The 115,241-nt window shown below is 47.0% G+C and overlaps 1 protein-coding gene across 1 annotated transcript; it reads left to right on the top strand.

Annotated features, from left to right (window-relative positions):
• Positions 1–38,098: 38,098 nt before the first annotated feature.
• Rassf3 (Ras association domain family member 3) lies at positions 38,099–101,080 on the top strand. The gene is made up of 5 exons (XM_021637869.2): positions 38,099–38,312; positions 94,011–94,118; positions 94,924–95,161; positions 96,443–96,552; positions 98,497–101,080. Exons 1-5 carry the CDS (start codon positions 38,202–38,204, stop codon positions 98,644–98,646), a joined length of 717 nt encoding a protein of 238 aa, XP_021493544.1. The 5' UTR covers positions 38,099–38,201; the 3' UTR covers positions 98,647–101,080.
• The last annotated feature ends 14,161 nt before the right edge of the window (positions 101,081–115,241 follow it).

Below are 115,241 nucleotides of genomic sequence, written 5' to 3'. Positions count from 1 at the left end.
AGATGTTTGTAAAGGGCCTCCAATCCTCCTACTGAGGTCTCTCCAAACGCTGCCACTATAAGGAATTAGAGTTCTAACGCAGGAACCCAGAGCATACCAAGCCCCAGCTCAGACTCAGAGTCCTTGATGCTGCTGCTGGCTTGTCCACAGGCCAAAGCCTTCAGAGGCTGCCTTGGAGGCCAGCACGGAGGCTGCCCTCCCCTCACCTGCTGCAGCGAAGCAACTGCACACCAGGAGAGCCAAACTGCAGCCCCTGCCCTAATTCACAGACTGCTGGGAGTCACGGAATAGAAGGCCGTCCTTGCCTTAGACCCTTGTGGGCCTGTCGGTGGGAGTGTGCTTCTATGTCCATGTCTGTTTACTTCCAAGATCGGGGGTAGGGTGTAAAATAGGTATTACATAAATAAGCCTCTTTTTTTCCCCCAAGACAGGGTCTCTTTCCATAGCCCTGGCCATTCAGGAGCCCTCTATGTAGACCAGGCTGACCTCAAACTCACAGAGATCCTCCTGCCTCTGCTCCTTGAGAGCTGTGACTAAAGGCGTGCGTGCCCCACCACACCAGACAGCTTTTGCCATTTTGAAATACCTTCTCGCCTTTCTTCCCTCCGTCACCTCAGAGGGCCCCATGTCTTGGAGAGACTCATTCATGTCCCTTCAGAGTGACACAGGACCACTTTTCACTGCGGCTCCTCCCAGCTTGGTGAGGTCTGGCCTCACTCCCTTCCTGTCCCCAGAACAGGAACAGTAAGCAGCCTCGAAGTCCACTGAGGGTCTCGTCCTACGGAAAACTCTGTGTCTTGGATTCTTCCTCCCACCAGCACCAGCACCTGGCCAGCCAGCCCTTAATGTAAAAACATGGGTCTGTGTATACCACGTTAGTCTTCACTTGCGCCTCGGGCTTCTGAATCCCTGTGGCTCACTCAGGTCTCGGCTGCTTCTGATTTGGCTTCGGCCCACACCGTGCACGAGCTGGGGAACGCAGCTTTCTGGACTTAATCTTTTCTTTGAAACCAAAACCTCAAGCAGAGAGTGCAGCTTTACAGATGGTAAAGATTAATTAAAACGTGGACAGGGTTGATCACACACACTTCATCTCTTGAAAGGCTTATTCAGTGTTATTCTAAAACTGCTGTTCAGTGGCTCTCGCGATGGGAGGACAGATGTTTCGGCTCAGCCCCCTCTCCTTTATATTTCTCATCTGGGAATGACAGTAATATCAAGGGACGAATAAGGCTGAACTCAACACCATTCTTGACCTCGTTTCTGATTTATGAATTCTTCCTGTGACCATGCAATCTGAGGAGAAGGCGGTCTCTGACATGGGTTTTGAATTTTAATGTCTTTTCATACTGGCCTCTTTCTTTTGTCAAGCCACAGTTTGTGTGGCTGGCTTAACTTGCTGACTAGAAACTAGAAACATAACTTTTCTCCAACGGGCAGGAACAAAGGGGAAATTTGTCCTTCTGAGAGGCGCTTAGCTGCCTGCCCCGCCCCCACCCCTCCCTGTGGCACTTGAGCAGCGACCCTGCTTTTGACCGAGTGCCAGCTGTGGCATCTCTCACAGGGTCCTTGTGTGGCACAGAACAAGCGAGGCTCCTGTCTTCTCCTCAGGGCTCATCACAACCACGTGAGGTGGGCTCTTCTGCCTCAGAGGAAAAGCTGGAAGTGACCCTAAACCCTTGGGTCTCAAGTCATCTGGCCACCGAGGGGCCAGGCTAAAGAGAATTTAGAGGGTCTGGAGAGACGGGTCAGTGGTGAAGAGCAGGCTGCTCTTCCAGAGGTCCTGAGTTCGATTCCCAGCCACAAGGTGGCTCATACCTGTCTATAATGGAATCCGATGCCCTCTTCTGGCATGCAGGCTCTCGATGCAGATAGATCACTCATGTAATTAAAATAAATAGAGTAAAATAAAATGAAGAATTTAGAGCTTGCCTAGTGAGCACAAAGCCTTTGGTTCAGTCCCCAGCACATACGAGCCGAATGGTGCATACCTGTAATCCCAGCTGTCAGAAGGCGGGGGGGTGGGGTGGGGGTGGGGGGGGGTGGTCAGAAGGTCAAGGCCATCTTCAGCTCTATAGTAAGAGGGCAGCGTAAGCTACCTAAGACCCTATCAAAAAAAATTTTAATTAACTCTTTAGAAAATGTCATGAAGTTTTTCGCTTTAAACTCTGTAATGCGATTCTGTAGAAACAGATCAATCAGACACTTAAAAAAATCACAATGACGTCATCTGGAAGCATTTTCCTGACATACGTAAATATTTGTCCCTCAAGAGACTTTCAGACTGTAGAATAGTGCGTATCAGTGTGCCCCCAGCGAAGGTTAATCCCAGCTTGTGGGACACTAGGAGAAGTCCCTTGCTAATGACCAAATGAATAAGAGAATTCTCAAATCCAACAGGAGGGCTGCCCCACCACCAGGAAGCCTCCTCGGGAATGGGGAACAAAGTGGGTGTGAATTACACCCTATTCCAACAATGGGTTTCAGGATTTCAGCCACGGGGAAGGAAGTGGCCCCGGAGCTACCCTAAGAACGGCAGTGTAGAGCCCGGATGCAACTTGGCTGGCTGAGTGCCTGCCTGCCTCCCCTGAAGCCCTCAGCACTGGATAAGACAGACATGGTGGCTCAAGCCCGTGCTCCTAGCACTGGGGAAGGCGAAGGCGGGAGGATCATTCAAGATCATTCTTGGTGACTGGGGAGTTCCAGGACAGCCTGGGACACTGTCTCAGAAAGAAGAAAAAGGACAACTGTCACTAAACCTCTTCCTGTTCTGTGCTTCACGATGGCATGCTTGCTGCCCTGGACAAAGGCTAGGGACCGCCAGCCTTCAAAGTCGGGGCTTAAGGGGACGCCTGGCAACAGGAAATGAAAACACCCCCCTACTCCTCGCCAGTGAGCAAGCCAGGAAGCTTCAGGGTCACCTGGCAACGCAGAGGACCGGCAAACCGGCCCAGTCAGCTCTGAAAGGCTGAGCCAGGGCTTCCGGGCAAATGGCTTCCTGCTTGCTCAGCCCTCTCTGCGGCACTTTCTTTTCTTTAGGACACCTGTGTTTTTTGGCTGACAAGAGAGGGGGGCCATGCCAAGCTTTCCGGCAGCCTCTCTGCTCTGGTAATGATGCCACACCAGTCATTCCCAGTGATTGTCTCCCATCACGCACGGTTCTGGGAGGATGTCTTGGAAGTCGTGTCCCATCCCTCCCCCCCCTCCCCCTCGTGTCTGTATAGCCTCTCTCCTCTCCCCAGGCTGGGGCCAGGAAGGTGAGGGCAAGTGATGATTTTATTTATTTGTTTAGCCCGTGACTGGGGTTTGATTCCGCCCCTCCAAGACAAGCAGTGATTTGAGGTTTGGCTGATGGCACAATCAATGGCCCTATTGTAGTTGAGAGATAGAGGGCAAAGGTTCTTCCGCCAGGCCCAGGATTCACAGGGCCATTTATAAGTTTCCTTTTCCTTTGAGTTAGGTTCTGTGGTAATTTTGCCTGAACTCTGCCTTCATAGCATGAACATAGTTGACAGTCATAGATTTGAGCGTGTGGTTATTTGATGTTTTCATCTGGACTGAACTGTGTCATATTTTTAGGCCCCAACCCTCCCCGTCAGTGGTTCTCAGCCTTCCTAATGCTGCGACCCTTTAGTACAGTTCCTTATGCTGTGGTGACCCCAACCATAAAATTATTTTCATTACTACCTCTTAACTGTAATTTTACTACTGTTATGAATTGCAATGTATATATCTGTGTTTTCTGATGATTTCAGGGGTCTTGGGCAACTCCTGTGAAAGGCTCATTAGACCGCCAAGGGGTCACTACCCATAGGTTGAGAACCCTTGCTCTATGTGATAGTATTTGAAACTAGAGCCTGGTCGTGGAAACCGGGCACCTCATGATGACACCGAGGCCTCCGGTAGCTCAGTGGCAGAGGTTATGCCTAACATGCATAGGCCCTGAGTTTCAATCTAGTGCCAAAATATAATTAAAGAGATACTGAGTATCTATGTATCTATGTATCTATCTATCTATCTATCTATCTATCTATCTTCCTTTCTCCCTCAATCCCCCTCCTCTTTCTCCCTCTCTCCTTGTGATGGCATCAAGACAATTGCTTTCTCTAAGCCAGGAAGGTGAGCCCTCACCAGGACCCAAAAAGGCTTATATTTTGCTCTTGCACTTCCAGACACCAGAAGTGTGAGAAAATGGATTTCTGATGTTTGAGTCGCCGAATCTGCCCTGTTTTATTAACATCCCAAGCTGACTGCTATAGCCCATAAGCTTTCCCAGAGCACAAACTCCAGCAGTCCTGCCCACTACTGGATCCCAGTATCACACAGGAAGCCTGGCCTACAGTGGAGGTCCAATCAATAGTTATCAAACAAAAAGCCCTTGGATGAATGTGTGAATGGAGCTTGAAGGAACCATGCAGATATGCCCAGGGCTTTAATCTAACAAATGAGGAGGAAGAGCTAAAATTCTGATATACCCAAGCTTTCAAAATATACCTTCCTGTTTAGTATTATGAAGATAGAGCTTCTCGATGCTCTTTCTCGAATTCCAAAGTATTAGCTCAACTTTCATTGGGCATTAAGGAGCTAAGTGAAAAGCTTGAGTCTAAATAGCAGCTTGGCTGTCACAATAGCTTCTGTCCACTGAAGTATTAGCTTGCTAATACTTCATTTACTACTTCCTCTGGAATATTGTTTGCTGTACCCATTTAATAGGCATGGGAAGGCAAACTCAGAAGTGATGTTGCTAAACTGAATAAAACTTTCACCAGGTGCTCAAACTGTTCCATACATTTTACCTCCATTCATAAGCGTGCTTAGGGCTGGAGAGATGGCCGCGATGGTTGGGAGTGCTGGCTGCTCTTCCAGAGGACCTGGGTGTTCAATTCCAGCATCGACAAGCTCATAAATGTTTGTAGAATACAATGTACTTTCTTGTTTTTGATGGCATCAGGCACACATGTAGATCACAGGCAAAACACGCATACACATAAAATAGTACAAATGTTTTCATTAAAAAAATGCATCAAGCTTTGTGGTGGTGACACACACTTCCAATCCCAGTGTTCAAGAGGCAGAGGCAGGCAGATCTCCATGAGTTTGAGACCAGCCTGGTCTACAGAGTGAGTTCCAGGACAGCTAGAAATACACAAAGAAACCCTGTCTCACACATACACAAAATAAATGTCTCTTTATAAAATGAAGCCAAATATATCAATTACCTCCCCCCAAATTTTTCCCCAGATAAATAAACCTCAGTAGAATTCTCAATGATTGCTTATAATTTTTTCCTTGTTTACGTCTTTGTGGTTCTGTAAATTAAAACCAGGGGCTTTCGAATGCTAGGCAATTATAGGCAACTGTAAAAAAAATTTACAAATAAATCAGAAAATATACTTGTCACTATTGGAACCAAGAATAACTGAAGTAGACTTCAAGAAGCAAAAGTGGAAGGACCTTCTCCGTCAAACCTCAAGCCACTATACAAAATCTGTGATACTGGCTCAAGAATAAACAACAACCAGACCTGAAAGCCGAACCCCACGCCGTGGCAAGCATGCTCAGTGCTCCTTACTAGAGAAGACAAAACAGAGGGCTCACGTGAGCCGAGAATTTCAGCTCCAGCCTTGGAAACAAAACAAAACTCTAAAAATCAAGATCCTAGATACAATCTTGCACATTTATGGATGCTTAATGCTCTATGTTATTTGTATGATATTTGTTCGTTCATTCATTCATTCATCCATTCATCATTGAGACAAGGTCTCACCATGTAGCTCTGATTGTTCTGCGATTCATTATGTAGTCTTAGCTGGACTGGAACTTGCAAAGACCTGACTGCCTTTGCATTATAGGTGGGGGTGTGTGCCTGGCTTTTTTTTTTTTTTTTTTTTAAGATGGGATCTCACTATGTAGTGTAGGCTGACCTGGAACTTTCGTCTTTCTTTCCTCAGCCTTCCATGTACAAATACTTAACTCTCGATTTGTAAAGCCCAGAGCCTCGTACATAGTAGGCAGTCATTCTATCATGGCTATACTCCTAACCCTAGCAGTCTTGTTTTTTTTTTGTGTGTGTGTGTGTGTGTGTGTGTGTGTATGTGTGTGAGTGTGTGTGAGGATGGTACATGTACACACACATGAGCACATGTGTGCAGGCTGAAGGACAACCTTGGATGTCATTCTCAGGAACACTGGCCTCCTCCTTTGAGAGAGTGACTCTCTTCTTGACCTGGAGCTCACCTATAGAGCTGGATTGACTAGCAATCCCTGGGGGGGACCTTCCTATCTACATCTCCCCAGCACTGAGAGCACAAGCTCATGCCTCATTCTGATATTTTCATGTGGTTCTGAGACTCGAATCCAGATCGTCATAGTTGGGTGGCAAAGACTTTACTAACTGAACTATCTCCCCAGCTCCCCCAGACAGTAGTACAGTGAGTATTTCCGCATCAACTGGACAAGTATGTATATACACAGAAAGAGAAGGAAAAGTACCTTATCTTAACACACACACAACACAACACAACACAACAAATAAAAAAAAACATTCTGCTTGGATCTTAAATCTAAATGTAAAAGCTAAAACAATAAAGATTCTAGAAGACAACAAAAGTCCCCCCGAGCTTAGAGTAAGAAAAGGTATAAATAGGACACAGAAGGCTCTGACTCTAGGGGAAACAGTTGGCACACAGGCTGTGTGAGTTGACAAAGTTAAGCCACAGGCTGGACCTGGCACCTGTTTTTGCGGTCGGTTCTGTTGGAGCATCTCCTGCTCATTTACATAGTCTCTGTGGCTTCTCGCACAGCTTGGCAGAGCTGGGCAGGGTCAGTCACTGTGTAGATAACAAAGCCTGAACTATTTCCTTGTTGGCCCTTTTCAGAAAGTGTTTGCCAGCCCTTGAATTAAACAAAATTGAAGTTAGGTGTATCAAATCATCAGGTGGCACAATTACAGAGAGAGAAAATCTAAGTCTCAAACTAGAGAAAAAACAAACACAGCTAACAAAGAACTTCTGCCTAGTATATCTAATGAACTCCTATAAGCTGAGAAAGAAAAAAACAGTACAAAGATGAGAAAAATGTATACACCAGAAAAAAGATGTAGTAAAATGTTCTCAGCCATATTAGAAAGTCAAACCCAGAGATTCCAAACTCAAATTACAAAGAAAAAAAAAATAACCATAGAGAGAGATTGCTGTAAAATCACCAGAATAACTGACACTTGGAAGACTAGAACTACTGAGCAATGATAAAATCATGCAATCGGAGAAGTCACATTCTCACATGTGGGAGGTTTACTGCTCTGTTGTTGTGATAAAACCGTGTGACCAAAGGCAACTTAAGAAAGAGAAAGTTGCCAGGAGGGGGGAGGGGGAGTGCTAGCACACACTTTTAATCCCAGCCCTTGGGAGGCAGAGGCAGGTGGATCTCTATAAGTTCAAGGCCAGCATTGTCTATAAAGTGAGTCCAGGACAACCAGAGCTACACAAAGAGACCCTGTTTTCAAAAACCAACAGAGAGAAAGAGAGAGAGAGAAAAGAGTCCATCTTTGTGGGGAAAGCTGGTAGCAGGCAGCAGGCGTAGTAGCAGGAGAGGAAACTAAGAGATCACAGTTTCCACTTCAAATGCGATTCAGAGCTCTCGAACAGCAAGCAGGGTGAGGCTATACACTCTCAAAGGCCACCTCCGCTGGCAAACGTCCTCCAGCAAGACCACACCTTCTCAAGCTCCCCCAACAGCGCCACCAACTGGAGGCCAGTTGTTCAAATACCCAAGCCCATGGGGGACATTCTCATCCAAACACCCACCAAGGGCAAATTAGCCCCCTTTGAAAAGTCATCTGGGCTAAAGTTGATGGCCCAAACCTATAATTTTAGCTCTTGGGAGCAGATGCAGAAAGATAGGGGGTTTGAGGTCAACCTTGGCTCCGTGAAACCCTGTGTCAAAAACACAAGACATGGGGATGTGGCTATGTCAAAATAATGTTTGCTTCCCGTGTATGAGGCACTAGATTCAACCCCAGGATTCATGGGGTGGGGGTAGGATGGCACATGCCTGAAACCTGACACCTCCAATTTGAGGTTAGCGTGGGCTACATGAGACCCTGTCTCAAAAAGGAAAAAGAATGCTGTGGCTCAGCGGCAGTTTCTGCCAAGCCTGACCTGCGCTTGATTCCAAACACCCATACCGTGGAAGGGCAGGCCTGATGCCTAAAAGCTGTTTTCTGATCTTCACATATGCACCATCAGGAGGACATGTACACACACATGCATACACACATGCATACGCACATGCATACATGCATGCACTCAATGCTCACGCACATGCAATAAACGAATACATATGATTTTGTAAGCAGTTTGCTTTTCATTTTACTTACTGCATGACTGTGTGTATCTATGTGAGTGTATATCACATGTGTGTGGGTGCCTGTGGAGGCCGAAAGACCCTGTGGAGCTGTAATTACACGTGGTGGTCGGCCACCTGATGTGGGTGCTGGGCACTAACCACAGATCCTCTGTAACTTCAGTAAGTACCCTTGGCTGCCGAGCCACCTTTAAAAGGCACAACTTTTAAAATTAAAAACAAACAAACAAAAATCTGGCTGTGAGCTGGGCTGGGTGCTAAATGCCTATGATCACAGCACTCTGGGAAGCAGAGGCAGGCAGATCTCTGAGTTGGAGGCCAGCCTGGTCTACAAAGCAAGTCCAGGACAGCCAAGGCTACACAGAGAAACCCTGTCTTAAAGCGGGGAGAGAAGCTGGGTGTGGTGGTGCAAGCCTTTAGTACCAGCAAAGGCAGGTGGATCTCTATGAGGCCAGTCTGATCTACAGAGGGAGTTTCAGGACAGCCAGGGCTACCTGTTGAGACCCTGCCTTGGGGGGTGGGGGGGGAAGAAAGTGTTTGGAAGTTTTGGAGATTGAACTCAGGGTCTTGCACTCATTAGGGAAGCCATCAGCACTGAGGAGCACTCCCTTGTCACAACCACACTTTAACTATATGAGGGTATGTATGAGCACCATATATATTCAGTGTCCAGAGGCCAGAAGCGGCTATTGGAGCCCCAGAACTGGGGTGATGTGGGTGCTTAGAACTGAACCTGGATTCTCTGCCAAAGCAGTAAGTACTCCTAACTGCTGAGCCATCTCTCCAGCCCCAACTACTGGGTAACATTCTCCTGAATAAAATTCTTCCTCGCAAGGTGGGCATGGTGGTGCAGGACTGTAATCCCAGCACTTGGGAAGCAGAGGCAGGCAGATCTTTGAGTTGGAAGCCAGCCTGGTCTACAGAGTGAGTTCCAGAGCAGTCAGGACCATACAGAGAAAATCTGTCTGGAAAAACAAAAACAAACAAACAAAAATTTCTTGCAAAGCTGAAGGCCAGTAGATCCCTTAAGTCATATTTCCTAAAGCCCCTGAAAGACATTTTGTTTATTTGGAAACGTTCAGAGCTGGCATCAGCATAGTCAAAGCCCCAAGTTGGAGGCTTATTTATAATAAGAGAAGGCTTAGTGGCTCTAGGAATGAAACCACAAAGGCTTTGTTGAACCTCAGAAAGCTGGGACCACAAAAGGAGCCGTCACTCACCCCCTTTTGTCTGAGTTAATTATCTATTACTTTGGGGAGATCTTCCAAGTCATGTAGCTTTGTTTAGTTAGTAAGAAACACGGGCTTTATTTGCTTTGCTTCTGAGAATTGGTCAGACAGGAAAGAAGTAGTGAGCTGGTGAGAGGGTGCTTATTCGCAAGCGGTGATCTTTTTAAAAATGTTTTTCTCTTTTTTTCTGTGAGCATATATGTATATATGTTCTCTCACGTGCACATCAAGGTCAAAGGACAGCCTGCAGGAGATGGTTTCCTCCTTGCATCACGTGGACTCCGGAAATGGATCTCAGGCTTAACAACGCGTTTCTTTATCTGAGAAGCCACCTTGCCGGCGAGTAAAGTCTTCCCTGTCTATAAAACTGTTCCTTCTCCTGCAGGAGGGAAGTTGCCTTGACCTTTGATTTTGTGAGGCTGCAAAGCTCCTGAAGGCTGATGCAAATGACCAACACGAGGAGGTGGCCAGCAAGTGAGCAGCAGATTCACATGACAGTCTAAAGTGTAGCTAAGGAAATGACCTCAAATGCATGAGGCCTGTGGTTCAGTTCCCAACCCAGAGAGGAAAAAGGTAACGACAAAGAAAAGAGCAGGCTGGGGATGTAGCTCAGTAGGTAGGCTACTTGCCAGCATTCAGGAAGCTCTGGGTTCCCTCCCCAGAACCAATAAAGATTCAGCAAGATAACTTGCCTCGATATGAGACGGAGAGCTATAGGGAAGACACTCGGTGTCATCCTCAGGCTTCCGCTATGCACCCACATACACACACACACACACACAGAAAAGCAAAAAAGAGAAAAGGAGGCTGGAGAGATGGCTTAGTGGTAATGGTAACTCCAGCTCGAAGGACCCTGATCTGTATCCATACACAAACATTCCCAGACACACACACACACACACACACACACACACACATAATTAAGGGTTAAAAAAAAAGTGATGAAAAAGCAGACAACTTTGGTGATGACAATGATGTGCAAGGACATGAAAAAGTGCCAGGACTTTTTGAAAAGTAAAGGACCAGGTGACAGAAGCAGGCATGTGCAAGGGTGACAGTGGAAAACGTGCAGGAATCAGAAAGAGGACTGAAAGGTATTTCGAAAAAAACTGAAAAGAGTTGCCTTAAAGTACTTAAAGTAGTGACTTTTCTCTCTCTCTCTCTCTCTCTCTTTTTCAAGACAGAGTTGCTCTATGCAGCCCTACTGGACTCGTGTTGTAGACCAGGCTGGCCTTGAACTCACATAAATCCGATTGCCTCTCCCTCCTGAGTGCTGGGATTATAGAGGCCTTGCACCACCACACCCAGCTATAGTAGTGACTGTTTTTGGGTTTGTTTTTTTTTTCCTTTGTTTCCTCAAAACGATTCCTAATATTGTGATCTGTCCTTGTTGATAGATCAAAATAAGACTTGACCTTTTATTTTCATTTTTTTTAACCTGAGAATTCTCACTTCCCCCTGGTAATGTAGTGTCAGTTGCCCATCTTGATCCTGATAAAGTTTTGTAGAGAAGAGCTCACTGCTAAGGGCTGGTAAGGTTGGGGACTCTGGCTTCTAGCCCCATGGACAGGCTGGGGTTGTGGCGCTCATGCTTCCTCCTGAAGCTTTGCTCATCCATGAAGCTGGGAGCAAGCCACTTACTGCTGTCATGTTCGAATGACAGATGTGATGCAGGCCTGTGGAGGACACGGCTGGTGACGTAAGCTTGGTTCCTCGGTACCCACACTAAGAGCAGGGTGCAGGGGCTCTCACCTCGCATCCCAGAGCTGGAAGGCAATGGCCGAAAGGGTTTAGAGTTTGAGGCCGGGGCCAGTGAGGCTGCGTGTGACAACTTGACTTTGATCCCCAGAGCCCACGTAAAAAGCAGGTGTGATGGCATCCATTTGTTCTCCCAGAACTCCCCCAGCAAGAAGGGAGTCAGAGACAGGAGAATCCCTGTACCTCACAGGCTCGCTATCCTGAAGAGCAAAGCACAGCGGGGAACATCGAGAGAGACCTGCTTCAAAAATAAGGTAGAAGGAGAGAACTGAATCCAGAGAGTTGTCTTCTGCTCGCCATGGCATGGGTACCCGCCCTGCCGATCACCACACACAACACAACTAAAGAGGCCAGCCTGGACTACATATTGAGTCCTTGTCTAAGAGAAAACATCTGGAGCCACTTCCTTCCCAACCCCCACCTCCAAGCTGTCCTGGGAGTCTCACCACCTGTGCACTTCAGGCTGTTGAGGGCTTCACTTTACATAAAAGACTAAGGGTTGAGTGAGCCACGGTCTGACTTGTCTCTGCTGTCATTTCATCATTTCCCTATGGCTCTGGCCGGATCGTGGGCACACTTATTTTCTGCTCTTCATACGGGAAGACTGGAAGTGTGCAGAAAGATTTGAGAGTTGGGGTGGGGCGGGGATGTGGTCTGCCTTCGTTTGATTCCGGGGACCGTGGCACTGAGCTCCACCCTTCCTGTGGACGCTCTTGAGCAAATCCTTAGAAAACAAGCCGTTGTCCGCTCTGGAGAGATACCCTCACCCAGCCTCCACCCTCTCCTGCCCAAGGCAACAGGAGGAAGCTATCACACAGCCTTAAAAGACTGAAGCTTTGTGCCCCAGGAGGGATGCCCGGTCCACCTGCTGGCACAGCTAATACAGCTGCTTTGTTTGGGTTCTTTCTGAAATTAAAAGAACTTTCTCTCTCGACTCATTGTTTACTGAAGTGTTCCATGTCAGGCAGAATAGAATCTGCGCTTTACATAGGACCAGAACGTCAGTCATCCTTAGCCTTGTGATTTTGCCGGCCCCTGCAGACCCTGAAGCAAAGCCTCTTCCCTACCCTGCCCTCCAGGAAATCTACCGGGTCCTGGCAGTAGAGTGCCTTGACTTTCTGTCCCCAAGCCTGTCCAACTTCCTGTTTCCTTGTAAAGCCCGATGGCAAAATCTTATTTTACATAGCACATATGGCGGGTTTTCTTTCTGTGCTATTAGTTTCCAATCAAGTCACATTTTAATGTTTGTCAGCTGGTGTTCCAGGCGCTCATGTGGCGTAAATGTGACTGCACAGTTCCTATCCAGAAATAGTGTCACCAACTAAAACCCTACGTCCAGGTAGCATGGAGCAGATTCTGGCCTTTAGCTCTGTGGCCAGCGGGAATCCAAACCGTCTGTTCTCAGCAACAATGAATGTCTCAGATCTCCCGGGCATTTCCTTCCTCCGATTATAACTGTGAGTCTCCTCAGAACTCGGAGAACAGCAGTCAGGCAGAACAGGCTTGGGTGCCAGTTTGGCTCCTGCTTCTAGTGCTTCTACCAGAGAAACCCCATTTCCTGCAACAGCTTTTTCCTCAGCCTCTAACAAACCTTGAACTTTCAGTGATTTTTGATTTCTACTTTTGCCCAGAGGGCTTGAAGAGAAAGCTTTCATTTATGGAACCAGAGTCAGACATCATTATGAGGTTAAATTTGTCCTGGATACCTTACATCTCTCATTTTCTCATTTCCTCTTGGCCTCACCCCCCACTTTTTATGTTCTCGAAAGTGTTTGCTCCAGAACCCTCCTCTCCCTCTGGTCACCAGACAGACAGACTGATGGACAGACAGGCAGACGGACAGATGGACAGAGGAGAGCAGCAATGTACATGCTTGGTTTTAGAGTACTCGCCTAGCACACATGAAGCCCTAGGTTCAGCCTCCAGAACTACCTAAACCAGGTTGTGCTGACACATACCCTCGCTCCCAGCATTTAGGAGCTGAAGGTCAGATGAAAAATTCGAGGTCATCCTTGACTGTGTAACCAGCTGGAGTCCAGTCTATGCAACACACGACCCTGACTCAAAACAAACCATTGCGGCCAAGATCGCTCAGCAGGTAACTGAATTTGCCGTGCAAGCCTGATGTCCATAGTATGATCTTTGAACCCGAGGAAAGGTGGAAAGAGAACTGACCACAGAAATGTCCTCTGACTGCCGCAGGCACATGGTGGCGTGAGGGAACAACATATCAAACACACATCAATGGAAATTAGCATAATTTAGGGAACAAAGGAAAGCCAACGTTCCATTTTAAAACTGTTGTTTGTTTTTGTTTTTTGAGTATGGGTGTTTGGCCTGCATGTGTGTATGCGTACCACATACATGTATGCATTGTCCAGAGAGGGCAGAAGATGAAGGTGGATGCCCCGGCACTGGAGTTAGAGGTGAGCTGCCATGAGGATGCCGGTAGCTGAGCCCATGTTCTCTGTAAGAGCAGCCAGTGCTTGTAACCACTGGGACATCTCTCCAGTCCCAATGTCCCCTTTGTTACTACCATTCTCCCTTCTTAATAATCCTGCATCTTCACAACCTCGTCATGAATGCCAGAAAGAACGTCTGACAAGCGTTGGTTTTAGTCCATTTTCTGTTGCTGTAAGAAAGCACCTGAGATGAGATGATTTATCGACCACAGATGATTATCTGCCCTGTGGTTTTGGAGACTTGGAAGACTATGAACAGGACAACAGCATTGGCTTGGCATCTGGTGAGGTCTGTCTTGTGCAAGAAGGGCTTCACAGGGCAAGACAGCAAGCAGGCTAGATCAAGTCTCTACTTGCAAAGCCGCAAAAGCCGTCATGGGTGTCCCACCCTTGTGAGCCTATCTGATCCTAATTGCTCCCCGGAAGACCCACTTTCACATACCATTAACATTCACACACATAAATTTAGTGGTTGATTTTTTTTTCAACACCAGATCTTTTTCTTAAAATTTACTTATGTATTATTTTGTGACCAGCATGTTTGTATCTATGACATGTGTCGGGGATGTGTGAATTTGGGAACATATGCAATAACATGCATGTGGCAGTCAGAGGACAATTCTTCAGGGGTATCAGTTGTCACCTTGAGGGTTAGCGTTGAGGAGTGGCCACATGGACAATGGAGTTCCAATGGAAAATATTAAAGCCTTAGTAAATTTCAGAGCGGCGGGGGTGACGGTTTGGCTAGAGCAGGGCAGCCACTGGTCCCTCTGGAAAAACACAGTTTTTTTTGTTTGGTTGGTTTTTTGAGATAGGGTTTCTCTGTGTAACAAGAGGCCTGGCTGTCCGGGACTCACTTTGTAAACCAAGCTGGCCTCTAACTCACAGAGATCTGCCTGCCTCCATCTCCCGAATGCTGGGACTAAAGGTTTTCACTGCCATGCCCCAGCTAAACACAGTATTTCTTTTTTTTTTTTTTTCAACTGTGTTCTCCCACAGGCTGGAATCTGCCAATCCCAGCCTAAGGACACCAATGGACATTTCTTGGATGACTTGAAAAATCCAAGACTATAAAGGCTGACTAGACCGGACATGGATATGTGCACTGATAATCTCGGATCTGAGAGTCAGGAGGTGCAGTGAGCATGAGGCCAGCCTCAAACAGACAAAGACTGACTGGGCGCTGGACTCCAGAAACACCTGGGGAGTGTTGGGCACCAGATCTCATTATAGATGGTTGTGAGTTGCCATGTGGTTGCTGGGAATTGAACTCAGGACCCTTGGAAGAGCAGCCAGTGCTCTTAACCTCTGGGCCATCTCTCTAGCCCCGAACTAAGCCTTTTAATTCTCATAAAAGAAACAAAAGGCTAAGTATGGTGATGCACATCTGTAATCTCAGCACTTGAGAAACAGAAGCAGAAGGATCAAGATTTCAAAGCTACTCTGAGAAGGAACACAGACCCTTTCTCATAAAATAACAAAAGAATGAAAGGAGAGAAAGAGAGAAAAGAGACAGAGACAGAAACAGAGACAGGAGAAAGAGAGAGAGACAGAGGTTAGGCGATAGCTTAGCAGGTACAAGAACTTGCTACCAAGCCTGATAACTTTGAGGGATCTACATGGAGGAGAGAACAGACTTCTCAAGTTGCCCCTGATCTCCAGAGGCTTGACACGACACACATAACTGCACAAGAAAGGAAGAAAGGGAGGAATGGAGGAAGGGAGAGGAATAGGGGAGGGAGGGAGGAAGAAGCACAAACTCCTGGGTTTAATCCCTAGCACTGCCTAAACCAGGTGGGAAGGAAGGAAGGAAGGAAGGAAGGAAGGAAGGAAGGAAGGAAGGAAGGAAACCCCTGTAAGCTTACTCTCAATATACAATCTGTCTCTGATTACATTATCAACTGGAACACTATGACCCTGATTTGCAGATAAGAAAACTAAGATTCAAGAAAAGCAAATAATTTGCCCAAAGCTACATAGCTAGTAAGTGAGATGCCTCACCTCCAAATTCATATGCTCTTTTAAGTCTAATTTCTATTAATTTAAAATCATATCTGAACAGCAAGCTGAGGGAGATGGCTTCATAAGCATCAGGGAGGACTCAGGTTCGGTTCCCTAGCACGGTGGCACAAACTCTCAGCACTGGAAAGGTGGAAACAGGAGGATCCTGGGAGCTTGCTGCTTGCCAGCCAGTCTCCAAACCAGCAAACCCCAGATTGAGCCCCAGACTCTATCTCAAAAATGAATAGAGTGACAGAAGAAGACATCTAATGTTGGTCTCTGACAAGCACCATGAACACCCACACAAACACACAATGCATATCACACACACACACACACACACACACACACTCATACTCACACAGGCTGTACTGTTCCTGAGCTTTAAGGCTGGTTTTTGTATCATATCTTCACACTTTTGCTTCTGTCATAGTTAGCAGCATCTGCGTAGGTGGAAGCATGAACTAATAACTTGGGAATGACCTAGGGTGGCTGATTTATGTAAAAAATGTCATCCTGTCTGGCCAGAGAATTCCCATGTGGAATATAAAGTACCCTATTTGATTTAAATTACCTTGGATTAGACAGTGGATACCCATCTGCAGGATTAATGTGTCTGAGCCTAGTGGTGTCACCATGCCCCCCTCTGTGTCATTGTGGAGTAAAGATCAGAGGCTGAGAGGACATGGCTGGGATCTCTGGGCTGCTGTGTTCCTACACATGTGGCTCCCATCCTAGGTTGCTAGGGCCCGGAATTGCTCTTAGGCGTCCACCCACTTCCACCAAGTAACTGAAGAATGTAGAAACGAGGCGGACACAACTTCACATCTCTAACCCTACCAGTCAGGAGGCTGAATCAGAAGCAAATCATCAGTACGAGGCCAGCCTAGGCTACAGAGTGCTTCCCCTAGGGCTAGAGTAAGTAAGAGCCTGCCTTAAAAAACAAAACAAAACAAATACAAAAACAGCAACAGCAAAGAGATAGAAAATAGAAACTATTGCCAGAGGAGGTAGTGCATGCTTGTAATCTCAGAACATGCAAAATGGAGGCAGAAGGATCAGGAGTTAAAAGTTAGACCGGAAGGAAAGGTAGGAAGGAAAGAAGGAACAAAGGAAGAGAAAGAGAGAAAGAGTGAAAAAATAGAGAAATAGAAGAAAAAGAGGCAGAGGAGGAAAGGAAGGAAGAGAAAGAGTGAAAGAAATCAAGAAACAGGAAGAAAGAGAAAGATTGAAAAAAGGAACAAAGAAAGGAAGAAAGAACACGTAGCAGTTTTGTTTTTATTGTTGCTAAATAGATTTCATGGACATTGGTTATGCAATCCAGTATTTCTCAAGATCATAGTGTTGGTATTAACTAATTAACATCCCTGCTGTTTCTTCAGGTCCCTATTCTCACCAAAATACACTCATACCTTACAACATCTGGAAAGAGTGTTTTTCCAAGCTCTGCCCATGAGGATGGGGAGAATAAAAAGAAAACAATAGCAAATTACAAGAGAATATTTCTTTGTATTTGTGTTTTTACCGTTCTGAGGATCAGAGTAGGATATTGAAGCACCGGATTTTCTTGTCTTTTTTTTTTTTTTCTTTTTGCTTTTTTATTTTGTTTTTAAGACCCAGGTTCTCTAGGCCAAGCTAGCCTTGGACTTTGTTATCTGAAAAAACTTGGAGAGATGTAACATGCCCCAGTGAGGAAGCCCAGGACAGACCAAAAAGTATGAACACCACCAAAGTCCAACTTGGTAAACCAATGAGTTTTATAGAGGTTACTTACAGGAATATGGGTGAAGGGTTACAGGAACAGAAATGATTCATTGCTTCACCAAACCCATTCCAGCGTGAGTGATACTTTATAAAAGCTGGGAAACTGGGGCACACTGCACAGCCTTCAGGCAGCTTCACAGGTTGGAGAATGTCCCTTCCAAGTGACTCAGTTTGTCTAAATCTCTCCCAGGCAGCTTGGCTGGTGTCAGAGTCTTTGTGGATTGGTTTGTCTCAGAGAGACTCTCAGCTTTTATAGCTTACTCTGGCAGGGAGGGGGCTTTGTGAATCTGTTCAGTTTTAGGGACTTCCTGAAGCTATTTTGTGTTGGTTACCTTCTGATTAAGGAGCTTTCCCTGCAAGATGAAATAGAATATCTCAATCTTGGAGGAAACTATGACACTGTCTGCCCTTACCTTAGAGTGCTGTTCCTCTTGCTGTACAAGAATGTACTCCAGACCTTGCTTATTCAGCGCTGGAGGCTAAATCCAGATTCTATACTTTCTCAGCTATGTCCCTAGCCCTTCATGTACACTTGCAGCCTATTTTCATAAGACAGAGTTCTTGGAAGCTGTATAGATTCATTATCAGTAATATTAACTATTGGACTGTGGCGATGACAGGGCCCTTGCTGAAAAGCCTGACAACCCAGTTGGCTGCCTAGCATGGTGGAAGAGGAGAGATAACTCCCTGAAGTTGACCTCTGACCTTTACTTTTACAAGGTGGCTTGTTACTCCCAACTCAAATACACAAAATGTAAAACAAGAACAACAACAACAAAACCACATTATTATATGTACACATTTTAATTTTAAATGTACTGTGTTTTTAAATTGTATTATTTATTATTTGTGTGTTTGTGAGTGTGAGCATGTACACACCACAGCATGCTCTACAGAGGCCAAAAGATGACCTTCAGGAGCTGCTCTCTCCTTCACCTTGTTAAAGAGGCAGGCTCTCTTGTTTCTGCATACCTCAGGACAGCTGGCCCGGGGTATCCAGGTCATTCTCCTGTCCCCATCTCCCCTCCTGCACAGGAGTGCTGGGATTACATACACACACTGTTGATTTTGTTTTGTTTTCTTTGTTTTTATAATGTAGACTTCAGGGATCAAACCAAAGTCACCCAGATTTCCACGCCAAGCGCTTTTCCCTGATGAGCTGTCTTTAAGGCCCCTGAATATTTATTTGTAAAACTGGGGATCAAACTCAGAACCTTGTATAGCAGTGGCTCTCAGCCTTCCTAATGCTGTGACCCTTAAATACACTTCCTCTTGTTGTGGTGACCCCCAAGCATAAAATCATTTTCATTGCTACTTCATAACTGTAATTTTGCTACATTTAGAAATTGTAATGTAAATAAATGATATGCAGGATATCTGACACGTGACATTTATGAAATAGTCAATTGAACCTCAAAGGGGTCACGACCCACAGATTGAGAATCACTGTTGCATACACTAAGCAAAATTGAGCTACTGTTTCAGGGTTCACAATTGTCTGTAATTCCAGTTCCAGGGGATATGTCCACCTCACCCAGACATACATGCAGGCAAAACACCAATGCATATAAAATAATTAAATAAATAAAAGAAAAATTTAAAAAACTCTGCTTTCAGTGAGATCGAAATGTTTACCTAGTAATTTCTAACGATTATATGACTTGTTATCTAACTTGCAAAAATCTTGCTATGACCTTAATTGTAGTAAGGCTTGATATAAAAATAAGAGATCATTATGCTGCCATTTGAAAGACAATTAGACAGTTCTTCACTAAAATCAAATGTGTTGCATAAAGATCAAAAGACAGCTTAAGAGTTTACATTGGAGCTGGTGCAGTGGTGCATGCAGGGAGGCAGAGGCAGGCAGATTGCTGTGAGTTCAAGGCCAGCCTGGTCTACAAAGCAAGTCCAGGACAGCCAAGGCTACACAGAGAAACTCTGTCTTGAAAAAAAAAAAGGAGTTTACATTGGAAACCAATTTCTTTTTCACTAAAAATATCAGAGCATGGTAATGCACACCTTTTGATCCCAGTACTTGGGACTTAGAGGCTAGGAGGATCATGAATTCAAAGCCAGCCTTAGCTGCCAGCCAGGTCAATCCTGAGCCAGCCTGGACTATATGAGACCCTGTTTCTTTTCTTTTCTTTTCTCTTTTTCTTTTCTCTTCTCCTCTTTTCTTTCTTTCTTTTTTCTTTTGTTTGTTTTTGTTTTCTTTGTTTTTTGACACACAGTTTCTCTGCATAGTCCTGGCTGTCCTTTGTAGACTAGGCTGGCCTCAAACTCACAGAGATCTATCTGCCTCTGCTGGATTAGAGGCATGGGCCACCACACCCAGCTATGTGACTCTGTTTCAAGCACAGTAAAGAAAACAAAAAATGTACAGTAATTGAGTATTCAAGGATGTCCCTCTACAATTAAATATTAAAGACAGTTCAAATAGTTAAGGCCTCCCACAGCAACAGGAGCAAACCTGAAAACATTTGGATACTCTGGTACAATCTACAGCCTTTTCCTAAGAGGATAGGGTAGTCTGGAGACGTCCTACTCGCTTTGCAGTAACACATCTGTGACTCTTCTGAACATTAACTGAGACGTTCAAGTCCCTCTAGGAAGCGGCGAGATCAAGGCTGCACACACACAGCTTGAGTAAGCACCATGTTCCCCGTAATTATTTCGTAGACACAAGCCTGTGAGCTTGGCTCTCAAATCAGAGGAGGAGATGCCTTTCATGTCATTGAAAAGGGAGAATGATGGGAAACACATACTAAGAGGTTTTTAACTCGTTCTAGACTGTTCATTACGAATAAAATGTAGGGTTTGGAGGTGCTCTTGCTAAGCAGAACCACCTACGAAGTAGAGCCTGCACTGTGAACTCTAGCTTGGCCTTCATTTAGTCTCCTCTGTGGTCTATATGCAACTTGAGTGTCAGTGATGGGGAGATAGACTTATCTGCAGCAACACTCAGCTTCCCAGCTGTGAAGGGGAAGTAATTACAGGCCCTTTAGGCTAAGATAAGTGCATGAGAAAGTGCCGAGAGCATTGTAAAAAGCACAGCCCACGACGACATATGGAGCTGTCTGTCATCATTATACTCTGCTATTTAATTTCTTCATGTGGAGATGCAGCCATTAGCACGAGCACCCCTCAATGATGCGGTGAAGCTCTATCTTTAAGATGGCCAAAGAACTTTGAAGATGAAAGGGCGCCTCAGTGTTTCTTTCCCTGCAGTCTGGTCTCACCTGAATCAAGTGTGGGAAGGGACTGTGGCGGTTTTTCTTTTCCAATTCTTCTTTAAAAAGCTCACACAGTACAGCTCAGCAGGGGAAGGCGCTGGCTGCAGAGCCCTCCCAGCTGAGTGCCTGACCACCAAAGGTCAATCCTGGGACCCTCAGGGGAAAAGAACCTAACTCTAACTCTCCTCTAACTTTCACACACGTGCAGTGGCTTCTTTGAAAAGATTCTATGCAGTCTGTAGATGTAGTAATAGATACACATACGTACACACCCACACACGCGTGCGCACGCACACACTTGTAAAAGTAATTTTTCTTAAAATTATTTAATTTTTATGTTATGTGCATTGGCATGAGAGTGTCAGACCCACCTGGAACTCCTTATGGACAGTTGTGAGCTGCCATGTGGGTGCTGGGAGTTGAACCTGGGTCCCTAAGAAAGAGCAGACAGCACTCTTAACCACTGAGCCATCTCTCCAGCCCAAAAGTAACTTTTATTTACTTGTTATAATTGTGGTCTTGGAGGCTTACTGCCTCTGCTAATCTAGGCCTAGCCCTGGAAGCTTCTAGCCTCCTCAAAATCTAACCTAGGCCTAGAATGTCTTCAGCTTCTGAGACTTACTGTGTAATAAGCTTACCCTTTCTTGTTCTTTCTGAGCTCTTGCTGGCTGGTTCAGCTCAGCTGTTCTGGCTCAAACTCCCCTCCCAGCTGACTTATTCAATCTGGCTTCTCTTTTGGCCCCTGAGTTGCTCTGCTTGGCCTCAAACTAACTCCAGTAATGCTTTCTAATCTTCTGGCTCCTTCTCATTCTCTGGCTCATTCTGTCTTCACCTGTGTCTAGCCTGTTCTCTCTGCAACCTGTCTCTCTAATATTGTTCTGGTAAATCTCTCTCTCTCTCTCTCTCTCTCTCTCTCTCTCTCTCTCACACACACACACACACACTCACTCACACATTTTGCTTCCTAAGTAGCTTCCCTTTCCTCTTCTCCTGAGAGTTGGGTGAATCCTATTCTGTCAGATCTTTCTCTGATTTCTGCCACTGTTTCTGCCACTCACTTAGACATCACTTGGGTGCTTCTTTCTACAAACTAACTTTAACTTCACTGTTTGGGATTAAAGGCGTGTACCACCAACACCTGGACCTAAGCTTTTCTTGACCAGAAACTTGCTCTAGTACAGGCTGGCCTTGAACTCAGATCTGCTTGACTCTGTCTCCTGGATTAAAGGGCTGTCTGTATTCCAGCCAGATCACACAGACCCAGAAGATCTTTGGATGTGATCTCTTGCCAGAGCAGCCATGTTCTGAATTAAAATGCCTCTGTACACACGTGCACACACATAGACACACACACATGCACGCACAGTGACAAGCAGCTGGCCTCCACATGCAGTTTAGAGCTACAGCGGCTTCTGAGACAATGGGAGGTGATGGTCTGTGAAAGGTTAGGGACTGGAGGTAACAGCAAACAGTGACTGCTACACAGATGAACTCTCCCAGGGGACAGTCACCTGTGGTCATCTGTCTAGACCAAGTGTCCTCTTTCCTGGGGCAAAGTTCCTGTGTCGGCACTGGCTACTGATGTTTAGTGGATACAAAATTCTCTTATAAAAGGTTAGTTTTTCAGAACCCTTTCTATGACTGCTGTCTGTGCTTTCTCTGAATAATCAGAGAATATATTTGTGGTGGGGTATTTTATTCTCCCAAACGTACTAGAGACACTAGTTCATACGATTTTGAGTTTTGTTTTGAGACAGGGACTTAGGTAACATAGGCTGACCCCAAATTCACTATGTAGCCAAGGATGACCTTGAACTTTTGTCCTCTGTCCCCACATTACAAGTGCCCCCATGTTAGGTTCAAATAAGTCTTTGTTTGTTTGTTGTTTTTTGTTTTGTTTTTCAAGACAGGGTGAGACAGGGTTTTTCTATGTAAACTGGCTGTCCTGGAACTCTTTATACCAGGCTGGCCTTGAATTCAGATTCACCTGCCTCTGCCTCCCAGCACTGGGATTAAAGGCAGCACCCCCGATGCTGCTGCCACCACGGCCACCACGGCCATCACTGCCACCACCCATGTTCAAATAACTCTTTCTTTTTATTTTTTAATATTAATTACAGTTTATTTACTTTGTATCCCAGCTGTAGCCCCCTCCCTCATTCCCTCCCAATCCCACCCTCCCTCCCTCATCTCCTCCCTGCCCCTCTCTAAGTCCACTGACAGGGCAGGACCTCCTCCCCTTCCATCTGACCCTAGCTTATCAGGTCTCATCAGGACTGGCTACAATGTCTTCCTCTGCGGCCTGGCAAGGCTGCTCCTCCCTTGGGGTGGGGATGGGGAAGAAGGGGGGGTGTCAAAGAGCCAGCCACTGAGTTCATGTCAAAGACAGTCCCTGTTCCACTTACTAGGGAACCCACTTGGATACTGAGCTGCCATGGGCTACATCTGTGCAGGGCTTCTACGTTATCTCCATGCATGGTCCTTGGTTGGAAAATCAGTCTCAGAATCAAATAACTCTTTAAAAGGCTCTCTTGTTTTTAATTGCTAAGGATGTATTCCATTGAGTAAATGTACCACAGTTTCTGTATCCATTCCTCAGTTGAGGGACATCTGGGTTGTTTCCAGATTCTGGCTGTTATGAATAAAGCTGCTACGAGCATGGTTGAGAATACTTGTTGTATACTTGAGCATATTTTGTGTATATGCCCAGGAGTGGTATAGCTGGATCTTGAGGTAGCACTATTCCTAATTAAGATCATCCTGAGTGAGGAATCCCAGGAGCAGAAAGACACACATAATATGTACTCACTTATAAGTGGATATTAGACATATAATATAGGATAAACATACTAAAATCTGTACATCTAAAGAAGATAATCAAGAAGGAGGACCCTGGATAAGATGCTCAATCCTCATTCAGAAAGGCTAATGGGATAGACATCAGAAGAAGGAGAAAACAGGGAACAGGACAGAGGGCCTACCACAGAGGGCCTCGGAAAGAGTCTACCCAGCAAGGTATCAAAGCAGATGCTGAGACTCATGGCCAAACTTTGGGCAGAGTGCAGGGCATCTTATGAAAGAGGGGGGAGATAGAAAGACCTGGAGAGGAAAGGAGTTCCACAAAGAGAGCAACAGAAAAAAAAAAATCTGGGCCCAGGGGTCTTTTCTGAGACTGATTCTCCAACCAAGGACCATGCATGGAGATAATCTAGAAGCCCTGCACAGATGTAGCTCATGGCAGCTCATTCTCAAGTGGGTTCTCCAGTAAGGGGAACAAGGGAACAAGGGAACAGGGGCAGTCTCTGACATGAACTCAGTGGCTGGCTCTTTGATCACCTCCTCCTGAGTAGGGAGCAGCCTTACCAGGCCACAGAAGAAGATAGGGTCAGATAGAAGGGAAGGAGGACCTCTCCTGTCAGTGGACTTGGGGAGGGGCTTGGGAGGAGATGAGGGAGAGAAGGCATGATTAAGGGGGATGGAGGGAGGGGGTTATAGCTGAGATACAAAGTGAATACATTGTAATAAATTAAAAAGTAAATTAAAAAAAAAAGACTCTCTCTAGAGATAATGCCAGTATCAGCTTATGGAGATTATTATGATGTCTTCTTATGGTTATATAATATTTATTTTAAGAAGTCGACCAACTGATAGATATTCTGGCATTTTCCATTTTTTAAATTATAACTTTTTAATTTTTTAAACTTTTTTTTTTTAATTTTTGAGACAGGATTTCTCTGTGTAGCCTTGGCTGTCCTGGACTCGCTTTGTAGGTAGACCGGGCTGGCCTCGAACTCATAGGAATACGCCTGCTTCTGCCTCCTTGAGTGCTGGGATTGCAGGAGCATGCCAAGGTGCCTAGTTGACATTTCATTTCTCAATTTCATTTTACCCCGAGTGTGTGTTGCCACGGCACATGTGTCATCGGTATCAGAGGACAACCTGTAGGACCAGTTTTGTCTCTCTACCACTGGTTCGGGGGAATGGACTTAGGTGGCCCGGTTTGCTGCTAAGTGCCTTTACCCGCTGAGCCATCCTGTGGCCCCATTTTATTGTTGCAGGGCTGGGGGATCTCATGCATGCCAAGCTGGTCCTCTCTGCTTGGTAAAAATCATGGTGCCAGGTGGGTATGGTGGGACATGCTATACTTCCACATATGGTGGGAGGAGAGGTGAAGGTGCACTAGGGAAGCTGAGGCAGAAAGAACAAGTTTGAGGCCAGCGTGGACCACATTGCTAGACGTTAACACGCTTAAAGGGCAAAACATAATCAACGTGTCGTTTACGTATGGCAGGTTTCACCCTTTTCAGTATGTAGTTCCATAAAGTCTGATACACGGACAAACAACGGTATAATCCACCAGGACCACAGTCAGGGTTTCAGACAGTCCCTGCGGTTGGAACGGTTCAGAGCGCTTGCTGTTCTTCCAGAGGACCAGAGCCTGGTTCCCAGCAGCTCTCAACAGCATTTAACTTCAGCTCCAAGGATCAAACGCCTTTTTCTCCTGGGGCATCTGCACCCACATGTATAGACACACACTCCTACATACATAATAAATTGAAGATTTAAACAGTCGCTGTAGTTGGCCTTCTGACTTGGTCTATTAGGTTCTGTCATGCTGCTGTATCTTCTTTATGGCTACTGAAGTCACAATTTAAGGTAAATATTTCTTTCAACAAATACCTCATAATTGTCTTTCGTGTTTTTGTTTTGCAGTGCTGGGCATTGACCCCAGGGCCTTGGGCGTGTTAGGCAGCCACTGTACCTCTGAGCCATATACACAGCCCTGATTTTGTATTGAAAACGAGTATGTTAGAAAGCTTGAATATATATGGTGCAATGGGTTAAGATGCATTGTTATCATTCGTATAAAAAATTTTATGGAATGCAGAAAACCCTGTCTCAAAAAAATTAATAAATAGGAAAGAAAGAAAGGAAGGAAGGAAGAAAGAGAGGAAGGAAGGAGAAGAGAGGAGAAAAGAGGAGAGGAGAGGAGAGGAGAGACATTATCCTTCCTTTCCTGGTATAGGAGAAGAGAAAGTTTTTATTTGTAAAAACGTGTGTGTGTGTGTGTGTTGCCAGGGCTTGAACCAACAGACCTGTACATACTAACGGTATGCTACAGCTCTGAGCTACACCCCAGTCCTAGGAAAGAGAAATGCAGACTCTATTTTTAGACATTCTCCTGAATGTGCTGCTCTTCAGTTGCTTTCAGCTCAGGACATTCCCCATACCAGCGAGGCATATTTTAAAACGGCATATTTTGAGTCAAACCTTCATCCCTCTTAGAAGCATGTTAGAAATAGCTAGCCGACAGAGTTTCTTTAGAAATGGCCCCATTCCTTCGTGCTCCCTCCATCTGTGGCTTACCCCACACATCTTCAGATTGAAAAAAGAAGGAGGTTAGCATTGGTCAGTGATTGGCAAAGATCACGATCCTGGAGTGGGTTTCCCAAAGGCCAGCCAGAGCTGTCCACCGCACTGTAGCTTGCTGTGGTAAACAAGGGAAGTTACCCAAGCTTCGGGCAGAGCTTGTTTGTCTGCTCCTGTGCAGGGCTCTTACGCCACAGCTTCTATCCAGCAGCCCAGCGCTGTTCTTCATGTCATGTCCTGACTCTTCCGGGTAGAGAAAGTCTTACTTCCTCAGTGTACGCTCAAAGACTTGGGTTTCAACATGTGTCATCAACTCTTCTATAGCAATTTTAAAATTTTCAACAAGGGGCTGAGGAATGGGGGCCTGGGTGACGGGCTAGTGCTTACTTTTGATCCCAGCACTGGGGGGAAACAGGGGCAGGTGGATCTCAATGAATTTGAAGCCAGTTTAGTCTACACAGTGAGTCCCAGGCCTCATGTCCAGGCATGAACTCCTGCTACCAAGCCTGGCTTTTCAAGAATTGTTTTTATTTCCTCTTCCCCTTCTCTCCCTCCCTCTCTTCCTTCTTTGTGCTGCTGTTTGAATGCAGACCCTTCTACATGTTAAACACACTCTCTGTCTCAGAGCTCCACTCGAACCCTGCACAGTTATATTCCTAATTTCCCCCAGTTTTACATTCCATGGTTTGTGCTTGTCTTCTGCAAATGACCTCTCCTCGAATCTGTCTCTCTCATTTCAGACAACAAGGTCCCACCTCCTCTGAAGGCTTCCCAGGCCAAATCTTATCATGTTCTTCTGCTCTTCTAAAGATTTTATATTTTGATAGACTTCTAAGAGACTTATTGATTGGCTAATTACAGACCACCTGCCACCATGAGATAATTTTCCCAGCTAAATTACAAGCTTTTGGAAGGGAGGTACCAATTTGCCACTCCTTTCATGTCTTGCCCAGTTCCCCTTGTTCTTCGGATCCAGTGAGGTGTCAGCTTTTGAAGTAGGGAAAGAAGTGATGCTCCTGTCACACATCCACGACAGCCAAGCAAAGCGTCCCTGCTGGCCTGCCTCCCCTAGGCAAGCTCCTCATCTCGGAAGTGGATGACTCACGCTGCTCAGTGTAAGCTGGTCCTGGGCAGCCTTCACAGAATCTGTAGTACTGTGATCTCGCTCCTTGTAAAAAGGCATCGTTATCTCTTCTGAAGGCTTGTCTTAAAAAAAAAAAATGTGAAATGTGTGTTCAGCCAGGTGGCAGCTGCCTCGCATCTTCAGTCCCAGCACTTAGGAGGCAGAGGCAGGCAGATCTCTCTGAATTTGAAGCCAGACTGGAGTTCCAGGACCTCTACCTGGGGACCCCGAGTACCAGCTGAAGCTGCCCTGCTGTGGGAATGGGCCAAAAACACTGACAAGTATCCCCGGACAAAATGAATTCAGGCTCACCTTACCTGGCTAGAATAAGGGCTGGGTTGCTAACAGCCCTTAGCAGGGGTCGTCATAGGAATGAGGAGGGACTAACTTTCAGTAGAAGAACTGATCAAAATAAGTATTGGAAAGCCAGGACAAAGGAGCACACAACCTTAATCCTAGCACTCAGGGGGCTGGGGCAGGAGAATCACAAGTTGAGAGCCAGCCTGGGCTACCTAGGAGAACCCTTATATGCATAGACACGGCAACAGACATCGGGAAGCTCAGTGCCCTGATTATCTGAATACAGACATTTCTTCTTTCTCACAAACTTAAGCACTTACATGTATTTATCTGCGCTTGTGTGTATGTGTGCCTGCCTGCCCCGGTGCTTATATGGAGGTCAGAGGAGGAGCAAGCACAGGTCATCAGGGTTAGCAGCAAGCACCTTTACCTGCTGAACCGTCTGTCTGGCCCTTTCACACAATCTGAACAGCAAATATTTCTCATCCTCTCACAACGTCTCTTACAACATACATCAAACCAACACCGAGCAATTGTTTGTGGGCGGCAGAAGCCTTTTGGGTTTTTCTTGGAGGCTGGCTGACTCTTCCCCTCAAGTGACTAGGCCCCACAGGCAATGTGCACAATGGTTTGGAGGTGACCTCAGGTGTGAAGATACCTTTGCCGCTCCTGGCTGAACACACTGCCCTTTGATCAGGGTCACCGGGGGGGTGGGGGTGGGGGGGGGTGGGAGGAATGACGTTACAGTGAGTTTCTTCAGCTCAAGCTTCTAGAATAGTGTTTAGTATACAGTAAGAGCTCAAGTAATGTTCGGTGGAATTTCTTTCCTTCTCCATGGGGCCTTCTTTAGGAATAATATTTCTGAAATTAAAAAAGTGTATATAATAGCGACTACTTTCCATCTTCCCCTTTCCTGTAAGATTTCTCCTATTGGACATGAATAAACTGGTACAGCCTTATAGACAGGGCTGAGTCTCTAATCCCAGGACTTGGGAGGCAGAGGCAGGGGGGTCCCTGTGAGTTTGAGGTCAGCCTGGTCTACAGAGTGAGTTCCAGGGCAACAGGACAGAGAAGGAGGAGAAATCTAGGGTCATCTTTAATTATCTAATGAGTCTGAGGCCAGGTGAGGTTGCTCAAAGCTGGGTGTGGTGGCGCATACTCTTACTCCCAGCACTCAGGGAGGCAGAGGCAGTCGGATCTCTGTGAGTTCCCAGCCTCAAAAACAAAGTCCTTTCATAACCAAAGTGTGTTTATTTAAGTGTGTTTATGTATTAGGATCTCCAATTGAGGAACAACCCTCAGGATTTTTCATTTCAAATGACTTTTGGGACTCCTTTATATTTGCCAAAATAATCTAAATGTGACTGCTTCATCTCATTTGAGAGAAGCCAGAATTGTATGTTTTTTATTCATGCTGTGTGCACACATCTTTTTTGTGTGGCTTTTTCTTTTTCTCAGCTGTTACTTAGCATAGGTATTGGTACGTGGAAATTACCAATGAATATCTTAGACCCCAGTGGGCTAGTGTGGTGTTGGATTTTTCAAATTTATGAAACTATAACTTATGCAAAATTTGTGTGTGTGTGTTATATACAAGTGCATTGCACATGTGTGTTCAGGTGCATGTATGCACGGAGGCCAGAGGTCAATATCAGGTATCTATCACATTTACCTTACTGTTATGATTATTATTTCCATTTTCATCATTATTATTTTGAAGCAGGGTCTTACTGTGTAGCTCTCTGACTGCCCCGTAACTCACCATGTAGACCAGGCTGCCCTCAGACTCATAGAGATCCACCTGCTTCTGTGTCCTCAGTGCTGGTATTAAACCTATGTGCCACGATGACCAACAAGAATACCCTATTTTGGGGACTGATCTTTCACTAAGCCCGGAGCTCACTGATTTGACGAGACTGACTGGCCAGTGAACCCCTGGGGGCCTGGGGGCATTGCAGATGCCATCTGCCACAGTTGGCTTTTTGTGTGGGTTCTGAGAGCTGAACCCGGAGCCTCCTGCTTACATAGCCGGCCCTTTATCCAACAAGTTATCTCTTCAGTCCTGAGATGCCTCTAAAAAGCTGTACTATGTGTGTGCTTATGTGCTTGCATGGCACCACAGGCGGGCAGTGCCTGAGGATGTCAGAAGAGGGTCCCAGTCCCCTGAAGCTGGAATTCCAGGCGGTTGTGAGCCACTCAGTGTGGGGGTTGGGAACCCAGGGCCTCTGCAAGAGCAGCAAGGGCTCCTAACTGCTGAGCCATCTCTCCAGTTCTCTAGTATTTATTTCTGCTTTTGCTCTTAGTTTGCTCTTTTTCTGTTTCTATTTCTGCTAGACACACAAGTGCTGATTTTCTTTTCTTCACACATTGGAACCCCAGAGTGCTAAATGAAGATTATATCTGGATTGCATCCATCTAGACCTTACTGAAGTCATGCTCATAGTTACAGCCATTTTTCTTTATGTTCACATAATTGATGGAATCTTCTTGACTGCTGTGACCTGAGTTTGAGATCTGTCCTGGTTTGAATGGGAATGGCCCCATAGGCTCATAGATTTGAATACTTGGTCATTAGGGAGTGGTGCTACTTGACAGGGGTTGGAAGGGGTAGCCTTATTGGAGTAGGTGTGGCCGTGTTGGAGCACATGTGTCATTAGGGGTGGCCTTTGGGGTTTCAAATGCTCAAGCCAGGCTCAGCGTCTCTCTTCCTGCTGCCTGCCAATCCAGATGTAGAACTCCTTCTCCAGCACCACGTCTGCCCGCATGCTGCCATGCTTCCCACTGTGATGATAACAGATGGTAATGGACTAAACCTCTGAACTTGTAAGCCAGTCCCAGTTAAATGCTTTCCTTTACAAGAGTGTCTGTGGCCATGGTGTCTTGACTAGCAATAGAACATCGAATAGGACAAGACCCTTTATTCTTTTTTTTTTCATTAAATAAGTTAGTTCACTAGCTATTTCATTTATGTATTTATAATACATTTTGAGTATTCTTAACCCCCCATCCGTCCTCTCTTATCTTTCTCCTATCCCTCAATCCACATTTCCCCTACAAGTTTCTTTCCCATAATCTTATCTTCCTCTTTTGTGACCCACTTAGTTTAGCCATGGCTGCCCGTGTGACTTGTGCTCACTGAGTGAAGCTGATGACTGTCCCTCCTCCAGAATCCATTAGTATCCAATAGTTCAGCACGGAGCGGTAGGGCCATGGGAGCCCCTCCTTCATCCATGGACTTCGGAAAAGGACTAGGGCTGCTGGTTATGGTACATACCTTTAATCCTAGCACTCGGGATGTGGAGGCCAGCCTGGCCTACAGAACAAGTTCCAGGCCAGCTAAGGCTACACAGAGAAACCCTGTCTTGAAAGTCAAAAACAAACAAACAAACGCAAAAACAAAAACAAGAAAGGTCCAGTCTTGCTCAGGCCCACCACGTGCAGGCCACTGCAGCTGGGCTCAGATAATGATCACGACGATTGCATCATGCCCAGAAGACAGCTTCACGACAATTGCATCATGCCCAGAAGACAGCTTTTAGCACCTTCTGCCCTTCTTTCAAATTCTCCATTCTCTCCATCCCCTTTCCCTCAGTCAGGGAGGGGGAGAAGGGAGGGAAAGAGAGAGAGAGGTACACTGGAAATGGAGTAACCTTTTGAAACCTCAAAGCCCCCTCCCAGTGACACATTTCCTTCAACAAGGCCACACCTGCAGTCCTTTCTGAACAGCTCCACCAGCTGGGGACCAAGTATTCAAACACAGGCTCCTCTGAGGGGCCATTCTCTTCCAAAGCACCATAATATCTGTGTGCCACATGCATGTCTAGTGCTCAAAGGAGCCAGAAGCAGGCATCAGATCCCCTGGGACTAGACGGTTGTGAGCAGCCATGCAGATGTTTGGGATTGAACCTGGGTGCTCTGGAAGAGCATTGGGGGCTTCAGCCACTGAGCCATCTCTCCAGCTCCCTGTTTTGTTTCTTTAATCTTTCAAAGGCGACAAGTACTTTTCAGGTGATGAGTTACTATGCAGGCCTGTGAGGTCTGAGCGGGAAGGCACCTGATTAAGCACTGAGGTAAGGGCTTTCCCTGGGCTAAGTCGTACTCAATGATGAGGAAATGCAGAAGCTGTGGTAGAACGCACTGGAGTAGGATATCAGAGTGCGGGCATCGTTTTGGAAGCGTTTCATTGTGGTTGAGTAGGCCCAAGGTCTGCTGGATTAGCTTAGGAAAGCCTTTTTTCTTCTTCTACATTTTGTGCTCTCAACTTAGGTAGCCTCAGGCTTATTACACATAATAAGCACATGATTTTCTAGGTTCTGAGGTTATGCAAACATGGAGCGTCTCTCATCTTCACGTGCTAACATTGCCTGGGCTGTTAGGTGTCAGGTGCCATGTTCTTCAGGCCTTACTGGATTTAATCTCTGGATGACTGTTACGACATATGTGCTACTGTTTTTCTACTTTCTAAATGTGGAATGCGGTTTCAATGAAGTTGAATAACCTATATGGGCCACAGCGTCTCAGCACACCCTTGACTCCTTCTTATTCCTTCTGATTCCTGAGCGTACATAGCAAACCACCAAACACTGGGCCTTTCGGTTGTATTGGTTATCTTTGTCTTTGTCACGGACAAAACAGAAGTTACCAGAGTGACAAGCACAGCCATAGGGACTGGATCAGACAGAGGAGGCGCTGACGGCATCAGAAAGGCTATCCTAAATGATTTCCTTCTGGCCTTGAAGGAATCAACTTCCATGAGCAAAAATTATTTTTATTGTTAGCTATCTACACATGTATGTGTTGACAGGTATGTGCATGTGAGTGTAGCTGTCAGTGAAGGCCAGGGGAGACTCTACTTCCTGGAGCTGCAAGTACAGGCAGTTGTGAGCTACCTGATAAGGGTGCTGGGAACTGCGCTCAGGTCTTCTGTGAGAACACTGCACGCTCTTAACCACAGCCGGTTCCCTCTCTTTAAGTTGGACTGTACTAGAGATCATTATTGCCATCTTGTTTTTTCGAGACGAGACTCACTGTACAGTCCTGATTGGCCTGGAACTCAGGATGTAGACAAGGTTTGCCTCAAACTCCTGTGATCTTCCTGCCTCTGCCTCGGAGTGAGAGTATAAGAGCGACGCACCACCACACCCAGCTCTCTCTTTAAAATTATTTTAACTGTGTCTGTGTGCGTGTGTTTATGTACATGTGTGTGGAGTGCCTGTCGAGAGCTGAAGGAGGCAGCAGCCCCCCTAAGCTGGAGTTACAGGCACTTGTGAGTAGCTTGGCAGACAAGCTGGGCTTACAAATTGTATCCTTGCAAGAGCAGAAAGTGTCCCTGACTGCTGAAGCACCTCTTAGAGTTTTTAAGAGAAGTTTTAGCACGCCATTGCTTATTTATTTTGAGATGGGATTCTCATTACCGATCCGACCTTAAATGCCTGAGCTTAAGCAATTCTCCTGCCTCAAGGCCTTTGGAATAGCTGGATGAGTGCTACCATGCCAGGCTAAGAAAACATATTGTCTCACATAACAAGTCCTAAGTAGGATAGTGTCAAAGCTCGTTAATTCAAAGACCCAAGGAGTCCCTGTAATTATTCAGCTTTGCCAGGTTCAGGGTGTCATTTATGTCCATAATGTGGCTCCAGAATTCCAAGGTGCCACATTGAGCATGCAGAGTGCGAGGGGTGTCTTTTCTCAAGGCGATGAAATGGTTCCCGAAAGCTACCCAGCAGGATCTCTCTCCAGAGTTAGTGTCTCAATAGCTGGCTCTGTGAAATCCGCCCACACTGAAAGCTGTCTGTGGTAGGGGGAGCCAACCACAGCTAACCCTGAGCTGTGGCTGAACCTTTTATCCAAGGACAATGCTTGGGCTAAAACGTTTAGTGATCAAAGAAAAAAAGGGGGGGGGTAAAAGATGTGAGTATCCATCAGGGTCTAATATTTAGGGTAAAAAGACTTGTATTTGTTTGGCCTCATTCTATGGCAAGGGCTTTATGAGGTTCCCCCCCCCCCCCCGCTTAATTCTTATAGTAAACCAAAGAGAATAAAATGGGAGCATTGTTATTCCCATTTTACTAAAGACAAACCCGTGTTATAGAGAAGCTACCTAAAACATTAAAAGTCACACAAGAAGATGGTAGTGCACCTTTAATTCCAGTACTCAGAAGGCAGGGCAGATGGACCTCTGTAAGTTCGAGGCCAACCTGGTCTACATAGCTATAAGAGTTCCAGGCCTACGTGGTAAGACCCTGTCCCAAGTCAATGTCTGTTTGTGGGGGAGGGGAATCATAAAAGAATAAGCAACAGGGACTGGAGAGATGGTTTAGCAGTTAAGAGCACAGGCTACGGAGAACCTGGATTGGGTTCAAATCCCAGCATCCACATGTCAGCTCACATTTGCTGTAACTCCAGTTCTGGGGGATCTGACTTCCTCATCTGGCCTCCGCGGGCACCAGGCACACACATTGTGCACAGACATACCCATAGGCAAAATATCCATACACATAAAATACAAAATAAAATGAAACAAAAAGAATAAGCAAGAGTGTTGTCCTTTCAACACCCGTCTGCCTGTCCGACAAGGCCAGGCCTCTTCTGTGCCCCACAGCCACTAGTGTTACAGTCTTTGATCAGTGTGACCTTTAGGATAAATCTCTGTGATGATTTATCTTATGCCTTAGCATACAGTAAGGGCTGTCACCCGCAATTACAGGTACATAAATGTGATTGTGTCACACATGCTGTTTCATGACCTGCCTTACAAAATGCTGGCTGATTTCATGAGTTAAAAAAAAAAAAAAAAAAAAAAAAGGCTCTCCTCATTTTATTTGTTTGAGTTTTCGTATCATTTAACTCTATTCTCTGGTCAGTTACTAAATGAGAACTTTAAAAAGGTAAGTCAAATATTATCACCTTTTGCTCAAAATCTCTGGTAGGAAATGAAACCATTAGAGAGTAGTGACTTTTCTGTGGTTATGTTTTTACTCTCCCCCAGTGCTGGGGATTGAAACCAAGACTTTGCACGTGCTAGGAAAGTGGTCCGACACTGAGCTTCGTCTGTTATGGCCCTTCTGTCACTCTTCTGACAGAAGTTCCCAGCACTCACCCCTCAGCTTGCATGGTCGGGAAACCCTGATCTCCTTGCTCTTGTTTGGATATGCGAAGCACACTCCTGCCACAGGACTGTCACACACTCCTCCCACTGCCCGAAAGGCATTTCTCGTACACATGTACAGGGCTAGCTCCTTAGGACAGGGCCGAGTACTTTCCTCCTCGCTCTGACAAGGCTACTTTGCACATTTGCTAACCTTTCAGCATGTTCCCCAGTTCACATGGAAACGAGGTTAGCAGCATAGGAGAGAGGCTAAACCAACGGGCTTCTAGGTCATCGGGAAGCGCACGCTGATTCAGTCCAGTTCTGTGTTCCACAGTACATCCTTTCAAAACCCAGCTTGCCGGAGTCCATTTTATTTGTTCTACCCCTTCCTTGAATTTTAAATGGTAAAACTGTCTAACTGCTTAACAAGGCATTCTGAGTTTTCACAATTTCTAATTCTGTGAGGCAAATCTTAGACTCAGCTTTCATTTAAAATGCTATGTGAAAAATATAGGAATATGGTAATTAGGCAGTTTTTACTTTTTGTGTCTTACAACCTGCAAGTAGTGCCTTTGTCATCAAATCATACATGTTTTTTCTTTTCTTCGTTTTCTTTCTTTCTTTTTTTTTTTTTTTCAAGACAGGGTTTCTCTGTGTAACCTTGGCTGTCCTGGAACTCACTCTGTAGACCAGGCTGGCCCGAAACTCATAGAGATCTGCCTGCGTCTGCCTCCCAAGTGCTGGGATTAAAGGCATGTGCCACCACTGCTGGTGAATCACACTTTTTTTTTTTTTTTTTTAATCTCCAGGGCTGGGCAATAGAACCTTATAGCCCGTTTGTAAAGGTGTTCCACCTGGGCTATACCTCACCCCAGTCATGCCTTTTTCTTTTTTTTTTTTTTTTAAACAAGTGATTCTTATGAGGCCAGTGAGATGGCTCAGCCAGTAAAACATGCCTGTGCTACAAGCCTAGTCACCCGAGTTCAACCCCCCAGGACCAGGGTAAAGGTGGAAAGTGAAAACTGACACCACAGACTTGTCTTCCTTCTTCCATAGGCACACCACAGCAGGAGTGCCTGCACACACACACACACACACACACACACACACACTCACACACACATGCATGCACGCCTGCCCACCCACATGCTAATCATTTTTTAAAATTAAAAAGTAGCAACCCCAAGTGATTTTGATGAAATCAGCCATTTTCCCTTAAAGATAATATGAAAAATCTTTTCTGTTTTTGTTTTTAGACAGGGTCTATGTACTCTAGGTGACATATGGAACTTGCTGTGTAGATCAACCAGGGCTGACCTTGAACTCAGAAATCTGCCTGCCCCTGTCTCTTGAATGCTGGGATTAAAGGTACGCACCAATGCCAACACGCTAGGCTCAAAACATTTTTTTTTTCCTGGTGTGGTGGGTTATAAGGCATTTTAAGCCTATTTTTCTCAAAGCAGTCATAGATGGAGTATTTTATACTGAATAAATATGTGATGTTTATACATATACACTGAGTAAGAGACACTTCTACCTATAATAAAACAAATTTGTTAAATTATTTAACCCACCCATTACTCAAATTGGAGTATTTAATGAAAACCCTATTGTTTCAATACGGTAACATTTGGATGGTGTGTAGCAGTAAGAGTAACAGAAGACAAAGCTTGCATCAAGAGAATGTCCTCTTCTCTTACGTTTGGCTGTGCGGCAGGTACATAGGTTAGACGTAAGGGAAAAATAAAGCTAGACTCTGCTTTCCAGTCATCCAGTTGCTCTGCGGCTGGGAAGATTTTTAACGTAGGAACATTAAAATAGGCTGTGACTGTACAGTCCCTCTGGGGTTGAGTTCCCTGGAGTGAAAGACTATTTTGTAAACTGGACATGTGAGTAAGCCTGGAGGAAGGCAGAAGGGCAGATCAGCTGGTCTCCTTTCCGCCCGAGGGTAGAAGGGACGGCGCATGAACTGTTTCTTTTCCTTCTCTCAGTCTCCTTTCAAGTCTAGCTTTCCCTCCTCCTGGTTCTCAAGGGAAGATTACCCGTCCAGTCCTGATCCCAGAAAGGGTTATAACAAAACCCTCCCGCGCCTCAGAAGCAGTGGTCCCAGCTCTGAGGGCGTATTGCTACCTGGCTGTATTTTTGTTTTTGTGTTTTTTGTTTGTTTGTTTGTTTTTACCTCAACGGAACCCTCTCCTTAGGGTTGTTCGGGGAGGAGGGAAGGAAAGAGTTTAGCCACAAACTGGTACGACCTCGTTAAATAGCCCTTTTCTTCAAAAAGAGCCCTCGGCCGCAGCATGCATGCCACAAAAGCCTGAAAGCTTCAAAATCTCTTTCCAATTAAGGTCTTCTGCAAGGAAATCAGTACGATTTAAAGTTAACCCCATTACAACAAGGTGAAGAAGACCTCAGGTGATCCGAAGCAAAGAAAACGTGGCATTTCAAAAGTTTAGCTGATTGAAAGGACTTTTTTAATTTTAATTTTATTTTTGTCTCAAAGGGAACCCCCTTGCTCTTTGGGGTGTGGGTCAACAGAGTGGCCTAATCTGCTGGCACCCACGGTGTAAATGGTCCCTCGCAGGTGACCGTGGAAGGCGACATTTACAAGGTTCATTTTATTAATAGTACTGGATTGCTGGCTGAAAGTCAGCTGCTTTAGCCATCCACATTTGGGATGCGCTTTGGCCACTGGGAGGCGGGAAAGCCTTACGACCGAAGTTCGAAAGAGCAACCAGGAAGGATGTTTTCTTTCAAATAAGCACAGCCCAGTTGCTCTCTCCCCACCCACCTCTGCTGAGCTGGTAACGGTCAGGGAGGGACAAGCTGCCCGCCCCGTGGGTCGTCCCCCTCGGCGGACGCCGTTTCCACCACGGACTAGCCCGACGGCGAGAGTGTAAAAGTTCTCTCTTATATTCCCGCCCCCTCCGAAACTTCGGCTCCAGTAGCGGGGAGACAGGCGGGTCACGGATGAAGCTGTAATTTCCGGGAGGACGGTGAAACCCTCCTGAGCACAGGGGCGACACGCCAACCCAACTTATCTTGCAGCCGGCAGCAATGCTAGGCCGGAGGGGCGTGGCTAGGCGGAGGAGGGCGGGGCCCCACCGGAGCGGGGCTCAGTAACAGCAGCGGCCGATGGGGGCGGAGCCTGGGCGGAGCCTTGGCTGGCCAGGGGGCGGTGCCTGTGGTGGGGCTGGGCTCGGTGGGCCCTTGGCTGGCCGGGGGCGGGGCCTCGCCTGAGGTGGGTGGGCCCTTGGCTGGCGGGGGCGGGGTAGGGAGGGGGCGGGGCCGAGGCGCACCGGGGCTGGGGAGGCGCCTGGTGAGGGAGGAGGAGGCCGCGGGAGGAGACCAGACGGCGGCTTGAGCGGCAGCCGCAGCTGCAGCAGGACGGCCCGCCGGCGGCTCGGGGCCGCGCGCCGGGAAGCTCACGGGGCGGGCGGGCGGGCGCCGCACCCCGGCTTGGCCGCCTGCGCCCCGGGGAGGCCCCCTGCGCGCGACGGGACCAGCAGCATGAGCAGCGGCTACAGCAGCCTCGAGGAGGACGCGGAGGACTTTTTCTTCACCGCCAGGACCTCCTTCTTCAGGAGAGCGGCCCCGGGCAAGTCCCGTTCGGGTCAGCCGGTGAGTGGCGTGCTCGGGGTCCCGGCTCCACGTGTCTGCGCCCGCGCTGGGCGATGCTCGCCCGCGGCCAGCGGGGGTGCCCAGAGTGGCCTTTGCCCTTTGGGATCCTGAAAGGCGCTGGAAGCCTGTGCAGTGGGCGTGGGGGCCCGCGGCGAGGGAAGGAGGTGGAAGGGCGCGGAGCCAGATGGCCTGGGCCACTCTGCTTGGGGCTGTAGGAGCAGCTCCGGGAGCCGGGAGGTCCCCGGGCCACTCGGGATGGCCCCTTCGGCAGCCCTTCAGGGGCAACGGTCGGGTCACCGCGCCGTCCTGGCTGCAGTTTGCTCGATGGCCGTGAATGGCTTGAGGGCACGCAGTGACCCGGAGTGACCGAGCAGCCCCCAGGAAGGGCAGGCGGGGGCTGAAGGGGCAGGCCGATCGTCGGCGCGCTCTCAGAGTCCGGGTCGCGGGACTCGAGCTTGGCGTTTCGCGTCAGGTTCATTTTGCGGGTTCTGCGGACGTCCCAGGTAGACTTAGCTCCAGAGGGCTGAGCCTTACGCCGGTTTCTTCCTTTTTTGGAGGAAGGGTGCCGTGGGAAGCGTGGCTTGGGAAAAGGCAGAACGGGAACTTGTGCCAGTTTCGCAGATTTTCACAGTGATTATTATTTTTTTTTAGGGAAGTCTTCCAAGCGGGGCACTTTGGCCCGACTTCCTAAGGTCGGCGCTTGAACCCGTGGCCTTCTGGCCCTGGAAGTCGCACCAGGGAGTTTAACTGGCCCAGCCACGCTCTCACCAGGTTTAGGGGCTGTAACTGGAACAAATTTGTTGCTCCTAAAACTGACCACAGGCGCCCACCGGAGGTTTCTATCAGCTCTGGAGATGAAAGAGAGAGAGAGAGAGAGAGAGAGAGAGAGAGAGAGAGAGAGAGAGAGAGAGAGAGAGAGAGAGAGAGAGAGAGAGACCAATCGTTCAGGGCCCCAGTGATGGGGGTTTTTGGTGGAGAGGAACTCTGCCCAGGTTGTCCTTGCCAACCCTTTTAAGTTTAATAGGCCACTTTAGAAACAATTTCTTTATAAGATTTGGAAGTTCTAGTCTTTTCTGATCTATTAAATTTCCAAACTAAGGGGAGGAGGAGGAGGGTGGTGAAAGGCAAGAATGAAGTCAAGTACCCTTATTCCTAACAGCTAATCCCCTAGTGAAGGGCTAGAGGTGGTGGTGCCTGGCGTTAGTCTCAGACTTAAGGTTGCTCTGTTTACTAGGGCGATCTTTTATTTTCAGTAGACTGTGCTAATGGCTGAGTTTGGAAGTCAAAGGTACTCCCTGCCTGGCCTCCCCACTGTGGGTCAGGGAGAAATGGCTTTTCTTTGTAGAGAGCTTAGCTTGCCTGGTCCTCAGTGCATAGTCTGGGTGGTTGTGGTTTACAGTGTGTGAGCAATTCAAGGTCATCATCCAAAACCCAGGCACATACACACTCACACACTCTATGCAGCATTTCTTTCCAGGTTTATATACATTGAGGGAGTCTAGACTATATGCCCTCACTTATTTTGTAGTCATCTAATTCTGTTTATGTTCATGTCTGCGTATACCGTGCAATGTTGCTAGTTTGAACAGTGACAGGAGTATGCGAGACTTGTGTTGAGAATCAGGGCAGTAAGGGCCACTCCCTGGGTTGAGGAGTTCTCTGTGTATTTTGAGGCTCCATTGCCTGTTTATTTCTACCTGGGTAGCACATGGGAGGTGCTAAGTTATGGGAGTTTGTCAGTTAAAGAACAGGTTCTTGGTGAAAGGGGTTCTGAAGCCTGGACTTGTGCAGCTAGCATCTATCTATCTATCTATCTATCTATCTATCTATCTATCTATCTATCTATTTTTGAGACAGGGTCTCTCTACATAGTCTTAGCTGTCCTGGAACTCATTATTGTAGGCCAGGGCAGTCCTTAAGCTCCCAAAGATAGCCTGCCTTTGCTTTCTTTGCTTGCTTGCCTGTCTGAACCCTGCATTTCAGTAGGCATTTTGTTTTATTTACAGAAGTGACTGCATCTTAACTTCCTGATTACGTGTTTGTGAACGAGGAAGTCAAACCCACAAAGCAATGCACTGTGGTAGAACATGTCTTTTGGGTTGGGTCAGATAACACTTCTTCACTTTGATATGCTTATGATTGTGGGGTAAGATAAACACTTCTTACTGAGTGCCTTTACCTCTCCCCCGAAAAGGTGGGGAGAGCTGGTGCCATAAGGATCTATTCTGGAGAGCAGTGATTTTTTTGTTTTCCCTCCCTTATGTTGTACCACCTGCTGGAAAAGCGAGGAAGTATGGTTTCTGGAATTCTTTGCAAATATTCAAAGAAACCAAAAAGTCTCTGGTGAATACAGGATGAGAAGGGAATGTGTTGGGGAGGAAGGGGTAGGCATTTTTCTTCTCTTCCAGGCAAGGAAACATTATCCAACTGCTTTCCATCCCTGATGATAACAAAAAGAGACATAAAGAAGATGGTGTTCCTTTTCTTGTTTAATTTTGTACCCTGTTAGTTTAAAAAAGGAAAAGGGCTGAAGACCTGATTGGAGAGTGGTGGTTGGGGGGGAGCCTTTTAGGGCTGTTTCTTCTAGCCTGAGCCAGTGCTTGGCTCTGCGTGCTCAGTGAAAACTCGTTGAATGAATGAATGAATGAATGCTTTCCTGGCTTAGTAATACTTGGCTCTTCACCACTTTCAAATGTGTCATCTCATGGTTCTTCTAAGAACCCTCTGAAGCACTGATGTCAGGAGAGGAGAAGCCGTTGAGTGGTATATAAGGCCTCATATTTAATGACGAGAAGGGCTGGAGCTTGGAGCTTCTAATTCAGCTTTCATTTTCTTAGCAAAAGGATGGCTTAAAATGCCGTTGTCCCTTGTAAATATGGATGTGTATATATTAAGAGTTTCTTGCAGTTTTGACTCTTTCTTGTACATAATGTCATTATAATGCTCAGTTCGTGTTTGTGGATTCACAAACACTTCAGAGGATCCACCTATTCTTAGCTTTAAGCCGAACCAGAAATGTCCACAGTTCTGAAGTTACTAAAATCAAACTGCTCATAAATCTAGGACATATTCACAGCCTAAAAACAACTATTAATATAACCTGCTAAACTTAGATGTAGTTTGCTTTTTTTTTTTTTTAAACAGTCCCAAGCCGGTCTTAAACTCTATGTAGCTAAAGGATGACCTTGAACTTCTTGATCCTCCTGTCTCCACCTGAGTTTTCTGGGGTGCTGGGAATCAAACCCCAGCCAGGGCCTGGTGCACTGTAGGCAAGCACTCTGTCTTCCCTCCCAGCTGAGGGGAATCACCTTTCTTCCAAAGCTTTTGGGAGTAAATAGAACAAGGGACACTGTTTCTGCTTTAGAAGTGGAACAGCCCCGACGCCTTGAGGAACGTGAAGGGACTTTGTCTACACTAGCTCTAAAAAGTTATGCTGAAGTATTTGTCAAATAAGCCTTTAGTATGCCACGTAAGCCTTCAGTTTGCCTTTTGTGACTGTCTGCTGTGCTTTATTAGACAGCTCGAGAGTAGTGTGTTACCCTCTCAATTTTATTATTATGTTGTTGTTTAAAATTGTATGTGTATGGGTGCTTTTCCTGCTCCGTGTATGTCTGCATATATGTCTGTATATACAATGCCCATGGAGGTCAGAAGGCATTGGGTTTCCTGGGACTGGAGTTACATACAGACAGTTGCGAGCTGTCACGTGGGTGCTGGGAGCTGAACCTGGGTCCTCTGGAAGAGCAGCCAGTGCTCTTAAGCTCTGGGCCCTCTCTTTAGCCTCTGCACTCCCTTTATTAGTGTTTCTTCTGGAAGTTTTGAAGGTTGTGCACTTGGGCCAAAGAATAGTGTGGTCCACACTCTCAGCAGTATTTTAACTCTACCAAATTTAACCCTGTATAACTGAATACAAGTATTTCCACCAGCCCTCTATTTTTAAAAAGTATTTATTTTTTGTGTATAGTTATTTTGCTTGCAAGTGTCTGTGTATTACATATGTACCTGGCGCCTGGAACTGGAACTAGAGATAGCTATGAACCGCTGTGTGGGTGCTGGGAATTTGAACCTAGGTCATCTGGAAGAGCAGCTGGTGCTCCTGACTGCAAAGGCAGCCCCCAGCAGCAGCTTTGCCTGCCATAGGCCATTTGCAGTATACACCTTGCCTGCATGACTGTTCTTATAGTCTTAATGCATTGGGCTTGTGTCAGCAGGAGTCACAAAGGCATATTCCTCTAACTGAGTGGTATGCTTTGCTGTGTTTCTTCTTTTTGGCAAACATGGTAAGATGTGGAATTATTTAGGAGCAGTGACAAAAAACATTTATGAAAAAAAAAAAACCAACTAAAAATATCCAATAATGTGGTTATTCTTTTTAGATTTCCTTTGGCAGCTAGTACCTGTGATACTGTGACCATTGTTTTTCTAGTAGAAAATGAGGCTGACCCCATCCTTGTTAGTGGGGTCTGATCCCCGGCTCATAGCCCTGAGTGTCAGCTTACTCTTTTCTCCCTCCCTGGCATAAGTAGCTGCCTTCTCATAAAGGCCACACTGCGGGGCTGGAAGGCTAATGGCCAGCCTTTGGGCCCCCTTTCAGAACCATGGTAGAAAACTAGAGTACTGTGTATGGCTAGGCACATCCTGTCTGCTCTATGTGTCATAGACAGCACAGCTTGGCTCTCCTTGGAGGTTAGAAACACTCTAGCTTCTTAAACAGACAAACAAAAACTGTGGAGTCCTTTAATTGAATATGGTGGCCGAGACAAATCTGACAAGAGTAAAAGGTTTCTGAACCAAAAACAAATTCAAAATCAAACACGCAATGAATCTACTCTCCTGGCACCGCTCCACGTGTTGGTTGCATCACGTACTTCAACCCGTCCAGGCTGTGTGCACACACCCTAGGCAGTTCCCAGTGTGTGTTGACACACCAGGCAGGGCCAGCGGATGCTGCCTCAAACACCTCATCCATGTTGGAGGCCGCTCTGTTTTGAACTACAGTGCAGAACACTGGTTTTCTAACAAAGATCTTTTTTTTTTTTTCCTGTTATTGTTCATTGGTGATTAAGTATCAGTTTAGTACATCTTTGAGTTGTGCTGTGTTAAAGTATTTCTTTACTTTGTTTTTAGGAGTTAGGGTGTCACTATGTAGACTTGGTCGGCCTGGAACTCAGTATGTAGACCAGGATGGACTTGAATTCACAAATATCTGACTGTTTCTGCCTCCTGAGTGTTGGGATTGAAGGCTTGTGCCAGCATGTTTGGCAGACTGTTTGGTTTTTAGAAAACAAACAAACAAAAATGAATTTTGGCTCTGGATTAGGACAGAACTTCTCTTGTCTTCTGAGATGACCCTAAACATACTTTTGCCATCTAGTACTATTGTGTATGTGTGTGAATTGGCATTTGGAACATTCCCAGCATTGATGACTATAAAATCAAAGAAAATGAAAAATTTTGAAGATGCTGCGTCTGTCATCAGATATTCAGTCAAGGTGTAATTCGTCATGTACAAATAGACAAGCATTTTTAACTACTTTATTAGCATGCAAGCTTGCCTTTGTCCTTAGTGGTAAAATTTCACACACACATACACATCAAATTGTTGTAAAATAAGTGTCCTTAAAACTCTTTTCTACATGTGTTTATTTTGTGCGCACACACCCACATATGCATTTGTATCTTGATGCTCACGTGAAGGCCAAAGGACAACTTGTGGGAGCTGGTTTTCTCTTTCCACCAAGTGAGTTTGGGGAGGTCAAATTTACATCGTTGGCTTGGTGGCAAGTGCCTTTAGCTGCGGAGGCATCTCACTTTTGAGACTGGGTCCTTCTGAACAAAGCTGACCTCAGGCTCACAGTGCAGCCGGTGTATCCAATGATGACCATCAACTTCCGATTTAGGTGCTGGTGACATTTGGGTTTCGTGCCTCCTCGGCAGGCACTCTACCAGCAGACCAGCATCTCCAATCCCTAAAAAAGATATTTTCATGATTTGTCATCTGGAGTGTTTGGTTTTGTGTGCCTATTTTACATACCCATAATCCTGCAGTCAAGTTAAAAGTTTCTCTGGAGAAAAGGGAACTTGCTTGGAAAAAAGTTTAAGCAGCCCTGATGATAATGTATGCCATGCATTATTAATAAGGAGTAACCAGAAGTTCCTATTCTGAGGGCTATGCAGGCATTACCCGTGCAGGTGCCCCCGTCTGATGTGTTACCTCTGTTCTTGAGGCAGGAACTCACAGTGCTGCCCAGGCTGTCTATGCAGTCTTGCCTCAGCCTCTTCAGTGGCGGGAACCATAGGCACGCACCATGTCTCTTTGCCTATGACTCCTTGTCTTAAGAAAGCCAATTACTGCTTTGCCTATTCATTTCGTGAATAATTTATTCAGGCACCTTTAAGGATAGAAAACCATGAGCAGAGTTGACCAGACTTCTGGTTAACCAACCAAAATATAAACCAAACCAAAGTAAACAACTTCGGTTCATCTTCATACCCCTTCCTCTCCCCTCACCCCCATGTTTTTTTTAGGCTGAGTCTCATGAAGCATATAGGATCACCGACTTGCTATGTAGCTGAGGATCACCTTGAACTTCTGATCCTCCAGCCTCTACAAAGTGCAGTAATTACAAAACCACAGCACCGCACCCTAATAGGGTTCAGGGGATCTAGCTAGGGAACTTGTGCAAACACTCCAGCTAAACTGAGCTGTATCTTCACCTGGCAATGCTGTCAGCTGGTGAAAAGGCTTTTATTTTTAGTTAATGTTTTTTCTCCCAGTCCTGACGCTTGAACACAGGACTTGGCCCTTGGTAAACATTCTACCAGTGAGTTATACCCCAAATCTTTTTTATTTGTCTGTTCCTGCCTGGCCTGGTACTTGCTAGGTAGACTAGGCTGGACTCTAACTCACAGATATCTGCCTGACTCTGCCTCTCAAGTGCTGGGATTAATGGTATGCACCAACATGCACAGCTAATTTTTTTTTTTTAATATGGATAAAGTCAGTTTTGTTCTTGACTAGAGGGTGTTTGAGCCTGTAATACATGACTGAGATTTGAAATGCACGTGAAAAGAGATGTCAGAACAGGCTCTTAGGAACAAGTGGTCCTCCCAAAGCTGTGTTCCAGCATGTTGGCGCCCTGTCATAACCGAGCCCTGGAAAGGTGGCTGGCCTGTATTGAAATGGACCGTAAGTAAAAAAAAATACCCACTGGGCTTTAAAGACTAAAATGTAAAAGAAAGACTGTAAGACACATCACTGTAGTTAAAAAAATCTGTTAAAATACGAATATGAAATACATTACATGCTCTCTTGGGGCATAGTTCCTCATCTGCAAGAATCATCTGAGTCGGACTACTCCTGAATGAAGCCATACGGTACTGCATTTGACTTACATGTCCTGCGTGTGGGGTGTGAAATATGTCACACATAGAAATGACAATGTTTTAGGTATACTGGCCTAAACTAATTTTTACAAACTTTATGTAAAAACATTTTACATTTATTTATTTTTAAAAGTTGTTTTTGGAGACAAGTCTTCTCCATGCCTGCCTTGAAATCACACAGATATGCCCGTGTCTGGCTCCAGAGTGCCCAGCCTCCATTTGTGTGTGTGTGTCCGTCTGTCTCTCTATGAACACAAATGTCACTGTGCAAGCATGGAGGTCAAAGAAGAGCTTGTCTGAATGTGAGCCTTGGGGGTCCGGCAGGTCCTCAGCTTGGGTGCAAGCGCCTTTGTTGGCTAAGCCATCTCACCATCCTCACCTTTTAAGATTGCATATGGGTTGAGTTATATATAGGTAGGATAGGGTTGCATGTTGAAGCAGAGTTCAAGTCTTCATCCTCTGGGTAGCTGGGGCTGGGGGTACCCGCCAGGCATGCTGGGAAGGGTTTTGTCTGTGACGGGGGCTTGCTCACGGCTGTGGGGAATAGTTCCTTCTTGGCCTGCCTTGGGTCATGCATACCAGCATTTTGAGGTTATGAAACTTGTGTATGTGGAAACCCCCCCACCCCACCCACCCACACATTGAGCTAATGGGATAAAACTGGCCTGCTGGCATTCTACATGCAGCTCTGTGTTCCATTTACAGAGAGAATGGGACTCGTTATTTCAGAGCATTGGAAAGCAAGCTTAATATGTATTTTATCGACTGTAATTGCTAACTGCTGCAACATGATTCAGTCAGCTAAGAATAATTTACTAATTACACTCTGCAGTGCTCAAGTTCTTTCTCCAGTTACTAAACAAAGTGAGATAATGAGAGGAGGGGCAAGGGATAAATTTGGAAATTGGAGACCAGAAGAATGGATGTCTTAGAAGATATTGGCTTTAACAGATTTGGAATGTAAATCAACCAGGTTTTCACTTGAAATAATGGAGGTTGGGGGAGGCCAGTGAGAGACAAAGGAGGAGTTGGAGAGATCAGGGAGGTAGTTTTCTCAATTCACTTTTCAAGTGTTGACTGCATGCTGGGCTGGGCCTAGGGATTCAGGGTGAACAAAGCGGATTGAGTTTTGGGGCTCAGTTACTAGTGCCTGTACAGCATCTTGAGTTTGACAGCTCTTCTAAGTTCAGTCCTGAGTTGGTCTTTTTGTGACGTAGTTAAGTTAGCTTAATGTCTTCAGGGTTCATAGCATGTGTCAGCTTCCTTCCCTTTCCAGGCTGAAAAATAACGTGTGCACTGATGGGCCCTGGGTTACTATAGCCTTTGAGTGGATGCGCTGTCCAGATTATCAGTGAGAGGCCCTGCTTGCAATTTGTTGGCATGCCTACGGTTACTGGCTAACATTTGGTAATTCAATTTTATATGTTATGCCGACATATAAGTCCTGCTGTTTAAACCTAAAATTCTGGGATAGCGATGATCTTAGCTTTCATTTTACGTCTACATTGTAGTTTATTAAATAGATACTCTTCTCCATTTATTGGGAAACATGCCTATGAGCAAATACACATGACAATTTCTACAAAAGAAGTGCAAATATTACTCTTGTTACTTCACCACTGGGATCGGATGCATGCTGTGTATGTGCTCCGCAGGTGCTATGCCAACGAGTGGTTTTCCCAGCCCCAGCATTTGGTGATTATACTTTTTTCTCTGCCAGCATTTGGTGATTATACTTTTTTCTCTGCCAGTCATGAGCATTTGGGTGTGAATGTCTTCCATTATGGATTACTACTCATTTTAGATGTGCAAACACGGACTGTCACCAAGCATGAGATCTGGCCCTGCTTCCATGGCTGCAGCCATGCACCGCCTTAGCTCCTCTTTTCGGGCATCTTCTTTGTACCTGACTCAGCTCTCTTATCTGTAGTCATCAAAGCAGCAGAAGATCCAGTTGTGGGGGTCGGGCCTCCAGCACTGCGGGGCTGAGGTAGGAGGCAGATTTCAAAGATGGCTAGCCTGTGTGGCAGAGCCTTCCTGTCTCCAACAGCTGTTACTTCCTTTTCATTTCTTTAATCGCTGGTGACTTTACTGTTTTTTCTGTTTTGGGTCTTCATTTTATGTGGGCCTGTTTCGCCCGTGACCTCTGACCTTTTGTCTGTGAGGCTGGTGAAATCCGGAGGGCTCCAGTTTGGAGCCTGTTGATCCAGTAGTTCCCCTCTTCTGTGGTCCACTGAACTTTTTGTTTTGTTTTTTTGACTCACCCTGTAGTAGAGGTATATTCCACATGTTGGTGCCGTGAAACTCTTTAGACTGCTGGCCTCACTGATGCTCACTGGTTCTCATACTCAGGGCTTCTGGAATGGTTCTTTTTTACCACCCAGGACAGGCATTTCCAGGAAGGCAGAGCCGTGCTTCAGAGGGTGGGGAACTGGTCAGCTGTGTGTCCTTCATGAACTACATACAAACTGTTTGCCTTAGACTTTCAATAAATACAGGGCCAGTTTGTCAGCTGTGGGGTTCCGGATGAGCAGAGCCCTCTTATAAAATAGGCTAGGGTGTTGGGGAGAGGGTGATTGAACAAATGACCGAGACCTACTCAGCCAAGAGAATTACAGTGTTTGCTTCTAGGTTTACTTACCAAAGAGACAGTTAAATAGGCACCCGGCATCACCATCCATTAAAGTTGGTGCCTCCGTAGAAAATCGTTGTACATTCTGACTAACTCCTTTCTTTCTTTTTTCTTTCTTCTTTTTTTCTCAAATCAGGGTTTCTTTGTATAGCCTCGGCTGTACTGGACTTTGTAGAGCAGGCTGGCCTTGAACTCACAGAGATCTGCCTGCCCCTGCCTCCCTGAGTGCTGGCATTTCTTCTTTCAGCATTTTTTTTTTTAAGCCAAGTGAATATTCCAAAAAGAACTATTGCCCGTCAGTGGTGGCACATACCTTTAGTGTCATCACTCAGGAGGCAGAGGCAGGCGGATCTCTGAGTTGGAGGACAGCCTGGTTTACAGAGTAGCTCCGGGACAGCCAGGGCTACACAGAGAAACCCTGTCTTGAAAAACAATCGAACAACACAAAGTTAAAAAGAGTTAGTTTTTGGTTGTCTGGTAGATTGCAAGTCAGTCCTTAGTGTCATGTTCGGTGTTTGTCAGCACTGTTGTGGAAGTTTCCAGGCACAGGATTCAGTTTTAAAACAGCAGAAAAGAACAAGTGAAAAGGAAGAGTTTATGACATTACTTAGGGTGGGTACTAATGGTGGCACGAGGTTTAGTCTGCTATTGCGATTTGTAGGCTGTGGAGCATCCTGGGAAAATTCAGATGGACTTGAGTCTATTGTTCATGGGATTTCTTTGGAACTGAGATGAGAAGTAGGAGCAGTGGGGTTTCAGAACTTCACGAAGTCAGCAGATGCAGGTTTCATGGCATGCAAGTAGTGAATTCAGGGAAGCTGGACCACAGTGAGTAATTTCCCAGCTGTGGGAAAATGTAAATATTATGTACGTAGTTAAAGAAACAATAACATTACTTGTGTCCGTGTCAGGTCTGTCCCTGTTTGTTTAAACAGGCTTGCTGATTACTTTTTTCAGGGCCAGTCTTCCTTTAGGGGGAAGGTGCTGCCCTGTCGAAGTTTGAAAGTTGCTTTCTTGTGTTTCCTCTGACCCTCGTTGATCACGCTGCACAGTCATCCACCATGAAACTGCAGTGCTGAGTCTGCTCGCTGGTCCCTGCCAGAGGGCACTTGTTCTGTAATTAGTTTTTTTTTTAAGAAACCAACTTTAATTTTTTGTGTATGGGCGTTTTGCCTGTGTGTATGTTCGTGCACCATGCATGTGCACCTCAGAGGTCACAAGAGGGCATCGGATCCTCTGGGCCTGGAGTTAGAGATGGCTGGGAGCCATCATTTGGGTGCTAGGGATAGAACCCAAGTCCTGGAAGAGCAGCCCGAGCTCTTACTCACTGAGCCAGTGAGTGGCTCTCTACCTTCCTCATGTTGTGGTGACCCCAACCATGAAATTATTTCGCTGCTCGTTGATAACTGTAGTTTTGCTACTCTTATGAATCATAATGTAAATATCTGATATGCAGCCCCAAAGGTTGAGAACCATTGCTCCAGCCTTCTCCTCCTCTTCGTTTTTCGAGACAGGGTTTCTCTGTGTAGCCTAGGCTGTCCTGGACTTACTTTGTAGACCAGGATGACCTCAAACTCACACAGATCCACCTGCCTCTGCCTCCCATGTGCTGGGATTATAGGCGTTCACCACTGTGCCTGCCTCTCCAGCCACTTCTTTAATTCTGATAATCATTCTTGCCAGTTGGTGGGGAGAATTTGGAGGAAGGCTATTTAGGGTAAGAAGCACCTTTCAATTTCAGATTCGCTCCTGCTGGAGGGCGCTCTGTTTCAGTTTCATTTGTTTATTTTCTGTACACACACTCATACACACACCCTATTGTGTTCATGGGGTCAGAGGAGCTAGCTCTGCCCTTCTACCATGTGGACCCTTGATCTAGCTCATAGCTCGGGTCATCGGGCAGCTGAGCAGGTGGTGGTGGCTCACATCTTTAATCCCACACCATGGCAGAGGCAGGTTCGAGGCCAATCTGGACCACAAAGCAAGTTCTAAGCTGGCCGGGGTTAGTTTCAGGACAGCAAGGGTTACACAGAGAAACTCTGTCTCAAAAGAGACAAACAAAAGAAAACAAAAGCTAGGCATGGCACCGTGCTGGGGAGGTGCACACAGGAGAGCCTGGGGCTTGCTGCCCAGCCAGTCTAGTCACAGTGGTGAGCTCACACTAGGTTTCATCTCAACCAAACCAGGCGGAGAAACAACTGAGGAAGACACCTGAGGTCAAACTCTTGTCATGTATATGCACACATGTGAGCATACACACACATGGAAATGGATATGTTTGTGTGTGTGTATGTGTGATTGTGTTTGTACATGTGCATGTGTGATTGTGTGTGTGTGTGCATGCAGGCAGGGGCTCTGCCATTGATCTCCAGTTGGATTTATGTTCGTGAATGGTGAATTGATGGAAGCGGTTGTGGACAATTGTTTGAGTTTAAATCAGGTTAGTGTGTGCCACTGGCAAGTCTTTAAGCCTTGTCTGTAAACCAATAGCCACATAGCATTAATAACTGTTAGCAGTTTATCTCTTAAGAGATCCCACTGTGGGTGGATATTGACCCCTTTAACTGAGCGGGCCAAACGGAGAACCCACTGCGTTTGGGAGATTCAGTTAGCCGAAGGGCTAAAGAGGACAGAAAACTAAAGGTCTCTTTGAATTGAAACAGACAGGGTACCTCATGTAGTTGATAAGGGACACCAGTGGGACTTGGAGGTTATTACTATTATTTTTCTTAACTGTTTGCCTCATCACCGCAGTGTTTTTGTTCACTGGGAGAGGAACTGTTCTTACTACCTAGCCAAGCCTGAGGCCGCCTCATACCGAGATCTCACCAGCCTTTTTCCTTACAAGCAGGCCACCCTGGCTTGAAGGGAGAGATTTGATCATATAAAAAACAGTACAGCTGAGCATGGTGGCACATGCCTTTAATCCCAGCACTTAGGGAAGCAGAGGCAGGCTGATTGCTGAGTTCCAGGCCAGCCTGGTCTACATAATAAGTTTCAGCATAGCTAAGGCTACCCGGAGAAACCCTGTCTCGAAAAAGCAAAACAAAATTTTTTAAATAGTATAGTTTTTATCACATAACTATGCCCCATTTTAAAGTGAGTATAAACCCCTTTCTTCTGTTTACTTGGCTGGCTGCAGGCTCCTCCATGCAGAGCTGTGTCACTTGGACAGCTGCTCTTCCTCCTGGGGGCTTTCCTCTTTCCTGCAACGCCGAGGGCCTTGTGCTCATTGTCTGGGGACTTAGTCACTGTCTTCTCTCCGGTGTCCGTGACCTCCGATGAGATAATGTCCACCAACTGCAGAGGGGGCAGGGGCCATGGCTGCTGTCCTTGGAGCTCTGTCCTGGGCCGAGGCCGCCTGCTCGGTCGGGCTCCCACCCACAGGGCCGGTCTCAGCTGGGAGGGATCGCAGACAGCTCTGTGCATTGCAGCGCTGCTGGACGCCTGCACAGTTTGAATGGACTTGCTTATGCTTGACTGCAGGAGTCGAGGAAGTGCAGCGAGTCATGGGATCGGTCTGGCCAGCCCTGCGGAGTTCCTTTCTTTTCTGGGGGTGGGAGTGGGGTGAGACTTCTGGGTTCTGATGTTCACTCTCTACCCTGGCCTTCCTTTCCTTTGGGTCTGGGTTTCTCAACAAAAAGAAAAAAAAATGGATTGTCTGAAACTGGCCTTATGTTAGTTCTGAATGCCATGTTTTATTGGCATGTTTAATGTATAATCTCAATTTTTACTGTAGTGTTTTTTATAAATTCTGAAGGACTCAAGGGGTCATGGTTTTTCTTTAAAAAAAAAAAAAAGATTTATTTACTTTTATTTTATTTGTATGGGTGTTTTGCTTGCATGCATGTCTCTGTACCATATGTGTGCCGAGTGGCTAGAGGAAGGTGTCAGATTCTTATTTGGGAACCTTCGGTGGCATACAAGTAGGTCTTCAGCAAAGGTTAAGTTTCTCTGTTTCTTTCTTTTTGGTTTTTTGAGACAGGGTTTCTCTGTATAGGCCAGGCTGTCCTGGAACTTGTTCTGTACCTGAGACTGTTCTGGAACTCAGAGATCCATCTGCCTCTGCCTCCGAATGATGGGGTTAAGGGTGTGTGTTACCACTGCCAGGTTAACTTATTATTTCTAGTGTTAGCATTGTTAATTAGTGTCCACTCGATAGGAATTCTTTAAAGCAGTGTTACCCAGTAGGATGGCAGGGGAAGTGGAACTAGGAGACGCCTAGGGTTTTTTTGTTGTTGTTGTTGGGGGAAGGGATTATTTTTGAGGCAGGGTTTCTCTGTGTAGCGTTAGCTTCCTGGAACACCCTCTGTAGACCAGGCCAGCCTCAAACTTGTGGAGGTCTGCCTGCCTCTGCCTCCCAAGTACGGGGATTAAAGATGTGTGCTACCACACCCGGCAAGGTGACCTAGTTTTGAGCTTGTAGCACCGTTTCTGGGATCCTCAGAAGTCTCCTTTACCAAGTCCCCAACCTTTAAAGCAGATGTTCAAAGAGGGACTACTAATACTATCTATGAAGTCTCTCTGGGTTGAATCATGCAGTTGCCAGTTTGGCGTGGCAGGCCTGTTCAGAGGCTTACAGAGAAGTTTTTGCAGTTGATTGTAAACTTTTAGCCTGTGTAGTATTGAGGGGAATAATAGTTTTTGGAAAAGAATTTCATCTCCTTTGCTTATTTTCATCTGCAAAGTGATTTGAAAATCAGAACACTTGATATCTAAGTTTAAATTTCATTTAGAGTTGATTTTGTTGTTTATGAAGAAATCTTGGGGAAAAGATGACATTCTAGTGCATTGTGGGACATATCAGGGGACTTGCAAACTTAGTTTTACTTCTAGATTATCCGGTTGATGAATTTGACTAAGAGAGACCACAACTCTCATTTATACTGCTGCAATTACGAGCTGATTTATGTGGATCCGTTCTGGGAAACGTATCATTAGGCATTTCCACCACATGAGCTTTAGAGTGCACACATACAAACTTAGATGGTATCTCTCCATCAGTCCCTCCATATGGCCTCCTGATGCAATATGAGACGGAATCAAAGAACACAGATGTGGGATCGGCGGGACTGTTGCTATGGTGATGCAGCATCCTGTTTCATAGTACACCTTGTATTTTCTTTTTGCAAGTAAAGAAGGTGGTGCACTCTAAAATCATGATGAAAATGTACGTAATTAATATAAAGCTAGCCACACAGTCACTTGTCAAGTGCTTTGCCCCAGTGTGTGTGCTCTGTTCTAATGCCTCTGGCAGTGGTTCACATCCGCAGCAGGCCTCGTGGAAGTGAAGTGCTGTCCTACAGTGTTACGAAGGCTGCTCCTTTATTAGACTGTGTGCTGTGTGTGACTGTATTTTCAGAGTGTGTGTGTGTGTGTGTGTGTGTGGTGTGGTGTGGTGTGGTGCCTGGCACAGGAACAGAGAAAGCCGTATTGATTCTTGTTATTTAGTTTTTGGTAGAGGCATTGCCTTTGTGCATGCTGAGTGAGCATGTTAGTGAATTACATCCTGGTCCCACTATTTCTGATGGTTTTCCATCTGATTCTAATATGGTCAGACTTGTGTCAGAACTGTAGTGAAGAAGAAGTTGGATTAAGGCAGTGAAACAAGTGGCTTTTTCTTTTGTTTTTGTTTTCGATGAAGTAATAAAGAGACAGTGGTGGTAATAAATTCTGCGTCTATGTGGAAGCGAGCCATTTAGATGAAGTGGAAAGTGCGTTGGGCTGGGCGCGGAGAGACCTGGCCCCTGGGCCTACTGTTGCATTAACTACCATGGTGCTGGGCTGCATTGGGGCTTCACTTCTCCTGGAGTGAAAGAAGCAGTGATTATACTTGGGGCAGATTTTTCTTTTTCATGAATGCATTGAAACTGGATGAAGAGAATTGAAGCCGGCTGATTAGTTGCTAGTGTTGAGAAATGCGCAGATTGTGCAGAATTTTTCTCTCTCTGCTGAGAGAAGAAATGTTTTGAGAGAGATCCAGTAGCTCTTGGTGTTTTTAACTCATCCCTTTTTGGTGCCAGTAAGGATGCAGACAAAAAAACAAAAACAAAAACAAAAAACCCCCGCTTAACCTGATCTGAAACTGTCACAGGAGTTACAGATACAGAGCCAAGAAAGAGCCCAGCCGTGGTGCTTCGTGTTTAAGAATCCAGTGGGCTTGGAAATATAGCTCAGTTGGTGAAGTCTTGCCACATAAGCCTGAGGACCCGAGTTTATTCTCCAGAGCCCATGTGAAAAAGCTGAGTGTGGTATGGTAGCTTGTGCTTGCAATCCCAGCTCTCGGGAAGCGGAGACCGGCAGGTCCCGGGGTGGTGGTGGTGGTGGTGGTGGTGGTGTCACAATCCAGTCAGCCTAAGCTAGAGGCCGGGTTCCGGCTACTGAAAGGCCATCTCCTGAGGAAGAACACTGGAGACTGCTCTCTGGTCTCCACAAACATGTGCAGGCTCACATGTTTGCACACAGAGGAGCCTCTGCTTGCTTAGCAAGGACAGAAAGCATGTGGCTCGGCCACTGAGCTCCTGGAAGACTTGAGTTGGCTTATTGAGGAGGGGTGAGGAAGAGTTAATGCTTCATTTGCTTCTAATATCCCTGTTATTCCAACCGGAATGTGCTCACCCTGCCAGTCAGTGCTCCTTAGGGTACTTCCTGTAGCCAGTTAAGCCCTGCTAAGAAGTGACCTAACTTGTCTAAGCCTCAGGCTTCTCCTCTGGTCCTTTTCCATTGCCTTGTCCTCTGGGTGCTACTGTTGTCTTACGAAAGAAAACGAGCAGAGTCTAGAGAACTCTGCCTTATAAGAAGCGTGCTCAAGGAGTCATGACGGTGAAGGCAATAGGCATTGAACTCAGGGGTTTAAGCATACAAGGCAGGTACTCTACCACCGAGCCCCATGCCCAGTCTCACCCGATTGGTTCTTTTATTTAGAAAAAGGAACAAACTACTTTTATTTAGTATGTGTTGGTGCTGGTTGTTAGAGGACAGCTTGACCCAGTCTGTTCTGTGGGCTCTGGGCATCAAACTCAGGTTGCCAGGCTTGCTGGCCTATGCCTTTTCCTGCTGAGCCATCTCTCCAGCCCCTCTTGATTCATGTTTTCTCTTTGTTTGTTTGCCTGTGTTGCCCAGGCTGGCCTGGAACTATGTAGACCAGGTTGGCCTCAAATTCACAGAGGTAGGTACCTCCCAGTTCTGGGATTAAAAGTGTGCCTCACCATGCCCGGCTGTTTTCATCTGGGTAATATATATCAAGACATGGTCTTGCGTATCCCAGGCTGGGCCTTGAGCTCTGTGTAGACAGGAAAGAATAGACCCCTACGAGTTGTCCTCTGACTTCTACAGGTATACTATAGCACTCATGTGAACCCCCTCCCCCCACAGAGGTACACAGACACATTCATGTACACACAAATAAGACCTGTAACAATAAAAAGTACTCATAGAGATGTAGAGTTTAAAAAAACGTTTGGAAATGTCGAGTCCTTCTTCTCAATGCCAAGCATGTGACAGCTGGTCCCTGTGCCTCTGTGAGGGTTAACTTCTAGCTGGTTCTCAGCTAGTTTAGAAGCTGAGAGGTTTCTCAGCCTGAGGGAGTTGGCCTAGCACTCTGCAGTTAACAGCCAGGTAAGATGATCTCCATCCCCCCAACCCCCATCAAAGTATCATGGCTGCTTCAGCAATAGGGTCTTACAAGCCAGAGGCAATGGCAATAGCCTGTACTGTTTCGGTCATTTGTGACCAACAACATGATGTGAATTATCCCCGCTCACTGCTGGCATTGGGCTTGCTCTTTCTTTCATTTTTCTTTTTTCTTTTTCTTTTTATTAGAGACAGGGTTTCTCTCTCTATAGTCCTGACTGCCCTAGAACTCACTCTGTAGACCAGGCTGGCTTCGAATTCTCAGAGATCCACCTGCCTCTGCCTCCCAAGTGCTGGAATTAAAGGCATGTTCCACTACACTTTGCCTCTGTCTTTTATTTTCTTAGTTTTAAGTCTTCTGACTGAGGCAACTTGAAATATCAAAGTAGTTTTAGTTTGCATTTCCCTGAAGTCTCGGGATAACGAACACTTAAAAAAATATTCTTAGTCATTTGTATTTCTTTGAGGACTCTCTGCTTAGTTCCACAGCCTACTTTTAGTTGGGTTATTTGTTTTCTTGGTGTTTTGCTTTCTGGGTTCTTTGTATATTCTAAATACCGATCCTCTGTCAGATGTATAGATGGCAAAGATTCTTCTGTTCTGTAGGTGCCTCTGGCTGATTTAGCTCCTTACTTTGTGGCACAGAAGCCTTTCAGTGTCATGAAGTTGATTGTTGGTCTCGTTTCTTGGTGTGACCAGAATCTTATTCAGAAAGTCTACCGGAGACTGTATGCTGATGTTTCCAGTCAAAACATCCACTTGTGATTGATTTGCGTTCAAGGTCAGAGAAATGATCAAGTTTCATTTCTTCCGCATGTAGGTGCTCCGTTTTCCCAGCACCATTTGTTGAAGATGTCATCTTTTCTCCAATGTGTGTTTCTGGCATCTTTGTCAAAAATCAGGTGGCGTAGGTGTATGGATTTATACCTGGGTCCCCTCTGTTCTTTGAAATCAGCATATCTGCTTTTGCTTGCTTACTGTGTGTGCTGTTTTTACTGCCATGGCTGTAACCTGAAATCAGGAACTGTGCTGCCGCCTGCAGTGTTTTTGCTATTCAGAATTACTTTGACTAGAAATTTTGGGGGGACGGATCAGAGAGAAACAGTGCTGTGTGCATGACCACAGCACTCATGGTAGTTGTGTTTGCCTGCACGAGAGAGACCACTAAGATTAAGCCTTGGCCACTCAACATCTTAGCGAGGAGTGCGAGGGAGATCAGGAGAGACCCCCCTCCCCCAGCTGAGTAACTTGACAGCTGGTGGCTTCTGGGGGGAGGAGAGGCAGGTTTACTTTACAGGTGTGGCCCCTGGAAGGTTGACTCCGCTCCAGTGGATGGCCTGGTACATGTGGGCAGTACCAGTCAGGATTGGTAGTTATTGAAAACAAATAAGATGCTGGGAAGAGTAGAGGATGAATATGATCAAAACACATGCTGTGACGTTATTACAGAATTAACAAAAAAAATATATTTAAAAACCTTTTATGTCGTAACACATGACCACTACACCAAGCCCCCGTCCCCCATGTGTTCTGGAGATTGAACTCAGGTCCTGGTGACTAAGCTGTCTCCCCATGAAAGTCCTTATCTCTCCAGTCTCTTATCTTTGACGCAGAGTCCCTGTAAATCAGGCTGGCCTCCAGCTCTACTGTGTAGCTTGGGAACGACCCCAACTTCCTGATCCTCCTGACTCCACTGCCCACACCCTCCGAATTCTGGGGTTACTAGAGTGAGGCCACCACATCCTTTTCACTGCAGCTTATCTTTGCAGGAAAATGAGCCCATGGAAGGGATCAACTACTCATATGACCTTTCTGTTGAATAGGCCATAAAATCTGCTTTCTTTTCTGCTTCCCTTTCCCAATGTTGTTGCAGGTGTGAAGTGAAAATGTTTACTAAACAGGCCATTCTCTAAGTCCTCTGGCATTTCCAGCACTGTCGGGCAGTTTAAGCTTAGAGTCTGGGTGGGATGCAGTGGGGGGTGATTTCTGAGCTCTCCCCATTCCCCTGGCTTCTGTTGCCAGCCTGTATCCCTTCCTCTTGGATTTAGCTTTCTACTTTCTGGGTGTGTGCTGTGACCGTGCAGGAGTCACAGAGGAGTGTATAATCTTTGCCTGGTGAACAAACACACGGCCTAGTGGAAGGTCATGGGGAGCCACCAACACCACGGTGGTGACAGCCCCCAGGCTGCTGACGGGCACACTATCAGGGCCCTTCACCTGGGCCAAGCCATTTGGTGTGTATCAGGCCATTGACAAGGACATTGCTACTTTGTTTTTGAAGAGGAACTGAGAGGTGATGGGTTAGAAAAAGCTAGGCTGGTTGGGCAAGGTAGGGGGAGGGGCCGACTAGCAAGGGTGACTGCCACAGTAACAAGTCAGAGAAGCTTGGGCAAAGTGAGGAGCCAGGTAGGTGCAAGCCATAGGTTGCATACAGTGAAGTTAAGCTGGGCGGACCAGGCTGGAATTTAGCGGAGGTGTATGTTTCTTTCTGTAGCAGTGGTTCTCAACCTTCTCAACCTTGGGTGTGGCCCTTTAATACCCTTCCTCATGCTGTGGCCATCCCAACCATAAAGTTATTTTGTTGCTACTTCATAGCTGTAATTTTGCTACTGTTGTAAATTGCAATGTAAATACCTGACATGCAGCACCACTGGGGTCGTGACCCGCAGTGAGAACCACTCTTCTCTAGCAAAGGCTACTATGATATGCCCAAAGCTGTGCCCATAGCTTTGTAGATATTCGGAGGAAACCCCTATGTCTTGAGTTTCCAGCACTCCTGTTTCCATACGACATATTCATTGTCATCTGAAAACTGTGTTTTCACCGAGAGTGGAAAGTATATTGACCGTGTTGAATGTCACCTCAGCTACAAAGAAGTTGGGGATTTATTTCCAAAAGCTTTGTTGTAATTAAGAGCTGTCTCTAACAGGCCATGGTAGCCCATGCCTTTAATCCCAGCACTCGGGAGGCAGAGGCAGGCAGATTTGAGTTTGAATGCAGCCTGGTCTACAGATCTAGTACACAATAGCCAGGCCTCTGTTATGCAGAGATCCTGTCTTGAAAACCCAAAACAAACAGACAAACAAAAAGAGCTGTCTGTAAGTAGTAGGTCTTTGAAATTTGTTTCAAGGAGTAGTGAGGGAAGTTCTGCAGGCTGGTTATGTATTGCTGATTGTTTCTTTTCCTCTTAGATTTATTAGAAAAATTTAAAACCCGGGTGCATTCCAAAGGTTAAAGTAAGTCACACATCCCCTTATTGACACTGGGATTGCGCAGGCATTCACGGTCTTGCTGAGTGGACAGTGCACAGATCTCTGTCTGTGCCGTTCACAGCTGGGGCGGTAAAAGCGCCTTTCCCTCTGTAAGGAACTCGCCAGTCTGTGTGCAGAGACTAGCACACTGTTGTGCAACTGGCAGACAGTAGCAGCTGTGTGGATAAGCATACTGCCCAACCCTTTACAGGGACCAGCAGCAGCCCCACGTTTGAGTCATTTATGCACTGCTGTTGCGCAGTGGGAAGCTTGGGTGTTTGCATTTGGTTTTGGAAGGAAGGCTTCGTGACCAAGTGGGTAGCCTTAGTGTTCCCGTAGAAAAGGCACTTATGTGTTTTGAAATGTCTTTAAAGTGCCTGGAGAACACATGAGGCTTAGGAAAGCTCTAAATGCATTTATTCATGCAGTGTGTCTAGGACATAAGGGATAGAGTGAGGTGCGCTGCTACTCTTCAGAAGCTGGGCACCTCGGGGACGGAGATGCTGCAGCATGAGCATGTTTCTCTTCACTCTCTTTCCGTGATTTCAAAGCCGATGCTTTTACTAGGGCACTGGTTCCCAGCCGTCCTAGCGCTGCGACCCTTTGCTGCAGTTCCATGGCATTATTTTCCTTGCTACTTCCTAGCTGCAATGTTGCTACTGTTGTGAACTATAACTATCTGATGAGTGACCCCTGTGAAAAGGGTCTTGACCCACAGGTTGAGGACCACTGTTGTAGGCTGTTTGTGCTGCGTTCCTGTTGCTAGGCCTCTAATAATTCCCTCCCCTATGCTTGGTTACAAATAATACTGCTATGAATATCTTGATGTGTCTCCTTGGGAGGCTTTAGGTTCTGAATGCGTGCATTGACTGCTCATAGAGAGGAGTCTTCATGTTTGCAGTTTGATAGGCTTTTCTGGGTTCAGCTTCTAAACAGGAAGTTTGGAGATAAATCACTTACATATCAGAGGCCAGTAGAGTACACCTGTAATTCAGCACTTGGAGCCTGAGGCAGGAGAATCATAAATTCACGCATAGTGAAACCTTGTCTCAAAAGAAACAAGAAAGAGGAAATGAACTAGTGTGCTGGTTATTTTTCTAACAGTCCTAAAGGGATTGTGACTATTTGCAGTTTAGAGGGTAAAATGAACAGATGGCATTTATTCTGTGTAAATGGTCTATAACGTTGATTACATAAAGTTCTATTTCATTTAATGGTTGAATCTTTTTCTAGGACCTCAGTGAGACCTTAAAGGAAATAGCTAAATTCTGTCTCTATGGGATCTTCTTCAAGCTGGACTTAGAGCCAGTGCTGGCACCGGAAACGTGAATGTGAATAACTTTGTGTGGCATCTACTATCTATCTATCTATGTATCTATCTATCTATCTATCTATCTACTACCTACATATCATCTCAATCTATCTATATCTCTATCCTCTATCTATTCATCTATTTACCTACCTGTCTGTCTATAATCCATCTATCTGTCTACCTCCTTCTTCCCTTCCTCCCTGCCTGAGCTAGAGTCTTATGTATCCTGGGTTGGCTAAAAATTTGCTATGTAGCTGAGGGTGGCCTTCAACTTCTGATCCCCCTGCCTCCACCTCCTGAGCTTTATATATACCTGGTTTTATGCTGTGCTGGGAATTGAATTCAGAGTTTCATATATGATAAGCAAGTACTCTGTCAACTGAGCTATATACCCAAACAAATTATTCCTATTATTAAAGAGTTTTTTGTTTTGTTTTATTTTAATTTTAATTTAGTTTAGTTTTTTTTGTGAGCTGGGGTCCTATTATCCCTCTTTTTCCTGGAACTTGCTGTGTAGTTGAGGATCACCTGACCTTCTCTTGAGTGCTGGGATTACAGGCATCATCAGACACCCTCATTTTGTACAGTGCTGGGGTCTGGTGTTGGGTATCCAACTCAGGGCTTTGTGAATGCTAGGTAGGCACTCTACCAACTGAGCCACATCCCCAACTTTCTAATTTATTTTAAAATCTCTTTAAAACTTCTCAAAGTGCTCAAATAGCAGGCAAAAGGTGCCTGAAATTTCAAGAACGGTATAAAGCATGAAAGGGTCTTTTTGAAGTTTCCTGGCGCAGAGGCTTCGGCTGAAAAGAAGCTGTGTTTCCTTATCGTGCTCTTCCTGATCCAGTTGCCCAGGTGTGCTTTGTGGTTTCCAAAGTACCCACAGGGCTGGCTTTAGGCCGATGGTACCGGTTTCTTCGTAATGTCTCTGCTTTCCTTTAAAGAACATTTTAAAGGAAACTCTTCAACACGGCCCTCAGCAGTTTGCTGTGCAGTGTTGTCACTGTCCAAAGTTTTCACCTACTGCAGATACCAACAGGAGAGACCTTTCCGGTAGATCTGACCCCCAGTACTGTGTTCAGGTATTGGCAGAGGTATCGGTAGAGGTATCGCTGACCTTCTTGCCATTCTGCAATGAAATAACAAGGAGGTGAACACTGACTCAAAGGAATTGTGGTGGTTTAGAAGAAAATGGCTCCCGTGGCCTCACAGGGAATGGCTCAGAGGAATGTTAGGACGTGTGGCCTTGTTGGAGGAGGTGTGGAGTTGTTGCAGGAAGTTTAAAAAATTATTCTTTGATAATGTCATACATTTGTACAGTGTATCTCTACATATCCACTCCACTCCCCCAGCCACCTGCCAACATATCTCCCCACCTTCATGCCACCCCTCCCTCCTTCTTTGTAACCTGCTGAGTCTAGTTAGTCCAAGTGGTGTGTTGACTGAATGACCTTACTGTCTTGATCTTGTGTAGAACATAGCTTTGGTGCGTTAATGGCTAACAACGGCCACACCCGTCAAGAAGCATTTCGTAGCACTCCTCGATTTACATTCTTTCTGCCTCTTCTGAGGTGTTCCCTGTGCCTTGGGGCAGGGTGTGAGTTGAAGTAGATGTACCATTTAGGGACGAACACTCAACAGTCACATATCCTCAGTGTTTTGACCAGCTATGCGTGTCTGCATTAACTGCTGTCCACCGAAGAAGGAAACTTCCCTGGGCAAGATGGAGAGCGGCTAATCTATGGGCACAATCCTTTATTTAGACGGCATCATGTATTTAACAGCATGTCCACTGAGCAGAAAGAACCACAGTAGGAGGCTTTTGACCAAGTTCGTAGTTTCGGACATGAATTCCCTTCAGTGAAGCAGGCCTCTCAGATTGAACCAGAGAGAGCATTTGGTTACTCTCTGACAGGCCTGCTAGTCCTTTACCAGTGCCTGGGCCGTCGATACTACAGCTTCCAGGATTTGCAGTTAGAGTTGATGCTTGCTTGTGCCACTTTCCTAGCATTGTGGAAGCTGTTCGACAGAGAGGAAGTTTTCAGGTCAGTTCCAGCTTGATTTCTTCGCAGAGTGCAACCAAAGTGTGTTGTGCCTTCAACAATAGGACCTTACCGTCTAGTTATGGCAGGTAGCCCAGAGCAGTGGCAATAGCCTGTGTTTGCGGGGCTGGGGGCCTCTGAAACCTTCCTCGTAGTAGGTCATAGGGAGGTGTCCAACACCTGGCCCTGACTCGTGTCTTCTGAGGGAAGCATTGCCCACCCACGCAGGCTATCTGTGTTCAAACTGCCTTTAAAAAAATATATTTTTAAATTAGCATACAAAGTAGTGGCTTTCTGTAGGGTTTCTCGGACACTCGTAGTTTTGGTTCATCCACTCCCATCCACTCCTGTCTCATCCCCATCCCTGCCTTAGCAAACTTCATACAGTCAGGTTATGGCATTAGATCATTGACCTATTTGATTCCTGCAAAGCCTCTAAAGACCTTCACTTTCACCTACCATTTGGCAAGTTTGACTTATATAGTTTTTACTAATGGAGCACATTGCTTTCATGTGGACACATAAATGCCTGTAAATGTGTGTATGTAGGCATATAACATTATTATGTAATAATATGTTACTACGCATGCATTGAGATAAACTAGATATACAGGAAGCCCTGGGAGTATCTACTGTGTATGACTTGATGTGTCTGGACATATGTACACATTTGCAATCCCGAAACCATTATCAAGATACTAAACTTCGTCCCCTCTGAAAGTTTGCATCACTCTCGTGTGTGCTGAGGGTGTCTAGCAGGACAACCATCCTCTTACAGGCCAGCAGCATCCAGAGACCCGTCTTGTGCAGCCCCCAGGCTTGTTCACCTTGTGTAACTGCACCACTCGCAAACACTGACTCTCGCTTCCCCCTCCCCCACCCAGTCCTTGGCAACCATCCTCCTATTGGCTACTTACTTCTTGAAATTTGACTTTCATTTTAATGAATAGTTAATTAATGTTTGGTTTTTCGGGTTTTACTATGTAGCCCTGGCTGTCCTGGAACTCACTCTGTACACCAGGCTGTCCTGGAATTCAGAAACCTGCCTCTCAGGTACTGGGATCAAAGGCGTGCTAACTGCTTGGCTTTATTTTATATTTTAATTTACTTGATGGTGATGATCTTACAAATAAAAACGTCACATGGCTAGATGAAGGTAACCACTCAAACGCTTGCTTCGTCCCAAATCCTGTACATCCCAGTGACCTCCTGTACCATTAAAATGGCCGTTGAGCTTACATTCTTTCTGTCCCTTTTTTGTCAATGTTCTCTGAGCCTTGGAGGGGGTGATGTTGGTGCCCTGCTTAAGCTGAGCTCCATGAACATTCGAGTACATGTATTTTGGTGGACATACGCTCTCATTTCTTCCGCATAATTATCGAAGAGCAGAATTGCTGTATGTCAGAGGAGGTAGGTAGATGTTTGGCCTTGGTATGTGGCATCGGCTTACCAGTGTATACATCCACAAGCAGTGTGTGAGATTGCCTTCAGTACACAAACTTGGCCAATGGTTGTTTTTGATCCTTGTCTCCTCACCCCCAACCCTGTTCCATGCTGGAGAGCAAATCAGAACTTTGCACATGCTAGGTAAATAAATGTTCCACTACCGAGCCATTTCCTAAGGTTTGCATGCTTCTTCTTCTGTTTTTTTAAGGACTTCTTTTTAATTATGTTTTTGTGGGTATGCACACAGACAGGCATGCAGGTGCCCAAGGAGGCCAGAGGCATTAGGTCCGCCGCAGCTGGATGAAGCTTGAGCCTCAGGGTCTGGGTGCCGGGAGACACAGTGGCTTTCTGCACTCTGTCAGCTGCAGAGCCATCTCTGCGGCCTCCCTTGTATGAGGCCTCCTTTAATTGTCTTCAAGTAGGAGTTTGAGAAGGTTGCTAAAAATCAATCCCCAATCTATAAGCATAAGGTTCTACTCAACTACTTATTAATTAGGTCAGCTGTCTTGGGGACAACCCAAAACAAAAACAAATAAAACAGGCCGGAGGCTCCAGTGAGCACCAGGAGATCAACACCAACAACAGAAAGACACCAAGGCCCTGCCCCCTTTTTCTTTGACACAACCTTGGCTAATAGACTCTTGTTTCATTTTTCTTGTCTCCCCCCCCCCCAACCCCCTAAGAATCAAGCTGAAATTTAAACAAAAGGTCATGGCACTTCAAGTGCCTGTAGGAAGTGTGACTCTAAGCATTTCTGGGTTTTGTTCTTTTCTACTTCTTTGTTGAAAGACCTAGGAAAACTCCCAGAGCTTAGAGATCACAGCAGAAGTGTTTATCAAGTGCCTTCTGGGGGCCAGACACTGATTTAAGCTCATTCAGTTTCTGTCGGGACCCAGTGAAGGGGACAATCATTACCCCTCTTTCAGACCAGAGAGCCAAATTTAGGAGAGTTTAGCAACTGCCCAGGTTTATTGAGCCGGTAGTGTAGAAGCTGGAGTTTTAATCTAGATCTGTGACTGCAAAGCCTCCCTCCTCCAGACTGTTAACTTGTTAACAATTAATCAAGGGTCTCAGGCTATAGTTTTAGTTGGCAAGGAGGTTGTCTGGCGTGCGTGAGAGTCTGGGTTTGATTCTCAGCGCTGTGTAAAACTAGGCATCTTGATTCAGGACCATGAGTTGTTCAAGGTCACCTTGAGCATGGGGACAGCTTGGGCTGCACAAGACCCCATCAGTAATCAAAATAATTTCTGCATATTTATAATTTACTAGGCAAGTATCTTTTTACCTGAGCTCACACCCTGCCTCCATTCTGGGCAAAGATAAACACCCCAATTTTGTCTTATATCTTAGGCTCTTGAGGACTAAATCCAAGTATAGATGGGAAGTAGGTCCAAGTCTTCAAGCTAAGGTTAGAAGTGCTTATGGCTGGCCACAACCCCACAGGTACAGGGCAAGGGTCCTGATAGAGAGCTGGGGTCTTGGACTAATTTACTTGCCATCAGCCACGTACAAGACTCACCGTTACCGTGCATCATCATTATTATTAGTATTTTACAATAGCCATTCTGACCAGACTGAGACAGAATCATGTGTAGTATTTTTTTGCTTGTTTGTGGGATGGGGGAGGCTTGGGAGGGGGTTTTCTGTAGGCTAGGCTGGCTTCAGCCTGCCGCGTAAGGGAGGAGCGGAGAATTACCTTGAAATTTTGATCCTCGACCTCTGCCTTCTTCTGAGTGCTTCAGCAAGAGGCTTGTGCCTCACCACATAGTCCCAGCACTGGGGTCCTCCTCAGAGTTTTGCGCATGCTATGCAAGCACTTTACCAACAGCTACAGTACCAACACCCCGAAGCGTGGTTTTAATTTGCATTTCTGTCTTGGCTAAAAATGTTGAGCATTTTTTCCATCATTTGTACTCCATCTTTTTGAGAACTCTCTCTTCATTGTGCTGGCTTGTTTATTGATTGGATTGTTTGGTTTTCTTCTGTCAAAAAAAAAAAACAAAACAACAAAACTTAGTTCTTAAAAACTATTTGTCTTCGCTCACATGTATAGCAAGTGAAGAATTTTCTCCCAAGGCAGTAAGTTCTCGTTCTATTTGCCAGTTCCTGAGCTGTTAAACTCTGCTTACATTTGAAAGTGTTTTATGTTTTCTTCTGACCATTTCAGAGTCTCAGGTCGTCTTGTGTTCCGTGTAAGTGTTTTTCCTGTATGTGGGTATCCGTACCACATTTGTGCTTGGTGGCCCATGGAGGTCAGGAAAGGCCCCAGATTCTCTGGAACTGGAGTTACAGATGGTTGTGAACCACCAAGTGGTAGGAATGGAAGGTAGGTCCTATGCAAGAGCAACAAGTGCTTTTCCATCATCTCTGCAGTCTGAGAATCATTCTTCTAAATATGGAAAAATGTACCCAATACTCTAGACTAGCCTTGAACGCATGACAGTACCTCTGCCTTAGTTACTTGGATTTTAAAAGCACTTTGGAAGTAGGACTTGATGGCATCAAACAAAAGAATCAGGAAACACCATGGTGGCTTCTGGAGCACTTCCTCCCATACTGCAGGAGTCCTGATGCGGGTGTTTTGACCAGTGGAATAGGAGTACTTCATTTTCTTTTGCTGTGTAGGTATATAGTCTACACTGGGCAATTAGGTAGCACCTGAATAGAGACCTTAAATGTACCTTGAGTTGCACTGTGGGTTCATCTGTCTGCTCATCATCCTCTTGTGTGGATTTGGTAAGCAAATCTGCTCATCTCCAGGCAGAAGAGGAAATAATACCTCAAAGGCAGGCCTTCCACGACTATTAATATTGCCTCACAACCCATCAGCCCCTCACCTGTCCTCAAGAAATCCAGAAGTAAGAAATCCCCTTTGACCTTGGGAGTACACGGGGGTTAGGAGCCTTGCAAATACCAATCTCCCGTAGAATAGTTTCACTGAAATGTTATCAACAGTTTAGCAGTTTTGTATTGTCTCTTGCATTTTTGCTTAAAATACTTAGAACCACTCCTTGGAAAGTCCCCACACTGCTCTTGCTTTTGGTTGCACTGCCCTTGTAGCTTCCTGCTTGTCCATGTGACCTTGCTTGTTTGGCCAGATCTTTGTTGTCAGTGATGCCAATAACACAGATTTCTTTTTTTGTTTGTTTTTTATGCTGGGCACAAAGCCCAGACTCTTGCCACATAAGCACTTCTACCTGAGCCAGCCCCAACCTAGATAGTGTAATTTCTTAGTCGGAGTTTCTATTGCTGTGATGAAACCAAAAAGATCATAGTCCATTGTAGTCCATCATTTGAAGAAGTCAGGGCAGGAACCTGGAGGCAGGAACTGATGCAGAGGCCATGGACTTAGTGGCTTGCTCCCCCTGCCTTGCTCAGCCTGCTTTCTTAGAAAACCCAGACCACACCAGCCTAGGTGGCCCCACACACAATAGGCTGGGCCTTCCCCCATCAATCACTAATTGAGAAAATGTTCTACAGCTGGATCTCATGGAGACATTTCCTCAGCTGAGGCTTCTTTTTCTGTGGTGACTGCAGCTTGTGTCAGGTTAGCACATAGCCAGCTAGCACATATATTTAATTTTGTTTTCGAACTAAATCTGTACCTTAATTTGGGGGGGGGGGGATTATTGATTTTATTTGTATGCTGTTTGACCTCCATGTGTGTATGTATACCTCTGTGTGCCTAGTGTCCACAGAGGGTATCGGATCCTCTGGAACTGGAATTATGGATGGTTGTGAGCCATGTGGGTGTTGAGAATGGAACCTGGGTTCAATCAGCACAGCAAGTGCTCTAAACCACTGAGCCAGCTCTCTAGCACCCTTCCTCCTTCTCTTCCCCTCCTCCCCTCCTCCTCTTGTCCCTTGCCCCCCCTCCTGCCTTCTTTTTTTTTTTTTCCAAGACAGGGTTTCTCTGTGTAGCCTTGGCTGTCCTGGACTCACTTTGCAGACCAGGCTGACTTCACAGTGCGCCCTCCGCCTGCCTCTGCCTCTCACCGGCTGGGATTAAAAGGGTACACTGCGCTCAGCTTTCCTCCTCCTTTTTTTGAGAGAGGGTTTCTTTATGCCTGTGCAGCCCTGGTTGGCCTGGAACACCCTACGTAGACCAGGCTGCCCTTGAACTCACAGAGGTCCACCTGCTTTTCTGCCTGGCCCATCCCTGATTTGTTACTTTCTTAAAGACAGTGTTAAACTTCCTGCCTCCCCCCCCACCCAAAGTTCATGAGGGGTGGTGTTTACATTCGAAAACACACCCAAGGACTACAATTCCATAGGTACAACATCATTAGTTTGTTGTTTTGTTTTTATTGGAGACAGATAAGTAGCTTTGCTAGGCTGGTGTCCAGGCAGCTCCCGGTGTCTGATGCAAAGGGTGAGTGAGGTCTTGCTCCTCCTCCCTTTCTTCTCACTTCCCTCTGACAGGGTTCCCTCAGTATGGAAGAATGTGATGCCACGGTGACTATAGAAATCCTACTCTCAGAAGTTCTTTTTTTTTTTTTAATTTAACTTTATTTTATGTGCATTAGTATGAAGGTGTCAGATCCCTTGGAATGGGTATTACAGACAATTGTGAGCTGCCATGTGGGTGCTGGGAATTGAACCTGGGTCCTTTGGAAGGGCAGACAGTACTCTCAACCACTGAGCCATCTCTCCAGCCCCTCTCAGAAGTTCTTAAAGACATCGAACTCAGAAAACTTCATTCCATTTCAGTATGTAATTTGTGCTGCAATTGTATTTATACTAAAGCCTTGGAATTTATATTGGTCTGCCAAAAAAGGAACCAGCCACAAGTGGGAAGGCTTAAACAATGGAAATGTGTCACCTTCAGGTCTGGAGGGTGGAAGCCCTTGGTGGAGCTGCTTCCTGAGGGCTGAAGTGGAATCTGAGTTAGGTGGGCCTCACCCTTGGCTTATGGAAGAGCATCCTCTCTGTGTGTGCCATGCCAGAATTGATCCTTGTGAGGGCACCCGTCACAGGAAGCTAACCCTCCCTAATGCTGACGAGGTGGCTTCTGTAAGGACCTGCAGTACTGAGGTCCTGGCGCCTGACATGGAGGTGGAGACACAAGCTAATCCGTAGGAGGACCTTTAACAAACATCCCGGGGCATTTCTACCAAGCACTGTGTGGGTGCTGACCATGGGTCCACTTCAGGTTGACCCTCAAGGATCTCCAGGCTGGTGAAGAGCCATGCTTGGTGTGTGCCTTCTGGCATGGAAACCATGGAACAAGTGTGTCTCAGGGGAGGAGGATGCTGCCTGTACTGCTTGCCAGCTCCCTCCTCCCTCAGTTCCTACTAGAGTCGGTGCGGAAACACACGGATGGGTCATGTCAGCTCTGGCACCAGAGTCTTGCCACTATTCCAACTTTTAGTCAAAACTCCCTGTCTCTCATCTCCAGGGAGTGGCTGTAGCCATTTTCTGCTTTGTTCTGTACAGTGAGTCTTATCAGTACTGTCCAGACACTCACGTGCTGTGATTTTCTGACCATCAGAAAATAACCACATCAAAACCTGACATAGTGGAGCAGCAGTTCTCAACCTGTGGGTCATGGCCCCCTTGGCACAAACCTCCATCTCCAAAATAACTTATATTACAGTTCATAACCATGGCAAAATTACAGTTCTAAAGTATCAACAAGAATGATTTTACAGTTGGGGGTCACCACATCATGAGGAGCTGTATTAAGGGGCCGCAGCGTTGGAGGTTGGGAACCAGTGCAGTGGGGTGATAGCCAGGGATGTCTTTAGTTCAGAGTTGGTTTATGGTTAAAACTCAGCCTTTTCTCTGATGGGCCATGTTGGCTGAGAGCTGAAGTGGGTTTCAAATATAGGTAATGCTTATAAACTTTTTAAAATTATTATTATTCAGCTCTTTATGAGTAATCTTACCTTTTTAAAAGCTCATGATGTCCCATGATGTTCTTTGATAATGCTTTATGTAAGAGGCAATAGCATGATAATTTAATGGGCCAGTCAGAGCGCTCGGCCGGTAAAGGCGCTTGCTGCCAAGCCCGACAGACTGAATTTACTTCCCAGGGTTCATATGTCAGGAGAACAGACTCCTGCACGTCATCCTTAACCCTCGTGTGTGCCATGATAGTAAATACATGCACACATTATTTTTTTACGTTGGCAAATAGATCGGTAATAGCCCACTACCTGTCGTTTGCAGTGGGAGAAAAGTAGGTCCTTGGGGAGAGCCGGCAGACATGCTTCCCTACACACAGATGACAGAGCCGGTGTCCTGAGAGGACCCCTCTCCTGAAGTTCACAGTGAAGTCACTGTTGCTTCTTGCGAATTTTATTTGAAGAAAACAGAAACCATGCTGGCTGTGGCAGGGCCCGAGAGACAGACGTAGTCAGGAGGGGCTTCACAAGTTTGAGGCCATCCAGGTGAAAGTAGTGAATTCCAGGCCAGTCAATGCTGCCTTGCAAGAAGGACCCTGCTTCAAGAAACAGAGTAAAACAAAACACCAACCCCCAATTCCTACTGCTTTGAAAAAGAAAAAGTTGTAATGTTTTCCTGACTGGAACTTGAAGTACCTGAACTGCATCTAACACATTAAGTGTGTTTCTAGAGAAAATTGTTTGGGGGTTGTTGGTGGCTGGTGTGTGTAGATGTTCAAGTGTTGCTGAGAAGCACAGCAGGGATGTGAGAGTATAAACCACTAGATTCTAAAGTTGAAGGTCATAATAATGGGAGAGGGGGTTGACGGTAAAGGTTTAGGGTTTCTGTCTTGGTTACACTCTGATATGTAAACATTATCAGAGTGAATATTTGCAGACTGTTGGATTGTATTCTTCAGTAGGTAGTCTTCATTGTTGTGTGACACTCTTTCTGACACACCTTTCTGAGCATGTTAGGAGTAGGAAAGGCCTGCTCTGACAGTGGGCGCTGAGATCCTGAACCAGCTGCTTCTCCGTGATGGATGGTTCCCTGGAATGGGGCCAGGGCAAACCCACCCTTCCTTACGTTGCTTTTGTCAGGACATGGATAGGAGCAACATGAATTTGTATCTGCGGCTGGTTTTTCGTCTCCTACAGCAGGCGTAGGGAGAGGCAGAACCCTGCGAGCACTGGTTTGCTGGTGTGGAGAGATGCTGTGGGGTCCCAGATGTGTGCAGTGGAGATTGTTTACACAGACTGGGTCTGCAAGCCCAGAGATGACAAAAATGGGGCCAGGCTATCGGCCCACTCAGGTGAAAACCGGTTAGAGTAACATGGGCCACCCTACTCAGTTGATGGGAAATCCAGGATTTCCTGACGTGGGTCCCCTGATTGAGGGCCATCAACCAAGTAAAATAAAAGTTTCACAGATGCAACAGGTGTGTGAAAGCAGTGAGCCTGGAAAGGATAAGCAAGCATACAACCAATAAACCAGAGAAGCCAGATTCATAGAGACAAAAAAAAGCACAACCAGAGAACAGGGAGTTAGAGTTTAATGGGGACAGAGTTTTGGTTGGGAGGGTGACAGTTATGGGGATAGATGTAGTACCACAAAACTGAACAGTTAAGGATGGCTCAAATTGGACTGGGCCTTTAATCTCAGCACTCAGGAGGCAGAGGCAGGCAATCTCTGAGTTTGAGGCCAGCCTGGGCTACATGGTGAGTTCTAGGCCAACCTGGGATACATAGCTAAACCCTGAGACAAGCAAAACAAGGGATGAAATAGTAAACTTTATATGTATTTAGTTACCATAAAATAATTTGGGGACTGGAGAGTTGGGTCAACTGTTAAGGGCGCTTACTGCTCTTGCAGAGGACCTGGGTTCTGTTCCCAGCACCCACATGGCTGCTCACAACCATCTACAGAAAAACTCAAGTCCCAGGGAATATGATGTAGCCTTCTGACTTCCAAGGGTGCCAGGCACACAGATGGTACAAACACATACATACAGGCAATACATTCGTACATACTCACAAACACACACACATTCGCACACAAATCCTAAAAATCCAATAGAATTTTTTCTGTTTCCCAATTCAGCAGATACGCAGTTCTCCCACCAAACGGTCATCCACCAGACACGTGGTCCTCTGAAGCTGGTGAGGCCCGTCCACAGTGTCCTCTACCACAGACTGACCTGCTTCTACTGCCTTCACAACATAGTGTCCTGCCCTCTGAACCGTGGAACAAATAAACCCTTCCTGTCCAGTTTTGCTTCTGCAAGGTGTGACAGTGATGAGGAAAGCTAACCAATACAGAAAATCTAATAACAGACATGGATTTCATATCTGTGCCATTTAAAACACCACCATTCACATGTCAGCAGTCTTTCTCGGGTCAGTCAATGACTCTGGGAGAAGCCCAGAGATAAACCTCACTGAGCTTTCTTGAGAACACAGAGAGGAAACCCAAGAAACTGTATTTTGCAGCTAAACATTTGGTTGCTTAAAAAGGAACGAAGCTGGGCCATGGAGATAAAAGCTTTAGCTGCTCAAGAGTTCAACCCCTGGACCCTAAGTTAAAAAAAAAAAAGACAGATGTGTTGTGCATTCTGGAGCGATTATGGCGAGATGGGAGGTGGTGACAGGAGAGTTACCCGGTAGCGTGAGGGTCGGCTAACCTGCAGTGCACAATGCCTGCTGAGGTCTCATTCTTGACCTACCCACCTCGTTCTTGACTCCCAGCTGGATCACTCAGAACATCTTGTCCCAGAAATAAACACCATGGCATTGAGGCAGGATAGAAGTGTGTGCAAGGATGTTTGTAGCCCAGATGGAGTCTGTAAGGAGTGTCTTTACTTTAAAAATTGCCATGCAATGGGGCTGGAGAGATGGCTCAGAGGTTAAGAACACTGACTGGTCTTCCAGAGGTCCTGAGTTCAATTCCCAGCAACCACATGGTGGCTCACAACATCTATAACGAGATCTGGCACCTCTCTCGTGTGCAGGCACACAATTGTATACATAATAAATAAATAAATCTTAAAAAAAGAAAGGCCATGCAGCGTTGTTTCTCTGGCGGAAATGGCAGCAGTCAGGTGCAGACCCTGGGATGATCTGGGAAGTCAGTATGTGGATGAATCCAGATGCCAACCAGACCTATCCTTAAGAAAGACAGAATGTCATGTCTACAGTCTGAAGGTTCTTTATGGAGCGGAGATCCTTGTGTGTGTCTGGGGACGTCCCCAACGCTAGCTACTCGAGTTATCTAATGGCATCTGACACAGCCGGTCTGCTGTTGTGTTGGGCAGGGCAGGGAGGGGACCAAAATACAAGCAGGAGCTTTATGGAAACGCAGGGAGAGTTTGCTTGTTTTATTTTATTTGTGTGTGTGTTTATGCACATGTGTGAATACAGGTGCCTATGGAGGCCAGAGTCCTGGGGTCCCCTGGAGGTGGAGTCTGAGAACTGGGTCCTTTGCAGGAGCAATTTGCTCTGAGCCATCTCTCCAACCTAATTTCTTTCTTTCTTTTTTTTTTTTTTTTTATAATTTTTATTTAGTTTTACTTTATGTGCATTGGTGTTTTGCCTATGAGGGTGTCAGATCTTGGAGTTACAGACAGTTGTGAGCTGCCATTTGGGTGCTGGGAATTGAACCCGAGTCCTCTGGAAGAGCATACAGTGAGTGCTCTTAACCGCTGAACCATCTCCCCAGCCCCCAACCCAATTTCTTAACAAAAAATGGAAGAGGAGTGAGAACCGCTGGGACTGTGACCCTCATTTCAAGGACATTCCTTGGCCCAGTAAGACCCGGCTCCTCATCTGCTAAGTAAATTCTTTGAGGCCGGGGAGAGGTGAAGTGAGGTAAGGGTGAGGATGTGCTATGTTTGGAGCAGTTTGAGATAACAAAGAAATTTCCTCCTAAGATTAGATTCCTCCTAAGTGAAACTTGGACCCCGTGGTCGCTCTCTTACCAACGAGTACAGCACAGGCACAGTGTGGCTCTTAGCTCTCTGTCCGGAGGCGGCTTTGGGGGTCGGGAAGGATCGAGTCTGTGGGCCACTTTGTTTTGGATTGAGCTTTGTCTGTGATTTTGACAAGAGAGCCATCTTGGCCTGGAGGTGCAGTTCAGTGGACAGAGTGTTCACCAAGCACTCACTCCATTAGCTGGGCGTGGTGGCACATGCCTATGGACCCAGCACCTCGAGGCCCACACCCATGCTCTCGGGCGTGTCTTGCTTTCTCCTAACCCTGTCTTATGTCCGTATTAAAATGTAAATAAAAACAAGAGGTCATCTATTGCCTGGCCTTTGTCATTTTTTCAACTTACTGTGTGTATGGCTAGAGGTTACCACAATTTAGAATACAGTATAGACTTTGAAAAGGGATTTAGAAAGATCAAAAGCTACAAATTATGAACCTGATATTACTGGAAACAAATGTTAATTTTTTTGGTTTGCTCTTTTGTTTGCTTTGTTTTTCAAGACAAGATTTCTCTGTAACCCTGGCTGTCTTGGAACTCACGCTGTAGACCAGGCTGGCCTCGGACTCACAGAGATCTCCCTGCCTTGGCCTCCCGAGCACTGGGATTAAAGGCGCTAATACGTTCTCTTCCGATGACTACATTGTAGTCCACGCAGAAAGCTTGGAATTGGTGGGTCGGGTGGCTGAAGCTTGTAAACAGCAGGCTTTTGTTTGAGGTGGGAGCGGGCTCTGCACCTCTGGGCCCTTGTCTTCCCCTTCCATCGGCAGCTGAGGTCTCCTGGCTTCTCTCCCAAGCGCAAACAAGCGCAAAAGCCTTTCTTTGTGCTTGTCAACCACCCAGCTCTGTCCTTCTCTGGGGGACAGCACCCTGCTGCAGTGCTTTGCCTGAGGGTGTGTGTTCTCAGGGTGTTCCAAGCCTGGGCTTGACAGGCAGAGGACTCTTGTAGAGGGAGTGAACCCTTGCTCACAGGCCTTGCATTCAGGTCCTGGTCTCAGTCAGATGCTAGCAGTGGACAAGCTGAGTCCCCTTTGTTCGTGTGTTAGCGATAATGCTTTCTTAGGTCACTGGCCTGGTGGGTCCTGGACCTTGCCTGACAGGGAACGAGGACCCCAGTGACAAGACTTAAGATTACCTGCTTAGTATGTGGCAGGCTGTCAGATTTGGTGTAAGTGCCCCTCAACACCTGTTTGTCCCTTCATTCAGAGGTGTTCATGGAGCCCAAGTGCTCCTGACTGTTCTAGGTGGTAGGATACAGCTCATGAGAACTCCTGCTGTGGGAGGTTGCTAGTTCTTACACAAGATCAGTATAAATGCCCGTGCTTGTTTAACAAGGCTGGGGCCCTGGGTTCAAGCCCTGTCCTCTTCATGCACAAAAAATAACGAAGTGAGAGCCAGGGTTGTAGGTCAGTTGACAGAGCACTTTCCCAGCATGTGGGGAGACCTGGGTTCAATTCCTGGCACTTGTTTTTTGAGGCTGAGATACGGATCAGCTGTTAAAATGCTTTTCATGCCAGCACTAGGCCTGAGTTTGAATCCCCAGTACCCTGGTAAAAAGCGGAGTGGGGTGGCATGCACAGATCTTCGATCCCAGCATTAATAAAGAGACCAGAGGGTCAGTAGGGCTGCCTGGCTGACCACCCAGCCCAGCTGAATGGGTGAATTAACTCCAGATTTGTTGAGAAGCCCCGTCTCAAGAACAAAGCAGAGAAGCAACTGAGGGAGGCGGCAAACATCGACCTCTGGTGTCCACATGCCTGAGCACCCATGTGCATGCACACCCACGCACACACATACATAGCCATGCATACAAGTGTACCCCCTCAAAACACACACAAGGAAAAAGAAAAGAAAAGCCTGAAGTATAGGATATGTTAGTATTTTCAAAGAAAAAATAAAGCTTCCATGCAGCAACCTTCTGCACGTGTGCCTTTGTGTGTTTTGAGAAGAAAGAATGTTAAGTGATTGTAGCTGCATGCCGTTTCCCTGTAAAATGTGTCTTTAAGTTCCAGATGGGGGCCAGACCTCTTTCTTATGTTGAAAGAAAACTTCCTGTCTGTCTCTGGCCTGGTGGGTCCTGGACCTTGCCTGACAGGGAATGAGGACCCCAGTGACAAGACTTAAGGGCTTGAGGGAGAAGGGAGTGTGTGGTCTTCAGTGGAAGGTGCTTAGAATAGCGGCAGGCAGTCCATAAATTTTAGCCACTGCAGGTGTCCACTCTGTTAACATCCTGTTATAAAATCCAGAGCTCTAACTGGAAACCAGGGGCCACTGTCTTGGTTAGTGTCCGGCCCCAGGAGTGGTTGTTACACAAACACCAAACTTGGAGTCCACACAGCTGTTGATGTACTCCGTCCGGTCACTGTGGCACTTCTCAAATCCCCTGTCTCCTCTCTCCACCTCCCTGCCCTGCGGCCATTTAGGAAGCCTGCCTCTATTGCAGGAAACGCAGACCTTTGACAGGGCTCTTGCTGCTACCTAGGAACTGGGCAGAGGTAGCACATCCTCCGAGTCTCTGAAAGCGTGTTCACGGAAGTCAGGCTATTGGGAAATGCAGTGTAGAAGTCGCGTGTGCGCCCTTGAGGACAAGACTCTCGCACAGCGGTTCTCCATCTTCCTAAAGCTGGGACCGCTTTATACGGTGACCCCCAACCGTAAAATTATTCTCCTTGCTGCTTCACAACTGTAATCTTGCTACTGATGTTAATCATAATGTGAACATCCGTGTTTTCTGATGGTCTTAGGCGACCCTTGTGAAGGGTCCAGACCCACAGCTTGAAGACTGCAGCTTTAGTGCCCTATCAGTCTCCGGCTGTATCTTGTTTGTAGACTAAATTTGCTGTTTGAGAGTGCGCATGATTTTATTATGTTCATTTTGCCAGTGGGTAACCAGGTTTAGAAGCTGGCATGGTTGCTCACTCCCTAGTCCCAGCACAGGCAGAGCACAGATAGATGGAACTCTGGGAATTAGAGGCTAGCCTAGTCTACATTAGTGAGTCCCAGGACAGTCAGGCAGTACTATGTAGAGAGGCCCTATCTCAAAAGAAAAAGAAAGGAAAGCGAGCAAGCAGGGTTAGAGAGATCAAGAGGTGTAGAAAGTGGAGCTGTTTGATTGCTTTTCTTTGGTCAGGGTAACATGATTTGGAAGGTCCTGTTCAGCAGTTTGTAGATAGAGCACTTACTGCTTTGAGAACTTTTCTTTCTGAGAGGACTGGCTTTCCAGGCAGAAGGTCAAGCCTCGGTTGCCTGTTGCCGCTCCACCTAAGGACCTAGAACATGGCCCACTGGAAAGTCTGCCTTCTTAGACTTCTGAAGGTGTCCAAAAGGGTTCCGACTTTGCTTTATCTTGGTGGTTCTGTTTACCTGGCACATGACTGGATTACTGTTGAATATTCGCTCCCACAAGAGTGGGGGCCAGTTTGTAGTCTCTGTTTTGTTGTGAAGAAGGTAGAAAGCCACAGCAGACACTTTGGTCACCAGACACCCTGCACATTTGGGCAGGCCTGGGGTAGAGATCCTTCGCATCAGTGTCTCTTCTTGGGGATTTCTGATGCTGATGTCATTGTCTTCTGGGAGCTGGAACCGTGGGGAAACACCTAGACCTTTGGGATCCCCAGTACTTTGGTTATTTGGAAATCACTAAATTGAGTTCTAGAGTGCGGGGTTGGTTACTTCCTCATCCTATCTACGCTCAGTTTATTCTTTGTTTGAAAGTTAAATTCATCTCACGGTGTTTTAAATTAAGATTAAAGGCATGATGGTCCATGCTACCACAGGAGATGGGAGATCAGGAGTTCAAGGTCATCTTAGGATAGATAATAAATTAAGTTCAACCTGGGCTACATGAGGTAATGTCACAAACAAAAGAAAGGAGGGAAGGAAGGAAGGGGTGGAGGGTGAAAATCAAAGAGACCACTGTGAGAATCTTAATTCTGTCAGAAAAAGCTATGAACACTGTTGAGATATACTAGGAAGTCAGAACATGAGATTGGTACTGGGTGATGTTAAGGGATTATCATGGAGTTGCTTGGGTCTTATGTTGGCAGGTTTTGTTTCTGTGCTGCTGGCCATGCTAGGCAAGGGCTTTATCCTGAGCTACATCCCAGCTCCAGACCTCAAGCTGAAGGATTCAAGGTCTTCAGAGACAGAATACAGAATACCACTCTCACATGGCGGCCAGCTCAAACCCCCACAGCTGTCTTCATACAGTAGCACACAGCATTTGTCGGGAAGGGTAGGCCGGGGGCTGTCTCTCAATCTCCCCCAAAGCACCCTGCACAGCTTGGGGTACTCACTTACCTCTGTGGCATAAATGGGAGAAAAATGTGGCGGGTGTAGGTCATGTAGCAACAGTGGCTGTTTGAAAACGGGCTGTGGTGTTGTTCTTTCAGACTCACCAGCTAGCAGGAGCCAAGGATGAGGGGCAGGCTCTCTGGAAAGTAATGCTGAGTTGGTGACAGGGTGGTTTCAAAGGGGCTGCCAGAACTCTGGGCAGTCCAGCCTGAAACTCCAAGGCTGGCGTTTTTTATTTTTTCAGAGAGTAGCAGGTGCCACCAAGCCCTCTGGAAGCTGAGCTGTATGCGGCACCCCATTCCAAATTCTGGAATTTGCTTTGGCCTCAGCTTTGGCCAGCAGGGGAAGTTTTAGAGGCTTAGGGAGGCCCAGGCCTGCCCTGGTTGGGGAATGTTTAAGCCTGTTCTTAGGTGGTACTGTTCTGCTTAACTGATTGTTGCTGTTCGTGTATGTTTTACATCTCTCAGTGTTTTTTCAAGATACACAGTGAGAAAGGGCAGCTGCAGCAAACTCTACCCCCTTCCCCCAGCAAATACTCTGGTGTGTGGCATAGGGTGGAACTAGTTATGCAGCCCAGATTGTTTATTCTGTTCTAGGATGAAAGAAACAAGCCACAAAAAAAGGAAGAACAGATTTTGCTTTCTGTAGTTCTTTTTTTTTTTCTTAAACCTTCCTTCTTTCTCTTTCTTTTCTTCCTTCCTTCTCTTCCTTTGTTTCTTCTTCTTTTCTTCTTTCTTTCCTTCTCTTCTGCCTTCCTTCCTTCTTTTCTTCCTTCTTGTGGAGCTGAACATTGACTGGTGCCTCAAGCCCTATGGACATGAAATACCTTTCTTAGACTCTCTTCTGCTTGCTTTTGCCTTACTTTCCTTTGAACTATTGAGTTCAATGATGGCTAACTGAAACAGACTTTAAAAATAACCTCTAGCAGCATGCTAAGTATTTTTTTCTTTGTCTAAAATTAGCCCGTTTGACCCATGTGTTCTGGTTTTCCAAAGCCCTCCATTAGCTGCCCTGGCTGCTTGCTGTGGGTTTCTGTGTGCAGGGTGACATGTTTGATAAAGAAGCCAATCAGCCAATGAGTGCACAGGACAACTTACGGAGGAGCCTTCCCCGGAGTCCTTGCTGCACTTATTCTGTACACACGTGGACTCTGTAGTAGCTGCCCTCCCCATGTTCCTGCCAGTTCTATGTTCAGGGCTGACCTCATGCTTCCTTCACTGTTGTGCCTGTACCTAACACAACTATTTGCTAAAGTATTTAAGTGCCGAGTAAATATTTGTCAGAGGCCAAAGTCATCCATTACCTAAGCAGCAGGAAGCAAAATGTTATTTGTTGGTGGTGTCGGCAAAAAGATTTGTCATTTCACATGAAAATTAAGAAATTGAAGGTGGAGAAGCAAGATGGGGGGAGGAAAAGTAGCCAGGACCTCAGGGGCACTGTGGGACTAAGGTGGCAGGGCAGGGGTGCCACCTGCCTTCTCTGCACTGGCGACTTCTAAGACTCATTGTTGTGTCTAAAGCAGCATCTTTGCAAGAACTTACTCCAGTCTGTGCGATCTCAAGAACACATTTTGTGAAAGCGCACACACCTGGTTAACAGTTTTCACTGGTCAGTTTCCGGAATTTTGCCTCAGTTGTTTTTCTATGCCCATGTATTGTCCTCCTGTTATGACTTTGGGGTGGGGTCCTAACTTCTATTTTAATAGGATTTCTGTCCTATACATTCCATTTTCCAAATGTTGGGTATTCAAAGAGCACCCCATTTTATCCCATGTCCCTGCCTGTGCCCATAATCAGTTGAGAAGGCAGAAGGTACACGAGGCCCGGTTATCTTCATCTCTGATAACATATATGAAGTCAGTGTGGAGAGAGAGCATGGTTTGTCCCTGGACAAGTGAGCTTCCTCAGGCTCGTCTTGGCCCATGCAAGTTGGGCTGGGGATGTAGCTCAGTGGTCGAGTGCCCGCCTAGCATGCCCTAGGTCCTAGGTTCAGTCCCACCCAGCAAAGCAGGGAAGGAAAATGACACACGGGAAGGACCGGTGGTTTCCCCACTTCACATGGTCCTCTGGCAACAGGTGTTTTGCTCTGCTGGGCTTTAAGAGGCCATTCGGTAGAAAGGCGTGGTGTTGGCGGTGGGCCGGCCGTCGTCTGTAACATTAGCTTTTGTTTGTGCATCTGTACTGGGGTTCGAGGTGGGTTACACACGTGGCCTGGACCTCTGCTTGGCGCCTCACTCTCGACGCATGCACAGCGTGGGTGTCACCTCAGCCCAGCGTATCTTCCGCGCTCTGGTTAGAGGGTTATCCACAGTAGCGTGGCACTTGACTGCTTGCTGCTTTGGTAATTTGGAAGGGAAAGAAAAATGTTCCTAAGCAAGGAAAGCTTTAAGGAGAAAGACTTTTATATACTACGTGTACCCTAGACCTACTCGGTCACACCTGGATTAATTTTTGTAGGCAGGGCTTGAACAGCATGGCCTGTGTGACCTGAGGGACAAATGTCTTTCTAATGCTCTGACTTCTAGCACTCACTGCCTGTGCGAAGGGCAGCTTCGGAGGTAGCCCAGAGCCGCCCTGCTGGTGCCCTCAGCGGGGCACACAGCCCCTCAGGGAAGCCACCTCTCCCTTTCCCTTCGCTCCAGGGCAGCCTCTTACTCCAGGCTGCTGGCCTCCAGGCTGGGCCAGCTGCTGACCCCTGAGCTGAGGAAAGGCGGAGCCAGCTTCCTCCGGGCCTTTGGCTTCCTGTGCACACCACTGCAGGAGGAAAGGGAGCTGGAGGGGGTGCGAAACGGGGCACAAGGTGCCCCCTCCCCGCAAAGAGACAGTGAAAAGTACAGGCGAATACTAAAAAAAAAACCAAAAACGCAGGCAGCCCAGTTCCTGGGGCTGCTGCAGGGCAGCCTGCATTTATAGCTCGGTCGACCGCGTGATGTTAGGAACCAGCTATTGTGTTTGGCAATGCCTGTGTGCGTGTATTTGTGTATGTGAGTGTGTGTGAGTATGTGTACTTGTGTACTTGTGTAAATGTGTGTATTAGTGTGTGTGAGTGTGTGTATTTGTGTATGTGTGTATATGAATATGTATGAGTGGTGTGTGTGTGTGTGTGTGTGTGTGTGTGTGTAGAGGCTAGTGAAGGTGAAGCTGTCAGCTTACCACCTGAGAGCTGGTTTGCTGTCTCTGGCAGCTCACTTCTGCTCTCTCTGTGCAGCTGGCTCTCGGCCTTGCCTAGCTGGTGCCTCTGTTTATTCTGGGGGCAGTCGGCACATGAAAGGGGAACTCAGTTTTACTGGTAAAGCGCTCAGTTGCTTTATGATTATTTTTGTTTCCAAGGCTATTTATTTTTTATGCATGAAAGGCCCCTCACCAGCCCTAGATTTCACTTTTTTCTTCTCTGATTAAACCAGCCTTTAAAGTAACCTTTCTGAAGGTTTTTCAAATGTTTGTAATTCTTTTATTTATTTTTTCATGGGAAAAGAGAAGTGTGTGTGTGTGTGTGTGTGTGTGTGTGCGCGTGCGTGCGTGCGTGCGTGTGTGTGTGTGTGTGTGTGTGTGTGTGTGTGTGTGTGTCCAGATAAAGGACAGACCCTGTTAACATTTTGGCATACTTCCATATGTAGGCACTTCTTTTTTTGGTCTCCCAGGCTGGCCTGGAACATGCCAAGCAGCCAAGGATAACAGTGAAGTCCTGGCTCTGCCCTTAGGCTGGGATTGAAGGCATGCACCACCACACCCGTGTATGGGTTTCTGTGTGCTAGGCTGGCACTCTGTCCACTGTGCTGTCTGTCTTTGCAGTGTCCCTACTTGGTCGAGCCTCTACCCTGGCTTTTCATTTAGAAATTCTTCCATGAGCTGTATGGTACTTCTTAGGATATAATGGTGTCTAGCCTCTCCCTCCCTTCCTTTCTTCCTTCCTTCCTTCCTGCCTGCTTGCAAATAGTTTTCCAATATTTGAATGAACTCTTTGGTCATGGTCAGGTAGGAATTCCCTGCTTGCCAAGTATAGCATCACCGCACATGCTCAGATCACCACACTCTCAATTGAGTACACTGGCAAAACTATCTAGCCTCCAAAAGCCACCAGTGGGTCCCTTGGGTCAGAGTGTGAAGGGTGTCAGATAGTGCCCGGAAAGGAAAGGAATTGGATGGGAGCTCCCCATCCACCGCCCTGGATTTGGGGTGGCTAACCTCGACTTGAGAGACCATGGAAGAAGGGGAACTTTTAGAAAGGATAGGTAGCAAAAGGGGGGCCAGGCAGGAATGGAGATGTCTCCTAGTCTTTTACTCTAAGTGTTGGGAGTCCTCCCTTGCTTTAGGGGGCGCCAGAGCCCTCAAAGGCAGTAAGGGTTCACTGAGCAGGGCAGCACTAGGTACTGTGCTTCTGGTCTGGCCAGCCCGTGTCTGACACGCTCTGGGTAGCTTGCATCTCTGGATCCCAAGCACTTCTCCCAGCTGCCCCAGAGCAGGAGGCAGGGAGAGGACTCCCTAAAGCACGCCAGGGCTCCTGCAGGCGCTGGTCTGCCTGGTTTCCTCTGCTCTCAGAGCAGTTTCCTTCTGCCACGGCACTTAGACTCCGTCGGCAAGGAGGAAGAAGATGGTCTCTTGGGCTGCAAAGCCAGCTCTGAAGCCGAGGCACAATGGCTTGTAGGAGTCCTCCATGGCCCCACATTCTGTGGACAGCAGTGTCCTTCTGAGATATGAGCCACCAAATGAGGGGGTGGGTGGGCACCTCCCTTGAACTTTGTTCCCAGTAGGAGTCATGTACTGCTTGAGCCATGCCTTTTAAGGGCTAGGATCTGACCGAGCAAAAGAGCTCTCTTGAGAGGGGTGTAGGGTGTAGGAACATTCTGATAAGGGGTGGGTGGGCTGAATTAATGAGAGTGACCTAAAGAGTTTAACCTAAACTTCCTGTGGTCTTTTCAGACTTTCATATTTGTGTAAAAGAAAGCACTCAGAGCTAGGATACAAGCCCACTGTGCTTCGGACCTGGATCAAGCAAATGTTAAGAATGCTTAGATTAGCTTATAAGTGAGGCTGCAGAGGGATGAATTGGAGGTATATAAATCTAAGCCATAATGGAGTTCACTGTGACCCCTAGGAACTGTTCTTCTGGCCTTTGGCATTTAGTTTTGTTACCTAAAATCTCAGGACCTAAGTTGGAAAAAGAAAAAAACTCTCCGTTTATATGGTGGTAACTTACACTTGCAACAGGGGAAAGAAAGACAACACAGTTGATCCCCACAAATCTGTGAATTAATTTTACTTGCAGTTTACTTGTGCTCCATATGCATGCAGTGGCTCACAGAGGCCAGAAGAGGGCGTCAGATTTTTCCCCTGGAACTGGGGTTGCAGATGCTAGTGAGCCCTCATGTGGGTGTTGGACCCATGCCTTCTGGAGGAGCAGCCATTTAGCCACCAAACCAGCTCTCTAACCCCCACTACGGCTTCCCCCCCCCTTTAACTTAGGTGTCACATGGCAAAGTTGCCATGCGTTCTGTTTGCCCACCTCTGCCCTTGACTGACTTAGAGTCCTTCTGTTGGTGGAGCAGCTGCCACCTGCAAGGTTTCTCAGCGGGTCCCCATACCTGCCTTCCGGGTCACGGCATTCCTTTCTGGCTGCTCTCCAAGTGAGCCTTTTCCATTTCCTTTCTCTGGAACCCTCTCCTTACCACTGAGTTTCAAAAGTTCCAGGGGAGGCTATGGCAGAGATCTGACCTCTGGACTCTGGCCCCTGTGAAAGGGCCCAGCATTCCTGGGCCGACCTGAGGTGGGGGAGGGAGACACTGAGCGGCTTCGGAGCCCTGGTAGTCCTTGCAGCTAGTCAATGGTGTGTGACCACTGGATGACTCCAGGGTCGTCCTCCAAACTGCACCAGTGAGATGCTTGATCTGGAATCTGGGGCATTGCTTTGTGTGCTCACTTCCTTCCTGGCTTCCGGGCACTCTCTTATCATTTTCTAAGTTAAATTTCCTAATCTCCAGCACATTTATTTTGTGGTACTTGATCACGGGAGTGTGACAGGCAGGTAAAGTAGTGTCAGATAGTGTAGGGGGACCGAGACCTGAGTTCAGAGCTGTCAGTGATCAAGAAACAGAAGCCTTGAGTTGACGCGTCCTTAGAAGATGTCTGGCTCTGAGGAAGCCTGGCTGGCCTTTGCCAAAGAGACAAATCACCTGCCACCTCATTCCTTTGCTAGGCAGATTAGCTGTGTGTGTGTGTGTGTGTGTGTGTGTGTGTGTGTGTGTGTGTGAAAGAGAGAGAGAGAGAGAGAGAGAGAGAGAGAGAGGCCTCTCTCTTACTTCGCTCACCCAAAAAACGTGGACAAAGTTGAACCAGCTCTGAGTTGTATCACCATTCAGAAATGAATAGCATCTTAACTGACTCCCTTTGAAAACATTTCCACCTGGGATTTCTAGGGCAGAGTGTAGTCTGGTGTGCCTTCGGGTCGGGACCTCAGACTGGGGCACTCCTGGAGACACGGGTGTCCACCTCCAAGTTTGTTTTCTGGCTCCAAACAAACGAGCGGCTGTTTAACGATTGGCACGGGACCCGGTTTTAAAAGCACAACCATATAGGGTATTGGCGGAGTGGTAACCGGGGCTTTAAAGAGTGAGGTCATGGAAGACCCAGATGAAGCTCTTTAAATGTGTATCGCAACTGCAATTAATCTTATTATCGCGCCGGGCCTGGGCCTGCTTTCACAGCCTGGGTGTGCGGGGGTATTTACGGGGCATGCTTTGAAGGGCTCTTGTTCTTTGATGCAGACGGACAGCAGAGGCATATAAAACGCTGCATCTGATACTGTAAGGGCCTTGCAGGCCTTTGCAGATTTGTTAAGTTTTGGGAATTGAGCAAGAACATCATACAGGTTGATAAGACATGCAAGAGGATATATTGCAAATGCAGACTTGCAGCCAGGCTTCAGGACTGGGTCTGCTGGATAGGATAGGACCTTCCTCTGTTCAGGAACCAGATGATTTGAACACAGCGTTACCGGGGGAATATTTAAACACAACGGAGCAGCTAAGCCTTGGAAGGTACCGTGGGCCTGAACCGTGCTGTGTGTGGTGCAGGCCGCACCTGGGAGCTGCTGCAGTGGGATGACTTCTGTGTGGGGTGGCCCTGAGGGGAGGGGCAGGGGAGTTGGCTTGCAGACTACTGTGCCCACCAGGGTGGTGACAGGTGGTGTTGACGTTCTGAGCACACTTCTCTTTCTTTCACTGCATGTAGGAGACTATTGCTGTTGACCTTGTCCTTAGAGTGTTTTACTTTTGGAGTCCGTTTAATTTAATTTGGGGGGTGGGATGGGGTTTTGCTTTGTTACATTTTGTTTTTTCGACATAGAGCTACACAGGGTTTCTTATAGCCCTGTCTGTCTCTGAACTCACTCTGTAGAGCAGGCTGTCCTGGGACGCAGAGATCCACCTACCTCTGCCTCCAGAGTGCTGGGATTAAGGCCGGCAAAACCACTGCCCAGCAATTTTAATTTATTTTTTTAATGTATACTCTAAAACACCCACCTATGTCCTTTGGTGTCATTTTTTATTGTTACTAAGTGGCCTGGGACAAAGGATGCTTCAAATTACCAAGTTTGACTGATGCCTTTCAGGTGTCCTAGAAACCCTCTCTGCCCCACCCCTCCCTCCTACCCCCCCCCCCCCGCCCCCGGAGAATGCAGACTAAGTGAATGATTACTAGAGTAGACACACTGGTGGGTGGCAAATTTGAAGCCAGCTTGGGCTACATGACAGAGGAAAAAAATCTGTTCCTGCTCAGTGTGCTCAGTGGGTCACAGTTCATCAGCACTATGTCTCTTTGCCGGGCACTTGTGCTGTTTTCTGACCTGCAGGCCCCCCAGTGCCTGTAGCATTCTAAAGGCCGCTGGGCATCTTTAAAGGGATGGTGTGAGGGCGTATGAGGTACAAGAGTGATGTCCTTCCTGTCACGGGACAGACACTGTTTCAGGAGACACGGCTCCCTCTTCTGTGGCACCTCATGTCCATCTGCTTCAGTTTTCCGTTTGCTTTCCTGCCCCAAGGCAACAGGGGCTCATCTGTTGCTACAGGGATGACCGACTGGGCGGGCAGTTGACCTGGAGAATGCACATTGTGTGTCTAGTGGCTGCATAGGAGAGAGGCCTGCCTTTCAGCTGAACTCAGGCAGGATAGACTCCTGAATCCTCACAGGGCTGGAAATAGAGTGCCAGCTCTCCATCTTGCCAGCTAAAACTCTCCCTCCATCTGGCAGGGCAACAGCCCCAACTTTAGAGTGGCCAGTCCAAATCAGTCTGCCAGGACCACACAGCAAGAGAAGCATTTGGAGTCTCTGGACGTGGCACCGTGGGTTTGCAGCACGTCAGCTGTGCTTTTAAGGTCACAGCAGCACCCAGCCTCCCGGAAACCCCTGTTCTGAGTCTCCCTCTCAGTCCAGTTGTGTCTGCCCCAGCCCAAGTGTTTTCACTTCAACATCCCATTTACATTGTTTTCTCAGTGCTTTTTACCTGTCAGTTATTGTCTAGATCTGTACTGCCCAGTGGAGCAATTAAAAGAAGCTAGAAATTCATTTCCTCATTTCAGGCTTGGAAGGCACACATGGCTCCTGACTTACTGTTGGCTGGGCCATGACATGGCTACTGGAAAGGAAGCTGGGTAATTACAGTATGGGTTGAAAAGTTCGGGAGCTTATCGAGGAGGCTGAGGTAAATACAGACCTCTCCCTGCTGGCTTTCCTTATGTATATATTCTCAGGGGCTGAGCAGGACATGCTTCTGTTCTGAGGGCCCTCGGCGGATCTTGCAGCTGTAACTTTGTGACAGGCCCTTAAGCATTCATCCCATCCCAAGGTCTCCACCTCACAGACCTAAAAGACTGCTCACCACAGTTGTATAGTGCTTGTCCTACTGTAGAAGACAGTTCAGGAGCATATAGCTTAATGTCTCAATCAACTTGGAGTCGTGAGGCATGCCTGTGACGCCAGCACTAGATGTGGAGGCAGGAGGATATCCTCAGCCACATGCATTAACAACTGTGCAGCCAACCTGGGACACATGGGAATCCACCTTTCCCCCACCTCCTAGAAAATTTTTGTTTGTTTGGAGAAAGGGTTTCTCTGCTTCTGGAGAACTTGTTTGGGGGGTGGGGGTGAAACAGGATCTCTCTGTGTAGCCAGCTCTGGCTGGCCTTGAACTCACAGAGATCTGCCCACCTCTGTGTGCTCCACCTTCTGGATGCTGGGTTAAAGGCATTGGGCACCACTGCTTGGCTGAGCACCTGCTTCTTGCTTGCACTGCAGCCCTCCAGCCCTGCTCCAGAACAGCAGCAGGAGGTGCCTCTGCCGAGAAATGTCCCCTCTAGTTTGGTTCCATATGTTAAGTTACTTGTGGCTATAACCAGAGACACGATGAAAATAACTTAAGGGAGAAAGGGCTTTTTTCCCCACCAAGTTCAAGTGACTGCAGTCTGGTGAGGGAGGTATGACAGCTAGAATTGCTTGGTCTCCGGTGCCCACTGGGAAGCCGAGGAAAGGGAATGGCAGTGCTTAGCTGGCTCACTCCTCCCCCCGCCACCCTTTATTCCATCCAGGACCTCAGCTCAATGGCATTGTGTGGCCTACATGCAGGGTGGCTCTCCGCCATTAAACCTCTGTCAGCTCCATCATGCACACAGGCAGAAGTGTGCCTCAGTAATGCCCAGGTGTTTCTTAATCCAACCAAGCTGACAATTGAAATTAACCACCACATCGTCACCGTGCTTTGTTTTACTTCCTTAGTGGAACCAGACCTGACTGGAATATGTTTATAGGCACCAGTGTCTAGATTGATTCAGTTCGCCTTAACTGGCCCTGGGTCCCGTTTGCAGCCCGGGCCCACTGCTGCAGGAAATGTGCTGGTTTAGGATGGACAACGCTAGCTGTTTTATTCTGTGTGTAATTATAAGTCTAGAACTTGTCCTGTCTCTATACAACTGGGTATCCTGAGCTCTTGGGACATCAGAGACATCAGTAGGCAATAGCCTGTTTTCAAAAGCGGAGGTGAAACGAAAAGTAGGAATCCATGGTTTCAGTCTAATCTGGAGAGAAAGCCCTTGTCGGCCCGGTCAGTTTGCCCTGGGCTGATGCGGGGTGGGCCCCGATTTCATCAGAGGGTGGTGCCTGAGAGCCACGAGAAAGGGGTGGTATGCGCTTACTGTCCTGTGTCCTTCCTTACGCCTTGGGAAATTTGTTTTGTTTTGTTGTTTTCCCAGTGCCCTTGGGAAGGTCAGTAGCTTGCTTATCTTTTCTTTCCCTTTTCAATTCTGTTTCATGTTTGTGTGTGTGATGTTTGTTCAGGCAGGTACGAGTGTGGATGTGGGTGCACTCCCGATACAGCACATGTCTGGAGGTGCAGGCCTCCCTCAGGGACAGGGTCCCTCTTCGTTGCTGCTGCACATTGCAGCCTAGCTGTCCTGCAGTGTCCAGAGACCCTCCTAGCTTTGTCTCCATCTCAGTGCAGGAGCCCTGGGATTGCAGGTGCCTGTGCTGCCAGGATTACAGGTGTGTGCCGCTGAGACTGCAGGCGTGTGTGCTGCTGTGCCCGACTTTCTGTGGCCTCTAGAGCCAAACTCACATCCTCATGCTGGCATGGCAAACAGATTACCCCCTGAGCCATCTCCAAAGTCCTTCATTTTGTAGGACCCAAGACCTTGGTGTCTCACAAGTGTTCTAGTCATGACTTATAGTCCTTAGTCCCAGTTTGTCTTAGAGGCCGCTGCTGCTAAGCGAAATAACAATCAAACATGCACGAGTGGGTGGGGCGCAGGGAGTAAGGCCAACTCTGCTAGGCTGTCAGCCAGGAAGAGGAGGGAAGGCAGGGGCCACAGCTTGAAACAAGCTTGGCACTGAGCTTGGCACCACTGGGTACCGATAAATCATCGTCAGATGGTGGCTGGCTTTGTATCCCCTCGATCCTATAAAATAGGTATTGTTTTTGCACATTTCACAGATAAGAGGAAGCCAAGGCTCAGAGAGCTTACATAACTCACCTTTGGTTACACAGCTAGAGTGTGGAAGAGCCGTGATTTCAGACCCAAGGATATCTGAGCCATAATTCACATGTCTTTACTAAGCTAAATTAGAGGTAGTGATGGGGGCATTTTCACATCCTTATGTCCCCTTCTGAAGCTGCTCAGATTTGCTCCTACGGTTTGAGGTTAATTGTCTGGTGGCTTTGCAATCTAAATTCTGATGTAGCTTCAGAGCTAACAACCAGGGAAGTATAAGTGACTCTCTGGTCCCCTCAGGCGTGCAAGGTCTGTCCTTGCAGCCTGACTCATGAGCCTACGTAAGGAACACACCATGGGTGCAGGTTCTTAGCCTCTGTGAGGTAGGTGGGTGTGTCTCTCTTCTGAGAAATTTCACTGGTAAGAAAACAAACAGCCTGGAAATTCGGCTCCACCCAGGAAGCGAGGCTGACCCAAGTCGTGCTCCTTGGGCATACTGGCTGTGATGCCAGAGAGGAGGGTAGAGTTAGGATTCTGCGTGGCAGAACTCTCCTTGTAGCCCCAGACAACGACGACTTGTAACCTGCCACAGCAGACACTCTGGGGTGTGGCCCCAGCCCCTCCCTGGCTGCCAAGAGCAATAACCATGCATTATTCACAGACCACTGCCCTGCCCTGCCCTGCCCTCCAGTGAGAGGCCCTGCTAGCTGCCTGTGCCACGCCCCGCCTGCCACACCACTGATTAACCCTGCGTTTGCTTTTTGCCCTTTTTCTCCCTGAATCTTTGCCCCACCTGGTTGCCTTTTCTCCTTTCCCTGCCTCCCAAAGGACTGTGAATGTTTGTGTATTTGGAGGGATTCTTTGCCAGGTTGGCAGACAAGGGAGTCTCTTAAAAGCTTAAAAATTCTGGACCTTTTCCAAGGCAGGGGCTCCAGTTTGGATCTTCCCTGAAATTCGTGTCACCTCCCAACCTGAACCCAGCCCCTTTTTGTCAGGGACATTAAACCTCAGCTACCCAGAAATCATGCCCCTTGAGACAATGCCACTGCTGCTTCAGGGAGTCCCTGTATCTCTCACCCCCACCCTCCTCAAGCACAAGCCTGTATGATTGGTACATGAGTAGACCAACCTCCCCCCCCCACCAAAACAACAACAACAGAAAAACCTCAGCTCTAAAATGCTCTGGGCTGTTGCTTTCCCTTGAATAAGGAAGTGCTAACTCCAGATGGGGTCTTGTAGGTCTAGGCTCCAACTGTCTCAATGCTTTCTGCTCTCTCCTCAGTTTAATCTCTGAGGAGTAAAGATAAGTGTCATGTAAGAGTTCCTCTGTGTTCAGGTGTGGCTTATCCTGGGGACATGGGTCTTTTGATCTTCCTCAATGCCTGTGGGCTTCTGGTTCTAAGGGGCCTAGGGGCCCGTGCTAAGCCTGTGTCCTTTTCTTTGCCCTCCTCCCTTTGCCCCTTTCTCCTCTTTTTCTTAGGATTCTCACCCAGGTGAAGCCCCAGGATACACGCGCAGGGCTGTTTATGTGCCGTTAGTGGTCAGGGGGCCTTTTAGCTTCCTCGATCCCTTACATGGAGTCGTGGCCCTCTCTTGGTCTTACTAAAGAGAACAGCATCAGATTAGATCTTTGCAGACAGTGCTGCTGTTAGGTCAGGAGCTCTTCAGATATGACCTACTCCACACTCATTATTTAGCAGGAAATGAACAAACAGAAGGGAGAGCAAGCCCCAAGGCCCAGTGATAGACTGAAGAGCAGATCCCAGAGCTCACTGGAATGCTATGCTCCTGTCCCTCTACCCTGTCACCCCATGCCATTAATTTGGTGCTGGCCATCAAAGCCAAAGCCCTGTGCATGCTACTGTTCAGCTGTTTTCCTGGTTCTTTTTATTGTTTGAAAAACAGGGTCTTGCTCTGTAGCCCAGGCCAGCTGCTTCCTGAGTGCTGAGATTCAGGCTTGCTCCACCACACAGGGCTGTTCAAGACAAGACCTCTACGTGTAACAGAGCCTGGAACTCTATAAACCATACTGACCTTGAACTCATACAGATCCACCTGCCTCTGCCTCCCAAATGCTGGGATTAAAGGTGTGCATCACCACATCAGGCTATTGAACTTTTATTAGAAAAGTGGTCCCTCTAAACCTGCATGGTCTCTGCCTGGATTTAACCAACCAGTTGCAATCTCTACTGAATATACACAGAATTTTTTTTTTTTTTCTCACCGGTGTTACTTATATAACACAGTGGCAACTGTTCATTGAGCATTGACATTTATTGGTGTATTGGAGATGATTTATACTGTGTGGGAAGAGATGCCTAAGTTATATGCAACTTCTGTGCCCTTTTGTATAAGGGACAGATGAAGTTTGGTATCTATGGAGGGGCCAATACCCTTTACCCTGTCCTGCAGGACACTGAGGAATAATTGTGTGTGCTTTGAAGGCCCCTGGGCAGTTACTACTTACAAATTAAATGTGTAGACAAGGCTACCTCATTTTCTTGGTCAGCTGTGGCCATTGGCTGATTAGTTGTCAGCTAGAAAGAACAGAGCGAGAAGAGATGGGCTACATTTTTTGCTCATTTGCTTTTGTTTTTCTGAGATAAGTTTTCTCTCTGTAGCCCTGGCTATCCTGGAACTCACTCTGTAGATCAGGCTGGCCTTGAACTCAGAGACTGCCTGCCTGTGCTTCCCAGGTACTGGGATTAAAGGCGTGTGCCACTATGCCCAGCTTGGGTCACATTGTGCTTTTCCTTTTGAAAAGTCCTAGCCCACAGAAACAACTTTACAGGACTATTTTCTGGGACTCTGTTGATACTGGCAGTATTCCCAAGGGGCTTCAGGCTTGCCCATGGAGCCAAGGAGATAAGCAAGTTATCTGTGCTGATATTTCTCCAGATTGTCCGCGTTCTGGCCCTGAGGACTGTTAGGGGCCAGTGTAGAAACTGAAGACGCTGACAGTTATGTTCATCACACCATTGAGGGCCGAAGAACCATTTTCTCTTCTGGATGGCATTCCTTCTGCAGGTTCTGTAGTAGCCATTCCTGGTGTGCTTACCCCATTGCCACACAGAGGTCACTTGGAACAACTGCCTGCCTGGATTATTTTTACACTTTTCCCAATCCGTTCCTTGAGTTCCAATCTGACTGTAACATGTTCTTTACATGTTTGCATGTTTACATGTTTGCTACTCCACAGCCGTGGAGACCCGTTTAGTTTAGTGGAAATGACATATAGGACCTGGATTAAGATAGAACTTGTTCTTGGTGACTACTGGGGCCGTCCTTGGAAGAGCCGATTAACTCTGACACTCTCTCTCGTTTCTCACCCACACCACGGAGAGACTAACCAGCTCGCTTGCAGGGAGGAGTACATGAACGCGCCAGCGTGGACATACCTACAGTCTACCAGACAGCTGAGGTGGTGAGGGTTGCCAGGCTTTGGGATCAGCCCCCCGCTCCCGCAGCTAGGTTTCTAGTGGCAAGTTAATTCACTTCCTAGAACTCAGTCTCACCCGGACCCCAGAGTGATTATGCCAGCTGTGCTGGGCGGTCAGGCACGTCACTTGCCATCCAGGTAGGCACCCGGTATACTTGACTCACGGGAAGCCCAGGCATTGTGACCACACGGCTGCACCTGTGCTGGCCTGGTTAGGGTTTCCACTGGGGGAGGAACGGGTTCCCTTTTTCTTAGTGCTAGTGGTCTCTCATCCAGGGAAGTCAGGACACAGGAGCTGCACGTAGGAACCTGAAGGCAGAGGCCATGCAGGAGTGCTATTCACTGGCTTGCTCAGCTTGCTCTTGCACAGCACCCGGGACCACCAGGCCATGGTGGCAGCGCCCGCCCACAGGCCCAGCACAGGCCCAGCACAGGCCCACATCAGTCACCCAATCAAGAAAATGTACCACAGGCTTGCCCAAGGGTCATTCTGGCAGGGACATTTTCTCAGTTGAAGTTCCTTCTTCCCAGATGACTACCCTAGTTGACATGAAACTAGGTAGAATGTATCATGCACTGATTGAGGCTTGTAGGCAACAAATTATTAGTGAATTCTAAAGGCTCACAGAAGAATTTAATCAGTATTTCCCCTTTCAGATTATGGGAAGAGAAAGGTAAAAGGATGTGGGGCGAAGCAGACAGCATGGTGGGTAGAGGGAGTCTGGTCACTCGTATCTTGGCATGGGGACTATTTGGAAGGTAAATTTTTCTCAGTTTGTGCTCAGTTTGTCAGGTGGGTGTTTACTGCCGTTGACTTAGTACTCTTTACCTGCTGTGCTTTCTGCTAGTATGTACTGTAAAGCTGCAGAGACCATAACATTAGTAAAAGTGTTCTTAGGAGAAGCTTTGGGTCTGCACCTCTAAATATCATTTGAAGCCAGATGTAGTGGTTCACATCTTTGATACCAGCACCCAGGAGGCAGAGGCAGGCGGGTCTCTTGTTAGTTCTAGGCCGGCCTGGTCTACAGAGCAAGTTCCAGGCCAGCCAGGGCCATATAAGGAGACCCTGCCTCAAAGGTAAACATGTAAATAAACGAACAGTTCTTTGAAATGCCCAAAACAGGTACTCTGTGCAGAAGGAAAATTCAGCAAAGGCAGATTTGCAGAATAATATTTAACGAAGTACTGTTTTTAGTTGCTGGTAGATTTCATTTCACTTCCCCTAGGAAGACTAGTGTGAGGAATGAGAGGAACACTTGGGGATGAGCCTGCTCTGCTTCAAAATAAAATAGAATAATGTGTGCGTCAAGGAGAGCTGTGCCTGGCGGCTGTCTGTGGAATGCAGATGAATCCCAGTTTATCTGCATCCTCCAACCTCCCCCCACGGTTGTTCATGCATGACCTTGATTTGTTTCTCTTCTTCTAGGATGTGGAGAAAGAGAAGGAAACTCACAATTACCTCAGCAAAGAGGAAATCAAAGAGAAAGTTCATAAGTACAATTCAGCCGTCACAGACAAGCTGAAGATGACCTTAGTAAGTACACTCCTTCCTGGTTCATTTGGCTCTCACAAAAAGACAGACAGGGTCAGAGAGATGGATGGGGGTAGGGATGGGTGAGCGTGTAATAGCACAAGCCAGCAGGTTTGATTCCCCAACACTCACGAAAAGGCCAGAACGGGTGGTGCACATCTGTAATGCCAACACCACTGCTTGAGACATGGAGGATCGCCCATGAGCTTTCGGGCCTTGCAGCGAGGACTATCCATAGAAGCAGCAGCAGCAGCTTGACCAGGCAGGGGGCGAGAGTTCTCTCACCTTCTTGAGCGTGCTGAGTGCTGCTGTATATTTAAGAGTTCAGCGGAAGTGGCCATCTGGTGTGTGTCCTTACTGCTGCTGGGAATAAAACCAGCCTATTTTCTCAGTGTCAACTCTGCTGACCTGGTGGTCGGAGAGCCCTCACTGGGACCGCTCTTTCTGTGGAAGGCTGGGATGTTGAGCCCTGAGCTGAGATAGAGCTGCAGGCTTCAAAGCAGTGCTGGTCTGGCCGGCATGTGGCGCACAGGATTGCGTCCTCTCCAGTCAGTGCTGAACCAGCACAGGCAGCGATGGAGGCCTAAAGCTCACCGCCGGCCTGCTCCAGGACTAGCCTGTGTCCCTGGCAACGCTTTCCTCCACTGTCCATCCTGCAGATCTTATACTAACACCACCCCCCCCTTCCCCGGCTAACCCCTCTCTGTGCTCTGTGAAATTATGTTAGAGACCGTCCGCCTTAGGCTCACTCCTTTCCCCGTCCTGCCAGCCGACTGCCTGTTCACCATGACCTTTCCCCACCTTGCAGAATTCAAATGGGATTTACACTGGCTTCATCAAGGTGCAGATGGAACTCTGCAAACCCACACAGACCCCTCCCAACCCTGGGAGAGCCCCGCCCAGTAGCAGCGGCTGCATGAACACGCTGCACATTAGCAGCACGAACACCGTGGGAGAAGTGATCGAGGCCCTGCTCAGGAAGTTCCTGGTGACCGAGAGCCCCACCAAGTTTGCACTCTATAAGCGTTGTCACAGGGAAGACCAAGGTATGCTGCTGCACTTGAAAGGAAAACAGTCACTTTCTTTTACTTATTAGCAGAAGGGCAGCTGGTAGACGCCACGTCAAACCCTGTCGGAGCCCAGCGATGGAGAGCGGAAGCCATGCTGTCATGGCCGATCTTTTTGATGACTGGCTGGTTGAATGTTTGAGTTGCAGGGCAGCAGGTCTGGGAACTTCTTAGGCATCTGCACACAGTGGGCACATGTGGAAGGGAGAGGGACAGGCTTGCTGAGGGCGCGCTGGCAGTGATTCTGATGCCCTTTAGGACATGATTGCTCAGCTGACGTTTTCAGTAGTGCTTTCACATTTGAAGTCATGTGCTCACGCTGTGGCATGACAGGCCAAGAGGCACATGTATAACTCATGTATGAAAAAGAATGAGTGGTGTCCTTACCCGGGGTCTATGTGGACTTACGCCCATGCCCAGGGCATAGAAGGAACATCAGATTACCTCATGCAGTGGGCTGCGATATCCTGGGTGAGGTGTTTGAGTGGAACTTGGGGTCTGCGATCCACTCTCTGTGCCAACTGGAAAGTGGAATAAATAAAGCTACCTAAGTTTTTCTCCCGGAAAAGCCTAAAGCAGACAGAGAAGAAGATGTACTGATTGACGTGATGGCCATGTCCTTTAGCCACACAGGGTGACACACAGCTTTTACTGAGTGTGTACATTGGTTAAACACAGGCCCTTCAGAGCAGAGACCAGCGAGTCTGAGCCCCAGGCCTCCCAAAGCCACAGGCTCAGCAGCTGCCACCAGGAAACTGCAATGCAGCTGCATCTCAACTGCCAAGGGACACAGGGGAAGCCTGACGACATTTTTAGCTTGCCAGTAACTGTGCCAGCCCAGCTGGACATCAGCTACACAATCTAAAGTAGCAGTGTCCTGCTGAACCGTCACCCTCGGGGCTGGCAAATCTTGGGGCACTGGGGTGTGTCTGTAGAGATGCCTTGTGCCTGTTTGACAGGCGCCTGGTTTGCTGGGCTGCCAGTTCTTAACCTGCAAAGAAGTTTGCTCCTATGGCTTTGGGTTCCTGTTGTTGGTAGAGGTATTTTCAAAAAGGGACAGAATCATCACAGGCCTATTTCATACGATTTCCTTTTCCTCATCAAGGCGCCGTGTACGCTGTCAGCCTGTGGTGGTCATGTGAGAGGCTGGCGATCTCGAGGCTAGGGGAAAGTGGCCTGTCCCTGGGATGAGGGATGAGGTGGGGGGCCATCTCAGAATCGCTGGAGCCCCCCGTGACTCGCTATCTGTCTCCTTTCCAGTGTATGCCTGCAAGCTCTCTGACCGGGAGCACCCACTCTACCTGCGTTTGGTGGCGGGGCCCAGGACCGACACGCTTAGCTTCGTTCTCCGAGAGCACGAAATTGGCGAGGTGGGTGAGAAATTGTTCGTGGCGGCACTCTACACAGAGCAGTCAGCCTGGGGGCCAGGGAAAGACGAGAGTTTGAGTCTTCTCGAGTGAACGCCGAGTTAGCTCACAGCATAACTCTCTTAGAGCATTACAGTGCCCGTGCCTGCCCCTCAGCGGTCAGAGGAAATAACGACGGTGTTCTGCTGAGGAAGGTCTCCAGGCCAGTTTCCTTCCAAAGGGGGGAGAAACAAGGTTCAGGCCCTAGAATCTCCTTCCCTCTTCATCCTCAGATGACTCTGAAGTTCTGTTTGCATAAGCCTTCTTTTCTCTCCAGGCAGGATGTATTGGGTGTCCACTGGAAAACATTTCCATGCTGGAGCGATGGCTCAGTGGTTAAGAACACTGCCTGCTCTTCCAAAGAACCCGGGTTCAATTTCCAGCCCCCACATGGCAGCTCACAACTGTCTATAACTCCATTTCCGGGTCATCTGACACCCTCACACCAGTGCACATAAAATTAAATAAATTATTTCAACAAGAAAGAAAGACAGACATTTCAGACTGCTCCTGTAGAGTGTCTGGGAGCTTTCAGTGATCCTTGAGCAAACTGCCCAGCTCAGGTTGTCAGACCCAAGAAGTGGGAAGTGCCCTGTGGTCCTGTGGCTCAGTCCCCGAGGCTGAGGGGATGGCCTGCCACGTACAAGCCAGGAGGCCTGGACTGTGGTTAGACGGGGGCAGGGCATGGGGCACGCCTTCTGAGTATCCCACCTTCCCCGCAGAAAGGTCTGGAAAGTGCTGCTAAAATCATTGTTATCATCCTGTGTATGTGCGTGTGCCGGCGTGCACACCACAGCATGCACATGGAGATAGCGGACAGCTGGTGGAACTGATTCCTTCCGCATATAGGTGGCTCCCAGGGGTAGAGCTCAGGTCACCAGCACAGCAATTTCCTTGCTATCCACTGCTTGGAAAAAAGGGGGGGGAGGGGTTCATTTGTTCGTTTTTTAAATTATATTTTATCAGTTTGTGTGGATGTGTAGGCATGAACTTGTGGCCCACATGTGGAAGGCAGAGGACAACCTGCAGGAGTTGGCTCTTCTTCCACGGTGTGGGTCCCAGGGATCAAACTCAGGTCCGAGGGCTTGAACATCTTGCTGTCCTCTCTCTCTATTATGTGTCTGTGTATCTGTCTGTATTCCTGTGTGTCTGTGTGTGTGTTTGTCTGTGTTTCTGTCTCTGTGTCTGTCTGAGTACTGCCTGCTGTGGAGAGGGGTGCTGTTTGGGAACTAGAACTTGGCCTCTAGCACAGGAAACAAGCTCGGAGTTAGTGAGACTGCCCGGGAGACACTAAGCAAGGACTGGTAGTTATTACAGTCTTGATATTGAGCAGGGCTTCAGAGTGGCCCGTGAAAGCTGTCGATAAACCTAGCCTCAGGAGGGAAGGGAGGGGAAAGGTCCTGGAAGTGTCCCAGGAAGGTAGAGCTGAGATCTGAAGAATGAGTGCGAGATTGGTAGGCAAAGCCAAGCAGGGAGGCCACGCACTAAGCTGAGGAACTGGGCGAAGCTAAGTGTGAGGCCTGGGGCTGGGAAGGGAGCACAGTGGATGCCAGCTGACCGCTTTAACCAGGCTTGGGGGCGGTACGGCACTGGGGCGAGTTGGAGAGTTCGGGAGTAGAAGGACAGGGTCGGGAAGGAGGCTGATGCGGATACAGGAGTAGGTGAGGAGAGATGGAGGAAGCTGGTGGGCTGAGGGGAGGAGGATGGCAAGACTGTGGTGGCTGCAAGGGCAGGTGTGGGGAGTTCTCTGGAGGGTTGACCCAGGAGCTGAGGCAGGAGGATCACAAGTTCAAGACTAGACTGTAGCAAAACCTTGTCTAAGAGCGGGTGGGGAGAGAAAAGGGACCGGAAGTGATCCTGTCTGGACTCTGAGTTGACCTTGGCCGTCTTCCCCTCTGTCCCCCACAGTGGGAGGCCTTCAGCCTACCGGAGCTGCAGAACTTCCTGCGCATCTTGGACAAGGAGGAAGATGAGCAGCTGCAGAGCCTGAAGCGGCGTTACTCAGCCTACAGGCAGAAGCTGGAGGAAGCGCTGGGCGAGGTGTGGAAGCCCGGCTAAGGCGGAGGGGCGCTTCCTGCCAGGAAGGCACAGCTCGGGACTCAGGAAAGAGCGGCGCTGCCTCCCTCGGAGACCCACCATGCCGGGTCCTCCTCTCTCCTCTCTAGACACAGTTCTCAAAGCCTGCTCACGCAGCATCCTGCGGCGCACGGATAGGCACAGGCACCCTGCAAGCTCGTTCTGTTAGGGCTCGGCGATGTTACCTCTTGCAAGCTGTGAGCCTTCCCGGAGTGCTTGGGAGCATGAACTCCGGGTGGATGTCCCCTGTTCTCTTCTAGTTACTGTAATTGTGATTTTGTAAAGCTTTAGGATGTGTGGATGAGTTTTAAAGCTTTAACAAGCAATCTCTTAAGTGCTTGCCCTATGGTGAAACTTAGCTGCTTGTTTTTGTTCTCTGTTAGAGCAGTCCTCGTGAACTGAAAGAAACGGGATTTTAGGAACTCTGGGGGATCGGGGGAAGAGTGTGAAGAGTTTTGACAAGACAGTGAAGGGCATGTTGGGAAGGTAGAGGGAAGGCGAGAGCCCGGGGTTTTTGGGAAGGTAGCGAATGTGGCTTCTAAGGTAGTGCTAGAGGAGAAAGGTGTATTTGTTTGTAAAGGAGTTAAAAGTGTTCAGGGTTGGCGGTAAGCCCGTTTTAAGATGGCTTGATTTGCTAGTAGTAAAATGTGGGGTCAGAGCCAAAGGGCTAAGCCCAAAGGAGGGATCCACGAGCTGCAGCCAAGATGGTCCTGAGGGAGGCCTGCTCTTGCTGCGGCCGGAGGTAACCTGTGCCTCCCTCCGTCCCGACTCCGCCGCTGTGGAGTCGATGGTCGCGGGCGTAGCTTTCCGTGTGAGGGTGGGACCTGACCATTTGCTGGTTAATGTAGTCCCCCACCCCACCCCCACCCCCGAGGTTGGTCTCAGAGTTAAAAAGGAGTTTGGGTAAGGGCAGCTGTTTTTCCCCTCAGCTGTTAGCTAGAAGAGGTGTCAAGTCCAGGGCTCACAGCAAACTTTGTGACAATCACTCTTCCCTTTTAGTCCACCCTTCCTTGTCCCTGACCTCCCTCCCCAAAGTTGTTCTTATGAAGTAGAGGACAGGGATGTTGGTTAAAGGCCCAGTCCTACCACATCCTCGCCTCTAAGAGACTTGACTAAAGGCCCCAAGGAAGGAAGGTCCACACCCAGCTGACCGCGCCACAGGCGTTCAGTACGCAACTATTTTGACAGAAGTGTGCATGTTCCTTCCGACCAAAGACACGCATGTGCAATAGAAGCCTTCCTGAAGACTGGCACAATCGCCTGGTCTCCTGCAGCAGCCTGCAGATCCGAGAGAGGGAACGCTGTGCTGTGCTTCCGGAGGGGCCTGGCAGTCGGGCTGTTTCTAGTCTAGATAGGTTTTGTTGTTTATAAATTCCCAAGGAATTGTTAACACGGCGACACCGATGGATTCTTTTGGAAATTCCAAGGTGCTCCCGCTCTTTGCCTTTCTATGAACCGTGCCTTCGATCGAGTGTCTCCCCCTTCGAGGTGGCGTCCTGACTCGTCCCCGTGGGGGGGGGGGGGAGAGGCAGCTCCAGGTGTGGGTTATGCCACTCAAGCTCCCGAGACAATCGGATCTTCTAAGCTATTAGGAAGAGTTGGGGGGGGGGGAAGCCAGCTATAAAACATGAATGGCACATGTTTAATTTTGCATGCAGTTTCCTTTTAGTGCATCCATGAGGGTTAGCGACATTGTCATCCAACACGTTGCCTGTTGTTCAGGGAAGGCCTCTGGCTTTTGTGCTGTTTTCTTACTGTTCAGACTGTGGCTCGGGTTTGTGTACGCTGTCATCAGCCACCTGGTCTTCTAATTACTCCTCCCAGTAAGCTCACCGTTTGTGAAGCGGGAGCTTCTCAGATTAAGACACTGTTATAACCTGAAAGTAGTAGCTGATGGGTATCTGTGAAATTTTTCTTTTTTTTTTTTACTTGAAGTAGATTGTATGAGGCAGGCGCCCTCCTCTGTACTCATCCAAACCTCGCTGGCTGTCATGCGCACTACACATTGTCACTCACAAACTTAACTGTATTGAAGATCTACCAGTCCGTGGTTCCTCAAGACTCGTGCTGTCCCCCAAACACTGGTTACTACGGCAGCGTTTTTTAAAGCCTAAAAGAAGAAAAAGAGACCCAGAGGCCAAAGTTTTTTGTTCTTTAAACCGTTGTTCAAATCCTCCTGTAAAATGAAACGAGGCCTTGCTGTAAAACTGTTTTCTCTTCAAAATGTGATGGTACAAGAACGGTGTGAAATGAAGGGTGGAGCTGCAGGAGAGCATTTTAAATCTAGAAGTTAAAAGCTATATTTATAATGTTGATGAGTTTAAGTTTTATTTTTATAGGGAAGATTTTTTTCTCCCCTGAAATTGTGTCTGGGATGGCAAAATTGTTTCTATTAAACATTGAAGTTGTTAGTTCATATTTGTATGTCTTTATTTATGATAACGTGCTGTGTGTGTGTGTGTGTGTGTGTGTGTGTGTGTGTAGCCACGATTTGAGAACAAGCCTTTTTTTAGAGAAAAGCATACCATAATTCAATAATATTTACAAGGTTTTTTTTTTTTCTCTCTCTCTCCTTTTTTGGGGAGGGGACACAATGTTTTTCCCAAATGGTGTTTTTATTTCCTGATTCTAGCTCCACGTCTACCTGTCCTGAACATTAAAATTGTTTCCTTTTGAACTACATATGCATTGGGAAGTGTTGAGCCATGCCAACACCAAAGAGTATTTTGAAGTCTTGTTCTTATTGCCGAGAGAGGCAGGCGATCTTTAGAAAACCCAGTCAACCCCTGCCATTTTTTTTTTCGAGACGAAGTTTCTCTGTGTAGCCTTGGCTGTCCTGAACTCACAGAGAGCTGCCTGCTTCTGCCTCCAGTGCCAGGATTAAAGGCCTGCGCCACCATCCAGGCTTACCCCTGCATTCTTGTCCTGCCCCTTTTTGTTTGTTTGTTTGTTACATGAAATAGGCAACGTGCACAGCAGGGAGTGTTTTCAAGAAGTGGTTTTAGGTTCCTGCTCTGGTTTTGCACTAGGATGGAGAGGTTTGCTTGGGTTTGGTGGGTGTGTTCTGTCTCCAAGGCTGCAGAAAGAGTTCTCTCTGCTATGCTGCCCTCTAGAGGCCGTGTTGAACCGAGGGCCAGGCCATGTGGAGAAACGCCCTGGGTAATTAGTTTATTATTATTATTAGTAGTAGTAGTAGTAGTATTATACCAAGCTCTTTCTAAAGGTTCTGGGTAGCCAATTCAACATTATTCTTGACTCCTCACGCCCTCCCCAAGACAAATCATAGAAATGAGAATTTCTCTTCTCTAAGACAGGTCATGGAAGCACCCCTTCCTTTCTCTTTGTGTCTTGGAGCTGGCCCTAAAGGAGTCACCTTGTGAGGTTGGAGAGATGGCTCAGCGGTAAGAGTGCTGACCGCTTTCTCAGCAGATCTGAGCTCAGTTCCCAGCATCCACCACCATCTGCACACACCAGCTCCAGGGAGATCTCAGGCCTCTGGCCTTACGTGGGCACCTGCACTCACCAACACACCCAAACACAGACAGGTAATGAAGAACAAAAACCCAGTTAGAAAGAAAAGGAAGTGACCTTGGATTGAGTTCCATCTCCCTGCACCATGTCAGAGTGGTATTGCTAATAAAATTAAAAACAGTTTGTGTGAAGTGCAGTGCAAGACTCCATTTCAAAAGGGTCCCTGCCTCTTAGCTGGAAGAGACAGGCTGCACAAAGAGGAAAACCAGTCTGTAGAGGGGGGCCCTGCTGGTCTTCAACATGGCTGTCCAGGCTTCACAGCATGCTTCTGCAGTGAAGACTCCACAGGCGCCCCACATTCACCCCATCCTCATCTAGAGAGCTTTCAGGTGGCTGGAGCTTCCTGGAGAATGGTGCATCTTATCTAGCCAATATCTTCGTCTGTGTCTTTTGTAATAAGCCAGCACACACAGGGTATTTTCCAGCCTTCTGTGAGTTGTTCTACTACAATGAGTCTGAGGAGGGGCCAAGGGAACCCCAGGTCTATAGCCATATAGCCTGGGACTTTATGTTAGTGTCTAATGTGCAATGGGTTTTGGGGACTGGGCCCTCAGCTGTGGCTGGTGGGAGTTCTCACATCTTCCGGGCTCACCCCATGGATCAGTGTTGTAAGTGTGCAGCACATAAGAGGAACAAAATTCTGAGGGTTTTTGTTTTTGTCTTTGTTTTTTTAGCTCGTTTACACAAATGCTGCATTTGGATGCTGCCAGGTGGTCCTGGTGTGGTGTTTTACTGAAGGGAAGTCTCTGTTACAGCTCATGTCAAAGTGCTAGCCATATAACGGGCCTTAATTTAGAAAGCTGACAGTATAGTAACACATCATTCCACAGTGAGCTGTGTGACCTGAGCATTCGCACAGGCTGTCGTGAAAGTGATTGGCAGGCCTGTGACAGTGCGGCTCCTCAGCCATCTTGTTCCCAAGCTCAAAGAGTGTCCAGCAAACTCCATTTTCATGGGGATACAGAGAACAAACACTGTATCCCCTCTGATGGGCAGATTGTCAAAACTGGCTTCTGTTTGAGCAGATAGACCTTATCAGCCATTGACTGACTGACTGACTGATTGATTGATTGATTGATTGATGGTTTCATTCAGGGCAGCAGTTCTCAACCTATGGGTCATGACCCCTTTGGGGATCCAACACCCATTTCATAGAGGTCATATCAGATATCCTGTCTTATCAGATATTTATAGCAAAATTATTGTTAGGGAGTATGGAAGGAACCTGTCTTCATTTTCATTGACGGTCTCTTGCCTGGGAGGGAGGGCAGGGCAGGGTACCAATCCCTGTGTTCCTCTTATACTTCCTGGAGCTACCAGAAAGAAAGGTTTAAGAGCAAGCCAGACAAGCCACTCAGTCTTGCAGGGGATTGACCCCTCAGCCAAGAGGGGTCAAAGGAACCAAGTATTTAGAGTCTGCTTCCTCATTCCACTCTGGTGTAAGCCACTGCTTGTTCAATTAGGTGTTCAAGAAAGAACCTTGGCTTCAAGAGTTAACGAGGTGGGGAGGAAGGCCAGGTGAAAGCCTGAAGGGGCAGAGCAGCCAGAACCACTTCCGGGTGAGCATATCTGTCAGCGGGGCTGGGTTTAGGCTTCTGTTTGGCTTCCGGTCTGGTTTCATCTCACTTTGCTTTTTGACAAATCACTTCTAGCTGGTCCTAGAGGGACACGGTTGAGGACCAGCTTGTGACTTAACACACTGGTTCCCGAGAGACACTCCAGTGAAGTCTTCCAATCAGGTGCTTTTTATTGTTTTTCAGAGACAGGGTTTCTCTGTGTAGCCGTGGCTGTTCTGGAGCTAGCTCACTCTGTAGACCAGGCTGGCCTTGAATTTACAGAGATCACCTGCCTCTGCCTCCCAGCTCTGGGACCAAAGGCATGTGCCGCCACCTCCTGGCTCTCAGGTGTGGCCTGTTAGAAGGCAGGCTTCTTTTGCACTGTTCTCTGACATCTTAACAAGCCCTCAGCCTCTCGCGTGCGTGCGTGCGCGCGCACACTCACACACACACACACACACACACACACACACACACACACACACACGGTGTGGCCCTGAGCTCCCCCTCTCAGGAAGAACTGGAGCTGTCCCCGTTTCTGAGGAAGGTGAGTTGGTGCTTGAAATGCTCACACACAGCAGCAGCACAGCAGGACTCTAAACTTCAAGGAATTCCACTTTGTCTTGTGGGTAACTCCTTTTAGCCAGTCAGGCTTTTGGTTTTCTGTTCATTTATACATTGGTTGTGTGTTGGGAGGTGACACAGTGCTCTCACAGCACAACTTGTGGGAATCGACTATTTTCTTCCGCCATATGGATCCGGGGGATCCAACTCAGGTCGTTGGGCTTGGTGGCAAGTGCTTTAACCTTCTGAGCTTTCTTGTAGGCCCTTAAATCTTCTAAAGGCGGTGACCCCTATCTTATAATATACTTGTATCCTGTGATACCTTTATTGTTACGTTTTGTTTGGTCTTTTGAGACAAAGTTTCTCTACTGCTGCCCCTTGCTATCCTGGAACTCACTCTGTAGACCAGGCTGGCCTCAGACTCACAGAGATCCACCCACCTCTGCCCTCAAATGCTGGGATTAAAGGTGTGGAGCCCCAGCTGGCACGTGTATTCTTATCACCTTGCATTTTCACTCTTTCATTTATATTAATAAGTTCTGCCCTTGACTTAAAAATGAACTCCAAGTCTTTCAATTTTATTAACTAGACTTTCTTCTCCTCCTCCTCCTCCTCCTCCTCCTCCTCCTCCTCCTCCTCCTCCTCCTCCTCCTCCTTCTTCTTCTTCTTGTTCTTCTTTTTCTTCTTCTCCTCCTCCTCCTTCTTCTTCATCCTCTTCTTCTTCTAGACAGGGTCTCACTTTGTAGCCCAAACTGGCTTAGAACTTACTGTGTGGCCATGCTAGCCTCCAGGTTGGGGCAAGCCTCCTGTCTCAGCCTCCCAATACTGAGATTACAAGGGGAGTCACCACCCCTGCCGTCGCCAGGCATTAGGAAGCTCAACAGTTAGAAACTGAATGGATTTCACAGCGGGAGAGCATTGAGGCCCCCACCCACCCCTTCTCGGGAACAAGCATCTATGTATACTCTAAACAGCCAAGTGTGGTGGAAATGGACCCAGGTGCTTTGAGGGACATCAGAGGAGGCAAGAGAAGTGACTTAGAACTGAGGATTTGGGGGGGAGGGTTACTGGCATTCAGAACATGAGAGAGTCTATAAGACCCTGAGCCACTTCTGAGCTGCTTTTGGTGGTGGCATGTGCTTATTAGGGTCTTTCTGGAGGTTTCGATTTCTACTGTCCTGAGAAAAGACCACAGGTCATCTTTGGCGGGGGGGGGGGGGGCAGTTAATGTTTGTAGCAACAGTTGGCTCAGAGTCGCACTCAGTTTTCGGTTTGCTGTCTGTCTGCTTTTCTGTGAAATGGTTAGTTCTGAGGGGGCTGACTTGATTGACAGCTTGCCTTGAGTGGTCAAAATCCCAGGGTCCATCCCCAGCGCCGAATGTGTGGCGGTCCATGCCTGTAACCCTGGTACTAGAGAGGTGGAGGCAGGGGATCAGAAGTTGAAGGCCATCCTCAGCTGAACAGTGAGCACAAGGCATCCTGGGTTAAATGAGACCCTTCAAGAATGAAAAAAACAAAACAAAAATGGAAGGGCAGGGGTTGTTGGCTTTGCCACATGGCTGCTGTGAGGATGAAATGAGTGTGAGTGCGAAGGTACCCGAACACTGCCCATCTCAGAGTATCGAGTACCCTTGGGCGCGCTCTTCTCCATCCTCAGTTGACACTAAAGCTCGTGTAGAAACGTCCCTAGCTGCCAGTCTCCAGAAGGAACCATTTCCAAAGTAGAAAAGCTTTTGTTTTGGCTTCTAAATATCGTATTTGCACACTCAACAGTGTGTTGCAGCCTGCAGCATCCCTTGGACTTTAGATTTCCTCTTCCTGCCACTGTCTACTTGATGGGATTTAGAAGACTGTGACAATACATCTGTATGAGATTGTGTGAGCGTGCCTCCAGAGAGATTTAAGTGAGCAGAGGAGAACTTCACACAGGTGTGGGCTGGGCCATCCTGTGACGGAATGAAAAGCAGCAGACAGGCTGGGCGAGGGGGCAGAGTATACAGCACTTGCTTGTGCAAGCATGAAGGTTGGAGTTGGATCCAAAGAATCCCTCACAGGTGCCAGATGACTGTGACAGCTGCTGTAAAGTCAAACCTCTGAAGCCGGAGATGGTCTCCAGAGGTAGCCGGCTCCGGAGAGCCACACCCAAGTAACACACTTTGGGTGATTGTGAGATTGTCTCCATGATGGAGGTAGTGGTCAGGGAGGATTCCTGCCTTTAATCGAGGCAGAGGCAGGTGGATTTGTGAGTTTGAGGCCAGCCTGGTCTATGTAGTGAGTTCCAGGATAGCCAGGGCTACACAGAGAGACCGCCGTGTCTTAAATGAGTACCAAAAGGGAGTAAAGATTCCTGAGTCAGAGGATATCATGGCCCACATCTTTAATCACAGGGTTTCTCTGTGTAGCCCTAGCTGTACTGAAATTAGCTCTGTAGACCAAGCTAACCTCAAACTTAAGAGACCTGCTTGCCTCTAACCTTGGACTTCCACATGCATGTGTGTCTGCATACCGGCACACACATTTCCCCACACATGCAAAAACATGCAAACAAGGCTGGAGAGACAGCTCAGTGGTTAAGAGCACTGCCTGCTCTTCCAGAAGTCCTGAGTTCAATTCCCAGCACCCACATGGTAGCTCACAGCCATCTATACTAGGATCTGATGCCCTCTTTTGGTTGGCAGGTGTACATGCAGATAGAGCACTCATTTACAGAAAGTAAGTAAATAAATCTTTTTTTTTTTTAATGCATACACATATATGAATGGACGCACACGCACACACACACACACACAAGAGAAAATTCAAGGGGGTGGGATAAAAACAGAATCCTGTTGAGCACCTGCCTTCCTTTATCTTGGGCTCCTGACCGCGAATGCAGCGTGACCAGCTGTGTCAGGCTTGTGTCTTCCCCAACAGGGTGGCCCGTATCCTTAAACCACAGACTGAAACAACCCGTTCTCCTTCCCTGAGTCCCTTATGTCAGGCATTTAAGGAGCACACTACAGAACCTTCTCCTCCTGCAAGTCAGCGGGCTGGGGCAGGCTTCCTTGCTAGTCCCCCATCATGGAAGGAGTTTGCCTTTGTGGCACGGGAGCTTGGACCTCAGGTCTCAAGCACCAGATGCCTTCGATCAACGTTGGAGCATGTCCACCCCTGTGTAACCATGCCAACCTGACGCACCCTCTGTCCAGGTCCAAGTTCAACCGCTGAAAGAAGTAACCTAAGGGCTGGGGAGGTGGTTCTGCTGCTCTTCAGGAGGACCTGAGTTGCCAGCACCCAGCTTAGACATCCCACAGCTGCTTGTGACTCCGGGAGCTAGGGCAGCCTCCTCTGACACACACAGACACATCCATAAAAATAAATCTGGTTTGGTGTTTGTTTCGTTTCGTTTCTCAGAGACAGGGTTTCTCTGTATAACCCTGGTGGCCCTGGTACTTACTCTACAGATCAGAGTGGCCTCGCATTCACAGAGATCTGCCTGCCTCTGTTCCCCGAGTGCTGGGATTATAGGTGTGCACAGCCAGTGTCTGGCAAAAAAAAAAAAAAAAAAAAAGAATCTTTTAAAAAGAACTAACATGAGGTTATGTCTGGATATGCACTGCACACTGGTTAGAGTTCATTGCAATTCTGCAATTCGCCCATTCTGTCTCCCTGCCAGCATTCCTTTTGAAAGCTGGCTTTAGCTCCTGTTTCTATCACCTTCGGTTTTGATGTAGAGAAGTTTTGATCTTGGCCTTATGGGTTTGGCCAGGCATGGTTGTGGAGGCAGAACCAGGTGTGAGAGCGAGAGAGAATCGGGTCCGTGGAGTGGCCGCTGCCAAGCGTCATTTGTATTCTAAAAATTTATGCTTACAGAAGGAAATTGACTTAAACACAGAGCACTCACAACTGAAGGGTGGTTGGCTGATTTGCAGCCCTCCCCTGGGCTTCCTGGAGAGGCGGTTACAGAGTGTGCTCTCACCGCTTAGCATCAGGAACCCTGGGGCTGCCAGGCTATGATGTCATTGCAAGCCAAAGGTCATGCTGAGTGACACAGACCGAAGCTGGAGGCCTCTTCCTTTACTTCTGGCCAGTGTTTTCATGCCCACCCCTACCTCCCTAAGAGGGGCATGGAGGCTTACACCTGTCATCCTAGGACTCCTGAGGGAGAAGCAGGAGGAGTGTGGCTTCAAGGCTAGCCTGGGTTACACAGTAGTTCTCGATAGCTCTCAGGAATAATCACAGCCCCCAAACAGGTTCCCTCAGGAGGTGATTTCCTTGAGGCCAGACATTATCTTTAGAGCCCTTTGTGTCTCTCCTAGCTGGGGGTCACCAGGGGTGTTGGGGGTGGGGGTGGGAGTGGAGGCATCTTCCTAGACAGGTGTGGCAGTTTGGAGACAGAAGGCACACCCAGTCACAGATTGTGGCCTGTCTGCCGCAGTTTTGCCCCTGGCTGAGCTCTGGGCGGCATTTTGGGGCCTTTGCAGGGAGGACACAGGGAGCCAGCATCATGAGCCTGGAGCTTCTGTCTTCTCACTTTGTGTAGAGGACTCACTGTGACACCCTGGGTAGCTTTTTTTTTTTTTAAGAATTTTTTAAAGATTTATTTATTTTTATGAGTGTTCTGTCTGCATGTATACCTGCATACCAGAAGAGGACAGCAGATCACAGTATAGATGGCTGTGAGCCACCAGGTGGTTGCTGGGAATTGAACTCAGGACCTCTGGAAGAGCAGCCTGTGCTCTTAACTGCTGAGCCATCTCTCCAGCCCTTCTTTATGGAAGAGCGTGGTAGAAAGCTGATGCCTGCCCTGGGGGGTGACTCCATCTTAGCTGTCACTCATTCCAGATCCCAAGTCAAAAACCTGAGGTGTTGTATTGACTGGAGACCTAACCTGGGGGATGCCGGAGACGGGAAGTAAGGACTCCAAGCAGCTTAGGGACACAAGCAGAACAGAACCAACATGCATCTGGGTGCTTTCCCCGCTCCCAGCGGAGGCCAGGGAGGAGTGCTGGCAGGTGCCCGAGACTGCGCTGGATGCTCTCTTTTATCTGCTTTTGGGAACTACAGAAACGCACTAGAGAAAGAAGGGTTGACTGGAGTAGCCGCCGCCAGGGATCTCATTAAAATAGTTTCCAACATGTGCTGAGTACATTTAGCAACCATTTCACAAAGACAGATCTACTTGTTTTAGTAACCATAGGGGAGGACTTGTGTTTATTTCTATTCTTGGGTATGTAATGTACACAGACTTGGTGGGGGCTGCGCTGGGGATTAAACTTAGGGTTTGGTGAGCAGTGAGTGGGCGACACAGCCCGTGGGTTTTCTGAGACAAGCTCTCACTGTATATCTCCGGCTCTTGGAATGCTCTGGTTGTTTGGTTTTGAACTTGTAACCCTCCTGCCTCCCAGGAGATAAGGGCTGAGCAGGAAAGGCCACAAACCGCTTAAGTCATAATGCTGGGATTATGGGTGTGGGTCACTGAACCTGGACAACGTGTTTCTGTCCCCTTCCGGGATAAGTTGAGCCTCTACTGCTAGCTGGCTCTGCTCTGCTGCGGATGCCATAACTAAAGAAGCTATGGCAGAAAGGAGGCACAGATCCTGCAGATCGCAAAAGGAGCAGAGTTCAGCTGAGAAAGAGATTTGGGGCAGGGGCTGTAGCTCGGTGGTAGAACAGGTATTTAGAATGTCCAAGAGGCCTTAGCAGTCCTCTTGTCTGGATTGCTATTGCTGTGATAAAATGCAAAGACCGAAAACAGCTTGGAGATGAAAGGGCTTATTTCATCTGACAGCGTGTCCATCACCCCAGAAGTCAAGGCAACCACTCAAGGCAGGAGCCCAGGGGCAAGAGCTGCTACAAGGGCCACTGAGGGTGCTGCTTGTTGACTTTCTCCTCATGGCTTGCTCAGCTGCTTTCTTATACCATTCCGGACCACCCACCTAGGGTTGATAGCATTTGCTTATTTATCCACTGTGATGCAGAGTTTGGGGCTCTCTCTCATCCGCTACCAATCAAGAATGTACCACAGGCTCACCCACAATTCCATCTGGTGGAAGAATTCGAACCTTGATCTTTTACGTTAAATGCCAAGTACCTTGCTAACTGAGATATTTGGGATTTCTTTGATGGGGGAATTTGATTTTCTCAGATGAGGTCCCTTCTTCCCAAATGACTCAGCTTGTGTCAAGTCAAAACTATGCAACACTGCCCTCCCCAACCTGGACTCAAAAAAAAAAAAAAAAAAAAAGGATGGACTTAAAGTTAAAGGTCCATTAAAAAACTTTTTTTTTGAGACAGAGTTTTGCTCTGGCCCAGAACTCACTATGTAGTTCAGGATAACCTAGAACTCAGAGCAATCTCTCTGAACTGGCCTTTCAGGTGTTGGGGTTACAGGTATAACACCACCGATTGCAACTTTAAACGTGGATCTTTGAGAACCTGATTTTTATCTTTGATATTTTACTAACTAGCTCTTGAGCTCTGATAAGTCAACAGGGAGAAATTTTGTCCCAAGAATTATGTTGTTTTGAGACAGGGACTCGCCATGTAATTCTGGCTAGCCTAGACCTTGATAATGTAGACCAGGCTGGCCTCAGATGCGAAGAGATCCACCTGCTTCTGCCTCTCGAATGCTGAGATTAAAGGTGTGTGCCACCACATCTGGTTTAGGAGTTTTAAAGATTAAAAAAATATAGGCACCTTTTCTCTATGCTCTAGGAATCTATCACCATCAGTTCAAGCTGCAGGCTAAGAAGATTAACACACTCACACATACACAGAGAGAGAGAGAGCTCAAGTGAGCAGCTTGGGTCTCACAAACAGGTTAATGGCTCAAGGCAACCAGCTTGTTTCTCTAATGGGAAGCCTTCTTTGAGGAGATAGGTAGCAACTTGGCCTAATACAACAGGAGCCCAAGAGCCCAAAAAATATATTTTGATCTATACAACCTTGCTTTTATTCCAACATGATAATGACTATATGTTCAATAATAATGGTAACTTACATTGCTGATCCCTTTACATGGGGACAACTCTAAAACTGACTGAGATCTAAAAAATGTCTCCAGCCAGAAATCCAACAATACATGGCTAATAAATCCTTGGCTATAATATCCTCAAATTGTATTATGCCATTGGCATAGATAAAATTGGCTTACAGTTTAGTTTCATTCTGCACATCTCATACATTTATAATTTTAGGACTGTATAATGCTTATGAGAAATTATATGTTTGCAGAACAAAAGGACTGGACACTAGAGATGCTGGATCAAACCTGACAGAATCCTCCTTCCAGCATGCAGAGACATTGACACATCTGTTCCAGCATTCTGCTTGTTCCTGCCTCAACTGCTTCAATTGCTGTTTCTCATCAAAGCTTGCTCCCAAGAGAGCTTTGAAGAAAGCTACTAATCTCAATTGATCTGGCATTTTAGACTGTTCCAAACAGGACTTCTATTAAGCCTGAAATTTTTCAACATTCAAAGACTAGACCACAAATGTTAATGCTTGCTTAATTAACCATATTTTCCAATTTCCTTTGAGCCTCCTAACAGAATTTCTGCATGTCCAAAATGTCAGCTAGAAGAAATTCATGAGAACGATGTCCAATTTCCTTTAAGAGAGGTTGGGTAAGTTTTTGGTGGTTTTCTATGGCTATGAATGTTTTTTTGTCATTGGGAGATGGTTATAAATTATTACTGGTCTTATTCAGAGAGAAAATAAGGTTAAACTCAGGGATTTCTCTCTTTTCCTTTTTCTTTCCTCTATCTTTCTTTCTTAGATAAGGAGAAAGAAAGGGGAATACAGGGATATCTTATAGGAATAATGACAAAATGTAGATTATTGAATCTCCTCAACTTATGGTTTTATTTGTTATTCTCAAGTAAGGTTATTCTTAACTCTGGTATAGGATTTTGTATATTGATGGAAAAATAAGTATTTTAATACATTGGTAAATTTTAGTATATTGGTACAAATTCAAGCCTATTTCCAATACTTTTAAACTGCTATTACCGACTGGTTAGGGTATTAGGTAATAGTTAATTGTTAATGTCAGTCATGCCAGACACTAGTCTAATTTATCACAGGAGTAGACATTCTAAGTTTAACAGATAGATATGATTTTGTAGACAGATTGATTACATAAAGATGGGTAATCTTCAAAAACTTCATAGACCTACGGAATAGGGCAGTTAAAAACATCTTTATTATTTTAACGATTCTTTGACAATGAGACAGGTCATCTCCTGGCAGTACCCCACCTACTTCAAAGAAGATGATGAGCATCGAAGAACCTCCATATGGAGATGGTTTTAAATGTGGCAAACAAGCCATCTGGGCTTAAAAAAAGAAAAGAAAAGAAAAGAAAACAAAAAAACCCTTACTTCATGACAGACAGAATTCTGCCAAAAATAGACAAGCTTAAATGCAGGACAAGTTGACTGCTGAACTCTGCCAAGACAAGGTAAGCAAGTCCTAAATAGTTCCTGCTTCATATATATGTCTGTCAAAATATCCTGAGCCAAAAGGCTGAAGATGATGCTCCAACATTATAGAGAATTACGGGTGACTGTTCAGGCAGCAAACTTTCTCTTGTCAATTTTTATTTTTTGGAAGCTGCTAACATACACTACCTATTTACTCTAGTAACTAATTTTATTCATTCTCAAGTCTCTGATGTGGTTGAAGACCAAATAGCTAGTTCCACAATTAAGCTGAAGTTGTTTACAATTTAAGAAAATGTTTTCATATAGGTAATACCATTAAGAATAAAAGTTAATTTAGGTATAGAACTCTAACCTTGTAAAGATAGATAGGATAGTCAGATACTTTTTCTCCTAAGTTGCTAAATACACATGGATTGGCCATTACACATGTAAACTTTACCTAATTGTTTTCATAATTTTATAATTATTATTGTATTGAAAGAAAGGAGCCTTTTATTGGACTTAAAGAAAATGCTGGCATAATGTTCTTTGGAATGTATACAATTTACCCTTCTTCATTCAAATGCTGATTTCTCTCCCCCACTATCTGGTTTCTAAGCATCACCTGTCTCAAGTTTCTGTAAACACGCTACCATTTGTTCTCCATGTTGTCACTAAAACAACCAGCCAATGCTATGCAATGGGGAGAATAGGGTGGGACACCCTGGTCCAGGAAGAGAAGGAAGCAAGGAAGTAGGGGGAGGGCAGAGATAGGCAAAACAGGACTGGGAACCATGAAGAGGGATGACCCGGACCTAAGATATGACTAAAAGCAAGTATAAGGTGGGAAATCTAAAGGGTAGGGAACTACGCGGGCTTGGAGGTTTAGGATGAAGTAACTATTGCCCAGCATTGTGCTCTAGGTTAATTAAATAAATCCCAGTCTCTGTGTGGTGATTTGGTCATACAGCTAGATTAGGAATAACCGCTGCTTCACTAAAAGATAAATCAATAATAAATATTAATAACCCGCAACAGGACATATAGCACAAGGTGAGACAAGCTAGGTCTTCTCTGGTAGAGCCTGTGCTGACCGTGGTTGGCATGCCAGCGAGATAGGGTTTCATCTCCCTTTTCCTAAAGGATTTGAATCTGTTTTTAAAGTTTTTTTTTCTTTCTTTCTCTTTTCTTTTTTCTAAGTGGTTTGTGATCATGCTGCACCTTTATTTTCTATTTAGGATGAGGTATCCCCTCAAGGGTCTGACCCAACCATTTCTGCTGGTGTCACCCATGGCAGATGGAAAGACCTGTCTTCCAGCTGTCCTCTGTCCTGCACACACACACCCTGACATACGTGCGCACACGCATACGCAAGCTAGATTGCTTGTCTTCATTACTCTCCCACACACTCCCGTCACCTTAAATGTAGGGTTAAGAAGCAGTTTTCCCAACCACATCACAGGATTTGTGGATGGCTGCTCTGGCTTCTAGACTCTTGTGGGCAGGGAGTGCCTCCAGCTAGGTGACCACTGGCTTCATTAGCTGACGGGAGAGTTGTCGGGTAAGCAGCAGCTATGGGATCCCAATGGCGAGCTCCTGAAGAGGTTACGCACACTGTATCTAGCGCTGATGGCAAATGAGCAGCTTGGCCGGGTGAGGTAATGTCTTCCTCTGGGGTGGGCTTGCTGCAAACAGTCAGTTGCTCCCACATGGTGGTCCTCTCCTCCGACAAAACCAGCCACATGGGTTTTGCCTGACACCCACAGGGTTTTTTGGGGGGGGCAACTGACAGGCTTGTGCTACTTGCTAGCCAAACCCCAGACGCACAGAAGTGTTACACGCAAATCAATCCTTGAAGATTTTGAAATTGGGTTTGTGTACACAGTACCTGTGGAGGCCAGAAGAGGGCGTTCACTCTTCTGAGGCTGGAGTTACAGGTGGCCATGAGGCACCTGATGTGGGTGCTGGGAAACAAACCTGGGGTGCCTCTGCAAGAGTGCTTTCAGCTCTTCAACTCTGATCCACCTCTCCTGACCCCAAAACAATCTTTTCCAGACTGTAACCTGTCAACTTTTCCATTATGTGGCAACCTACGATGTCTGGGGCCGGCAATTTGCTTTTCTACGTGGCAGAGCCAGGCATTATTCTTTACTAGGATTCCGCCTCACTCCGTAGCTGAAGGCGGCCTCAGCACACCGTTTATTTGGCAAAGAGGCTGGAACCCAGGGCTTCTGAACGCTCGCTGCGAGCCCCAGCTCTTGGGCTTTCTCTGCTTCTGCGGTGAAGTAGTGTGGAAAGACTATGGAACCTGCAAACCTGGAACATTAGGTGTTTACCCCTTTATGAAAGCTGGCTTACCTCTGCAAGACATGATTTTTCTTTTAGGGGCGTGGATCAAACTCCTGGGTTAGCACAGAGTTGCACCTTCCAAGGCGAGCTAGTCTAGCTATTTAAAAGCTGGCCAAGAAAGCTGTAAATCACTTATCAGGATGAATTTTTTTTTCTTTTAGAAACATTTTAT

Source organism: Meriones unguiculatus, chromosome 2 (genome assembly GCF_030254825.1).
Source record: "Meriones unguiculatus strain TT.TT164.6M chromosome 2, Bangor_MerUng_6.1, whole genome shotgun sequence".
Classification (NCBI taxonomy): domain Eukaryota; kingdom Metazoa; phylum Chordata; class Mammalia; order Rodentia; family Muridae; genus Meriones; species Meriones unguiculatus.
This window is presented reverse-complemented; position numbering and strand designations above follow the sequence as displayed.

Excerpts from the sequence above, each read along its gene's own strand:
- Rassf3 (XM_021637869.2), top strand. The coding sequence starts at position 38,202 with ATGAGCAGCGGCTACAGCAGCCTCGAGGAGGACGCGGAGGACTTTTTC. Across the intron at positions 95,162-96,442 it reads TTGTCACAGGGAAGACCAAG|TGTATGCCTGCAAGCTCTCT; the intron begins GTATGCTGCTGC and ends TCTCCTTTCCAG. Across the intron at positions 96,553-98,496 it reads GAGAGCACGAAATTGGCGAG|TGGGAGGCCTTCAGCCTACC; the intron begins GTGGGTGAGAAA and ends TGTCCCCCACAG.